The sequence below is a fragment of the Oreochromis niloticus genome, linkage group LG1, assembly GCF_001858045.2.
Source record: "Oreochromis niloticus isolate F11D_XX linkage group LG1, O_niloticus_UMD_NMBU, whole genome shotgun sequence".
NCBI lineage: Eukaryota > Metazoa > Chordata > Actinopteri > Cichliformes > Cichlidae > Oreochromis > Oreochromis niloticus.
Genome location: NC_031965.2, coordinates 35,290,703 through 35,434,881, shown reverse-complemented (window position 1 = coordinate 35,434,881; position 144,179 = coordinate 35,290,703). Strand labels below are relative to the sequence as shown.

General features: G+C 38.9%; 1 protein-coding gene across 3 annotated transcripts; it reads left to right on the top strand.

The window, feature by feature from the left end:
- The first annotated feature begins 40,408 nt into the window (after positions 1–40,408).
- On the top strand, positions 40,409–133,333 carry cdh8 (cadherin 8). Of its 3 annotated transcripts, none has more exons than XM_005447734.4 (12): positions 40,409–40,896; positions 42,886–43,416; positions 77,116–77,407; positions 102,461–102,580; positions 108,711–108,878; positions 109,146–109,333; positions 115,391–115,638; positions 123,188–123,324; positions 125,863–125,984; positions 126,722–126,839; positions 130,756–131,007; positions 131,190–133,333. In XM_005447734.4, the coding sequence occupies exons 2-12, from the start codon at positions 43,159–43,161 to the stop codon at positions 131,675–131,677; spliced, it is 2,391 nt and encodes a 796-aa protein (XP_005447791.1). In that variant the 5' UTR covers positions 40,409–40,896; positions 42,886–43,158; the 3' UTR covers positions 131,678–133,333. The 3 variants fall into 3 exon arrangements, with proteins under 3 accessions (XP_005447791.1, XP_003437624.1, XP_019216546.1); XM_003437576.5 differs by having other exon boundaries at positions 40,419–40,896; positions 131,184–133,333; XM_019361001.2 differs by lacking the exons at positions 40,409–40,896; positions 42,886–43,416; positions 77,116–77,407; ... (3 more) ...; positions 115,391–115,638; positions 123,188–123,324 and adding an exon at positions 124,075–125,659 and having other exon boundaries at positions 131,184–133,333.
- The last annotated feature ends 10,846 nt before the right edge of the window (positions 133,334–144,179 follow it).

The following is a 144,179-nucleotide window of genomic DNA, read 5'->3' as shown; positions in this document are numbered from 1 at the left end:
ATGTTACCCATCTTAACTCAGTCTCTCCAACTAGGTGAGGAGTAAATTGTAGGAGATGTAACTATTTTATGTATAGATAATTTAGATATTTGCATGTTTGTAGACTGGCTGTTAGGTTTTAATTCTTGCGATCCTGGTTTTAGTGAGTCCTTTTTAACAGTGGAATGTGAATTTAAACCATGCTGGAGTCTTAAGTCATTATCATTGTCTGCATTTTCCTTAGTGAGTTCCACTTCCTCTTGTTTCATTTTTGTTTTCTTTGTCTGTCTTATGACTTCTCTGGTCATGTGGTAAACGTGTCATCTTCATCTCCTCTCCAATTATTGTGCACACCTGTGGTTCATCAGTACATTACCATGGTGTATATCTACTCCAGCTCTTTTGGAGTAGGCATACACTAGTAGATATAACAAAGTAGTTACAGATTTGTGCTTTGTTTCATAGGACTGTACTCCCTCTGTGCTATGCTCTCCTATAACGCAACTCTTTTGTGATTACTCCAGCCATCTAATCATCTTTCCACCCAGTCAGGTTTGCATTCTCCAGCTCTAACCTTTCCCCCAGCCACCTTTGCCTGCATGCTTCAAAGAGCCATCTTATTCATCCCATCGACTTGGTTACACACAATAAGGCTACTTTTAAATCGCTGCTAATCAGAATCTGTGTCAAGAAATTCTTATTGAATGTAACACTCTGGACACACACTTGGATAAACTCTCGAATCCTATTTTTTTCTATTATTTTCAGTTGTTGATTGTGGAATAACTTTAATTTGCAAACAGCTTCAGAAAAGAAGTACACCACAAAAAGAACAACAGACTTATACTTCACAAGGTATAAGATAATACACATTTATAAATATGCGGCTGTGCTTTATATCATGATAGACTCTTGATTTAGAACAATACAAGTGAGCTGTTAAGGTCCTTAAGTGTTGATTATATTTGTACACCAGTACATGGGAGTGGGTCACCAGGGAACACAAAAGTGATACATTCCAATTTCTGGTTTTGGAAACATACTTAAAATAACTAATTACCTGGTTTACTATTGCAGATATAAGCAGGTATTTACAGCACATTCCTGTATTTCATTGAGGGTTTTTTCTATTAGGTTAGTCTGTATGTGCAGAAAAAAAGAGAGAATCCAAACTGAAAAGTACAGATACATTTAGTCACAGCACACTGGCACATAACAGTATGTAAGAGCTTTTTTGTCTTCTCTCAAGTTTTTTTTTTCCTCATCTGCAGAGACCCTTCTGTGCTGCTGTTAAAGCTCTTTCCACCTACATGTGCATAGCACACAGAGTCCTTTTACTTAGCGCTGGTTAAAACGCTTCTCTATGGAAAAGTATAGTTTCACAAACCTATGCAGAAAATAAAGATGGGGAAAGAAAGTGTTTTACAGGTCAGGGCCACAATAACTAACTAACTATCTTACTTTCATAGATTCCTTTGAAAACTTGAATTAGTCTCGACTCAATCACAGACATAACTTCAAGTGGCATGATAATTTCTTGATGTAGGATTTAGCTCAAACAACAAGGCCTTTTTCACGTTACACAAACTCATATAGCAATACCAATGCAAATGTAATGCCAAATGTCCAGACACATTTCTCAGCATAGCGTCTGGATATTCAAAAATAAAACTGATGAATGGACTCCATGATTACACATAGATTGCTTCTGATACGAAGCAAAGGGCTGGTATGTCTTGTTTCTACTCTAATTTTTGCCATTTCTGGTCAAATATCATGCTTCACAACTTTCATAGAATGATAAAAATTGTCAGGAGTAAAAAGTTAAAATAAATAAATAAATACCCAGGCTAATCACTTCATCCTCAGCTGAAATATTACCGATGTAATGCACCTTAGCTGCCCCTTTCCGACCAACCCCACCCGATTCTATCCTATCCAAAACCCCTCTATTTTTCTGCTAAACCAATAATCCAGCCCCCTCCCCGGTGAGTCCACTCCTTTACTTTTTCCCACGGATCACTACATCCCACATGTTGGTATTTGGAAACCCTGCTTGTCATCCCAGACCTATCAGAGCAAGTCAAGTCTTTCTGCCAGAAGTGAATATTAAAGATGTGGGATGCATTGGGTGGGGTTGGGGGCTTCAGAAGCAGTGGGGGTGGGCAGAAATAGTGCTACAAAAAGCAGAGACAGACAGGGAGAAGGAGAGAGAGAGAGAGAGAGAGAGAGAGAGAAGGCCCTGGCAGCATCAAGCAGGGCCGAGTCTCCAGATTCAAAGGGGGATTTTCACATTATGATTCTGCAACAGTGTATTGCATACTTCAAAGACCTTATTACAACGGCCTATTAGCATTCATGCTGCCATTCACATCACAAGTCCAGCACCTGCATGGGAAACAGGGGCAAGATTTGCGGCGAGAAGAACTAGCTGAGGATCACAATGCTAGGGCAGAGGACTTGGGGAAATGGATACTTTCAGAGCGAGCAGTCACATGAAATGAATTCTAATTAATATCATTGTCTGAATGCTGAAGTGATGATGGCAGGGAAGGGCAAAACCTCAAGAGAACCTTTGCGTTAACCTTTCAACATGTTGTTTGTTTGTTTTTCAGAGTATTTAAATTGAGCTCATCTTCATATTTCACATTGTTCTTTATTGCTTACAATCAAATAAATAACTAAACACATAAATAAAAATGCATTTGTCATGCATTATAATTACCAGTAGAATCAACCTGCTTATCACACATTCATATCAGTTATTGCAGCATTATAGCTACTTGGAGTCTTTTTAATAGGGTTATGCCATTCCAGTGCATCAGATTGGATAATGACATGCCCACTCCATGCGAAATACAGTTTCATGTGCGTTGGCTTGTTCGGTTGTTGCTAATTTAAAATGACCCTAGCCTGCACAGAATCGATCACTAGCAATCAAAAGTAACAAAATAATAGCATAAAAAGAGGCTTCATTGTAACAAGACTGTTAAATACCCAACTGGAACCCGATATTAATTCAATTAGAGCTTCAGTGTTTTCAAAAACTATTAAACTACATCAGGGAGACATACACTTGAGCTGCCTGACATTTTCCTTCAATATCATGAAGACACACATAAACACACATACTAGTTTATTTCAACTTACTACAAATGTGCCACTTTACTTCATTTTTCATATTTCGTTTGTTACAGTAACTGGAGCCTTTTTAAAAAAAATGTTAAAATAAATGTTGAAAACTATTGAACATTCAACATTCAAGTCTGTCTGAAGTAAATACGGTATCGTACAAAAAGTCTGGATCCACAACAATTTATTTATTTTTATTTTCATTTTTTGATATAAAATTAAATACAGGTGGCTATGAACTTTCACGACTTTTAGCACAGTCCTTTACTCACAAATTCATTTTGAGTTGCAAGGTTTTTTTTGTCTTTTTTTCATTACTTAACCAGTGACTTGTTTTTTGTGGTTCCTAGAAGATCAAAATTCTTGTGACAAAACAATAAAAAGTGCAAAAAAAAAAAAAAAAATACAAAATGACATCATCTAGTTCTTTTTCAGGAAAAAAGTTTAATTCCCTTTTCACAGTTTTAAAGAAAATATTTTGGATCAACACCAAAAAGAATGAATGAATGATTGCCCGCATTCCACCTCAACAAAAAAGGGGGACATCTGCTATCCAAATATGGTTGGGTAATTTTTGCATATTCTTAATGACAACTAAGTGATAATCATTAATGATCACATTCTTCCTTCTTGCTTCGTAATCCATTTAAATATTTATTCAGTTAAATCTCAACCACTTTCTTATTTTATTACATTGTTTAAAATAAGACTTTGAATGCTGTTTAGTAGCTCACAATATGAACTTAATTATAGCTGAGTGAGTTCATCATAATACACTTTGAATTGCATTCACCATAAATACAGAGTCCTGTTGTGGAAAAGGATCTGATCATTTTGATCACAATGTGTTCATTTTTAAACTGCTGCCTTGGTTTTACTTGTGCCTCTATAAGGTCTTTAGGTTTGTCAAGCACAACCCTGAAGAACAGTCACTTTGTGTATCTAATCAGTTCTCACTCCAACGTGTCACATACTTATGCGTGCACAGGACCCAGAGGCAACACATTTGAACACACTGGGTATGCCTTTAGCATCATTTTTCACTTCGCAGGGTAGGCAAATAGACTTGAATAGCTCCCACAATGTCTAAAATAGATGCCACGAGACAGGAGGCAAATGTGCTCGGCTGGTGTTGTCACTTTGGCTCGATGCATATCTGTGTTACCAAGGAAGTAGTGAAAAGGCTTGCCTTGTAATATGTGTTTAGTATAGTGAGAGGGTGTATTTTCACCCAAACTGTGATCTTTCCATAGGCCTAGCCATGTAGATAGGGTACCTGTTAACAAAGCTAAAATAAAAGATTTACATAAAAGCTGCATAACTACTTGAAGAATATTTTGGTGATTAATAAATAGATCTAAACATGACATGATCAAGTGCTCTGTAACATTAAATTATTAAGTTAAATTAATGTTAATTAAGGTTCACATACATGTTTAAATATTTTTCAGTGCCCATGATTATTTTAACAGCTCAGATTGCGATCTTTAACATGAACACTAACCATTTTCTGGAAGATCAATGTTATTTGTTTGTGTAGCTTTTCAAGTTGCTTTAGATTTGTGAGGAAACATTCTTAGAAAATGAACAGGTAAACACATGAATTGGTTAAAAGAAGACCTGTTTAAGCATGAAATGAAGCTAGACAACACATCTTATGTAATCTTTGTGCTGATCGTAGTTACCAGAAGTGATATGTGTGTTTGGCCCCATCTCATCTTAAAATAATGCTAAAAAATTTAGGGTAGAGGAAAAAATAGCAGACAGCTGTAGGACTGGGTACTGCTAGATTTGGTATTATAACAGGTTAGTTGCTCTCTGCACACTTTTTTTGAGGTGGGGCAAATATAATCACAACATTGTAGGCTTTGAGACTCCTGAAGGTGAAATAAATTAATATTTCATCCAATAAAGCACTCCATCAAAAAACACAAACTGGTTGTATTGAAATTGATTAGGTTTGAAACATTTATACTGATGCTGATGTAATATTTTATCTACACCTTTGCTAAAGGGATTTGAATTTTCCGTAACTGGAGTTATACTACTTTTGAAAACCTGTTAGATCCAGGCATTGCCATCATTCTCAAACAGCTTGTGTTCATTTTTATTGGAAGTGATAAGAGAAGCCCAGAAACACGATACTAGTCTTTTGAAAAGTAAAGTCACCGTATAGAAGTCAGTGTGATTCATTTCCACAGCAATTTGAGTGGAATCTTTGTTATGTTGGGTGTCTGTTCTTTACTGCAACGCTGTCTGCTATTTATTTTGCTTTCAGTTTTGTACATGTCAATGGATTATGTCTGTTTTCCACAAGCCTTGGGATACAGTTTATTCACTTAGGCTTGCTCTAACTGCCGATGAAGGGCTTTTGATTCAACTGCACTCTCTTGCTACACCCCACAAGCTGTTTGCTATGGTTCATTAGCTTTCTGTTGAGTTGACTGCTAACAGTTGATATTGTTGCAGGCTGTTCATTCCACAAATTTCCAAGAGCTGCCCACTAGCAGAGAATGACTGGAAAAAGAAAGTGCCTGCCATTAAAATGGGACAAATGTTGTATATAAAATGCCAACAGAGCCAACAGTTCATCATGATGAGTGTTTTTAGTTTGGCTGATTGAGTATTTTGGTTTAAGATGGTCCAAGAATCACAGACGAAACAGTACTAACCAGATATTAGCAAACGAATAGCTCTTGAAACATTATTTTAAAATAAACAAGTGTACCCTTACCGTATAATTGTAGAAGAATACCCTTGTTAGATGCGATAAGCCACAAATCTTGATAAGTCTGTTAGGACTCTTTCTTTGTTTTTTTTTAAAGCTCTGCTGGCAGTAAGATGCATTGATTAACCTAAGTACAATATAGCTATGGATACTATTTTAGGAAGAAGACACTGCTAGCAAAGCTTTAAGATGCTATTGTAGGATAATTTGCATGTTACAAAGAAAACTGCCTTGACCTCTGTTATATTAGGCTTAATATTTCATAAAAGTTAAAATATCAAACCAGCATGCCTTTCTTAGTTGCCACAAAGGGTGAATGAGAATGTATTGCAGTGTATGTAAGCTTAAACTGCGGATTCAACAACGGGAAATACCCAGAATACAACACATCACCTTGTGAACTGTGGTTAGGCAGCGGCACATGGACATCAGCGGCACCAGGAACAGATATCTGACCTGGCACCAGACGTAAACACACACACAGGGAGGACAGTTGGATGGATCAATACGGTTGCTCGGAATAAGAAGTCCTGGGCTTTTAAGACAGATTGCAGTCCTAAATGGATGTGAATGCCTGCTCAAATGCCTCCCAGTGTTAGTCAGCTTAGTTGGAATCAGAGCTTGGAGGGTGTTTTTTTGTGATTTTTTTTTCTTTGCCATTATCTCTCACTTTTATTAAATCCTAAGTACTATACTGCCCCTCAGGTGCATTAATATTTGGGATAAACAGATAAAATTGTCTCATTTTACTAATATTAGTTTAAAAAAACAAAACAAAATTGGAGTTTTAAGTTTTGTTTTTAAGCCAAGTCTTTTGTTTAAAACACATTATACCCCTCTAACCTGTTTATGTATCTGGCTTTAACTGACTGGAGTTCAGCTGTGTGTGACTCAGTGATGGGAGAGGTTGGAGTATCAGTATCCTTTTTTTTCTACAATTCCTGTGATCGGTTTCTCTGCAGACGTAGGAGCATTCACCTTAAAAAGAGAAAAGACAAACACCAGTCACAGTAGACCGAGAAGAGAGAAAAAAAAACTGTAAAGTTTACACAGGATGTATTGCAAATGTTTTAATGAGTCTGCTCTTAATTAGTGCCACAGGAAATCGATGGTTAGCCCAAATGCTTGTCATTAACAAACCAGCAGACAGCCAACCCGTGGGACCTGTGCTGAATAACTTTTTCTGTCACGTGCTGCAGCTGAGGACCAGAAGGAAAGTGGAATTGTCGGTAAGTGTGTGCATGCTTGTGCTTATGTGCCGAATGCCTGCTGAGTGAAGCAGAGCATTGACGTTTCTAATAGCTTGAGGTGACAGAGGAATAGTTAATGAATTTTAGCAAAAGATCTACAGTGAATTTTACTTGACTCATCATTTCTGGTTCAAGCTGAAATTTGTGTATCTCAGATTTTTTTTTTTACTATCCGGTTATAATCTATCCCTAAACAAAAGAACAATGGATCCTTTGTTTAACCTCAGGCTATATCAAATCAAACACACCTAAAAGTGAGGTGAACTTACTTTAGTTGTTTCAAAAATACTTCAGCTCCAAAAATAGGGAGTCTGTGTCACTTACACTTCAACACATCATTCAGAAGAGAGGTTCATTCATTCATCATTCATTCAGAGGTTCATGAATTACAGTTTTACTTGTTAATTGCTGAGTTACATTTTTGTCCACTTGTATTTTTTACGACTTCTGTCCAGCTTTGTCCTGGCTGTTAATTCTCATTTGACAGGAAATTTCACATTTTTTAATACTTAATGTCTGAAATAATTACATGATGTTAAATGTTCATTCACAGTGCTCCTGGGTCTTTTTCATGCTGTGTTGCAAATCCATAGAACGCAGTGATTTTAAGCAGCCTTTGAATATGTAATGCGTTCACACTGGGCAAGTGACAAAATGAAATATACAGTATGCATACTGAATACAATACATTTCCGAGTCTGCAGTTCGTGTACACTACTGTCTGAAAGGTTTTAGACAAAGAAAATCTGCTGTCCACAGCAGGAAAACAAATAAAATAAAAGGTATGAAATGAGTGATGAATCAGTCAGTAATAAGTCAATTACTGATTAATTGTAGTTGTTCCAGAAATACGTTCAATCAAAATAGATAACGATAGGTTAATGGAGAGCATACTGGGGGATACTGCATTAATAAATAATGAAGTATTTATTCATTCAGAAATATCTGAGATGACATACAGACTACTTTTTTTCTTGATGAAGTCTGATTAAAGTAGCATACTGTTGCTGAACAGCAATTTACTTTAGTATACAAAAAGTAACTAATCTAAAACAATTTGTTACTGTAAAAAAGAATGACATCACATCATCCTTACAGAAACTGTGATATAATATTTAAACTGCATGACAGAAGATATTTGTTGTGCCTTAAATCAAAGCTCTTGAGAGATGGAAAGCATCTTAACTTTTTTATTTAGGGATATTAAACCAGCAACGAAAACTGCATTACGCTATAGGAGCGCTGAAGATTAAACTTAACTGTCATCTCATTCGACATTACAGTAGGTACTTCCCTGCTCCGAGACAGCATAATATATTTTCATCAGGATCTGTCAGCGTCAGTTGCAGGAGGAGTATGGCCTCTGTTTGTGATGGCTTTGACACGCTGAGCGTTTGATTGGAACACACAAGTTTTAAAAGGGGGACAAGACCTCTGACTTTGATGGATTTCCGGGCAATATTAGTCAGCGAGCATGTATCCCCCTAAGCTGTGGTGGAACTGATCGAGGTTGACCAAATAATCTGCCAATTCCCTCCCAAGAAATGCAGAGACGACAAAAAAACCCGTCTAAGTCTCTCAAGCTCTCATCCCCGAGAGCTGGATCAGCAGTTGTGTCAAAAACTCCCGTTAAGAGCACTACATTTCAACTTTAGAGAAGGTGGTGGGAGGACTTGCAATTTCATGGATTCACTTTTAATCCATGTTTAATCACACAATCATTTACGGTATCACAGAGTGAGTACTGATGGGGTGTGACAGTATCTTTAAAAGAATGGTGATCAAATGTCACAGCATCGGTATTGTTATGCAGCCTGAAATTAACTGTCACAACATTCCCTTAAACCTCTTATTTATTTCTCAGGTAATGAGTCAATACGTGATAACATTTCAGTGTTTGTCTGTTCGTGAGTCGTGTCAGGGGATGGCCTTGAAACTCCCAGCACTCTCTCATTCATCTCACTTCATAAAGCTTCAGGCTTCCGAGCCCCATAAGTGCTGGAATAGATTGTGTCAGTCTGTGTGTGTGTGTGTGTGTGTGTGTGTGTGTGTGTGTATGTGTTTTCTTTTCTTTTTTTTCCAGGCAATATAGTCAGTATGGTTTATGAAGCTGAGGTCTCCCCAGGTCACATGAGAGCAGGACATGAAAGCCAAGCGCTCTGCCTCCACTTCACAAACAAGCTGTCCCTACTTCAAACGGGTGGCAAAGCTGCCCCACATTTCTTCTCTTTTCACTTCCAATAGCCAGCGCTGCTAATGGCCGGCGGCTCTCTCCATCTCCCCTTCCACCTGGCAACAGGAATGCGCTCGCAGCCACGGCCAAAGGTAGCCTGAACCATGACAGCACATGGCAGAGCAAAGAGCATTTAAGACCAGCGCTGTGGACACCCACTTAAAAATTAGGGTCATTGTTATTATTTCTTTATTTTTTGAGTGTTAAAAAATATTACAGGATGTTTCTTTCATATTTTCTCACTCAATCATCTCTTTTTTTCTCCCTGCTGACAAAGCACCATATGCAACAAACCAGGTCAGAAGGCATTACGCTAACAGAAAGTGAAGAGAGAGATTCAACTATAATTAAACCACTATTGATTTTTTTTTCTTTTTCACTCAGGTCCAAAATTGGTCATTCAGGTTTAAAAATAATGGAAAAGTAAATCTGATAAGCCCTTGTTTTTCTATCTACTAATTCAGTACTTTTTACTGCATTTTCTATTCATCCTACCATTTTGCCATTACCTAGTGTGTCCCTCTCACTTTTTTTTGCATCTCAGGAATGTGTTTCATTTGGTCTTCAAACACATTTTCTTCATTTTCAAGGGAAATACACAAAAATGTCTCTGCGGAGAAAGGTGCCAAAAACATGTAGCGTGGACCCGCACACCTATATACAGCACCCGATTGTTTCATGTAATACCTGGTTGTAAAATGTCCTTATATTAATCGACATTTAAGGCATATATTTCAGACTAGTGAAGTCATAGCTTATATGAAACTGAATTCCTGATTTTTCTCTTCTTCACACTGGGTTGAGTGATTTCACTGTCCTAATATTGTCTTTGTTTACTTTATATTGAGACTCCTAAATGTCATGCTGCCTCATTGAGCCATGTACAGTTTAGTGTGGATAGAACATGAGAATAACACTTATTTTAATGGCTGTACATATGACATTATCTAATTCTATGCGGACCAGACATTTGTATTTTTGTTTTTTACTCCAGACTAACTAACACTAGCAAATCTTCTTCCCTAAGATGTATTCAGATTCTTTTTTTTTCCTGATTACAAGTCCCCAGAAGAAACAAACAAGCACAAGAGAACATGCTGTTTTTGCTCGAGTCAACTGACAGTGTAGCTGGTCAGTGAGGACGCATTTGCCAGGGTCATCATTTTAAGAGTTGGTAAGTCAGAATGGCAAAAAAATTGTGGAATTTTTAGAAGATAATGTGGCTGTTTGTACTTTCCCAGATTTCTTTTTTTTTTTTTTGAGTAAAAGACATTCAACTGTCAATATACCATATTTTCTTGGATTTGTGACATTTGGGCCCCTAATCCTTAAACAGATTTCAAACTGATAACCTTGCATTATATACTCCTCCATAGCTAATAATCAAAATTATTAACTAATGCACCTTTTTTCTATGGTGTGTGTGTGAGAACAGGTAACAGGTACCTCAAATATACTGTACTCATTTGCTTTCACAACAGATTGACAGTTTGCTGCCTCACTACTGTGATACTGTCCACATCTATGTGTATGCAAAAACTTTTTATGAATTGCTTTCTGCTCATTTGCCAGGCACCGTGTCTCCCCTGCTTGTCTGCAAGCCCAGTCATCTCCACTGACCTCACCTCACACCCTACTTCCCCACTTCAGCCCAGTGATTTGGACCCCTCCCTCCACCCCCACCTTGCTGCCAATTTGACTGGAACAGCGAGTGCGGGCTGGGCAGCGTTCCAGGAGCCTTTCTAAAGCAGCTGAATATTCATCTTCATTAGGGGGTATCACCACCCCCGCTCCGTCCAGGGTTGGATCCTTTTAACAAGGAGCAAGTGCTCTAAATGCACTTGGGGAAGGGTTGGGGGGTTAGGCGGCAAGGGGTTGGTGAGATGTGAAGACAAGTTTTTTCCTTCTTTATTTTTTGTCTGGAGGCTGTGTGGGCAGTCTGCCCTTGTCAACATATTTTTAGTATTTTCCCAGTCTTGTTGTTTTGACACAGCAGGTAGAAGACTGGGAACAAGATGGCTGCAAATAGTTTTGGAGCTGGTGCCACTGATTTGTCACTGCCTGTTGAACATCAACAAGAGAACAGAACACAGAAACATCAAAGATCTGACAAATCCTCCATAGATGTTCCATTTAAATTACAAATCCCATAGTTTAGGTGCAGAATTCAAAATTCATGGTTTGTCTCTAGAAAAGCAGATTGCTTAGCATTCTCGTTTGGCACAATACTTTCTTTATTTTTCAGTTTGTTATTGGTTGATTTGTTTTGTTGTGTTTTTTCAGTAGGGGTTCTGATTTCAAATGGACATGGAAATCTATGTCAAAAGGGCAAAACACCACTTGAATTGCTGCATATGCTACCTGCAGTCAAATGATTATCTTTTTAGTGCATACCAACAGAGTGAATACCTGCAGGAAGAGACAATGGACCTATCATTTATCATTTCCAGTTACTGCTATGGAAATGGCTGCCTTGTGAGCATGTATGGGTAAAAATTTGTAGCTATAAAGGCTTTTATTTTTTTTAATGTAAGGTTGGAGATGACATCTAAACTTTTATTATACATTTTTGCAAGCTAGTGAAATCAGTTGTCATTTTGTCTAGTTTTTCATATGTGGAGGTAAGAGCGTGCAACCTTTTGTTGTACCATAAACAAATTGTTCCAGGTGTAGTGAACTGCAAGTTTTATTTGTTAAAAAAGGTAACAGATTTGTCCAAATATGTTCAGAGCTGCTGTCTATTATTTTAACTCCTAAAATATGGTCTTTCTGATAACTTCCAAGTATGAAAAGGGATATATTCAGACACTATCAGTTCTGCAACTGATAGGCTGAAATGAATAATCGTGAGCTCTAGGGGGAATTCTGATAAATTACTTTTAGTTCTATGACACTACCAGTTTGAGTTGTGTAAAAATTGACATTTTTACTTCTGTCCCACCAAATCTGTAAGTTAGAGACAGTTAAACACACATATAGCTATCAGTAAAGTAAAAACTGCATTTTGACAACTCAGCCAAGTCAACAGAAATGGCGCACTCGCACAATGCCATGTCAATATGAGTCATATTAGCGCATTAGTGCATCATTTCTTTCCCCCAAGATGCAGTGTTTTTTCTTTCTTTATTTCATTTCAAATGATTAAAATTTCAAGAAAACAAACACAGGAAAAGGAAAACATAAATAAAAAATGTCCAACAAAATGGTCGGTACAACAAAAACAAAAAGTGTTCGAAAGAGAGCAGGAAGAAGCCGTGGATTATCCAGTGCTGTTGCCTACAAATTCTTAATCAAAATGGTAACCACATGTATACACATACACAAACATACATACATATATATATGTATAAATATACACATATTATGTATAAACTCCTATATTCTCATTCTATACAATAGCACATCTATATACTCCTAATGTGAATCAAAAGACAAAATAAATTATACATCTTTATATCTATTCTCTTTCATTTTAATACCCATCAAATATGTATTGCTCATATTTATTTTTAAATTGTGCAATATTTTTACTTTGTTTAATTTCTTCTTCTATCTAGGCCATTCCACAAGGTCACTCCAAAAACTGATATGCACATACACGAAACATGTTTTTTTTTTTTTTTGCAAGATGTAAGCTGTTTGTTTGGATCTCTAATACTGATTTGGATCATACTATTTAATTATATTCAATTCAGTTTTTCCTCAACAAAACAGAATTAAGAAAAAAGGCTTTTAAATACACTGACCCTGTTTCCTGGAATAATTTGCAGAAGGAACTGAAATTATCAGAATTGGTTACCATGGGGGAGTTTAAGTCCATCTTAAAGGAACTAGAGAATAACTCTTTTACTCAGTGTGATTGTTTTTAATGTCACTCTTAATTGATCTGTTATTGTCTATTTTTCACATATTTGTACGGGATATTGTATTTGTTTAAATGTTATGTACTTATGTATGTATTTTTGACTTTTGTTGCCATGATGCTGGGTCTCTCTTGAAAATGAGATTTTGAATCTCAATGAGATTTTTACCTGGATAAATAAAGGACTAAAGCCAAATCACAATACCAGTCACCTCAAGGCACTTTATATTGCACTTGGCGACAGTGGGAAGAAAATCCTTGTAACAGGAATAAACCTCCAGTAGAACTAGGCTCAAGCAGGCACAGCTGTTGGTTGGGGGTTAGGGGATAGAGACAAGACAAAATAGTTAAATTTTAAATTTGCACAAAGAAAGTTCATTTCAGTTCAGTCCTTTTTTTTTTCTTATCCATGTTGAAGATTAGCTTCCCTAAAGTAGAAAAAAGGTGATGGCAAAGCAACATGTAATGTAATGTTAATGTAAATGTATGTAGGGGTTCATTTCTGCCCTTTGGTGCAGTATAAATAGCTATGTATTACTATTACTATTATCATTATTATTACTATTAATATTTACCATCTTGCTTTATCTTTCCCAAAAAATGGTTCAGAAAATCAAAAACTGGAGAACTTCAGTATGTTATTCATCCATTGTTAATTTTAATTATCCATACATCCATTCACTTCTGCTTATTCTTTTCAGGGTCACAAGGGGCCCTGGAGCCTATCCCAGCTGTCTTAGAGCGAGAGGCAGTGTACACCCTGGACAGGTCGCCAGTCTGTCGCAGGGCTTAATTTTAATTATTAAGAGCTCAAATTTAATTTGGAATGATTTTTTATTACAAAAGATATTTAAAAGTATTACATTTGATGTGGACACTCCTCCAAACTACCCAGTGATACCTGCTAAGTTTTGGATTTCATTTCTTGAGAGGGGTGATATAGTGTCTAAAGTTTGGGAGCTTGTAACTCTGTGCATCAAACTTTTCTGGTGTTTTCCCTTTTTTACAATCAGAAGAAAGGTATTCGTCTATTTTCATACAGCTTGACAAGAAAAGAAAATAATGACAGAAGAGTAGCATGCTTTTCTACTGGGAGCACGTCAAGAGTTGGATCATTTTCAGCTCTGGGGTGCTTCCTCAAAACTGCCAGAAGCAGGTGAATGCACAGTGCCTGTGGTGCAAACCAGGATGCTATGCTTCAAATTCAATAGAAAAAATATTACTGCACAAAAAAGGGTGCATCGCTGTACATAAAATGTCTCATGTGTGATCATGTCAATCCCTTTAAAATAATGCAACAATAGAGCATTTTCAATAAAAGTGATGCACTGAATAACGTTAGCGATGGGCTGCTACTAAGCTACCAGGCAAAAATGGTTAAAACATATAGGAGTAGTTGTCTTTACAGTATGGTATCTCGGAAGGCTTATCTTGGACCTGAGGGCAAAGAGCCTCATGCACACAGTAGAGTTCCATGCAACCTTTCCAGAGTTAGGGTGATTTCTTAGTTATTGCAGTATATGTATATATTTTACTCTTTTGCCAAAGTGAATGAAGAACTTCTGCAGAACACAAAGCTTCAGACCCAAGACATTTTCTGCCAATTACATCATTTATTTCTCCCAGTTCTGAGTCTAAAAGGGATTTGCCATTTTTTGCTGCAATTCCCTGATGCTTGTCAGATTGTGCGTTGAGTCTCTGCCTAAACCCTTCCACCAAACACTAAAATATGCATTACTGCTTTGTTTAGGATTTGTTTTACCTACCTGCCAATTACGCACATGATATGTCTAGCCATGATGTTTTATTGATACTTCTAGGCTTTGTTTGTCTCCCTACTTCTGAATATGCTGCACAATTAGAGGTGAAATGTAAAAATGATTTGGACTCACTTGCAGCTCATGATATTTATATGTCATATTTTAGTTTTATATAATCCAGGATGTATTTCTTTCTGTCCTCATGGGAGTAGCCACCTAACAATACATAAATCATAGAATTTAGGCAATATAAACAAGTTCAGAATAGCTGCAGGTTATTAAATCTTTTTTCCCCTTCTTTTTTTCATTCTAACACTGAAATAATTTGCTTTGATATTAAAAAAAGAAAAAAGTTACCTGAACACTTGAAGACCTTTGGGAAATCTAGAATATTCATGCCTTTTACAATTACTTACAAAATAGATCAGCATTAGTTGTGCCAAATTTTCTTCCAACTAAGACTTTGCCTCCTCAAAGGGAATTTTCTACTCCGTGGTAAACAGTCTTTTTCTATAAAAGTATGATAGAAATTGTCTGTGACAACCGCCACTCAAACTGAGCGGCCCATAACGACAAGAGAGCCAAGAACAGGCTTAATACTATTTATAAATCTCTGAAATGGCAGGGTTTGCAGGAAAGTGTGAAGGAATAAGGGATGGAGGGTAGGAGGTGGTACTTTTTTTTTTTACCCCAAAGCTTCTTATGACCTTAGTGTTCCTCCAGTCTAAACATAGCCCCACTCTACACACAATAGAGCCTTCCAATCCAATGCACCCCTTAGACAAGCATGCATTTTAATCGCCATCACACTGCAACATTGCCGTTTTTGTTTATTGGGAATAATTTGAAATTGTTTTCTTTTCTATTTCAGTCCTTAATCATTTGGGGTTTTGATCATGTGTTAATCATCTGTACTCAGACATAAACATTTTCTCCGTTTCTGAGGAGTATTAATTTTTCCAAGTGAAATATTCTTAATACCAAAAAATAGTTTTATCCTGCACACCATAATTTCAACTCTTGACTCTAAGTCTCCTTACTTTTCCAAGAGCACAGCAAGTGTTCAGTCCTACAACATCCAGTTCTAAGAAGTCCCAAAGGATTAGCCAGATTATTGAATCACGGCTTTAGATAATACCATCAGTTACAGTTTACTTCTGAGAACAGATGCAAAAAGGGGCAATATGGCAATGTTGTGAATGTGCTAATGATAGCAGCAGACTTTTCCTCCAAATAAGCAGATGCAGTGAAGTTTGAACAGCTGTCAAACGTGATGAGCGTGACACAAGCGCCTGCAGTGGAAACTGTGGGACTTCCTATGATATAGCAGCCTACACACCAACAGAACATACCAGATGACAAATCACGCTATCTGTGAAACACCTGGCACTTCTCTTTGAGAGAAGATTCGGAATGCAGAGGAAATATAATTTAATCAAATGCAGCATGAACAGGTAAAGTAAGTATAACAACCCAAAGATTACTCAAAATGACACTACAAGAGCAAAGCATGTGCAGCTTTATGTCAGCTTACTATATATTGAGTAAAGAGTAGAAATTTGGTTATCGTTAGAAGCAAATCTACAGTGCTCTACTGTACTAGAATACATTCACTGGCTTTCAAACGTGACAAATTTTATGAGACTGCTTTCATCTGCTTACGTTATTGAAAACAACTGGTGCAATAATCAGTTTAACAAGTATCACTTACCCTTTGTGGTGTCTACACATGCCAGTTATTTTGGTTTTGTGTCCTACTTGTGTGTTGTGTGTGTTTGTGTGTGTGTGTGTGCGTTTGACATTTATTCCTCCACCACAAAATGACAGTGGTATTTACACTGCCCAAAGTCATGGGAAATTACATTTAAAAGACAATCTGTCCGTATAGCAACATTGTTCCATTTACTCAAGGTAACCCATGGAGGACAAGTTTTCAGGTGGAACTAGTTCCCCCCTCCCAAGAAACTGCTCCTTTCACTTACCTTGAGCCTTACAAACTGTGTTGTAACAAAACACTTTTGCATTTGCAATTTAAATGTACATATACATATGAGCTACTGTTCTGGCACAAAAAAAGAAAAAAGTCCGTTCATTATTTCAGAAGACCATTTCACTGCATTTTTTTCAAGGTAGCCAACAATCAGTGACTTTGAGGTCTGAAATCTGCGATATCATCTGTTGCAGAACAAATGATTCAAGCTTTTGGACATTAGTGTATGAAATTTTGCCAAAAATTGTAAGCAGCTAGACTATAATATTGTGATTTTGCATCTGGCTTTCAAAAAATCAACATACTTAAGCATGTCATACTAACAAAACAATACCAGTTCGATGTCATCTGCGACCTTAGAATGTCAGTGCTGAAGCAAAAAGAAAGTAAAATGTCTTTATAATGACAGAATGTTTGTTTTGTTTTCCCAAATCTTTTGAAGCTAATTTATTTTACATTTTGCCACTGTGAGAGGCCTGTGGCTTGTCTTGTGAAACAATAGGAAGTGTCAACATAACATCATGTAACACAAGAATACTTTTAGAGTTAAATCTTGTTGGTGTTCATGAAGAACTGATTAATTCTATCCTTGTAAATATAGAATAGGAACATTATGCTGTCTCTCCAAGTGTCTTTGCAATGAAATTTCACCTGTGGTAGTCATCCTTAAGACAAATAGTTAAATAAATTATCATGTAGGTCAGTGGTCATGATTTAACAAAAAGAAGGATACCAGGCAAAAATGGTATCCCAGGTAGAGTTCCAAGGTCAAAACCACAGCTGACTAAAATGAACATAATGGCTCATTTCACATGTGCCAAAAAAAAAAATCTTGATGATCCCCAAGACTTTTGGGAAAATATTCTGTGGACTATCAAGATAGAAGGTGAACTTTCTGAAAGATTTGATTCCCATTATATCTGGCATAAAACTAACACAGAACTTCATAAAAAGAACATCACACAAAGAGTCACACATGGTGGTCAGTGTGATGATCTGGGGCTGCTTTCCTGCTTCAGGACCTGGACCACTTGCCATAACTGATGGAACCATGAATTCTACTCTCTACTAAAAAATCCTAACAGAGAATAGCACGAGTATGAATGTCATGGTAAGTATGTATTTCTTTTATTTTTCTCCCATCGGCTCAAGCGATGCACCCCAACTATTACTTATATGTTCCTTAGCAAATCGCACCTTACCAGACACTTTTGTTACCCATTGACACGGATCAGGCATAATTTTGGCTGGATAATTGAACACTGTTCTAATTCATTTAAATTAGCTGCTTTTCTGGCATAGACCCAGCTTTTAAGCATAGTTTTAAGTGTCATATTAGCCTTCTTTTCCATTCTAAAACAAGGTATCCAGTGTCCATGTTTTCCAAAATAATTTTACATTTTTCATGTGGCCACAGAACAGCTTTTCACTTTGACCTGAATGAACTTTGGCTGAGAGAAAGTGGTGGCATTTTTCAAACATATTCACATATGGCTTCTTATTTGCATGATAGAGTTTATATCCAATTACTTGGCTTACCTGTTGTCAACTGAACTAATTAGTCGCAAAAGGTTCCTGCAGCTCTTTGGTGTAATGTTTTTTAGCCTTTTGTTGCAATCCCAACTTTCTTGTAAAACCTTGTTTCCATCAAATTTAAATTTGATTATTTTTTTATGAAACAGTATACACAAATCTAGTACAACATTATGACTAACTGTCAAATATTTTGAGACTCTAGCAAAACAGCTCTGACCCGGCAAGGCATGGATTCATCTAGACCTGTCTTGAGGTGTCTGGCACCAAGATATTGACAAAAGATCCTTTACATCTTCTAAGTTGTGAGGTGTGAGCTCCATGGATCAGGCTTGTTAGTCCAATCAAGCATTTGTGGGATGTGCTGGACAGAGATCTTGGGAATGGAGGCCAAGTCAACACCTCAAACTTGGTGCTGTGCTCCTTAAACCATCACTAAATCATTGTTGCTTTGTGGTAGGGCACATCACCTTGCTGAAAGAGACCACAGCCATCAGGCAATACAATTTCTATGAAAGCTTTTACACAGCCTGCAACAAGCTTAGTTAGTTGGTAAATGTCAAAGTGACATCCACATTGTTGGCAGTACCCAAGGTTACCCAGCAGAACATTGCCCATAGCATCACACTGCCTCTGCCAATTTCCCTTCTTCCCATCCTGCGCATCCTTGTGCCAGATGTTTCCCTGGCAAGTGACGCATTGTACCTGACCATCCACTTGATGTAAACAAATGTGATTCATCAGGCCATGCCACCTTCTTCCTTCTTTGCTCTGTGAGGTACATCCTCACATGGATGTACCTGCTTGTCATATAAGCTCAATAGTACCCCCCAGCTGCAGTTATTCAGTTACTCAGTTACAATACTCAGCCTACCACAGTACTGTAATTGACCATGTGCCTTCCTTTATGACCAAAGTGTACACATTTTCAGATAGTTGCTTTCAGCAGGATAGAAAATCATCTCACAAAGCTCAAATTATCTCAAACCCATTCACTGTACTTAAATGGCCTCACAATCATAAGATTTCCATGTAACACAGCACCTTTGGGGTGTATTCTAATGGGATGGATGTGCAACCAATAAATGTGCAACTGTATGACATTATCGTGTCAATACGAAACAAAATCTCTGAGCAATTTTTCAGCACTGAATCTATCTTTTTTGACTTTCTTGGAATTAAGTTAGTTCCAAAACCAAAAGTGGGTACCGTATTTTTCATACACAAGGCGCACTGGATTATAAGGCGCATTAAGCGAAACAAAACAGTCAGAAAAGTGAAACTTTACTCAACTCATTCTTCTTGCTTCCTCCACTTCTGTACCATGGATTCATTAATGTTGAATTCTCTCACAGCTGCTCTATTCCCGTGTTGTTGCAGTATATTATAACTAACCTCATATTGTGGATAGATTACAATATGACTGAAATCAGCTGATTGTAGTGTTCAAGATTGTTCTCCTGACTGAAGTTTGGTCCGTTTACAGTATCCTGCGTTGCGATATAGTGCGGAAAATACAGTATAAAAATAATGTGTCTGTTGAGTGTATGTTTCTCTGGTCAAAATAAACTAATTCATGTTTTCAACCTGTGTAGGTAGAACTAGCTTGAGATGCTATGCACTACTTTTAGAAATTTTATGGACAAAGCATTTAGTTTGATACTGCATAACTGTCAGTTAAATGCAGTCTTATATATGAATATTTGATCAGTAATGTGTTAAATTCTTTGTGATCAATTTAGAGAATGACTAAATCTCCTTCACCTCACTCTCCCCACTTGACAAGCTGCCACCACTGCCTGCACTTCTCTGTTCTGTTACAATTACAAGATTAATGGACAGGGTGGATTTTGGTGCACAGGAATTAATTGTGTCTCATTTTATTCCTATGCCCCGACAGACGAAACAATCAGGGCAGTAAACCTGGTGGTGATTCTTGTCAACACGAGCGCAGATGCAAATTAATAGATGCTCAACAGGCCATAACTTCCCACAGCAGTCTGGGCAGGTTCAGGATATAGTGGATATACAAAAAACCCTCTTGGCGTGACAGCACTAAAACATTGTTTTGTTGGTTTTCTCCTTCAACCGTTCTCTCAGCTAGGGTCAAAATGTTGTGTACAGCTCATGCATCAACTAAATATTTCTATTTATACTGTAACCTCTAAAAACTATTCTGGCCATTCATTTCAATAAAACATTTACTGCTGAATCTGTAAATGTCAACACATGTTTTGGATTAGACGCCATGCACTAGACACAAGCCTTTAATCCAGTGACCACTTATTTAACTTACGTTGGCTTGAACCTGGCAGATCATTTTGAAATGTGATGCTTAGTAGTAGATTTCTTATAAGTAATGATTACATTTTTTTTCTTTCCTTCTTCTTCTTTTTTCCCGTTTTACAAAGTCCCAAAAGAAAAAGAAAAAATAAAACATAATCATATAGACAGACATGCACTTAAATATATAGTATAGTGAATGTTTTCCAGAGAAGAAAAAAAATAATTTTGAAAGTCAGGCAGCGCACTGTTAAACATGCTCTGCATGACTGTTTTTTCTCCCCCCAAAAGGAGGGAGTATGTAATCAGTTTGTTTGTCCATCTGCCTGTTTGTTAGCAGCCTAGTGTCCACAGTTTTCAAGCCATCATTTTCAAACGTTGCGCGATAGTGGATACCAATAAAAGCTTGAGCTCTTATTTTTTGTCAAAAATTGGTTAAGGTCAAACTCACATCAAATGTGAAAAATCAGTAAAACCTATATTAGCCAAAACTTTTTATGGAACATTTTCAAACTTCACGACAATGTAATAAGCCCTGGTGGACATGAGTTAATAAGTTGGCCTAAGTATTTGACCATGACTTTCATTGTTAGCGTTCCATGTCAAAGTTGACCTTGGAAAGAAAAATTCAAGAAACCATATTAAGTTATATATCACATAAAAGGGCATGGAGAGAGCTGTAAAACACACTGTTTTATTTCTCAATATGATGCCCTGTGATTTGAAAATGATGCTGTGAAGTTTCACAAAGTCACACACTGCAAAAATACATCTTAGAGTCTTTAGTTTTTACAGCTTACACAAGCCAGAGCTTTCAGTCAGTTCTGCTTCAATCATAAAGATAATCAAAAGCTCAATTTTAGTATGCATTCTTTCAAGATTATAGGTCAAAGTTCAGGGTCACACATTGTTGGAAAAAGTTTTCTTTTCCATTGGATCATCTCCAAACTTTAAAGTGATCTATTAATAATTGGGGAAATGAGCACTTTCTTTGTTTATTGCTTTAATACATTTTTTTTAATATGTCTGCACAATGACACAAAGACAATAATATGCTACACTAGACTGTAGGGATGGAAATAGACCCTGTGCACGAGAAAATGCTAACTTTCTGTTTTAAGACCGGATGTAGAGTTGTACATTTCTGGTAGCTTTACTTTGAGGTCAATCGCTGCTGCGAAGATGGATTCCCAAATCATGTCCAAAACATGAAAAAGGAAAGATCGTGTTGAGAGCAGAAGGTGGGAACACTCACCATTACTGTGTCATAAAAAATCAAATGATCAATTTTGACGATTGAAGAGTGTAGATCGATTGGTTGTTTACATCACTCAACACAAGCAGAACTGCATTACAAAATTAGACACATTGTTCACATTCAGAAGCACATCTCTGCATAGTGATAGTTCTTATGATTTAAACAGGCAAATGTTCAGCATTCAAACTACAGGTGAATAATAGTCAAAGCCAGATGTTTCCCCCGTTATGTCAATATCAGCTAGTCAAGTACACACCTACACAGCATGTCAACAAACAGTGAAATAAAAGCCACAGAAAAAAATGAATGAATGATTGCTGGTAAGGGTCTAGTATTTACAACGGGTATGGTTGTGACGTACCTTCAAAATTTACAGTGGTCCCTCGCTATGACGCGGTTCACCTTTCGCGGCCTCGCTGTTTTGCAGATTTTTTTTGTTCAATTTTTTGTGCATGCTTTTTTTTTTCTTTTTTTTTACAGCGCATTGTGTTCTGCGTCCTGATTGGCTGTAGGCCACTGTCGATCTCCTCTGTGCCCTCTCTCCTGTACAGTACAGAATCGCTACATCGATCGCTAGCAGTGTGATTCTTAAGTGCTGTATATTTGTAAGTTTTCTTCCCAACAAGCACAACAATGTCCACGAAATGTTTTGCACCATCAAAGGCACCTGCGATAGCACCCAAAAGGCAGAGGAAGATAACCATCGCACAAAAAATGGACTTCTGATTCATTGATTCATTAATGATTCATTAATGTTGAATTCTCTGGCAGCTGCTCTATTCCCATGTTCTGGACCTGAAAACAGGGTTTGATCTTTGGTTTCATTCTATAATACTGGACTTATTTTTCTACAAAGGTTTGAACTTTGAGAGTGTTTAAACAATAGAGAAAAGTGTGAAAATGTTCATGCCTGTCTGAGAAAAGTGTGTAGTGAGGGGTTATACAGCCTTAAAACATCTATAATAATTGTAAAAAATAAAGTTGGCTACTTAGCGGATTTCACCTATTGCTGGTTATTTTTAGAACATAACACCCGCGATAAACGAGGGACCACTGTATACAAATACTGAGAAATATAAAATTTGAATCCTTTCTCTCTTTTGCTCTGAGGCACGGGGGAAAAAAATCGACAAGTCGATGAACATCATCTACAAATATATTCTGTAAATGCCCAAGACATCTTGAGAAATGTAAATCACCACTTGATTCATCCATTTGGTTGACTTGTTTTGGAAAACCCGACCGTAAACAAGGAGCGAATATCACACCGGAAATGAAGCGCTATACAGTAGTTTCCCCACTGGAAGTAGCATATGCTAACGCGCACATAGTCTATAGATTAGATTCTTTATTGATTCTCTTATCGATTGTTATTGGGTCCTCACTGGCTCTGTTTCAAGAGTCACCAGCATTCCCAAGCAGCAATAAAGAAATTAGTTTAATGCAAATTAATTGCATGCGGTGGGTCAAATGTTTGTGCATGTCTATTGAGATATTTCCCCACTTTGTTCAAGTCAAGTCAAGTCAAGTCAAGCTTTATTGTCACTTCAGCCATATACAGTTTGTACACAGTGAGGCGAAACAGCGTTCCTCCAGGGCCAAGGTGCTACATGCAACATAAATTTACAACATAAATTAACAGAAAATCACTAAACTAGCTAACTAGAGACAGGACAGACTGACCTAACATAAATTACAACATAAATTAACAAAACCTAACTAACTAACTAAAACTAACTATCTAACTAGGTAGGTAGTGCAGTGTAGTGTTGTTATCAGTGTTGGAGTCATTACTCAAAAAAGTCATTACAGTTATTACACATATTAAACAGAGAACCTTTCTTAAAAGTAATGCAGTAATTTATTATACTACTCATTACATTACTTTAATGTTACTCTGTAAAATAGCTGAAAAACATTGTCTCATAATCAACATTTAACAAGGGCTAGAACCCCACACACCATCACAAATCCCTATGATGACACACATCTCTAAGATCTTTCTCTTAGTAGAATACAAAGCTGACAGCACAAAGCAAAGACGAAAACCAGCACAAAAAAGCAATCGCCACAGTGATTCTGCTTCCAAAACATGAACAGGTAGAAAGGGACGCTGCAGCCTGACTGCTCATCTGCTTGTTACCTGGTGAAGTTAAGGCTCTGGCTGCTAGGGTTGGCATTCACTCAGTTTTCAATCTAAGTTCTTGCTAGCTTAGCGTTAACATGTCGTCTAGCAGCATAATACAGTTGTTTTACACTTTACCATTCATCTTGTCCTTCTGTCCCAGAGGCATTTTTAGCCCATATTTGGGGGTGCTGAAGCACCCCCAAAATGAATCAAAGTACCCCCAAAGATTTCTTACTTTTTTTGACAATATTTGCTGTTTGTGTGACACACTACTAAAAATAAAAAAAACCCATACAGTACTTGGTTGACACGTAATATTCTAACGACAAACGTATAGATATCCGCCCCCGCCCCCCCTCAAAAAAGTTTGTTGCAGCTCACCTCTCCCCTACTCTGGCTCTAGCGCCCTTTCTGCCAGGGCGATGGTGGCTGAGACACAGGGGAGCGGAGGTGTTGACTGCCTGGCTTAAAACAGGACATTTTAGCTGCATTTAACCTTAAGTTACTCTTTATATAGTTAGGTAGGAGTCAGACCATGTTTCTTTTTAGCTGAAAAACATTACACCCAGGTAACCTGCAGTGCTGAAAGCGTGTTTTCCGACGATGTTTGCTACCCTACAATCCGTCCTACTCTGTAGTAAAATCAGTGACATTTGACCGTCCTGTTGCTCCCATTGAAATTTATAGAGCCTATTTAAAATCTAAAACTTAAAGAAACTTAAACTTAAAGAAATGGAATGAGAGAAGCTGGTTATTTTGTCATATGTGCATGTGCCCAAGGTACTAACTAGCTAACTGACTGGATGCCCATTAACCTTATGACTCCTGTTGTGTGTGTGTGTATGTGTGTGTGTGTGTGTGTGTTGTGTGGATGTAATGGATATAAGGAAGTTTTTTTCAAAAAAAGGAACCACATTCAGGTAAAAAGTGTAAGATCAAATGATCCGTCAATAAAGGATAATGTTGGATCAGTGTTTCAATATTTATATCTTTTATTAGATGTTCATGTGGTTTGGTTATTTTTTTCATATTAATGTAATTTTTTTAATCTAATTGAATACAATCTATTTGTGTATGATTGTCAATCTAAAGAGGGAGAGAGGAAAGAGGGGAACGTGAGGAGAAAGGTCAGGAAGAATCAGGTAAGAAAACAGACAGGGAACAGTGACAGGCAAAACAAACTGTTAAACTGACAAAGAAAAAACCTAATTTTACTCACACAATCTGGAAGTTGTGTCCTCCCTATATTAAAGCTGCTATACAGAATCTGCAAAACAAACTGGGTTGAAACATTTTTGACCCTCTTTAACAAGATTCCAACATAACATTATCATTGATTGGGGAGATTAAAATGAATGATATATTTTTATGTGGTTCAGCCACAACTCTCCTAAAACCTCAGCCAGTAATAGGTAGGCCAACTTTTGGACCATCTAGTTGTCTCTATGTCTGCTGCAATACGTGCACCACATTTGCGCACTATCAGAAAGTGCCAAACAGCCCTGGTGGAGTGAGGAGCTGTAAAGAGAAGCAGAGTGCTCTGTTTATATTCTAAAAATGTTTTAAGCTATCTTGTTTTAAAAATTTCTGTACAGCAGCTTTAAATGTTTTCCAAAAGCACACATACACTTACCTTATCAGTGTTTCTCAAACTTTTTACAGTGTGCACCACCTGAGAAAATGTCAAGCTCTCCCAAGTACCACTATGAAAGCATGAAACTCATAAATCTTACAACACAAAATTAGTATTAGTAAATTAGCAAAATTAGTATCTGCAGTAAAGATTTTTTCATACATTGTATACATTGTACCATAGGCAAAGTTGCATAACTTTTTATAATTGTTTTATTAATATTTTGTACATTTGTACATTTCAAGGCCTCTTCTATTTTTGGAGTGTATTTTTATGTATCTGTATTATATTATACATACACATTAAAAGTGAATCTCTATCCAAAAAATGCACTCAGTTTACTTTTTACTCACTATGAGCATCATTCATTATTCTCCCCCAGTAATTAAGGTTAGGATATGTATTTTTTTTTATTCCAATTCATTCTTCTTTTGCAGCATTTAAAAAACCTTTATGAGATTTGATGGTTTTGTTACAGACCTTTCAAAAAAGTGTTTTGCTTTTCTTTCACAAATGTGGGGATTAAATTGTGTTAAAATGTATAAAACAGTGATGTCATGTTTTGTGACGAGGACCCAGGCACAGAGAGACTTGATGAATTTAAGAATTTTATGATTTAATCAAGAAATTTGCAGACTTGCACAGAGATGGTAAAATTATGATGACTGATAATGGAGACGAAGACAACAGACGATGAGGACAGGGAGGAACGGGTTTAAATGCACCAAGGAGACAGTCAGAGAGAACTCGGGACAACTGGAGACATTTAGGAATGCAGGGACTGACAGAGACAGGTAAGAAGTCTCATCATGACGAGTAAAGTTTATCTTGCCTGGCTGGGCAGCTCTCTGGGTGCTCAGCACCCCCAAAGCTCTGATCCTAGAATCACCCCTGTTTTGTCCAATAACAACAAATGCCCATATCCGTGCTCCAGACCACGTAGTTTTTTTTTCTCCTCTGACACTCAAACTGAAATCAGCTGATTGTAGTGTGAGTTCAAGAACCAATAACCAGGATTGACAGCCAGGTAGACTAATAATTCCAAGGAACTGGGCTACTGAGAACCAGTTTTCCATAAGAACCGGTTCTTGATTCCCATCCCTACTAGACTGCTTGTCCCCTTACAAGGGATTTATGGTTCAGCAGGAAATCTATGTCACAACTACATTGTAAAGTTTATGCTGTAACCTACAGCTATTGTGGCTGGCCTGTTCAGTACTATCTATTCCTCCATTCCCGCATCTTCTTTTTCAATTTATAAGTGAGATTATATTATATACAACCACACAGCAATTAACACATAACCTACAATGACCACCTATGGAGGTTATGTTGTAGACGCTACAAACATTCCCAGGAGTCTAAATCAGGTCTAAGAAATCGAGTACTGGGCTGAACACTTTAAATATCAACTCTGTGGGATATAACTTGTTGGCAGCAGGCGGGGCTTACAGGTAAGCTAAAAAAAAAATAAACAAACAAAAATAAAAAGAGAAAAACATGTAGGGTATATTTAATGGTGCACTGACTGTGGTCTCTGTTTTATCTTCACAAAGAATGGTGTGCAGTCTTTCAGTCAGTGTGAAGTCTAAAACAATCCTTTTTCACACAGAGAATCTCAACTTGGCCTATTACTGGCTCTACAGTGTTGGAGAATGTCAAGGATCCTTTGAGCCATTTTGAGTTTCCAGTGATAGATATTGGCAAACAGCTTGACTATGTGAGTAAGGATAACCTTCCATTTGATCAATTTTGCACCCGTCTCTAAGACTATACCCTCCAATAAATCAATAGCCTAGATGTGTTTGTCCTGGTGCTTTTCATTCTCCTCAAGCCCCTTCCATACGCTCCTGTCCTGAAGTACCTTTCTTTCCCTTTGCTACTCTCAACACACTCCCTTTGATATCCATGTTCCTTTGTTCTTTTGCATCTTGGTTTTAAGCTTATTTGTTTGTGATCTAGAAGCTGTTGCAAATTAGGTTTTCGTAATTTGTCATGATACAGTATTTCACAGTATTTTCCACTGTTTGTCATCAAACAGTACTTCAGACTTAGCTGCTTGTTTTGGTTAATTTTTTAGGGAACAAAGGAAACTTTCTGTAAGCTGCAGCAAGGGAGAAGGAGTTTGGGACTGTGAAAGCAACAAATATGGAAAACCACAAACAGAAGGAATTTGATTGAGAGTCAGGGCAAGTTTATTATCAAACAATGAAGTAAGGCACTGAAAACAACAAGACTTGGGGTGTTAGTGTATTAATATGTTCCCATAAAGAACAATCCAGCCTGGTGGGGGGGGGCAATAACATAAAGATATATATTTTGCTTTTAATTTCACGTTACAACACAGTCATTATTTTGTAATACTCACAGGAACAAGTTTGTAGATGCTGCAATTACATTTCCCGAACAAAATACTCAGCCACACAATTCCCGCAGGATGTCTCGTCCCTTTTTATCTCTACTGAGATTCCGAAGAAGGGGGTGTTTTCTAATGTCTTCAAATAATCTCATAGAGCTTCAGCCACATAGACCAATTATTAATTAGAAACTAGAAGCTTCACTGGGAGCTTTCCTTGTTGAAAGTAAAGAAAAAAAAAGGAAAAGAAAAACAAGGCGTACATCATCCCATAGTTCAAACTTCAAGTCATTTAGACGTAGGATGTACAACAGGTGTATAGCTAGATAAATCAAGGCATCTTCACTCAGATTGTGTAGTGTCTTACACAGTGACACAATTTCATGAGAGTCTTGTCCTGTGTTTCAGTAACGTCTTATTTAAATGCTTATTACTGCATTTGTATGTATATTAAAAATCCACTTTAAACATGTAAGTGCTTTGAGAGTATGAATCAGTAGATTAACAGGACATTTCCTAATAAACTTAATAAACACACACACAGTACAAAGTAATGTACAAAACAATTTTTTCAATATATCTCGTGTTTTGCCATGCATTGTTGCAGATTAGCAATTTGGGAGATAAAAGGATGTAATTAACATTTTGCGGGGGGGATCCGACATGCCCTAAAAACCTAGTACTTGCCCTTATCAGATGTCTAAATAGCCTCCTGGCACCTTTCAATGTGGAGGAATAGTGGTTTTACTCTGAGTCCCTCTCTATGACCAACTCTTCCCCCTAAACCGAAAGGCGGGCCCAGTTAACCTTCAGAGGAAGCTAATTTCCACTGTTTGTATCAGCAGTTACATTCTTTTGGTTACTACCCAGAGCTTGTGGCCATATAGATCAAATATAGGATGAACTTGTCAATTGTTGTCTTGTCTTTTTTTCTCCATAGGGTTTTTCTGAATTACTCTTTGTCTGGCCCCTTACCCAGGACCAATTTTTCTCGAGAGTCCCTACCAGGAGCAAACCCCTTAACTACTTCAACACACAAGCCTCTCACAGATGCTTACATTTGTGATGTCATGAAAGTTTTAATTTTGCTGCTAACCCGTAATTATTGAGCATCATCGTAATGAAAGAAGCATGTACTCTGATAATTCCAGTTAAATACCCACTACTACACCATTGTAGCTGTTGACCATTTGTTTGCAGTTTGGCTAACACATTTTAGCTACCACAAATCAAACTAACTATATAGCCAAAAATATTAGCTTATCTGCCTTCGTGCACATAGAACTTGAATGACGTCCCATTCTAAACTCATAGGGTTTAATGTGGTGTTGACTCACCCTTTGCAGCTATAACAGGTTTAAGTCTTCTGTGAAGCTTTTCCACAAGGTTTAGAAAAGTGTTTATAGGATTTTTTGACCATTCTTTCAGAACTAAATTTGTTAGGTCAGACACTGATGTTAATGGCAAGGCCTGGCTCACAGCTCAGTAGTAAGTGAAAGTTGGCGACCTCTTCTTAGTATCTGCCCAAGCAACCAGTGGCTCCACTTTGTGATTTTACGTGGCCTACCACTTCATGGCTGAGTGGCTGTCATTCCCAGTCACTTCCACTTTTTCATGCTACCATTAACAGTCTGCTTGCCTTAGGTGCTTAACTTTCTGTATCTGAAATCTTTAACTATGGAAGCGATTAGAACAACTGAATTCAATGATTTGGGTGGGTGAGTGAATACTTTCGGCAATATGTTGTATTTTGAGTGACATATGATGTTTTCTAAACTTGCAGATCAACAAAAAATAAATAGATATTTATTGTATACAACAGTCCAAACAGATAGAGTCCAAAAACGTGAACAGAGTTTTTTCACAGGTTCCTATGTGAAAAACTAAGTACACCCCTTGAGGTTTTAGCAGCAATTACTTAAAGTAATCATTTTCTTTATGACTTTATTAGTCTGTGGGGGATTTTTGGCAGAGTGGATTTTGGAACCATTTTTTGTAGGAGATTTTGGAAGAGTGCACTCTTCTTTATAACATTGTTTCAGTTTATTGTGGTTTGCAGGCACTTGTCTATGCACAGCCTCATAGGGGGGTGAAGGTTCATTGCAACACCTTGATTCGTTTGTTTTTCGGACAGTCTATTGTGGATTTGCTTGTGTGCTTCAGCCCATTGTCCTTTTACATGAACTACAGCCAAGTTTTAGATGTCAGAAAATGGCCCCAGATTTGACTCTAGAATACTGTGGTAATAAGAAGAGTTTGTGGTCAACCCAAAAACTGCAAGGTTTTCAGTGTTTACTTATTTTTATTTTTATTTTTTTAAAAAGCAAGTTATTGTAAGTTATTGTTTGTTCAGTCTCAGACTTTGATTCATGTTCTATGAAGAACATATAATGTAACCCATGTTTAATGATGTCCCACTGTACCCCCCCTACACATTTACATTACACGTTTTTTCCATCCATATATTGGTTATTGATTTTTTCTTTTTGTCATAAAAAATGAATATACCAATATAATATATAATATATTTGGTATATATAATATACCAAATATAAACCAAGGGTGGGGGGAATCAATACAGCATAGTACCGAAAGTCTTGTGGAAACTTTATTTTTCTCATGAAATTGTGTTCAGTACAGGAAAGCTTTGGTAAAATGATCTTCAAAGCCCTATGTGTTAACATATGCAAGGAATTTGCATATTTTACTGAAAAAAGTGGGTGCAACAAGTAATATACACAAACATTCGATGAGTAGACAATACACAATGCATAGCTTTACAAAGATGAAATGAAACAATATATATATAAAAAAATAAAATACATCTGTTAGCAATGTTACACCCCACCCTAAGCAAAGGTGGTTTGATAAACTAGAGTCCAGAACAGCTGGCAGTTGCCCAAAATGCTAATCAGTTTCCATATCTACCTAAGAAAAGCAAACAGTTCTGCCAATATTTTATCTATATATGCTTGAAATTAGACATTGGTTGCTCTCATTTATTAGATTTTTAATCGTTGTTGATCTCATATCAGTTTTGTACAAAAAGAATCAGGTTCAGGTATGTATTCTGCTAAAAAGAGAATTCAAATCATTACTGCTACCATTAACCAGAGAGAAAATTAAAGAAAAAAATGTGGGTTGCAAGAATTATTTACTAACGGCTGCACCAGCAATAGACACAGACAGAAGCAGGAAAGCCAGGCTGCAGGAAAGGGATGGAGATCTGAAGAAGTTCCCAATTTATCATTCACTACGACTGCCAAAAGTTCATAAACAAAAAGTGCATATTTCAAAATATGAACCAAATATGTAGAATAGTAGATTTAAAATTACAAAGGAATAAATGGTTAAGATTGCGTTTAATAAATGATATAGCTGCTGGTGAGGAAAGTAAGTTGTTTCAAAGAACTTCATAAATTTGGATTTGTTTATTCAAGATGTGGACATAACTGCACAGCAGGCTATCTCTGACTGAGTATTGTTGTTTAATGAGAAGGAATGAAATAAGCATATATAGCTGTCATGAAACAGCATAAAATCTAAATCATTTGTATTTGTGCTACAGCCACATATGAGACACTTTTACTATGTTGTAAATAGTGCAAATATAGTATAGTCAGACAAAAGCCTGCTGTACTGTGATCACATGCAGACTAAGTTGGACAACAGTTCCAGTTTTTCAGAAGAAAGAATGTGATTTTTGACATTTCCTACATTAATTTGTTTCCGAAGTTTGGCTAAGTGTAGATGTTTGAGTGTGTACCACAGCCCAGCCATGTGTCTGTGTAGAATCTCAGTCATCCAGCTCGTGTTAGTCTGAGCATATGAAATGAAAAACCTGCATTTCTTTTCGGTTTATAAAGATGTTTCACCTCTCATCCAATAGGTTTCTTCAGTTCTGCACAAAGAAGTACAGTTGGTGTCAATTTAGCTGCTTAAAACCACAAACTGGGCCCTACTGAAATTTTTCTAGACCAGAAAATTCTTGCATTTGACTACAAGAGCCTTCTCGTCTCTGTTATTATCCTTCAGAAAATTCATAGTACCTGTGTCCATGATCTTCTTCTGTACAGGGCCTGATGACAAATGGCAAAGTGCATTTCTCATTCTTGTTAACCAAGTGGCTAGTGCTCTTAATGAGAACTATTAAAGGTAAAGTGTCATTTCTGGAGTACTGTGTCTATTCATTACAGCCATCAATGTCTATTGATGTCTTTCTTCATCTAATCATAGAAGTTGTCTGTGAGCACTTGTCTTCATCTATAACCTCTGCCTCACATAACACCAGATTAATGTCAAATGACTTCCTTTTTCCTGCATTTAGTTGTGCGAGCACTGTATACCGGTGCTCGCAAAACATGACTGTTAGACGAGCTAGACAGATGGAGAGATACTCATGTTAATAACCTGAGCTGGTTTACATTAAGTTCTGATACAACTTTCTCTTGATTGCAACAAAAACTGAATGTAGTTTAGCGAGACTTACTAATAAAGCCTCTGAGGTCAATTGAGAACAGAGGTAGTTAGAACTCAGAGGGTTAATATAACTATACACATGCTCTTTATGCTCATATTTGTGTGAATACACACATTAGCCAGACCACTGAAACCATAGAAACACTAAATGGTGAAATGAGTATCTCATAACAAAGTAAGTGTGTATAACAATGCAATGTTCTCTTGGAAAACTTGGTAGTGGCATTCATGTGAATGTTACCTTGACAATACCACTTATTTAAAGATTTTTTGCAAACAGAGCACACTGAAGAAGTCATTTGTATGAGTGACGAAACATTTCTCCAACTAAAACCACTACGCCCAGATGAACAGAATCAACTTTTTGGGAAAGCACACCACACCATAGCAACACTCATGCTTTCATGGCTGCCCCAATCCCCACAATGCACTCTGTAACAGTAAAAACTGATCAATAGCAGCTTGGCTTCATCAGTATCCCCAAATCCCAGTCAAATCAAACATCCACATAGGCACCAAACTGCAACATGCAAGACAAAAAAAAAAAAAAAACTCCACTGCCAACCTGGTGCCATATACTGCTTGTATGATAAACCACAGAGCACAGGAAGGACCTATGCAATATTAGGCAAGTGATTTTAATGTTGTTGCAGAACTAGTTTGAAATAAAGCCATTTTCCAAGACATGCTTTAAGCCTAGACCAGCAGAAACATGTATGACATTATGTCCATCTATTCATCCATCCATTTTCTTAAATTAAACTCAGCTCACAGTGGAGCTGGAAGGGTTCCAGCTATATCTTTAACCATTTTTGATAGCAAGGTGATTGCACAGATCAACTCGTGGGAGATGGCCTGTCTCCAAACAATCACTATGTGAGGAGAATCCTTAGAGAAAGAATGGTGAAGGTTTGCTCTGTGGTTTACATATATATATCTCTATATATATCTATATAGCGATATATATAGATATATATATATATATATATATATATATATATATATATATATATATATATATATATATATGTGTTTCTGGTTCCAAAGGGTATTCCCCAGTGCAGAAATGTTTGTACGGCTGTGTTGAGGATACTTGCATAGCTCTAACTGTCTACCTGTGCATGCCCCTCTCTAAACTCGACAAAATACTTCCCTGAGAACCCTTGCAGGTTGAGTGCAATTTGTCAGCCACACCCCTTAACAACAGTTCTCCTCAATATGCTTGCTCTTGGTAATTTGGCTGGTTACTACTTCATTGGCCAGGAAAAGAATAGGCCCCAAGGGATCTGCTAATTTTTAAGGGCTTGAGTGACTGGTAACAACCATGGAAGGCACAAACTATAACCTTTACTGTTACACAAAGAGTTGGATTCTTCAGATATAGTTCTCCACTCATACATGGGAAACTAGATGAAGAACCCCAAACCTTCTTTTATATCCTTTTCATGGGACCATACCATACTCTGTTCCTCTCTTAAGGAAGTGGAAGATATAGCCTACTTCCTATGAGAAGGTTACTATGCCAGTGCCCACTCATATATATTGTTAATGAATTAAATCAGATTTTTCTATGAAGGTATCGGTTTGTTTAAAGTTGAAATTACTCAGTAATCAATGTATATTTACTAGTACAACATAATTTTTCGGATAAATAACCTAAAAAAATACTTACTGTACCTTTAAAAAAAGAAAAAGAAATAAGTAGCATGTTTCTTGAGCACCACAGGCTTTTTATGGTTGTTTTCAATGTTCTTTTCTGTGTAATCATAGTTCATTTCATTTATGTTAATCTGTTTGGCAAGGACCTTGGGCAAGATTTAGAAACCATAAAAGTGTGGCACTGTCATGAGTAACACATCTGTGCTGTTTCACCCTGAATAATGATGAATAATAATGACTTCAGAGACTAATGTCTTTTTATTTTGGCTAATGTAATGATATGGTGCCGTCAAGAAGTGATTCACAGTGCTGCATGGACCATACGGCAGCAACAGTATATTAGGAGCCCCTCAAGAGAAAATAAACTTATTGCCTTTGTTCACAGTAAAATATAAAACACGGTGACCTCATTAGTGATTTCATAGAATGCGACAAAGCCACTGAGTTATTTGTTATTAAGATAGCTAAAATGAATTGCAGGTCATTGTCTGTTAAAGAATAAATATTTACAACTTAAAAATAAAATTCCAGTTTAATCTGGACTTTCCAACAGTAGCATAGTGGCAAATGATAGGTAGTATAGTGGAAAACAGCTATGTACTACTGATTGAATCACCTTGCAATTTTAATGATTTATAAAGTTGCAGTATGGGCAGGCTGTGGAATGATGTGGAGTTAATTTATTTGCATTAGTAGAGATAAAAGTTGAGCCTCCTTCTTACACATTTCATTACCCCCTCCAGTAGGCGCAGTATATATAGATATGTGACTATTAAGGCAATCTATCAGTCATTTCAGATGCTTTGGATTCTTGTTGTCTACTGCTTTTCAACCTTGGATGCTCATTTGTCCCTCCATCCCCTCGGCGTCCTATTACATGCATCCTCTAATGAAGCAGGAATGGAATTACTGTTTGTTATATCAGCGGGGGTCTGAGGACTGTCCTGCATAATTGGGAAGTAAGTGGAATAGATATGTGAATATGAATAAATAAGCCCAATGTAATTAATGAGGACCAATGATTCGACCGGTGATAATTAAATCTGCCGTGTTTTTCAATTTGCATGATTAAGATGTTAGTTAACGTTATGTTGTACCCACACGTTACAGGTTGTTCATTCTCAAAATGTCAACATATCAGAATTCTCAGCACTGCACTTAATTATCTTCAGGAGCTTTAAAACTATCAGCTAAATCAATTAACTTTAATCTGTAACCAATTAAAGTGTGACTTTTAGGAATGCTAATGTGCCACATGTTGTACTTACAGTATATATCGGTCTGCTCAAGCACATACATCGCCAACAGATTTTTCAGTGACTTCAAGCGTGGGGGACTGGTTGCTTACTGCTCACTGAGTGTTTAAGCAAGAGCCGTATTTTTTCAGATTTTTTTTCTCATACTCAAATTTAAGTTGGATTTTTATGCTGTGTTTTATGATTCAAAAGAGGTCAGAAGTGATTTGCATATTTTGACATTTTAAACAATTCACAGTAGCTCTAAAAAGGATTTTAAAAAACTGCCTGAAATGAGCCAGAGTGGTTTTGAAGGAGCCGAATGGAAGGAACCAGCCTGAGTACTCAATTGTGCTGTTAATATCATACTGTCAAATGGAGAGGGCAGCACTTGACAATGAAGAACAATGAGTATTTCCAAGCCTTTCATGTCTACCCGCCACATGCCTATTGAGTAGAGCTCTTTTACTGATATGCTATTTTAATGTTCCATTGACCAAGACAGCAAGAGAAGGTGAAGAGGAGGAAGAAGAGGAAGAAATAAAGGAGAAGAAAATGTTGTCACTTTTAATGCAGAGTTCTTCCACCCACTGCCATTTTGCAGACCAGCCCAACTTCCAGAGGGCATTGTAACACACTGATATCCTATTGTAACCCTTCTATTGGCCTACAGATTGTGTAAATAGCACAAACATTAGCTAGACAAGTTTGTGAATGAGGGAAAACCATGGTACTTTTGATCTTTCAATCACTCGGGAAATCCTGGGAGGAGAGTGATTAAGCACTGGTCCCAATAGTGCCACTCCCTTTAAAGGTTTTTTTTTTTTTTTTTAAATAGTACCGTGTGTTTTTCACTGTTCACAAACTGAACAGTGTTGATACCTTAGTAACTGAAGTGACAGTGAGTTACAGGGTTCACTTTTTCTGCCTTTAAACTTTATTTATATAAGAACTACAAAGAAATTGCCCTAATATGATAATCAGTTAATAGTAGGAATAATTTTCTAAGCTAAATGCCTTAAATTGTCTCACTCTAATTTCTGTATTGTGCGGATTTACTGCCTTTCTCTGTTGTATATAGTTAAAATGAAAATCACACGTACACAAACTCCTAGACCCACACAAGTACACATGTGCACTTCTAGATGTACATTTTTGGTACAGTATTTAAAACATATACAAAAACAGAGTTTCTACAGTGCTAATAAGTTTGAAAGTGCATTTATTTGAGTGTCTTCATAATTTTATTTTAAGATACATTATTAAAAACTGCAGCAAAAACAAAAATAGATATTATTGTGCACAATTTGCAAAAAAGCAGCATGTGCAACAAAATAAACTATTTTCAAAAGTACAATCAAAGTTCTAAGTGTCCCAGGAACTATATAGAAAGGCACAAAGTCAAACATGACTTTCAATAGCACCAGTGGAGCTTTGAAAGGCCCCAGAGAAAACTACATTTCCAGCGAAAATGGCATCACTTCCGGTTTCCGCAGGTAATGGTGCACATTAAACCATATGGTTGTTTGTTTTGATAAGGTGATGACATTTATTCCAACACAGGAAGTCCTATGAACCCATTAGCGGAAGGAAACCTCCACCTGGGACAAATTGAATGCATGATATATAAGTAAAACTCCTCCCTTTTCATATGCAAAAAGAATTATTGCTCTAACTTATTTGGTTGCAATTCTACAGGGAATTTTGAAAAAAATATGAAAAAGGGATCGCGGGGGCTCCCTTCAGCTTTTAAGGGTTAAGCAAGCTTTCTTTAAGTAGTTTCTTTTAGTAGTCTTCAGGAATAGTTCTCCAGGCTTCTTGAAGGTCATTTCAAAGGTCTTCTTTGGCTTCCCTTTGTTCCATTTTTCAAGATGATCTCACATTGATTCAGTACTGATGAGGTCCTAGATCTTAGGAGGCTGATCGATAGTTAAAAGTGTTCCATGATTGCTAGGATTTTCTTTTTGCCCCTTTGTTTCTTTTGCTTTTTTTATACAAGTGTGTTTTACTGCATTGGCAATGTGTTTTGGATTACAGTAATGCTGGAAAATGAGGCTGTTGTCAGTCAGAGACTTTCCACATGCATTGGCTCCCTGTGAAGTTCAGGGTCCATTTTAAGATTATAATCATGACCTCTAGGGCCCTGCACGGTGTTGGTCCAACTTACATCAATGATCTTCTTCTTCCTTATCGCCCCAGCAGGTCCCTGAGGTCTTGTGACCAGGGCTTGCTGGTTGTCCAGCATACAAGGTTAAAAACAAAAGGTGACAGAGCGTTTGTATCAGTGGCTCCCAGACTCTGGAGTTAAAAATCTGTTTAAACTTGGTTTTGGTTGATTTTGTTTGTTTGAGGTTTCTGCTTCTGTAAAGCACTTTGTGATTTTATCTTGAAAGGTGCTATATAACTAAAATTTTACTTTTACTTTACTTACATGGTATTGCTTAATGGATTAGAATCAGACTCTACTTTTCTATGTTAAAAATTCCATTAATTCCCCAACACCGTTGGCTGAAATGTAGCCACAAACTATGGCAGAGCCTCCACTGTGTTTTATTACTGGCTGTGAACACTCACTGTTGTACCTCTCTCCTGGCTGCACAGAGAGACCTAGAGAGGAGCTAGAAACGATGTGGAAGGAGAAAACAACAATGGTTACCATGGTAATCAGAGAACTCAGTGCACTGACCCCCAAATTTGATGAGTAGCTCCAACAGATCCCAGAAATGACATCAGACATCTCTATCCAGAAGAACCCAGTCCTAGGGACTGCATAGATATTACAGAGGAACCTCAAGCTCCCAGGCCTCTGGTAGAGGACCCAAAGTTAAAGGATAAAGACTGCCCACAGAGCAAGTGGGGAAGTGTGTTTGAGTCATCATTGCAAGGCACAACAATAGTGATCAAAGTACTAAGTAAAATGTATGATTATCAGGTGATCAGGATCATATTATTATCAGGAACATTACAATTTTCAAGAGATAACACAGCAGGGAAGATAGAGGTTCACTTAGAAGCTATTAGCAATAACACCAATAAAGTCAAGCAGAGCACAGGAGGGATGTCACGCTAATGGGCTAGTTTAAAGTTTCTAGTTATCTCAACCTTAGCCCAATGCTTTTTCAAGGCTCACTGCTTAGTAAAATGAGTTCTAGTTGTTGGGTTGGAGACTCTGTGAAAGTAGTGGGGGCAGCAAAATTATGCCTACTCATGAACTCCTAAACAGAGAATACCCTGGAGTGACTATCCATAAGTGTGGACAAGCTTGTGCTTTAGATGTCGAACAGTCAAGAAATAGCAGAAGAAAACAAACAACAAACTTTATATATGCTAACAATCCCTGTGGTGATGACTTGTTATGTGGAGTCTCAGACGTGGAAATGTGGCACACGCTGCAACAGCTCTGTGATTAATACCACTGACAAAGCAGTAACTAATGATCGATTGAGGATGCTTGGGTTCCAAAGACCATTTCCCCTTCACTTACTTTGCCTTTTTCAAAGCCATCTGATATTTTGATCACTGGCAGGGGCCATGTCAGTGGAATTAATTACTAATTTAAAGCTGAAACCTTCTAATTTGCACAAAACGCTGCTCACAGAAGGAGATTTTTGAATGATTAGTTAGTTTCAGATTCACCTGATGTCAGTGGAGCTGTTACCCTACCTTTTGAAAGAACGTGCAATGAATAACGACAATGCAAGTTTTATGAAAGTGTATATTCTTGTATTAAACATGAATTAGAGCTTGCGCTTTGAAGTTTGACATCTTGTGTTAGGCAGTGTTTATGTGTGTGTGTGTGTGTGTGTGTGTGTGTGTGTGTGTGTGTGACAGAGAGAGGAAGATTAGACTGCATCTAAGAAATATTAGCTTCAGCTACTGTAATATGCCTTTTGGCTGTTTTATTTACTTTAAGGTATTAGAGTATTTTTCTGTTTTTTAAATGCACAGCCTCTCCCAAGCAGTCATTCTTATAGATTTATCTCTGTCCACACATATCTGCTACGCTTCAAGTGTCAGTTGGTGAAATCTTCATTCATATCGAGAAAGAGTAACATAGCTCAAGATTTACAGCCTTATGCATTATGCAGTAGGAGCTTTTAAAAAAGATGATTGGAGAATTCCCATCTGAAATGCAGCTGCAACATCAAAGCATGAGTGGGAGGAAAATTAAATGGTACAAAAAATAAATAATGGTAGACTTGATGTCTTTGCTAATTGGGTTGTCTGGCACTTGGGTCAAAAGGGCTTCACCAGGAAAAACCTAAGAGGAACAACTCTCGTGTGTTAAGGTGTAACAACTTCTTGTGTTGAAGTGATGGGAACGTGACTTATCATTGCAACAAAGAGAAGGCAAATAAGTCCTCGGTGCTCAGTGGAACGGAGTGAGTTTCACAAAGAGATTCGGGGGGAAAAGACAGCAAGAACGACAGTATACTGACAATCTTTTCCCGCTGCGCTAATGAAGCCCCCCCCGTGACTGCTGCCAAGTAGCTATACAAACACTAGAGGGCTCTCTATGTGGACAGCAGCATGGGCCTCTGTTGTCACTCATGCACTTTTCTGCACTCACACACACGCACATTCAGACATGCAATGATGAGCGTGACCTTTTCACTAACAGTCTTAATAAAGACCTGTTTAACCTTTTCCTTTCTCCCTGTTTTCTAAAACTCTGGGCTTTACGCCCTTTTCATTCTTTTCTTTTCTTTTTTTATTTACACAAACCTTAGTTTAGAAAAATGCAAATAAATGTGTTTTTTGCTTACCATTGCTTTCCATGGTAGCCCCGCAGTGTGTGTGCCCATCTGTTTACTGCTTAACCATATCAAATGACATTGTAAATGAGCAACTCGGCTTCGTTTCACCGGTCGTCTGGCCTATTTCATTTCATTATTAACTCGGAGAAGCGAAGGCCAACGCATGCGTCACTTACTAAAAGAAAAAAAAAGAGAGAGTAGAGAAAAAACACACGCACACTGCGATAAGAACCGTTTTACCTGCACACATCTAGATAATACCTACAGCTGCAGCCGGCAATGTGAGACGATAACCTTTGAGCGTCCGTGCCTGGGCAGAGCGGCATGCATTCATTTGTGCGCCTGTTGACCCGACTCCTCATCAACCCAATGAGCGCAGTGGAGGGGAGGCTCTCTTCGCCACCGTGCATCTCTCCTCCATCTCTTCCTCACTTTTCCAGTCGGCCAGCAAGCCTCTAGGAGCTCTTAACTACAACACCAACACTGTCACTCCGCACTGACAAACTGCGGGAAGGATTTCTAGCCGTTTGCCTCTCCGCCTTTTGCTTATTTACCCACCGCCTCGAATGAAACGCATTGGAGTTTTTGGCGTTTTAAGGGGAGAAATAATGCAGCAGTGGAAAAGGATGCAAGTCTCACTAGTAAGTACAGCCCACCACCATAATATATAAAGCTAACAGGTATTATTGAGGTAAATTGGTGTTTTGTGGAGAGGTTGAACAGGACTTCTTATAACCCCTTTCTCCAACGCGTGGCTTCAGCGCATTTTACCGGGCTCGTTTACAGGAGCGAGGTGACTCGGAGCGACAGAGCAAGTCTACAGAGAGCTCAACAACTTAGGCTACCTTTTTTGTAATTCATGCTTCCGTCACCAGTATAAGCCGGTCGTGTATGTCTGAATCCTTTTTTTTTTTTTTTTTTTTTTGAATTCTTATGCACATTTAATGCGATGGCACGGAGTGACTGTCTCCTCAAAGGGTAAAACTTCAGAGAGAGAGCGAATTTGGGTAATCGGGATACTGCCTCAGACTATTTTAAAGCCATGAAAGGCGAGTAGCAGACTCAAACTTTGGGGGTTTATCCTTCCATTTTGCTCGTTGATTAGCAATTAAAATCCCCCTATATGGGAATTTCCTACCTTGGACAGCTCTTCTTCTTCTTCGCCGCTCTGTTCGCGGCTGAGCTGTCTGGACCGGCTGCTTTCTGGCGGGGAGCTGTTCTGTCTCCGTGGTGCTGAAATCGCTTGCTCAGTCACGCACCACAGTGACTTAAAATGCCGAAGAAAGGATGTGAGTGATTTAATGTGACTGACTCGGAGAGAAGATTTTTAAGTTGGCTACAATTTGGTATTTTACCAGTTTCTCTTACTCTCTCATCTGTATGCAATCCCGTTTTTCTTCTTCTTTAATCTTTTTTTTTTCTTAACCTGGTCCTGGATCTCTTAGTCTCCGGGTCGGTGTCACAGTATCTCTTCACACTTTGTTATAGTGCAGCTTAAGGTGAAATTCATCGTTACTGTCCTTCAGAATGCGACGCTGTAATCACACAGCATATGACCACAGTGACATTCGGTGTGTAGTAAAAGTTACCAAAACTAAGACTGACACCGCGCTGAAAGTAAGCCGTTCTGTGCTCCGGTAGCATCTCCACCTCCATCAGTTTTAGCCGAGGACAACTCAAAGCCAACCCTTTGTGTCTGTGCCTGTTTTACCCTCTGATTTTGCATTCAGCTGAACACTGCCCGTGAGACTGAGCGAAGCATTTAAAGAGCCGAAACTGTTCTTGATTAAAGGGCAAAATTTACATTACTCACTTCTTCTATTATGTGTTCCGGTAACATCAGTCTGTTGTATCCAATTTTGTGTGCTTGTGTTTCTGTGTTTACGGAAACAACTTTATGTTCATGCTTATCAGAAAACAGCAGTTCAAGTGTAATATTACATATTTGTTTCAGTGAGTAAACATGGCTTTAAATACCTCAGCAATTATCTCATCTGGATTACTTGGATATCAGTGAGCTGCAGTACTGTTGACATGGCTCACCTGCTGCCAGCTTCTCTATTTAAACCTGGTGCTATTGCATGCATGCACGCACCAATATCTAAGGAATATGACTGCAGGCTTTAACAATGCTTAACCCGAAATGTATTGTCAAAACATTAATCACAAGGAACGTGTAATTTCTCAAAATCTATCAGGATAATCCCCAGAACAACAGATTAAAGCAAAGCAATCTGATATTTCAGGATGAATAGCCTCAGAGTGGAGACATAGCCATTTGTTCTGTTGTAGCAGAATAATATGAAAACAAGATTGGAGCTAAGGGTCAGGCTGCTACAGATAGATCATTTGTAAAGATGAAGTGACATCCAGACTTCTTATCCTAAAATGAGAATTTATTTTCTTTTTAAAAACATCTTTGTTGTATCTTTTCGCTACTCTAGAAACATTTTTTTTTCTTGCCTCTCATGCTATCTGTGTCATCTGATTTCTTCAAATGTTAATTTGACTCTATTTTTTAGTTTGTTTTTTGTTTTAATTTTTTTCTGCCTCTCTCTTTCTTCACAATCTTCTGACAGCTCCCCACAAAACCAAGAGACAACTAACAAACTGTGATTGCTTCCTTGCAGGTCCCCCCCTCGGAATAATGCCAAATGGATGCTGTGCTAAGAGAGTCACCCCCTCACCAAATGCTATGGAGGTATGCCAAGGCGTGCAAGTGACCTTTACCACACCATGAATGCAAGCGCTGCTGTTAAAGGAGGACACAAGTAACCTTTTCTTCTTATCTAAGAAGGAGCAGTTGATCTGAAGAGAGGAGGGGGGAAGCAAGAGACGCGGAGAGAAGAATCCCGTAAAACAAACAAACAAACAAACAAACAAACAAAACACACAGCGACAGGATGCCAAAGCGGTCTCAGGAGATGCTCATGGATCTGTGGCTGTCCTTGCTGCTGGTGTGGATTACTTGTGTTCTGTCCGTGTCTATGACTCCTATCATAGGCCAGTCCAAAAGTACACAAACTGGTGGGTCCGCAGTGGTGGCGAGCGGTGTTGGCGAAGGACAAAGATTACTAAGCCGCGCCAAGAGAGGATGGGTTTGGAATCAAATGTTTGTGCTGGAGGAATTTTCTGGACCAGATCCAATTCTAGTTGGCAGGGTGAGTGCTGTGATTGTCAGCATTATATTAAGCTCGCTTATCGTGTGGAAACATTAATTCGGCCATTTGAATGCTCCCTCCATTTTTTTGTTCTTCCCATGGGCAGTGGGAGGGTTGTGGTTGTCAAGGGGAAACAGAGATATGGGGACGAGAGAGGAAGGCAGCGAGAGAGGGTCAGAAAATGCTTATGGAAATAATTAAGCTCCCATCAAATAATGGTGGCACATTTCTTGCTTTTACATTTGGATGTTCTTGCAATCCAAGTTAGTCAGAAACAGAGAAACAAACACAACTGTTAGTTCTTACTACTTTTTTTGCAAAAAGTAAAGGTACACGATGAGGCTGCAGTTCCTGTTTTTTTTTTTTTTCCTTTTAATTTTAAAATGTTAGTATTGTATTTTGTCATGCATTCTTTGGACACAGTTTATAGCATCGATAAAATCCTTTGAAATAATAGGTCTATTTTAGCAGTGGTTACATTTTCCATTGCGGCTGTGTAATGGACAGAATTGCAGGCTAATCCTGCAGCTAAAGGCCACCTGCTCCCTGGCCTGTGTGGAAGTGTCAGGCAGGTTTCAGGGGAGGGGAAGGCTGCTGGTCAACCCGGCCAAAGCAGCTTGTTCACAGCTCATTGCTGGGATTCACCTGGGGAGAGTAAGGCTGGCAACCACGCTCACATCCCTCCCTCAGAATATCACCCAGCCACTCTGGCATGGGCAGGGATTCAGGCCATCAAGCATAATATTTGATCTTGTTCAGTCGTAGTTTTTGCAAACAGTTTATCACAGCTAATATTTGATAATTGGTTAGTATGTCTTTTTTGTTTGTGACTTTTTGCCATTGCAGTGAGTTTAATTCTTTTTTTTCACTCCCTCTGTTATAACTGATGGCGGGACTGATGCAAAAAAGTTGCTTCTATTTTTTGTTTAAAGAAAAAACAACAAACAAAAAAAACAAGCCAAGTGCATCATTTTATTCTCACTTTCTGTCTTTTTTTGTTCTTCGTTTATGCTGAGCGTAGTCATATGGCTGCATCAATTAAACATTTACCACCATGCGGGATTTGCACCTGTGTTTTCTAAATACCATGCTAACACAAAAATGCTGTTAAGTGATGCATTAATTTTTCAAGCGTATCAATTAGGCAGCCACTGCTGAATTTAACAATGGCTGCTCATCAGAATTCTGAAACAAACAAACAGTCACCGGAACCACATTTTCCATTCTTGAGCCTGGATTTCATAGGCTAGATGTTCAGTAGCTCACAGCTGCAATTGAACATTTCACACATCATCACCCAGACAGTTATATATCCACAGATATTTAGCCGCATAAAAAAACTTTCTAAAAACAGAATAAAGTCAGCACCCTTTAATAAAGATAAATATGTGGATAACATGGTTGTGATTTCAGTTCCAAGCTTACACACACTTTTGCTTTGAATACTGTGCTGTGTGCCCCTGGCCAGAGTGTCAAATGTTCTGCACATTGTCAGCAGAGAATTGGTGGCACAAAATCAAGTTATGTTCTCGGTCATGAAGGATGTGTTCTCTCAAGGCCTCAGTTAATGCTTTGCAAAGTTGACTGTAGGATAGGTTAGTCATAGATATAAGCATCTTCCTGTTGAAGGACAGTGCAAGGATTGGGGTAGGGTTGGGGGGCAGCTCTGGGCAGAGAAAAAGGCAGCTAGCCTTTTTTTTGCAAAGCGATGATGATGGGTAGCGTTCACTGCAAGGTTAAGTGCTCATGAGTATGCCTGGCAGAGCTAAGATAAGTCCTGTGTTAGACCAAGATGGCACTGCATCCCTTTAAGACTATAAATCTCTCTTCCTTTCAGTCCCTCTGTCTCCTTTTCTTCCCCTTTCCCAGTGTTTCTCGTGCTTAATTAAAAACTGAATCAAATGGGTAGGAGGTGTGATTCAAATGGGTCACAAAGCTCTCTGTGTATTTTGCACAATTTTCTCTGCTGCGTGAGGCCGCCTGTGTCTGCAGTTGTGGGATGGTTGTCAGGGTAGTCCAGGCCAAGACTGGACTCTTTCCATCCTATAGCTTTTTTTTTTTTTTTTGCTGCTGCACTCTGATGACTATACAAATACTGGTAACAAGAGTAAGAGATTGTATTTGAGAGAAATTGTGGCATTGATTTTTAACTGTGTGTCAGCCATGGTGCTCTCTCCTAGCAGAGACTATTAGCATAAATGCAGGAAAGGAGGGAGAGGGCAGGGAGGTGTGGAAGAGTGAGAAGGACGGCCATAAGGCGTGACAGCCCCCTTCCCTTTTGGTGTTCTTCTTCAGCGCATCGTTTCTCGACATTGTGATTCACTGAGCGGCGTGCTCGTCAACCCCCGTCAATCCTGCTTGTGTCGCGGAGGCAGACATGCAGTACCTGTTAAAGTGAAGTCGGGGAGACAGCTGTGAAAGCTTGTTGCTGTAGCTTAAAACGAACATAGCGTTGGAAGGGATTTTAGGATTACTCATCATCAGCTAGGATGGTTCAGAAATATCCCATCATTAAGAACAGAGAGTTAGTTCATATGGACACATGTTTGCTCATCGATGACAATGAGTGGGAGATACCAATACCACTTGAGCGAGTAAAGACTCTTATGGAGACCACTGGAAACCAGGCAGAGGGTAATTTTAGGCAAAGCAGCTCTCGATTTACCATTGCATTATCACGAGGGTGAAAAATAGCTTTTATTTTAGTATAAAAAGAGTTGTGTAGTCGAATTTAGGACTTTTTTTTCTGTATTTCTGTACAATGCCTGGCAAAGCATTAGCCATGTTTACCAACCATTTTGCATCTTTAATCAGAGCAATTTCAATTATTCAAACATACAACAAAGAAACTCAATTACACCAGGCCATTAAAGGCAAAACATTGCCTTAGAACAGAAGACAAACACTGAACAAATTGCTGTGTTTGCACCAAAGAGATATCAGAATGTGTTTTCTTTGTAGTGCAAGGCAGATTGATGGCAGTTTATGAAGGAATATCTCACAGTCTCAGATTTAACTCTTAGCTTTACTTCCAGGCAATCATTTAGCATATGGTGTGTTAGTATTGCTAATGATGGATTCCAGGGTTGAGTTGTACTCAAAATGTGTTAAACTGAGTGATCCCTCATCCTATTGTCTAGCACTTTTATTCACCACAGGACTGAATGCGTTTTGTGTTTTTTTTTTTCACAAAGAGAATAATGTACCATTAATATTCATCAATTCAGGTGAAACTATAAGATTGCAAAGAGTGACAGTGATGCAGAAAGAAAAATCGGGCTATGATTACCAATTCAGCAAAGACAACAGATGAATCTCTACAAAATAAGAAGAAAAGAAAATGCTTGGTCTGTCTTCACATACGTTCTTGGGGAAGAAAATGCAAGCTTTATTCTTCCAAACAAGCTGTTTGACAGAACTCCCAACGAGAAGAGCCAGAACACTATCAGATCGGTGGTGTAATATAAGTCTGCTGGGTGTTTTGCTGGAAGCAAAGGTGATATTCTGTAGCTCTGTTCCCCCCTAAAATTGAAGACCTTTTTTCTTGTACCGACTTGTGTGAAATGGTTCAATCTTCCATTCTTGTTTTCCCCTTCAGATGTACGTTCAAGTGAAACTGATAAAAGATCACAGCTTGAATCCATCTGTGTGTTCCTTGGAAAAATATGTGTCCCTAGTATGTGTTTATTTATTTATTGAATTTTGTATTTGAAAAGGTAAAATTCCCATCATGTTATTTTTTCTGTCTGTTTACCATCTCAGTCTGGACCTGAATAGATTACGATTAGCTAGCACAGTTTTTCGAATTCGGTTCAGATCTTTTTGTTACTTTCCGCACTTTGGACTGCTAGTACAAGATGTGGGACATCACTCTATAAATACTGATGCAAGCTACTTTTGCTCAGCTGGATTGCCTCTCTCAGTCTCTGTCCCCCACTTCTACCTCCACCTCTTTCTCCTTCTTTCTCTCTGTGAAGGGGTGATTATGGAGAGAGTGGCTCTTGAGCCCAAGTAAGCTTGCCTCCGGGGCTGATGGGGTGTGGTACGATGACATTGTTAAAATTTCTCAGAGTGTTTGGCTTTGGCGATGTGAAGCAGTGAGGCAAAGCTAAGGCGAGATTGAGTCCTGAATACAGCTGCCAGAGAAGCCTCAGACTCCCTGGTCCCGCTAAAGGCGCCACTGTTGCCGCTCGAGCAGATCAAAGGTTGAGCTTGCTCCTTGACTCAGTCAAGTCTCAGTCTCAGGCCGATTTGGCCTGACGTTAATGAGGATCGCCCACCTTTATCTGAATTTACTCTGGCTCCAACAGTTGAACGGATATCTGGCTATGTCTTTGATTGATGGATGAGGAGTGGGAGTTAATGAGAATATTAGCCGATTTATTGCCAGTGATTGATAGCCATTATGACACATAAATTATAAGCATTGGCTCAGATATAATTAATTCTGAAATATAGCTCAAATTAGACACAGGTTCCAGTGCCATAGTGAGAGGGTTGAATAAAAAAAGCTGTCATTAAATCCAGAAAAGGAAAGCCCATCAATGTTTGTTGGACTTCATTTCATTCCATTTGGTTTCTCACACCCACAACAGCTCCTGGAATACAGCTCTGTAATCTCTCTTCAGGCAGCACCACACAGATCCATATTGAGCTACAGCTCCTCTGTCTTTCAGCTCTTAGATCTCCATTCCCTCTTCATTTGCAGTTTAGAGAAAAAAGCAACCCCCCTCCCCTTAAAAAACAAATAAACAAACAAACAAACATTAAAAACACTCTAACATATCCCTGTCCACTACTTCCTGCACCTTTCCCTGCCCTGTTACCACACTCTCCTCTTTCCCTGTGTGCCTCACCTGTACAGTACATCACTAATGCCAGCAGGGCCATTATATCAGTGGGCCATGGTCACATCCCCCCCCCCCCCCCCCCCCCTTCCTTTTTTCCAATCTCTCTCTCTGTCTGTCCCTCCCAGTCTGTAATAAAATACTGGGCCCAGTGATGGCTCTGATAGAGCTGTGGGATCACATTAGTGTTGCCCTCGAAGAGCTTGACAGGTTGTCTATGGCTTTGTATTGTCATCCTGGTTCCCATTAACAAGCTGCATATGTGTATGCGCATGCGTGTGTTGTACTCCAGTCCATTCAGCAGTGTTGAGACAGACTAAAATGAGATGAGCGGGCACCAGCTTGGATGGAGTATATTTAGACATTAGGGTTATGTGTGCAAGAGTAAATACAGTGTGTCCACAAAGCCTTATAGCCGGTCTATCTTAGCAAACATTTGCTGGGCTTTCACTGTGGTCATATTTCTGAAAGATTTCTCTCTAAATTGCACAATATGTGCTTTGAGCAGAAATTGCAGGTTGAAATCTACAGTGTTTCAAATTTCCAGGTGATCTCATCCTCACTGGCCTGATTACTTTTCCAGTGTACTGACAGTGCTTGTAGCTTAAATGTTATTGCCAAGAATTTTATTTTTACCAGCGTGTCATTTAGTACAAGTATGATATGCCATATTTAAAAATGTCACTGATTTCATTTCCCCCTTTATGTGTTTTTAAACACACACACACACACACACACACACACACACACACACACACACACACACACCTCACAACCAGACTTCCACAGATCACAATTTCCTGCTTCTCCTCTCACATACAGCCACTGCCGGGGCATTACATACAATTACACACTATATTTTCTTATGGGAGCTGAAATAATGTTTCAGTTCAGTGTATCATAAGGGGGCACATGATGCACCTCGTCCGCCATCCCTGGAAACTCTCTTGTGTACATGCATCAGCTGCAATAATAATTTAACAGGAAAGCACATCCATTCACATGGCTTCAGAGTCCCTGAGCAAAGTAACAAGCTTGCTGCTATCACTCACATCTGTGGCTCAGCATGATTAAATCCATGTTGTACAGTGAGTAGCTCACGTGGGGGCCACTTTCCCGAGCTTCTGCATCAGTACTAATTCATAACAAATGGTCCCTTTATGGTTTCACCTTGGACTGCATTGCTGCGATTAGCTTGCTCCCATGTCACTGTTTGTCAGTCAACAGTGTCGAACTCTTCCAGCTATAATCCAGAGAAACACTATCCTCTCATTAAGTCCGAATCTTAACTACCCCAGCCCTCTCTTAACTGCCTTCCCTCCCCTCAGCTCTCATCTCCTCCTGCTTCCCTCACTCTCCCTGGCTCACCGGGCTTGGCCTGTGTTGGCTGTGCGGAGGTGGAGCGCTTAGTGGGCTAAATCATCTGGCACTCTGCCTTGAACTTTGCTCTAACTAATTTATAGGAATTAAAGCGGTTCACCTCAAAGGCTTGGCTGATGCATTGTTTTGTCTAAATTAGCCATGTTTCTTTTAAAGATGGGCTCAATGTTGCTTTTTTTGATTACATCTTTTTTTTCATCAAGAGTTAAATTTAACAGACTCGAGTTTTGTCTGTGCTGAAAATTTGTCGATTTCTTAGGCAAAATACTATGGGCGGCTAAATTAGGCAACAAGTTATCTGAATGACATTGGACATTCTGCTTACTTATAAATATGGATTGTGTTTTCAAGTCATATCGCTGGCCAAGCATTAGTAGCAGTAAATGAGGTTACAATTATTCAAATCTGATTTTTCAGATGAACAGATTATGAATATCTGAAACCTGCTAATTGGCCCTTGCCTCTGCCATAGTCTTTTGTGGGCATAAGCCACAGAACCAACAGTAGTAGCTAAAGATTCTTGCTTCCCGTGCCAGTGTGCTCTTGTGGGCTGGATGTTTGGCTCAACTCCCTAGGAAGCTCCTCTCCTATGGATAGATCCCAGCGTATGTGAAATGCTGCAGGCAGCTGCAGGCAGCTTATCCCTGCGCCTCTGCTCCCATGCACGTCCCACCAGCCAAACTGGGACTGCCGGAGTAATCTTGTTAAGAATGGATGTTGTTATTGTGTGACTGGATGTGCATTTGGCTTCGCGGTTAGCTGGGAGCGCACGTGGGCTGGAGCAGGAGAGACAATGGGGAGGGAGTTCTGGATCAGTTGGAAGGTGAGTGCCTATTTCTGGCACTTAAAAGATGACAGTCCTCAACATTTTTCCTCTGCTTCCTTACTGGCACGCCTTGGCTTCCCTCCTATTTCTTCCCTAGCTAGTCCCTAGCCCCCTCCTCACATGCCTCATGCAATATAAAAACAAAGCGGTCTTAGTAAACAGTGGGTGTGACATTTACTTGAAGATTGGTGTCTTCACCTATAACGGGTGTTAAAGATGATGATTATCATTACTGCTGAGTTGAAGGCACGGGGTTGCTCACCTCAATCACGGACGTGACAATAAAAGAAAACACACACATACATAAGGAGAATTGGTGGCTCCATCCTTTGTGCTTGCTTCTGTCTTAATGCAACCACTCCTGACTCGGGTATCTGGGTGCCAACAGACTGTGGCTTTGACCTTTCTCACAAATGAATTATTTTGGTTTAATGATCCTTTCTGCAGAAAGAACAAAAAGATTGCTGAAATAATAGCCAACGGAGGCGACAGAGAACGTAAAAGGGCAGCACCCACACACCCGCCATACTTTACTACCCAACCTTACTTGCATTCTACCTGTGAATACACCTGTATCCCTTTAATAATCCTTCTTCCTAGTGTTTGTGTCTCCAAGGTGCATGCGATACATCTAGCCTGTGTCTTATAAATCAACTAACTTCAAGAAAAAAAGTATCTGGGATGTAACAAGCAGGTGGCGATGATGGAAACACATGCGTCTTTGTGTGTGTGAAAGTGACACTTTGGATGGTTCCCCCTCCTCCGATGTTTGATTAAGTCTTCTTTTTTCTGTCAGATCAGAAAAGGGGGTGGGATGTGAAGAGGAAAGGGGGGATGGAGTGTGTGTGGGGGGGGGTTGGTGGCTGCATGAAAAATTCAAAACGTTATAATATAAAATCCAGATGAATCATGAATGCTTAATGGGAATCAGGGCCGAGCATGCAGGATGTTGAAAGCGTTCTCAAAGATTCCTGGTGTATGTGTGTCTACTAGTGGCGCATGCACAACGAGGGACACGGCATGTTACGTTGCCTCTCTCAGCTGCTCTCTGCTCTCAATGGCAACAAAATGATGTGCTGAGGGACACCGAACAGAGGATGCCAGAAACATGTGAAAAGCTTTTAGGGGCTATAGGCCGTCTGTTACTGAAGTCTGGCTAATTGCCTTTATCCTAGTGGTAAATGCTTGTTGTTCTGCTTGTGGAGCGGACATGCACCAATAGTCTATCTGATGAAATATTAAAAAATCTTCGCCAATGCGTGGTCTTCTCTATTGTGGTTTAATGAAATGCAGAGTTCCAAGAAAAACTGCTGCTATTATGAATAATAGAAGATCCAATTAGTGTAACATCATCGTAAATGAGTTTGATGAAAGACTGGACTTGTGTAATGTTGGAGGAGGGTGAACATTTAGTTAAGTTATCAAAGGGTTTAAATGTAGTATCATTGCAGAGGTTGATTGCTTATGGCTTAATGGTGATGTCATACATGAATAAACAGGAATATTTCTTTTTGTTAAAGCTAACAAGGATGATTCCACAGACAAACTGAAGTATGAATTCTTTACTTTTGTTTTTTATTTTTTTTGGTTTTACACAAAAAGGTTGGAACCATTTTTGAACATAAATGTAGAAACAGCACTGAGGGCCCAAGCACTTAAGTGATATCTGAAAGCCAGAATTATTTTCTGTGGTAAGCTAGTGACTGAAGAATCTTGTGTTACATGAATGTTGACACAAGACTCTCAAGAAGGTCTCAAAAGCTGGTTATCTAATATTGCCCCGAAGGCTGGACTACCAACTGGGTTATTGCCCTCAGCCTCCAGACCCAGAGCCCTGGGTTTAGTCTACTTCATTTATGTTTGTGTAATTTCTTTAACCGCAAATTTGTTACAAATTTGTAACTTTGATGTAGAGTATGAACTATTACATCATCACAGACCTCGCAGCACCACTTGTACAATATTGTTCAGAGACCTTATTTACTGTGTTTAGTAATGAACTCATTTGTCCTAATGATGTTTCAAATCAAATTGCTTTATTTTTTTCCTGTTTCTTCAATTAACACACAGAAAACATCTCACAAGGTTACATTATTTCTTAATTGATGCATTGTATGGGTCTTGTACTTCTATGATGACATTAATCATTTTTAAAATGCATTGTTCACTGTGTAAAATTAGAATGGCCTAATTTACATATTCAAGAAATCTGGCAAATGTTCACAATTTGTGGCATTTTTAATTACTTGAAGTGGATGTATTACTTACCAAGTTGTTTCTTTGTCAGATCAAGAGTGCCAGTTGGTTTCTGGTTAACAGAGGAAATAGATGGAGGGAAATATTTAGTAGTTTCAACACAAGCCAACAAGAATCTTTATGCCCTTGGGCACCTTAAGAGGTTAATTCAGCCATAGTTCCTTCTCATTCAGCATCACAGTAATATCAACAAGAAGATTGATTGTTTCACTCACTGCTTGATTAGATCATGAGATATTTCAGAACAAAGATCGTGGTTTTGGTAAATATTCACAATGTCACCCCTGAATGTTAAAAGGGAACTTCCAATTTAATGCCCAAGTGTGAGCATGTGATGAGCTCAAAGTAAGAGCAGCATTGTTTATCCCACATTATGCAAAGTGGGTGTCTTTAATTTTTTGTCCTGTAACCTCAGTCATACTGGCTGTATCAAAGGAGTTGGTGCTTTGATTTCTGCTTCCTGTGGTCTGCATGTCAGAGTCCTCGGATAAGATACATGATAATGAAAGTGCTGCATGTATACAGTAAAAGTATTGTGTGTGTGTGTGTATGTGTGTGCATGTGTGTGTGAACAGGTGAATATAGCTTGTAGTGTAAAGCAATTTGAGTAATCAATAAAGCCCTATATAGATGCAGGTATTTTCATTTGTGCGTTACCCTGTAATTGAATCCTTACACAGAGGAACAAATGAAGTGCTCAAATGTCAAATAGCAGATGGGACTGAGAACTGGTAACAATTTCAGCCCACTAGCAGGGTTAGCAGACTGTGTGGTCAGTGAATCTGAAGCAAAATCATTTTTACTGGTCACCCACACAAAATTTGTACATATCAAATGACTGTATATTACAAAGCATAACCAATAGTGTATGCACTCTGGAGACTTTGTTTGTCTGTAGGCAACAAATTATGCTATATTATCTAAATATTATATAAAGTAAAATTAAGGAAGTTAATATTTTATACTGAGTTCTTATTTGCATATGATGCTTTAAATGTTGGTAATTGTATACCAATGGAGAACCAATATGTCTTACAAACAGCTTGGAGTCATATGGGGCTTGGAGCCTGCCCCAGTACACATTGGGCAGGAGGTGATAGTTTGGCACTATTACAGGTTGCCAATCTATCACAGTCGAACACACAAACTCTCTCACACACACAACACATTCACACCTACAGGCAATTTAGAATTTCCAGTTCACCCAACATACATCTGTGAGTGGAAACTGGAGCAAAGTCATAGATGCATAGCAATGCAACTTCTGATAATAATAATAATAATAATAATAATAATAATAATAATAATAATAATAATGTTTTGTTTTATTTTTCTTTATTTATGTTAACTCTTAGAATTACATTTTGGAAATTATAATTTACAACAAAAGAAAACAAAGAAGAAAAGAAAAGTAGAGAAGCTTTTGTTTTCACGTTTGTCATTAATAATTCTATTTGAGTAATGCAGTGAACCAAATGCATCCAAAAAATGTAGCAGCGTCAATAACATAGTATGCTTTGTGGAAATTCTTTGCAAGTATTGAAGAGTGAGACTAGAAAGTGCAAAGATGCTTTAAAGCTAACAAAAACAAAGAGCTGTGTCTTAGAGGGACCCCCCCCCCCCCCGAGTCTCCTGAGATGTCTCTCCTTGACACCAAGAAGAAGAACCCTTTGCCAAATGGCACAGTGCCCTTTCATGTTACTTTCTCTGCTTTATCCACGTCACGAAACCGCATTGCTGCTGTTAGCTGATGAAGACAAGGAACAGCTGTGGTGAAGCAGCAATATTTTAATGGCTCCACAGATCTTTGAATGGTTTGTCATTGGGGGAAACGACCTGGGCCAACCCCAAAATCATTGTAGCCTCCATCTGGATGGAAGCAGTCACACAGGTCCTCGTTTCTCTCCATCTCAATCTGTGCAGCCCTCTCTGTGTTTACAGAAGCCGGGCCCGCTTGAACCACCACTTGCCAAGATGTGGCATGTTTATCAGCGTCTCTCTCTGCACACAGTTACATGCAGACACATAAACACAGATGCACATGCAAACACAAACACAAACACACATTGTCTATGTGTTTCATTGAGTGGCCAGATAAGAAAACATGACATTATCTTTTCGGTGTGCCCGTGTACCAGTGCATGCCCACTCACACATGCACGTTTCTGTCCATGTGTGAACACACTTAATGTGTATACTGTCAAAATGCTAATGCCATATCTGCCTTGATGACCTTTTCTTCTTTGTTGATGCCCGGTGTTTTTATAAATACTGTGCTGATATCCTGGGATGTGTAATTACCGCACTGCAGCAACACACTGCCTCTTTATTAGTTTTCTGACAATGGCCTTCCTCATCAGTGCTGAGCACTCTGTGTATGCGTGTGTGTTTTAGTGTGTGACAGGGTATTCTGTTGTCCTGTTTACACAGCTGAATCCTATAGTACACTAGCAGTTCTCATGCTGCTGCTCTGTGGTTTAAGTGTGTGATGTTGCTTCTATTTATATGTTAGTGTAGCTCAACAATACTCATAATATCCATAATATCCCATTTCTTATCCAGTTATTCATCTACAGGAGCTTCTTAGAAATTATCTCTGGGGATTCATAAATGGATCATATCCAGTCCAACACACAGATGAAAATAGGATGGAGGGATTTAACTGAGCAGATGTGTGAGTGTGCGGGATTGCTTCAGCAAATACCACATCGGATCAAGTTAGGATTCGGATCAGGTTTTATCAACACAAAATGTGTGCTAACATTTACAATGCAAAAATAGAAGTGGGTTTCCTGTCTTTGTTGCATCACTGGTGCGTAGGGAAAATGCGTGTCAAAAAGGTCTATGTGAATACGTAATGGGATCTTGGTCTGCACTGGCTCGGCATTTGTCGATAAGGATCACACTCCCCAGGTTCGACCCAGGGGATTAGGGCAGAGGCCGTTTGATCTTAGTGGTTTTGCATAAAAATCACAAGTCTCCAGAATCCTGTAGCAAAGGAGCTGAGTTAGCTAATTGGTGGGGAGTGGGGTGCTGCTACATGCCGGGCTGGACTTCATGTGGTGTCCTCAAGATGCCTTTGACAATGCTGCAATTACAGTAAAGTCAGAGTGCTGTGTTAATGACGCTTTCAAAGTAGAGGAGACTAGAGGGTATTTTGGGTCATGGAGCAATTTACACATTGTAACAATGCTTTTAAATATAGCTAACAAACTCTCTCAATACTGCGGATGTGTAAGCACAAATAACAACTTATCCCAATCAGACAGGAAACTAAACTTATCCATCATCAAATAAAAGCTGTGGTCAGCCGCAGCGTATCAGAGCGTATCCTGCTCTGAAACTGCATTCAGGGTCCCCTGCGTCCACATCGGATCCACATGTGCCTAAGCAGCCAACACAGCAAAAGCAGAGGGGGTGTGCCAGTTACGGAACATAATTGCTACTAATGACCATTAGGAGTTTGGTTTTCATCCTCCGGGGACTGCAGAAAAGGCCTTCCGTCTTATCAGTTGATTAGAAACAAATAGAGGGGGCCGGATCCTGCATATTAAGTAAACAGGGGGCTAAAATGGTGTTACTCTATCAGGAGAAAGCCTAATGGAGTTGCTGGTAGCTCATCCTCTGCTAATGTGTCAGCAAATGGACAGCTACTCAGAAACCCCCGATCCACTTGTCAAATATTGGCAGCAGTTTGGGTTTTCTTTTCTCCTGCCAGTTGAAATTGTATCTGAAAAAAAACCAAACAGCAACAAAAAAATCATTCCATCAGCCGCGTCTTAGAGTTTAGTTTCCTGCTTCTAACAGTGAAATGCTGTAGACCTTTGCGCTGCTCTGTAGTAAAGACACTTATGTTTTTCCAGCAGCAGTGCTGGTATCCAACTGTCAACGATGGCAGCAAAGTTGTTTTTTCCTCTCAGAGGATTCATTTGCATTATGCAAATGAACAATTGATATGGATCTTCTCCCCTCCGATGAACATTTTGCACAGCAATTTGCCAAGCAAGTAATTACTTATTGACAGAATGATATTACACAGGAAATTGTTGTATAAAATGGCAAACTCATCTCATTGAAATGGTGGCAAAAATAATAAGAATAACAATAATAAAATTAGAAGTCATCAGTTAAATGGACATGAGTTATGGGGGCTTGCACTCATCACAGCTCTTAGTGCGCTCACTTCACTGCCACCTGTGGTTGCACTCTGGGCTCGTGGCTTTGCATTTTAATTAATTCCAAACATTATTAAGGATACAAATTCACTGTCTCACTCGACTGCACTACGCAATGTAGTTGAGCTGCAGGAATATCAGCAATTATCCATATTGTGATGGAATATTTATGCTGTGTTTGTGTACCCTGCATGTCATATTGTGTTCTACCTACTGATAACACTTTCTTTTTTACTTGTTGTAACATGCTAAAACTGGAGAAATGCAAAATATTTGAAAGTGAATAACAACTCTCAGTATGTGCATATGAAAAAGTGAAAATGAGACTTTTCAACTCTTAGTCACACCTACCCCTTTTTTCGGCGGGGGGCATTTTCTCCTGTTAAAATATAAATCAAAGACTGGCTTCAAAAACTATGAATATGTCCATATATCTGATATTGTTTTTTAAGGTTAGTGTAATATCAGCTCTGAGGGAACGTCGACGCATTCATCAACAGACAGCATTTGAACACTGTGACCTTTGATAACCTTGGTTGAAAAAAAGCTTCACAAAGCGAGTAAGGAAGGCTCTCTGGTCAGCAGGACAAACTCGGACTTCTTTTTAATCACCTAATTCATAAGGACCATTTATATTTCCTTTTTTCTGTTTCCACCTTTGTTGCAGAAAGAAATTATTTTTTCAATGCGCTTGTGTCAGCGCCATTCCAGCTCTAATATCGAGCATCCCGAGAGATTGGCACCTGGAGGAAAACAGAGAGGGAAAAAGAAAAAAAAGGGCCAGTGTGCAGCTGCATTTTCTTCCTCAGTAATCGAATCCCTCAAAAGGGGTCCATTTTTCTTCATCTCCCCAGGTCCACAGGACCTTTAAACAGAGCAAGGCACCAAAAGAAGGCGCCATAGAACACAATTATAATTCCAATATAGTCTTGTAAAGAAAATGTAAACAGATAGCCAGGCTGCAAAGCTGCCCCCATTTTCCCAGAAGACTGGTAATAAAGTAGAAAAGATGTAATACTGGAAGAGGCTTTTTACCCCCTGTCCTTTTCTCACTCCAGAAATTGAAAAGTGTGGCTCTCTGCAGTGGTGCTGGTAGAAGAAGGGATGCTCCGAGATTTATGAGAGATTTAAAGGGGAGACAGAGCCGGGGTAGATTTTACCAGAGGCGTTAATGTGGTTTTGCAAATGAACTTTAATGCACGAGTATTGATAAGAATAAATGCTGCTATGCAGCACTAGCAGAATGCTTTTTTCTAGTACAGTAACTGCATGTTTTGTCACAAGCTTAATTTCAGAACCCTCCAGACTCTGACAGGGGACACAAACAAGCCACCAACCCCTCCAGAAGTCTGAACAAGAGCAAATTGGTGGCAAATTTTGATTTGTAAGACCGTGCAGCTTTCCTATTGGCAAATCTTGAATTCTCAGAGCGAGACATTTTTATCCCTTCCTATACAGTAGTTTCCCCCACTCGTGAATATTCTGTTTGTTGTGTGATGTCTTGGGGGTAGTGTTTGTTTTATGCCCGGTTTTGTTTTTTCTCCAGTTTATTCTCCAATCATTGGAATGCAGAGAAAAACAGCAATAGGCTACTTATGATAATTTCCTGGCAGCGGTTGCAACTGTTCTAATAATTATTACTGGTACTGGAAGCTGCTGGGGCACACAGCTCAGGGGTTTGTGCATGTGTGTGCACATACCAGGGACCAGTGTCTTTCTGTTAGACTCATTCAGAGCAGTCCTCAAACTTGAAGTCATCCATCATTTATACTTCAGTAACAGTCATGTAAGGTCAGGAATGTTCAGTCTGTGAAACAAGCTGGATGCTTAAACAGTGTTGCTGGATTTTCAGCTGTTTTAGGAAAAGTCTATTCTTATTATGCAAAAGAGTTGATGACCGACATCTGCTGCCGCTCTTTGCCATATGGGCTGTTTGGTAAGATCCAGTAACGTGACCTTTAGCATTTCAGTGTGAATCCAGTCTTGTAGAGTTACTCACTTTGCCTGAGAGAAAATAGGCTCCAAGAGTTGTTTAGTGGGATGAATGTGTGGCTATGCAGTTTCCCACCAAGTGTAAATCACAGAGAGAAAGAGAAAGGCATGGATGCTTGTTCTTGTGAGAGTGTGCATGTATGAATATCCATGTACCTTCCTGTGTGTGTGTGTGTGCGTGTGTGTGTGTGTATGTGTGTGTGTCTGTGTGTCTGTACCGATCTCAGTCCGGGCCAAGAAGCAGTAAGGCCCGGCAGGCTGGGAACGAGTGGAGAAGGGGGGTGTGACAGTTTAGTGTGAGAAGGGGAAATGGCATGGTGCTAGTGAAGCTAGTCATCCGTCTGCTGTGACACCCAGCATGCATGGGAGATGTCCCCAGGACTCGGCAAAGGCAGAGGAAGTGTGGTCTTGCAGAAGAGTAGGAAGTGTCATTCTCTCTGTAAGTGTCACTGTCTCTGGTTCGTTGTCTTTCTGTTACACATGGCCACCATATCCCTGATTAAGATTTGCTGTCACATTCTAAATTTCCAGCCACGTTATTGTACAAACATTTTTATAACCTGCTGCACCCTGGACTACTCTCCGGACCTATGAAATACATACCCATGAAGTATATTGTCAGCTGTGACACTAACTCTTATGAATGAAAGGACTGAAGGGACCAGTTTGCTGCTTATTCGTAGATGTTAGGAACTATCACCACTTTTGCCACACCAGTTTTTTCTTGCTGCAGGGAAATATACATATTTCTTGCTTATTTTATGTCCAAAATTCTGATTTCTGTCTCCCAAGGACCCAGCCAATTCTTTTAAGTGTTCTATTTCATTGGATTAAGGAAAATATATTCCACAACAAATTAGCTCTTCATGACATACAAAGTTTAATATATCTCAATTCACATTTTCAGTAAATAGAACTTTTAATGGACTTTTATTTTTAATGATGGCAGTATTTTGAAGGAAGTATTCAATTGCTTGTGAATCCTTGTGAGGCAGTAAACACTACACAAACATGATCATCCTATCTACTGAAGACTGAAGGATAGCTCACTTTGAGAACACTTGTTTAGATTAGTTTTTCAGATGAGAAACATAGGAAAGGAAAAGAAGGATGAAGGTCCATTCTGGAAAAGCATTGAGGATGTTGCCCTGTGTATCTGAGGACACTACTCATAGAAATAAGGGTTTTACACTAATTGAATGTGCTTTTTTGAAGGGGGGTGGGGGGGTATTTGTATTTGTTTTTTGTTCACTCATACGCCCGTGGGCTTCCGATACACAGTATATATGTATCACTAACAGAACAAACAAAAGATAAGAAAAAAATACATGCCCTTTCATTTCTAAGGTCTTAGGTCTCAATGCATATGGTCCGTAATAGGTCTTAAAATTAGGTACAACCTAATTTTTACCTTACTCTAAAGTACAACCTGTACAACCGATGAATAACAACATATGACATGTTAGACTGTGCCATTATTTATTTAACAAAAATGATTATTACTTCCATGGAAGTTAAATCAGGAATTAAGAAGGGAAGTGGCAGGCAGGTGCTGATAATCACAAGCATTTCATTAACCAATTATCAGAGTGACTGCCTCTAGAAAAGCAGTTGTAGTTTGGAAAGATGGGAAGAGATGTCAGCAATGATCTCAAAAAAGCAACTGTTGCTGCTCATCAATCTGGGAAGGGTTATAACACCATTTCCAAGTCCATCATTCTACAGAGAGATTATTCACAAGTGGAAAATGTTTAGGACAGCTATCAATCTTCCCAGGAGTGGACATCGCAGCAAATTTACCCCATGGTCTAAGCATGCAGAAAACCTCCCAAAAACCACAAGAGCTAAATCTCTGGCTCTACAGGCCTCAATTAGCATGTTTAAATATTAATGTCCATGATAGTAAAAATAGAAATTAAATGAAGAATAATAGCTTATTTGGAAAGGTTGCCAGGATAAACCCTCTTTTCTGTGAAAAGAACATGGCAGCACAGGTTAACTTTGCAAAACTGCATCTCAACAAACAAAGACTTTTGGTGTCCTTTGGACAGATCAGAGCAGAGTGAAGATGTTCAGCCGTAATGCACAGTGCCATGACATATCAGCACAAACACAAACACCTCATTGCAGCTGTAAGCACAGTGGTGGGGGATGATGATTTGGGCTTGTTTTGTAGCCACAGGACCTTTGCACCTTGCAGTCATTGAGTTGACCATGAACTGCTCTGTGTATCAAAGTACTCTAGAGTCAGATGTCAAACCAAATCAACAACAGAATGACTGAATAAAAAAAGAAAAGAACGGTGGTTTTGCAATGACCCCATCAAAGTCCAGACCTCAAACTGATTGAAATGCTATGTCAGGAGAGATAACGTGCATAGATGAATACACATAAACCCCAATGAACTGAAATAATGTAAAGAAGAGTGAGTCAAAGGTCTCTAAAATGTGAGAGGCCGATGAAGTCATACAGAAAATCATTACTTGAAGTTACTATTGCTAAACGTGTTTCTACAGGCTACTAAATCATGAGCTGTACTTTTAACAACACTAACTGCTAACGACAAGATTATTTGCATTTACTTTATTTATTTACTTTTAGTTTCTGTTTTTATACTTTATGTGTGCTTTCTTCTTAACTTCGTTGTATATATTTGTAAATCAATACTTGTTTATTTGGGGATTTATAAACTTTTTTTTTTTGCTGAGACAAAAGTCTTTAAAAACCATTAGAAACCAGGTACAAAAAAAATCTTAAAAATAGTCCTGCCTTTAAAAAATACAGCAGTAGTGGTGGAAAAATGCAGTTGAGGAATTAAAATAATTAATTTTGAAGATTTAAATACATCTGGTATATACATATACACACAAATATTATATATACACAAATATTTAAATAGTAATACTGAATACACTAGAATGTTTCAGAAGAGATACAAGTTACACTTGTTCTTTCAGTAATGATCTGCTTGGTTCAAGATAAATAATTCTTCTTCTATGAATAATTTTAACTCATTTAATGTTTTTAGAAGAACAACCTATTACCTTCAGTATCACGTTTCTCGCAGGGCTGACCCAGTTGGGAGAGCGAGAAAGACAAAGAGAGACGGTGGGATTGAGAGGGGAGCCAAGGTTGCTGGGATTTTAATGGCTCCTGTCTGCCAAGTGTGGTCATGAGCCTCCAGTGCACAGACAAGTCCTAATCAAAAGTCTCATACCGTGTGAGTGACAGCATCAAAGTGCATCTGCACACTGAAGTGAATTCTCCCAACTTTCTGATTTCTTCACAATTAAAGTGTATACACGAATGGAAATGCACGCTGTGATGATTTCTTCCGCCTTATTTTTTTCAACCCTCTCTTTCTATTTCCTCTATCCTATCGTAAACAACTCGAGCACTTCTCCCGTTTGCCTGCTATGTTTGTGTACATTATTTCCCAACCCTCAGGAGGCCCAGGGGAGGAGATGGAAAAATTAAAAAGGGAGAGGAAGAGCTGAGGGGTGAAAATGCAGAAAAGACACGGAGAGAAATGTAGCTGAGAGGAAGACGAAGAGAGAGGCAGTCAAAGCTAAGAGAATGTGAGAGGGCTGTATTTTCACACCATTACTGTTTGAAGAACATTTTAGCACCCTGAGAAACTACGCTACATCCAAAAAAAAGATGTGCTACTGCATAAAAACATCTTTCTGGAAGACAACAGTGTGACCACAGCAACAACAGTTGACCAACAAACTATAAACAGAACTTGAATAATTTCCCATCTCAAAGACACGACACAGTAGCTTGTCTTTGTTCAGTGGTGTTCAGATTTTCCTCTGCTATTGCACAGTTTGCCATAAATATTTCAGGCAATACAAGTTCATCTAAAACATTTCTTTGAGTGGTAGGAAGCAAAAACTTCAACAGGATAAAATTTAGTTGTCAGGTTTATAGTTTCTATCTCTATTTCCCAACCTCCCATTAGTGGATTGGCTACTTAAGTGCTGTTTCCTATCAAGGGAACAACAAAACTGCACAAAATAAAATGATGAAAATTACTTTTCTGGCTTCTATTTTTCTGTATGGCAACCGTAACATGCCTGGAGTGTATTTCAAATGTAATTGAGTTTAGTACGTTCACAAAGGCGTAATAGTGTGCTTGTGAAAATCTGCACATTATTTCACTTTTGGATATGCTGCCAAACTTTTTACCCAGGTATATTTGCCTCCTTCCAAAATCCACCTGGGACTCGTTGACACTGTCATGTGGCTGGTTTTGTTTCATACCCGTGTCCTTTAGACCTTTCAGTCCACCCTAATCTCTTCCTCCAAAGTGACTCCAAAGCTCTTCCAGTTGGCTTTGATGATATTAAATGAAAAGACCTCAGGTAGCAGTGGTTATGCTGGCACTTGCTCACAGCATCACACTTGACAGCAGCCTTTGGGAACACACCAAATTCAATTTCTTTTACTGCCAGCCTAATGACGATGACGACCTCACAGAGTAACTGCAAAGTTAAACTTTTATTTATTACAGACTCTTAGAGATTATCCCTGATGCTGTGACATCCTTTGTTTTTTCATCCACCCGTACTGAGAGTGCAGGTCAATAGGTTTGGCCACCCTGTTTCTGTGTATGTAAGCATTTTTGCCAGCATCTGGAGCGACTAAATGGATATTGGAAGCTGTTGCTGGAGTCGAAAGAATGTTGGACAATGGTTGAGATTGATGAGTGTTTGGGCGCTTTCCCTGTGACCCCACCGCATCTGGCAGGAACAAAGTCAGGCAGGTGTGACAGCCAGCATCCATCTACTAGTCAGCTGTAATAGGGAGGGGGCATTTGTACAGGGACACACACATACAAATACACACAAACTAATATGCACACTACAGGCTGTGTTTTCCACACAGTTTAGCAAGCAAGGATGCACACACTTATGTCTCCGTCTCTCTCACTCACTCACGCACGCACGCATAAAAAAAAAACAGAAAACAAAGAAAAAGAAAAAGAAAGAACAGTAAATTGTGCACACATTTATTTAAGTACACATGCACACTCAGAGTGACTCACTGAGGAAAAAAAAGCCTTCCTGGCAAGCTTCACTGTGTGTCTTTCCAGGAAGGAGTCGTTTTGCAGTGCTGAGTTTCTTCAAATGTCTGCGAGCTCTCATGTCTTATTACGGGAGACAAATGGCATGTCGTACCAATGGCGCATCCCAACTGGTTAGCTCCGGACATGACAACCATCGCAACACATTTCACTTCACTGTGTGCGCTCTTCTGTTGGTTAAACATCTGAAACAGTCAGACAGAACACATGTTGGGATTTGACATGTAATCACTGAAATATATGCAGCTTATTTGGGGTTTCGGTTAATTAATAGACAGTAGCATGTGGGTTTAATTGCTCCTTAAACAGAGGTCTTGAACCCAAGTTGCATTACATAAAATGTGACTGAAATGTACACCATTCAGTTATGCCTTTAATTTATGGTTGTTGTTTTTTTCTTCCTGGAAATAAGGAGTAATAGATCACATTTATTCTGAAGTTCACACAACAATTCTGAGATTTTTTTTAGTACAATATACACACTTTTTTAAAATATATACATTTTTAAATTATTAGAATGATAAGTTCAAAAGGTTATCCTAGTGATAGCTACTGAAATATAAGTCCCTTACAGCTTAAATGACACTATTATTTAGCTGTATTAAAATTAGGAAATGTGGCTCCACACTGCTGTATTCTACACATTTTCCTAATAAGGAAAAGAGCCCCAGTTTGATCCTGGGAGGAGACACAAATCCCGTGAGTGTTGTGTCAGGAAGGGCATCTAGCGTAAAAATCTGCCAAATCACATATGTGGCGCTACCTGCTGTGACAACCCCTCGTGAACAAGGGAGCAGCTGAAAGTAGCTCATTAAGAGTAGGAAACCATTGTGAAAGCGATAGCATTCTCTAATCCTTTGCCTAAAGTCATATTATGCTACTGCAAAGGTTTGGGGTAGCGCTCACTTATGGATACTAGTCTATTATACATGTCATGATTTCCCTCAAAAAACACTAGAAAAAAAGAGTATATAACAGTATAGCAAAATTTAAATTCCTGCCAGTGGTTCTGGTGGGCCAACAGAAATAAATTCAGAAATGATTTACAGATGCAGTCCACAGATAAGGTCCATTATGATTTTCTTTTTACAGAACTTACTCCATGTAATAGAATATAACATTCAGTTTCAGGCTGGCTGTCTTAGCACACAAAAGCAGAATCGGTTCCCCACCAGCACAAGCAGTGAAACTAGGCATCCGTGAAAAGAGGTTACTTTAATTTTGCTCATAAAACACAACATTATGTAAGCTTTTCTTAATATTGGAATCAAAGTAATATGACTTTCCACCTTTATTTTATTTTCAGGATTCAATTAAGACCTGGAAAAAACTGACATAAACAGTTTTGTAAAGCCTTATGGCAAAAGCAAGACAGTGTAAATAGAGTACTATGAGAAAATAGGCAGAACTATGTGAGACAGTGCTACACTTAGTTAGTGAAACCCCTAACAACCACCATGGATGCATCGGTTTGCACTTGCGGTTTGCACTTGATGCAGTTATTCTTACAGGCATGACAGTGGGTGCAGTAAATGGAGTACAGAGACTCGTCTAGCATGGGGCCCAGATTTAGTGTGGCGCCACTTCGTTGATAGATATGATTACAGGTGTTCTACAAAATGTTTTCTCCATCTTTTTATTGAAGTTCTGAGACGTAACAATCAAACTATAATCCAGTTCTTCATCTTACCCAATTTAACAGACACAAAAACGCAGCAGGCATGAAACCACAACACACAGTTAATTTCATCCCAGAGGATCCACAGTGTCTGTGACAGGCTGGTGTGAGTTAGTATTCTGCTCACCTTATACCAAGTTTTTCACTGAAGAGGCATGTTTGGAAATCCAAAACTATGCTCAGTATATAATCACTACTGTCTACCTGAGTTTTTAATTTACATAGTAACTGCTAAATAATCACAGTATTAATACTATTTTGGTTTGGTGGAGTGTTAACCATGCCACCATATGGCTAAAACCATTAAAACAATTGCTGTGCAGATTTTTTTTTGTTTTGTTTTTTGAATATATCTTAAAAAATTGTCTACATATAAGGGAAAAAAATTAATTTAAGCCAGCGGAAACACAGTATATACTGATTATATGCAGGAAATAACTCAGTCCTGTGTGCTGTATAGGGAAAATGGTGACATTTAAGGAGGAAGGCCTGAATGCAGTCATGCTGGTTCCCTTTGCAGTAAAAGCATCTCTCAGCCGGGTGGTCGACGCCACTATTGTTAGAGTGCCTTACTGCGTCAAGCCCCAGGGTACTGGCTCCATTCACCCCCACCTCCTACTTACCCTCCACCACCATCACCGTCACAGCTCCCATCCCTCTGCTGGCATGGAAAATCCCCCATGAGCCTCTTCTCTGATGTAAATCACAGGTAGGGGAAATGTGAGCCTGGCTGATGCACCGGCACTGTGCCGTGAAATCTCTGTTGACATTACCGACGGGCGATTCCAGAAAAAGACACAGTGCGAGAGCAGGAGAGGAGGAAGAGAGTGATAAAGACGGGAAAGGAGCGAAGGAGAGAGAGATGTGAAGAGACGTGAGCATTTCAGAGAGTCACTTTTGACTTTTTTACTTTTTGACTCACTGTCTTGCCCACGTCTCCAAGATGATGGACTGAACTCAGTAGGCTGCGTGCTGTCAACCCCAATCTTGCATTGTGATTTGGCATCTTTAATGATTTTTACCTTACTCTTCATAAGCTGACAGAGAGAAACTGCCATTTTTTTGGCTCTTAAAAAAGCTTCTTTAATTCAACTGCATCTTACTGTTATAATACCCTTAAGACCTAACCTGCTTTCTTACTTTTTGCTAGGCAACCTTTTAACAGACAAAGATTGATTCTTTTTTCTTTTTTTTTCCAGAGATGGTAGCTTTGTTTTATGATACCAAGTAGTAGAAAGATGAGGATAACTTGAAAATGAAGTGAAGGCAACAAGGGAATCAGGGAAATGGGTTATGAGAGGCAATTTTTATGCCCACTCCCATCTTATGTGCAGCAAAGGGAAGAGTAAATGACTTTTACTTTACTGTATAAAAATATTTAGTTGTACTTCATCGCAAGTGCAGCATTCTAGGAGAACCTTTAATATAATTTCTCTTTCTAGTTTGTGTTTTTGGCATGTTGCAACTGGAAACAAAAGTTGGCCCCTTTTAGCCAAAAGATTTTATTATGTAAGTGAGAGTCCTTAGTTGTTTGTTGTGGCAGATGAAGTTCGGGGATTTTGTCCCTGAGCGATGTGGCAATGCACTCGATGGTTGTTTGTGTTAGGTGAGTTAAGGCATAAAAAGAATGTCATTGCAATCTGCCATGTAAGACAACAGAAATGACTCTGTCTCCTTTCTCTTGTCTACTTTTTCTCTGTTCCTTGTGCCTTTGTTCTTTTTCTCTCCCGCCCTCCCCACTCTATGTCTCTGGGTCTGTGTTCCAGACAGAGTGTGAAACACGTATAGTGGCATCATGACACACAGAAGGAGTGCTTGTTCTTGTAGCAGCCGTCCACTCCAAGGTGATCTGACATCTTAAAGCAATGCTCTGTGCAATTGCACATTCACTCAGACAAGCGTGTTGACATTGCTGCCTAGCCAAAAGACCCCTCCTGTCCTCCCTTACCAATCTGAAGCTGGCTGCCAAGTGCTTCCGCGAAGAGGATGGCTTAATTGTTTCTGCCACAGCCATGCCTCTTCTTCATTTTTCTCTCTTTCCTTCCTAATCCCATGGACGGGAAAATGGAGCTGTTATTTGCATGTCTAATGATACTCGATATCACAGGCCTCTCAAAGGAGAAGGCACAGATGATTATTAATATAGCCAACGAAGCCCTCATTTATACTGCCTTTTGTTCTTAGGCCTGTGCAAATACTGCTTTCCAGTACCTGCATTTTTAAAGCCGTATCCCATAGAGAGATACGCTAGCTTTGAATATGGTAAAACTACAGCTGATAAGTGCAAAGCCTTTTTGTGACTCTATGAGTTTGGACTTTGTGGATCTCTTTGTAAACCTGGCATAGATTACTGATATGCAAAAAAAAAAAAAAAAAAAAGTCTTAGTCAACATAATGTAGCTGCGATATTGATCATGCTGGACATGAGATCGATGTTCCTATCCTTAGATGCTTTTTACACATACACAATATATATTTTTTTCTTTTTTGGCAAATGTTACTTGTAAAACCTATTCTGACTTTATGGGGCGATTTTTGGCATTCAAAGAAGATTAGAGTAATTTCTTGCATTTATCATCATTAACAAATAATAAATCCATAGTCTGCATCTGTTTTAAGAAAGAATAAAGATGAAATGAAATATAGCAGAATTTTGCTCCAAGTCAAAAAAGTGGTTAGCCAAGGCTGTCAGAACCCATTATTTAAACTTACATAAAGATAATGTATTGTATACGGTACCTGCAGGAATTTTCAACACCAGCAATGCATGCCTTTCCAGCAGTGGCAGCTGGCATTGAAACTGGCTAATTTGCAAGACTTCTCAGGTTGAGAACAATGACTTTGACAGCTCGAACAGGCACTGTGGAGCACATCTGCATTTTTCCACAGGAATAAGCCCAAAAGAATGGCTCCGACTCTGCATGCCTTCCAATTATGGAAATCTGAGCATATCTACATATGCTATACATGAAACATATTTGAAAATATGTTTTCAAAATTGTAACTTTGATTATTGCCCATTGCAGGTTTGTCCACTAATTTATCTAACAATTTATGGCTCTAACTTTTTATTTATTTATTAAATATTCATAATCACACTTATACAATCCTTAATCTGAATATGACTTGCCACCCTTAGGAGACGTAAGTTTGTTTTTTAGTGTTTTTGGTTAAAAGATTGCATGATTTATTTATTTTTTTAAACCATCTTGTTATATTAGTTATTTACCTGAAATGACGGATTTGCAAAAACTGTTACATTTGAACTGTTTCTACAGAGTCAGAAACAATTCTATAGAAATCTTTTTAAATAGTTTACCACATAACATAATTCTATACGAAGGCTATATTTTCAGTTTATACAGATTACTTTTTCCTGCTTTGCTTTCCAACAATTGAGCTCCAAGATCTCTTCCACGAAACTCACCAGCCGGCATGTGTTGTTTGTGACATTTAACAAGATCACGGGATCACAAGCTTGACAGATGAGTTTATGATACTTATCCACATCGGTACACATTTACTTGGTTGTTAAACGACGAGCAAAAGTCAGAAAAAAAGAGAGTGAAAGAGAGAGGGAGGAAGGAAGAAAGAGAGAGGGAGGAAGGGGGAGTAAAATGTTGAAATATGAATTACAAACCCGAGCAGCACCATCTGGACCGAGAAAACACACATCATAGTGGAGAGCCGGCACATTAAATTAGACTTGCTACGGGATCCATCTGCACCTCGTGAAATCAATCTCATTCCTTGATTTGATTAGGTCGGCCACACAGAAGAAAGAGAAAACTGTTGTGGTCCTTGATTAAGCTCGTTTTGTTTAGCACCTCTCCACACCCACCCACTTTCGGCATGCTGTGTATACCGATAAGTTTGTGGCCCACAGGTAGGGTAATGGCAGCAGTCGAGGTTAATGTTAAAAAATCTCCCTCTATTTAACACTCGGCATGTGTGCCGTAGCCCTGTAGCTGAGCTCATTTACACTTTTCACACACTGTCTCTTTATTGTTCACAATATTTCTTCCTTTTTTTTGTTTGTTTGTTTGCGTTTTTGCAAAGCACAGGTTTTTCTCACAAAGGCTTAAATCTGACTGCTAAGCTCTTCAGGGGCCACATGTGGAGCAGCCATGGATTGGACAAATGTGTTATATCAGAAGTCGTGTTGCTTTAATTTACCTTTGTTTTCTGGTTATATCAAGCACACACCAACCAACAAACTGATTGTCCAGTTCTCTCTTGTTCTAACACCAGGATATAATGAGCAGGCAGTAAAAATCTATACTGAAGATTACTTGCATACAACAGGTCTTTCTTGAACTGAGAGCCAATATTGCCGACAGCCTGAATGCATAATGCGCCATTGTTTTTATTTTCCTGTTTCCCATTCTCATTGCGGTGACACTGTACCCCGCTATGATTAAAATGCATCCTCCAATGTATCAACACTCACAAACAAAAGGCTTTTCATGGGTGGCTTAATCTAATTGTGTTGCCCTCTTTTACTAAAGGTAGCTGCTTTGACTTTGACTTATTCTCCAGAAGCAATAAAGTGCCAGTGGCAGTGAATGGAACACATGTGCCATTGCTCAAAGTGCATGGATAGACATGAAACACATTAGCCCTGATTGACCTTGGTACAGACCGCGCACAAATGCAGTACAAATTGTTGCCTTTTTTGTTTGTCTCATTAATTCATTGTTGTCTGGGAGAAAAACTAAAGCAGAATGAAAGCAAAAGGTGATAGCTTGCTGACAATTCAGTTCTGTGCGTGTGTGTGTGGAGGGGGTATAACACTGGGAGACTCTTTACTGATTGTAATTACTGTACCTTTTCTGTGTGGAGTTGGCTTCAATTACAGACCATCACCTTTCCCTGTATATGGGTCGTGACACCATCTCTCTCTCATTGTCTCAATAAAGCAAGAGTGTCAGCAGTAATAATAAATGAAGAGGAAAATATGTGAGGCACTCTTCTCTCTTTTTGGCCTCTGTGAATACTGCGATTGACCTCTGAAAAAAAGCAATATTGATTATTGTTATATGGCAACCAATGGCCACAAATCCCAAAGGAATCAGTTCCTTTGTGTCATGTGCAAGGGAGCAGCAGTAGATAATAGAGCCTTTAAAACAGTTTATCTTGATTGGGGTATGTAAAAAAATCTATATTTGCTCACCACAGAAGTAAAAATGACTGAGTCACATAGCATCTGAACGCATTTACTTAACGCCTTTAAATTTGGTCTCATTTGTGGTATAAAGAATTGAAGAGCTGACAGCATTTCACGTTATGATATTTCTGAATTAAACTTTCTATTTCCAATGCCCCGGCATCACAGAGCTTCACTATATGATTTCCTCCAATAAAGTCTTTTGTGGTTCACACCAGAAGGGAACTTTTCTGTCCAATTTGATAAACCGCTACGTGCCATGAGACAGACTGGAGGGAAAATGTTTCCAAGAATAGCTAAGTGTATCATATATCATGCATCGCACCATCTGTTCCGTACATTCAAAATGTTATTGCAATATTTAGAATTACAGATTATTCATGTAGGTGTAATTAACAGAGTCAAAATCCAACAAATGGGAGGAAGCTACAATTAATTCCAGACATGTTTGAGTAGAATCTATCTGGAGTAACTATTTAGGCTACAGTTGCCTGAGGGTGTACAGATGGAACAAAAAAGCTCTAATTTTATCAGTGGCAATGAATTACCCTCTATTGATCCCTCATTGCAGTATGGGGCCCTCTCAAATTAATTCTTTGGATTTCTTCTGTGAGATGGCATTACACTGAACAGATGAGGAGAACTGGGCCATATTAACTGCCTGAGCTGAACAGAAAAGGTCAACATCTGGCTCTTACAAAAGGTGCTATGTGAACTAGTTCATGCAGTGCACGGCCTTGAGGGGTTCATATACATTTTACATAACAACATGCCGTCTTCTCCATATTTAATGGTTAACATGGCATTTCTACTCCGCATTATCGCCCGGTCAGACCACGCAACCTCAGTTAAACAAACCCACATCGGGATTGTGCTAAACATGACATTTAGAGTCAACACAGTGATGCATTATACAGCACTTCTTCATGCTGTCCTGCACTTTTGGCAGTGTGCTACATTAAATGTGTTCAGAATGCTTGTATTATGTAATAACAGTGGAAAGAATCTAAGTGCTTTTTCTGATTTAGTGGGCAATTTGGGGTACTAGTACTGTATTGGTACCTCTTTCTGATTCTTGGAGTTTCCACTCTTTGATATTTTAGAAAGGAATGTGTAGTTTTAAATAGCACAGTATTTGAACTGTTACTATAGCTCTTATAGATGGATTACTGTTCAGCTTTTCAGCAAACTGTAGCTGGCTTTTGTTAAAAATAAATCTGTTTTTCAGCACCGCCAAAACATTAATCTTCTTTTCAGATTGTTTGCAACTGTTTAATGGCTATAAGGAATAAAATTATATATATATATATATATATATATATATATATATATATATATATATATATTTTCTTTTTTAAACTACCTGGTATAATAAGACAAAATCGTGTGTGTGTTTGTCAGTAACAGAATGTAATTAGTATTTGGTATCATATGATAATTTGTTACATGTCATATTCATTCATTCTTTTTTGGCAGAACAAATGCTTTTACTTTTCCTGCTTATCATATATTTTGCTAGAACACTGTGATTCCATGTATAATATTAACCGCAGACCTGGAACATTTTTACATTTTTGTACATTTCCGTAAACAAAATTTATGGATCTGAGTTCTTCCACCACTGATAAAAACCAACACAGTTGCAGATCGAATTCATCAACCTCTGACCCCTACTCCAACTGAAGTAGACTTTGCAGAAAGTAATCCGACGTACTGTGTGAAGTCTATTCTTGCAGACGGTAGCTGACAAGCATCACAGTGACAGTATCTCCTCCCTTTCCCTCTTTGCGTCAGTCTTTCTCTCTCCTTCTACACTCCTACTGGTACATACATAGGAGGAGAACATGTCCTATCTACCATTTGGCCTGACAACTAGGGAAATCATTAGTTCCTTCTGTAGGGCTACACTTAAGCATCCGGAGCCCAGGCCCATGGCGGGGGTGGGGGCGGGCGATATGTGGGAGTAGAGTCTGTAGAATCTTCCTCATTAGGACACAGTGATTGTTCAAGTGATTGCCGTAAAAGCTCATCTTCAGCAGGGACTGACATGTTTCCTCCTCCGCTGACAGGATAAGCAGTCCCATGCAGCCCCTGATTGGGAGTTGCGGTTGGCAAATGGAGGTGTGCAGTTCTCTATGTGTATGTGTGTGTCTGTGTGTGTGTACTGGCAGACATCAGAGCACACAAGTATTGCCACAGGAAAATATCTTCTGTCAACCAAGGCTTTTTTTCTGAACTGGAGCTTCAAAACATATGGATGCCTGTCTTTTCAACAACCTGACCTACAGCGGCTAAGGCCAGAGATATAATAACTTTCCCAGCCTGGATGCACTTGCTGCACTTACAGACAACATTATTTCTTCTTTGTGATAGATTTAGTTTACGTTCATGGAATAATGCAGTCGATGCTTACTTTAGTTATGAGAAGACTGGACATACACATGACAGCAGTAGTATGTTTGAGTATTATTTGAGTTTTAGCAATGCGCAAAATCAACACAGACACAACAGACATTGTGGTGTAAGCTTTCCTCACCCTGTGCTCAGAATACTTGTTGTTTTCTGACACCAGTGTAGCACATAATCATCACAACTACAGTGTTGTTATCCATTATCTGTTAGTTTCCTGAATGCCACAGTCAATGTCACTGATTGTTGGTGCTGTTTTAGTTGCCCAGGCAACTCAGTTAATGACAGGGACCTGTGACAGACTTTTTTTTTTCACGTAATTGTACTCTTTGATGAGAATTTGTGCACTCTAGTGTGAAGGCTGTGTACGAAGTGGGTTCCCAGGGCGTTTAGAGGAGACAGTTTTGAGGATTGTTGTTGGTTATAGCTAGCTCAACTCAACCCTTCGTGAATTTAAAGTCAAAAGTGGCAGCTTCTGGGAAAATGACTGAATGTGGGACTTTTCTTTTTCAAAAGAAACACAGCGTGCCTTTCTATAAAGCTTTTATTCATCTTCTGAATTTTTGTTAGTTGTCAGTGACAAGGCAACATTGCTCTACCTTGAAGCTATACAATGGTTTAATGTCATTTTTTAAAAAAAAGAAAAAAATACTTATAGACGCTAAGAGAAAAAGATTGAACCCCATCTTAGCACAAAATGTGTTTTAATCAGTGGTACTTATCTTCAGTGGGCATTAATTTTTTTCTAAATGTTTTTTTTTCAGATTATTCAGCTTCAAAACTGTCTTTGCTATCTTATGTTTACTGGGTGGGAAACAGGGGTTTGCTGTTTGACACAGTCTATTTAATTTAGCAACTTCATTTTAATATTTTTCATTATGTTTGGTTTCTTGGTTAATTAATGAGGAAAAACAATCTGACATGCCATGTCTCAAGCATCCATGTGTACAAGGTGTTGTGCCCCATCCTGACCAGTACGTGAGAAACACAGACAGGCACCAACATAAAATTAAATTTAAAATCAGCTTTTATGATTTAACTGTATGTGAGAAAACCACAGCATCTTATTTCGTCACATGATAATACTGTAAGTCGTTTTCAGCATGCTATGAGTTTATAGCATACAACCATGGATAAGCATTTCAGAGAGCAAGAATTAATCTCCACACTCATCACATTTTAAGCCAGTACTGGGACCATAATACAATACAAACTTGATTATTTTTAAATAAATATTTATTTATTTAAATATTTATTTATTTTTACCTAGGTTCGACCTATTCACTTGTTTGTTCAAACTATTCAAGTGTCATGAGGTTGTAGTAATTATAACACTTTGCAGTGTGATTTTTATGGTGTGGTTTTTTTATTAAAATATTTTGATTGCTTTATAACTTGCATGTTCTGTTGTTATTCTTTAGAGTAGTTTTTTAGACACTTTTTATTGCATTTTTGTTTTTGAAAATGTTTAAAATTTCTTACATACAATTCCACAAAATTATCTACACCTGTGCAAGTGCTCTGGGGTTAAAAGGAGAACAGGCACAGCACAGATGTACATGGCAGTGTGACTCAGTGGAGCAACCTCCAGCTCGGAATAAACATGGGCCGTAATTTTATTTGAATTTTATTTGGGGCAAGCAGGCAACAGTGGGCTTGATTTTTAAGACTCTCAGACACTGAGATGGAGGCAGGGGAAGACAGACATGAAAAGTGGTCCAGTCCTCAAGCCAAAGCTAGCAGACAAGCAGGATTCAGCTTGCCTCAAGGCCAAATTATGGTTCAGCGGTGGTAGCACCTGGAGAGAGCAGGTAGTGGGGCAAATGGGGTATTATTAAAATATGTGGGGGAAGTGTCAAAAATATACAACCAGTCTTTGGGCTACTCTTCTTTAAACTGTTTTTGGTCCATCAGCCAGCCACAGAGAAGAGTGGGATTATAGCAGACACAGTACTGAAGTGAAACAGAGTGTTAAAAACAATAAAAAAAAGTGTCCACTGCAGCCACTGTCTGTACTTTTATATAGAGCAAAGTGCAGTTGGATGACAGCACGGAAGCACGTTTGCGTTGGTTGAAAACGTCTCTCTGTAAGCTCTCTGTGGGCATTACATATGGAAACAGACACAATCACAGTACTATAAAATCGCAGTACTGCTCTCCATCTGATCAAAAAGGTTTTCTTTTTCTCTTTTTTTTTCTTTACATAAGTACCGAGTGAAGAAGTAGAGCGTCACATTGAAACAAACCAGGATTAAATCCAGGATGCTTACCTAAAAATATTTATGATTCATGAATAAACCAAAACCAATATGCAGCTAAAATAGTCAGTTTGCCTCCCGCTGCAGGAAGCACCAACATGCGGTCATATATGCTGAGCTGCAGGCTTTAGACTTCACACAAGTAGTTATGCATTGGATTAAAAAAAAAAAAAAAAAAACTATGACAGACCATCATTAATTTGAGCTCATTTAAAGAGTTTCTCAGTGTGCAGGATGTTGCGAGGCATTTGTGTTAATGAGCTACATCATTCATGTGAAATGATGGCACAATTAGGAAAACAAAAGTGCAAGGTGTGACAATTTAAGCGAATGTGCTTTGTCAGTGTCTGCAAACAACACCTCGGAGACAGTATATGCATAAAAGCCAGGTTCTGAAAACATTGCAGGGGGTTTAGGGGTCTGTAGTCACCAACACATTTCTACCTTGCTATTCTATACCCTAAGCGTGCTCCCACAGGAACCTCTGTTGAAACGCCGTGGCAGGGAATGAAATTAAAGCTGCTGAATACAGATGTTTTGATGTATGACTGTGTACTTGGTCGTGTGTGTGTGTGTGTGCATGTGTGTTTTTAAGAGACGCATAAGTTGACAAAAATACAAAGTGAAAAGAAGAGTGCTGCCAGCCATGTCCCAGTTATATTGTTGGATTTGTAAATGTTGCTTCTCCTCCCCTCTGAAAGTCACTCACTTTAGGGATCAAGAGGCTTATATGAAAGGTGACTTTAAAGTACAGGAAATGTTCTGTCTGTTTATAGAAGCAAAAATTAAATTCTTTGCTTCTTTTGAGTCAAAAGGCGGCTCTTCCTCTTTTCCCCTGACCTCTTTGTGTCCATACCATTGTATCCTGTGCCCTTTCAGTTGACCCTTTTAACTTGAAACAGCAGAATATTTTGCCTGCTCTTCTGAGCGCAGATATTTGAACAGCTTCATGCTGCATTGTCAAATTCATTAGTTATACTCAGCCTGTGCAGTGAGTGGGATCCAACCACTCAGCCGGGCATGCAGTTCTAGTGAACTAATGAAACGGTAATTACAAAAATAATGAGAAATATGAACCATCGTCCAGTATCTTTGGGGCTAGTTTGAGAGAATGCATCATTGTGTGCAGAGTTTCCTGTTGAATTTTTAATGGATTTCTTATTTTTCCAGCGTAGTACGATGAACATTGAAAGGACATCTAACGTCTTTGTCCGGTAAATTTCATACTGTAGGGAGCAATATAGCCCATAACACATGTTTGTATGATGTATTTGTGATGTATAACGAGGAACAACCTAGACTAAGGTCCATTTCCTGTGCAACTTATAAAGTTATTGTCCCCAGCGGGCCTCATTTAGCAAAGTGTAGGCTATGCTGAGCCATGTTTAGTATCTAGTTTCCACAGAGTACAGCAGCAGCAACAACGCATTATGGTCATACTGTATACTTAACTGCATTTATGTGGTGAGAACTTGTAGAATCTGCTGAGCATATCAGCTTGCATTCATTAAAAGCTCTTCACACCCGGCTCCCTAAGTTTGTCTTTACACTCTGGGAAAAAACTGAGACCTTTGCAACAAAATTGAACTTATCCTTTACTTTTCTTGTCTTTTTAATTGCAGCTTCACACAGACAAGGTGGAAAATGACACAGCCAGATACAGCCTTTCAGGTGAGGGGGCAGGCACCATCTTTGCCATCAATGAGAAGACAGGTGACATCCACGCGATGAAGAGGTTGGACCGCGAGGAGAAGGCTGAATACACACTAACCGCCAAAGTCACTAATGCTATTACAGGCCAGCTTCTGGAGCCCATGACTGAGTTCATCATCAAAGTCCAGGACATAAATGACAATGCACCAAAGTTCACTGAAGGCCCGTATCATGCCGCTGTTGAAGAAATGTCTGCTGTTGGTAAGTCACAATACAGACAGAGCTCATTTCTGCTCCCTGCCTCACACAGCAGCCTAATCAGTGTGTGAGATTTCCGAGACGGCTGATCTCTAATGGGCTATTGCATAAAAATAATGAGTGAATAAGAACAAGAGGAAATGAGTATGCCTATTTACACGCTTGCCTGCTATGAGTATTTTTCCACAAATGAAAATACAAGAATGATAAATCAAATCAAATCACTAGGACTTCACCCATAGCTCAGTGCTGTGACTGAACATCGAGCGTCAGTGTCGACACACACTTAGGGAAGGCTCTCAACAAACAGCTCACTTACAAAGAACTAACAATATGAAAACATGAGCCAGACATTAGATTGTAAAATTAAATAACTCACCACATGTGGCAAGCATAAAATACCTTATTAAAATTTTCATACACAATCAAAATTCTGCACGAGCTGAAAGGCACCAGTGGCACATTTCGGACATGCTACAGCAGCATATGTAGATACTGCCCTAGGGCATGCATAAATCTGCTATTCTCCACTTTGTGTAGGTCAGGGGCCATTTTGGGTTAGTTTTTTTTTTTTTTTTGTGGGGGGCGGGGGTATTGTACTTTCCATCAGTTACTGTAAAATGATTATAGCACACTATAATAGATGTTTATGCAAGGATTTGAAAGTGCAGAATATAATACTGATTGATGTTGAAAACAATGGCAAGGAGATTAAGAGGGTGAACCTCTGTGGACTGCATTATTTTGTGTCAAAAGTATTTACAATAAGTCTTTTTTTCTGTCTTACACAACAGTAAATCCTAACAGTCCTCAAAGTAGGAAAGGCTTTATATGGACGGCTGTTACTTCAAGATTTAAGCATTATAATAATATTGTGGATGAGAAACATGTTTGCATGTGCACCCATAAACTGTCAGTTAGCTCGACAATACTGACGGACGCTAATTGCAAGCTACTATTCCTCAAGCCCCCTCAAACTGGTACGCAAAACTTTTGCCCTTGCACTGTATGCTAATATATTCATATATTCTCCTTCTTATTTCATTGCATTTAAATGACCACTGCATGATGATAATGCAGCTCATCTAGGACAGACAGAAGCCTGTAAGTGGATTGTTACACTGTTTTGAGAGCCTCACTACTGACCCCGGCACAGCAGGAGTCTTGTAGAAAAAAAATGCTTCCATCAGTAGCAGGAAGGAGATCAGAGTGTGTCTTTACGCTGTTTTGACATTGCAGGAGTTCAGCAAGGATGCTGGGGTCCGTTGTTGGGTGGTATACACTTGTTATTGTGTTTCCTCAATGAGCTTCCTCTTGTTACCTGTCACAAAGCTGACATAACTCGCCAGGACAGATGGTGTTAGGAGTGTAATGGAGTCTATTTGGTACATCCCATAGGATGCAGTCTTTGCATCGGTTCTCAGAGGGAAAGCTATATAAATATATATTTCTCTGCAGCTTCTCATGATAACTGTATCTGACTCTTATTAGCTGCAGCTGTGGAAGCAAAAAGGAACAAAACACAATGCAAAAGTATCCATGTAAACACAAAGTAACAGTGAACTGTTCTTGTCTGAACTCTGTTACTTGATCCCTGCTGCTCAGCTTTGGATCTCAAATGAAATGTACTGTAGCTCTCCAAGGGTTTTGTCAGTGGAGTGCGGTAACATCCATAGTGATAGGGTAGAGAGCAAAGTGGTAGTTGACAGCACTCTGTGATTTGCCAGTGGGAATAATACATAAGAAATGGAAATCGGCATCTCTTTGTTGATTGTTGTTCCCTTTTGTCACTACTGATTAATTAAACATTCATGAAGGCTCAGTTGTTAGCTTGAAAGGCTTTTCTTTTAGCAACTGGTTTCCTTCTTGTTAAGTTTTCATGTGCTGTGGTATTATGAGAAGAATTAGGCTCTCTGGACAAACAAACAATAAGTCGTTCATCTCGCTCGCCTCATATTCATAAATCACCGGTTTCTTTACAGTAGTGTTTCATCTTTATCAAGCTGAAATTAGAATTTGCACAGGACTCGGTGGATTACTGCGTTTTGAGTGGCGCATAACTAATAAAGTCCATGGGAAAGAGAGCAGAACAGAGATGAAGATGGTGAAGGCGTATGAGCAAATCTTCACAGTGACAAGAAACTGGAAATATTAAAATGCATTTATTGCACATGCTAAAAGACGTTGCATTACATTTTCTACTAAGCTGAGACAATGCTGAGTGTGCTGATGAATTTCTGCTTAGCGTGAACCCACCTGTGTCAAATAATCAAAATCTAATCCAGACCGTAACAGCCTGCTTCTCCTGATGATGTTATCCACTTACAGAGCTTGTCAGTTCCACTTCAGACTTCATCAATGTCTTAGCAGCTCCTTGCTTATCGGGAGTGTATCCACACAGTATCAGCGAGACCAGGGACAAATATCAACACCTACCTTTTATCTGTCAAGGACTATGGCTAGATAGAGAATCCTCGTACTGAATGTCACCATCCCCTATAGGAAACGGTCCCCGCAGCCATATGAGATATGTGACACGGGTCACCGAGGTCACCATGTTTCCTGTGTGTGCAGGAGCATAGAGGTTAATGGGAAATGAAGGAGAAATACCTTTTGTTCTTCCTTTAAAAAGGGCCAGTCGGATAAGATGTGTGGCTTTCTGTGACTTTTGTCTGACTTTCATTTTCCTGAATAGCTGAAAATGGAGGTGACTAACATTTTAATTGTTTAGTGAATTGTCTCTGTAGGTACAGTGGAACAATAAGATGAAGGGGAAAGCAAAGGTTTTAACTTCACTAAATCTGCCAAATCTGTCAGAACACATTTGAAATCATTAGCATAAGCCGCTAGAACTTCTGTGAGTGCATTACATTGAATTGTTTTTTAGGGGTAAAATGCTCCTACAAAATTTCTTCAAAACTGTGTTAACTGACTTTTTTATTATTTTTTTTTTGGCTGCTCAAACCCTTTATGAATAATTCCACTTCATTTCCCATTAGTGTGGCTAATGCTAGCTATGAACTCTCCACCTAGAATGGATAGATTTATGATTAAGCACAATAAGAAGTGAATACCTGAGCAAATTCCGTACAGCTTTCTGAAAATTAGATTTTTCCTAAACTCATGGTGAAGTTGTCAGATCACAAGAAATTGCCCACTTTCAAAAGTCAATTTGCTTTTTGTATCATCTTTTATTTTGTTTTGTCCGTTCCTCTGTGTTCTGGTTTGAATGGGATCAGTTGTCAACAATAAAATGATTGCACCAGAAAAGACCCCCTCCCTCAAATTTCACATCTACCCTACTGTCAACGTTGTCTTTCGTGGTGTCCCCTAAAAACTTTGTTGTAATTCAGTTGTCTTGCGCATAACTTGTAGTCTTCCTATATTTTTGTATTTTTATTTACTTCGACATATGTGGCATATGTTACAAAATTGTTGTTTATTTCTTAATATTGTGTCGTGTTGCTTGTAATTCATTTAGGGACTATTGTTTTAACATTGTGAGCAATCTCAGTTCATCACTATGAGAAACCATGCCCAGAATACTCATGCTAATTTGATCTGCACAAAATTATTTTAGAGATTTAAAGAAAAATGTTAATAATTGCAGTTTTAATAATGGACACTAAATATAATTTGGATAATTCTGTTTTGTATGTTTTTATAAAATCATCTAATCCTCAGGCAAATAGGGTGGAAATTATTATCCATTCATTTGATCAAATGAACAATATACGTAGGTATACTACCTGTCCTCCATGTTCTCCTACACAAACTTACAGAAGTTTATTCATTACATTGTAATTTTTTAGTGTCACTTGAGGGAGTTAGCTGCTTATTTGTGCAAGCCAGTCCATGATTAGAATTTTAATTCTTTCACATGGATTGCAAAGAGCTCACAAGATTAAGAGATTTTGTTCTCCTGTTAATAGGGTCTTCAACTTTAAGGCCAGTACAAGCTGACAAATTCCCTTGTATGTCTGTCGACCATATGCTGGAATTATGAGGCTCTGCCACCCGTCTGCAGCTAACAAGGGGGTTGTGATGTAGTTGGAAATTACAAAATCTGCTTGAAGTGACACAACAGGTAATTAGGAGGAGGTTGCTAGACCCTCCTTCCTGTGCTAAGGGGGGTGCAAATGACAATAATTGCCACATTGCGAAACAAACTTGCTGAAAGTTGTTCTGCCGGTTGGAACTCATGTGAGAGTTGCCCCAGGAGTGTGAGTTCGCTTCATTATCAGGGCGATTAATAAACGGGCACGTAGACAGATGGCCCATCTCCTCTTTGCATGGGCCATGCTCTGTGAAACCTCAGCAAAATGAATACCTGTATGAGAGCACAGATCCTTGCCAAATGTGTCAAGATCTGCTAAATTGGAGTGTAGACATAAAATTGAAGTGACATTAATAGATTACCTGGAGTTGATTTGCATTTTCAGAGTTATTATGGGTGCGGATAAAAGGACTAACAGGCACAGCCATCTATGTAGGACCTAATGATGTTTCTGATTACGCTCTCATCACCATCGGCAGCTGGGAAAATAAGTAAAGGCTTGTCATCTCAGATTTGGACGATAAATGAGCAGACTTGATCAAGGGGAGACATATGGAAATGAGCAGTATGCAGACCTTTATCAGAGCTGATCGTCTCATGCTTCCAACATACAGGAGTACACTGTGATCACAGCTGATTTAATACGCTTGCAGTTTTCAAAGTGATCCATAGATACATAACCTCAACGAAGCATAACGATATTAAATACTGCTGTATATTTTGTCATAGCTTGTGCCTTTCTGTGTGTTTGAGCATATCTATCTATCTGTCTATCTATCTATCTATCTATCTATCTATCTGTTCTTTCGTCTCATGAATTTTTCTGCACATTGCAGTCGGTCAGATCAATACAGGGACAGCTGAGATATTTTCAGACCATTTCATGCTTCACTTGGGCCAGATGTTCTATAAAAATCCTCTTTCTCGATATACCAAAAATATCATTGTTCTGTGCTGATCTTGCAGTAAATCTTGAACATACCTTGCTCTTGGAAAGTATGACTCTGAATGCATTAAAAACAGCTTAACTTGAATAAACCCTAACAGTATTTCAGGGTCACAGCAACCCACATAAGCAAAAGAAGCCCATTTATAGTGCATCTTTTATCTGGCATTTCTCAGTTGAGCTTTGAGCTGAGAGCTGAGAAAGAGGATGTCTGGTGTTTGTGTCTCTCTTCTCTGATCCTAGGCTCTGGTCTGCAGCTTGGCAGATGGGCTGAGTGGCAGGGGGCCCCTGGCCCTTTAACATAGTGGGCAGCTGGGCCAGAGCTAGGCCAGGGCCGGGCTGGGGCACATCTGACGAGTAGGCTCCTGGGCTGGACAGGGATGCGGCAGACCGGGACCATGATGATGGTGGTGGGTGGCTCACAGGCTGAACTGGGGTGAGAAGGGGTCAGAGCAGTGAACCTGGCCAAGGCTCTGACTCTCTCAGGCCTGTCTAACTGCCAGGAAGCGTCCGTGCCAGCCTGCCCTTTTTGTGGCCATGCTAAATGGGAATAGGACAGGCCTCTGAGGCAGAAAGGATTTAACTGACATGGTGGAGTTTGTCTGTAAATAACCTGCTACGACTATCTATCTCACCTCATTTGGCACCAGCATTCTGCATATCTGAGTGTATTTACATGCTTGATTTGGTTACTTTCATTTGCATTTGTGATACCAGTTAATTGCCCAGTCACTTCTTTTTTTCCTTTTACTGCTACATTCTTTTTACATTCGCTTGTATGTTATTAACTTAGCTTTCTTTGTTTCAGACTAAGCTGCAAATCACATGGTATTCAAGAGTTAAAATAAAAAAAATCATATGTATGTATATATATATATATATATACACAGCTGTTCAATATTACCTACAAATGTGTATTACTAATTCATCAAATATTGTTTATTATCCAATGTACCTCTGAATTATGCATGTAACATCATCAGTCATTGGTCCAGATACAGTAATATGAGCTTTTTAAAGCCCCCTGGGGTATGTTTTCTTTTTTGAGAATACACAAAGGCATCCACGCACATACACACATACTAAACTGTGTGTTTCACGCGCACATACATCTCTAACGTGCATCTCTGTTAGCATGAACCCACAGTGCAGATGTAAAGATGGTGTTGTTCAGGTGTAATTTGTCCCTTCTCCCCTGTGTAGCCTGCAGAGATGCACTCTATTTGCAACCCCCCGCACATATTTTTCCTCCTGTTCTGTACCTCTGCCACCCTCGCACTCTCTCCTTTTTGCTCACCATTGCTTTCCATTGCTAAGCTAATGCTCTCCTTCACTCTTCCCTTGAGGGAGAACAAAAAGTAGCTGGCTTCTAGGTAATGAAGCCCTTCAATGTGATCTGCATAAGATTGCCTCCCTTGCTGGACTGGCTGCCTTGCCCCAATGAATAGCAAGAGGCTCTCAATGAGAATAAGGACAAAAAGCTGCCTTCTCTTTAGCCACAGTATCATCGCTCAAACAAAGTCTGTCTTCTTTTTTTTCTTTTTCCTATGGAGTAGAAAGAGAAGAAAAATGAAAGGCAAGGAGGATAAATAACAAACAAAGTTCATGAAAGGGAAGGTAAATGAGAGAGAGAGTGCATGTTTATTTATGTGTGAGGCTCTTGTGTGCATGCTTTTGTAATGACGAGGAGACGGATGTGAATAACTGAGGCTGTCACGAGTGTCACCCTCTGTGTTGTCGCACTGAGTGGATGTGATTAAATGAATTTCATGCAACAGGGTCAACAGTAGTACAATGGGACATGAGAAAATCAAAGGTTAAATTTTAAATTTGTTTGTATGAATGCTCTTTTTTAAAATATTTATAAGGCTGCGGTATTAACCTGAATAATAATTAGGAAAAAAGTTTAATCAGATACAACTAACCTGTCACATTTCCAGGTTTTTTGCTTTTCAATTAAGTGTTAGTCATGAACGTTTTGTTGCTTTGAAATTCATGTAAGGATGATTTGTGGTTGTCATACTATCACACACTGCTGTTCATTATTTCAAGGTCAGCTAATCATTCTGAGAACAGAAACAAGGACGCAGCATCCTCAATTCAGCATTAGTGCAGAGAAGGAGAGGGGCTGATTCAGTTCAGTGTGTCATCTAAAGATAGTGTAATGCCTTCTAATGGCCACTGGTGGGCATGCAGATTAACTGTAAATATTTCATTGTATAGATTAATGTAATAAGACTTACACAAACTGATGCAACAGTAACTAAGGGTAAAAAATATTAGCTAATTATTCAATGAGCAGAAAATGAATCAGTAACTAATACAGTAGTGGAAGTGGTTTATTATTGTTTAAGCCATTCCTTGTTCTACGACCAAATTTTTAATCAATTAATGGATTTTTTAGGAGAATAAACAGATGATGAATCAGTGACGAAATTGCTAGTTGCAGTAGTAGCTCTAACCATCGCTGCCCTTTACTTGGATGGTTAAGCCTTTGTCATGCATCAGCTTTGAATTGGCATGCTTCTGATGCCAGCATTAGAGACGGCTTATGCACAATGAAAGACTCATTTAATACTGTGAATGAAACACTTATTGAGATGGGTACGTCTCATTATAAAAGGCTACTATAGCCATGTAGAGTTGGCCTTCCTGTCATTTCCCTGGAGTTGGCACTTTAAAGACACCAAAATAATAATAATAAAAAAAAAAAATCTTCAGAAGAAGGGTGAAATAACCTAAAAAAAACCTAGGATCCTAAAATTCCCATAATGTCACTCTATGCAGTTACTGGTTCACCAAAGTTTTCTTGCATGACAACACATAGAATGCATACATTTTTATTAGTTTTGAGCTGGATCAGCACTTACAGTACACAAAGCTAATGATGTGTAGCCTACAGTGCATCCTGTTACGATTGTGTCCAGAAATGTAACAAGATGTGTGCAAGATGCAGACTTCAACAGGCTGCCTGGATAAAATCCCAAATCAGTATTACATGACATACTAATTTGCACAAAACTATATCTTTCATGTAAAAAAATAAAAAATAAAAAATTACCTAATAAGCTGTGATGGGCTATGATGGTCGAATAATGCTAAAACAGTAGCTGTAGTCTGTCATATTCACAGCTATGCCAATCCATGTACATACTTTCCAAGGTCATTCTCCCTGTTGTCATTATTTTGTTAGAGTAATTTTGGTAAAACGGTGCTTAAGTTCAACATTTATTAACTGTAAATCCCACGTGATTTATCCAGTTCATTTGAAAGGCATTTGAAACACTCTTAAGTCTAACACTGCATTATAAAACCATCACTGCCTCCTAGCCTTTTGGAGGTTTAATTACCAAACACATTAAAGCATATCTGTGGGGAAAATGACAGTTTCCTTGCAGATGAATTGTAATTTCACATAAGTCATGTAAAACCTCAGTCACATACACCTAAAGACCAGTTGGCAACCCCCTGGCAACTTCTGGTCGCTAGGGAAAAATGTGTATTCCCTGTCCAGTTGTAAATGAGCTTGCAACCTTCACCTGGCAGCAGCCAGCTGGAGGCTGCTGGATGCTGCCAGGTTAAATCAGTCATCAAGAGGGTGTTTATACAAAAACCTCAGTGTGATTGCTTTGCTAGCAGATTGCCACAGTCATCAGACTCTTACATGGGAGATGTCAACTGGTGCTCTGCAAACACACACTGTTTACTCTGTCAGCTGTACTAAAATTTGAAAAAGTATGACACAAAATATAAATGGTAGTGATGTAGTGACACCTTTTTCCCTCACAACCACTAATTGCCATATGCCAACAAAAAGCATTTCGGCCTCTGCGACCAGGGCCCAGTCATTGTTTTATTCGGCACATAAATTAAAACATTAATTAGAGAAAGGTTTAAAAACACATCTGATCAAATATTCTTAGAAAGAAAATATAACTGTCCCAAAAAGAGGAAAATTTGAATCGGCCAGGTAAGCCTTCAGTTAGTTCATGTGCCTGTTTTTAGTAGACTGTTGCTAGAACTTTAATTCAACATGTCTAACTGGTAGAGTAATACTTTAAATAACACTATAATTACTGTTAATGTAAAGGGGAATAGTTCCATTGTTTGGATCAATCAACTACTTACTGTATCAGCTTATATTCAATCTGTTGTCACTGATGCTGCATTGAAAGCAATAGATGTGATTGTCAAGGAAGATTTGTAGCATGGAGATCAATCTTTAATTAATCTTTAATGGACATGACCTATTTAATGTAAGGGTTTTTTGTGTATGTGTTTTACAACTTTGTTACAACACATCTGCAGAGGCTGGCCTTCTGCTATTGTGTATATCAACTCTAGCGGTACCACACAGGACTTTGGCACAGCCTTGAGTGTGTTATTGCTTTACACAGTACTCAAGCACTTGTAGCCACAGACATGGAACCTCTACAATACTGAAAATGTATATTTAACTTCTTGTACCACAATATTGCAGTGTATTTAAAACTATGAAGGGTTTTTTTTTTTTTTTTTGCCATTTTAGCCTCTTTCTAAATACACTAAAGCCTTGTACTCAGTAACAGAGAACTAACTAATATTAAGCTAAAAAAATATACCTTCAAAAAGTAGTACTGCAAAACAGTGCTTTTTACAGCAACAAATCTTCAAGAAAGCAATAGCATCTTTTGTGTGTGAAAGAGAGAGCGAAAAATAGGGAGACCTGATTAATGATTGATAACATGATGAGTGTATTTCAGAGAAAGACCTGAATAAATTGTAAAACTCAAAATGAGTCCTGTAAGCACCTTGAATGAATTCTGTGTATGGGAGAGATAGCAGGAGTATGATAAATGACTGATCAGATAATCAGCATCTTCTAGATAAAGATAGAATTGAAAAAACTGTACAGCCACACAAAAAGCTGACTGCCCAAAAATGTGTTTTTTTTCTAGACTCCCAAAGAGAGCTGTAGCATAATCAATAAACAAATCAAATAATAATTCAAACAGAAAATGCTGCTATCTGACTTACTAGTAATGCTGGAGGTGACTTCCAACAGGAAATGGTATCAGAAAGGAAAGTTCCTTCATTAGGGGGCTTTTTCCATTAGCTTCTGCAATTTTGTGCAACAATAAACACAGAAAAACAATTTTTACATTAAAACAGACATTTTCAAGTGTCATTTTGCACCCGTTTGTGGTAAATGTTTCATTAAATACAGTTTCTCTGGTTCTCTTTTGGACTATGTCTACTTTGTTACTGACTTTTTTTGCTGTTAAAATATGGTCCTGAGGCCAAATGTGCAGGGGTTTAGAGAAATAATTGGGCACATCACATGTTAAGTTATCCATCCATCCATCCAACCAGATTCTTCAGCTTATTTAGAGTTATGGTGGTCGAGGCTGCCTATCCCAGCTGTAATGGGAAAAGAGACATGGTACAACCCAGACAGGTTGCAAATTTATTACAGGGCTAACACAGAGAGACACGGACAACTTTTCCACATTCACTGTCACATTCACACCCACAACCAATTTAGAATCATCAATAAACCTAACATGCTTGTGCTTGGACTGTGGAAGGAAGCCTGAAGTACCTGAAGAGAAATCACCCAGACATGAAGAAACATGCAGTCCTAACCACTGCACTACTGTGGTATTGATGTAAAGCAAATTTTTTAAAAGAATCATTGCACTATGGTAACTGTTTTTAGATGTAGTTTGGCTCTACCTCATTGGCTATTCCAGCCCGGAAAAAAAAACAAAACAAAACTCAGTGGCATCAACAGTGAATCAACAGGTGTAGCTGACAGTACTAGAATTCATATTTTCATCCGAGATCTGTGAAGTTTGCTGTGGATGCCATCAGGTACATTTATTAAGCAGGTCACATCTTACTGGAAATAGATCTGGTGTAGCTCAGCTGAAACAGTCATTGTCTTACACAGCCAATCATATACTTGCTCACTAATTGCCTACAGGCCCCCTGCTCTGCAGATAACAGACTGAGATGCGACCATTTGCTGCACATTCTCTGCTATGCTGAACTGTACAATATGTTCTTATTTATAATCTTACACAGATTACACGTTCATTTTGGTTTTGATATCTCTTCACTTATAAATGCATAAACACAGTGGGGAAAAATTTATTATTAGCATGTAGATGTAGATTTTCTCCCTTTTTTAAAGTTTAGAGCTGTTAATTCTTCAATATCACACTTCAAAAGTTAATTGTCAGATGTTTTTGATGAAATTCAAATACTTTGTGTATGTGTGTATGTGTGTGTCTGTGCATGTACCATGTTTACATATCTTTGTGGGGACCAGCAGTCCTTATGGGGACAAAATCCTCGTCCCCAAGAGTTTGAAGGCATTTTTTAGGCTCAAAATGCAGTTTTAGTGCCAGAGTTACAATTAGGCTATGGTTAAGTTTAGGCTAAGGGTTAGAGTTAGGCATTCATTTTTGATTGTTAGTGTTAGGATAAGCAGCTAGGGAAAGCATTATGTCAGTTAGATGTCCTCACTAAGATATGAAAACAAGTGTGTGTGTGTGTGTGTGTGTGTGTGTGTGTGTGTGTGTGTACTATCAGCTGTGATAAATACCAGCTGAAAATGACTGAAAGAGACTGTTTGAAGTCATGCTGGTGAGTGGGAGGTCCTCTCTACATTACTGCTATAGCGTGCACACTGAGGATGGTTCCAGATAGCACCTTAAACTTGGCACATGCTTACTCATATCTGCTGAGATGCCAGAAAGCTTTCTACTTCAGTACACAGCCATGGCATGGCTCACCTTTTAATTATTCAAGAAGAATGTTGTGGATTTTTAATGTATTGTTGTAGGGCCTTTTTTGGTGCATTTTTCCTGTGGTGTGTTCAGTCCTCTTTGCTCCTTTGCGTCTATTTCCTGCTGTATCTGGCACTGCGTCCGTCAATCCCACTTACTTTTGTTGCTTCAAAAACAGCAAGGATTTTGCTCACTGGTTTTCCATCAACATAGTGTGTGCAGGTATGTGTGTGTGAGTTAGATTTTGTGTGTGCATGTTTTTTTTTTTTTACATCTAATTTTACAGTGATGAAAAGAAAGAAAAGAATCCCCATACTCTCATCCCTCCATGTCTGCATTATTAATTGTCTGAGCTATCAACTATAGCTATTTGGACCCCGCAGGCACCCAACAGTCAGTACCTAAAATTAAAAGCAGCAATTGCTTCCCAATGAATGCCATAATAACACTCTTTAAAGTTACATTTTGCTCCCACAAAAGAGCGTAGACTTAATTTAACTGCAGAAGAAATAAAGCAGAAACTGCATAAAGAGAGACAAAAAAAAGGTCTTAGCAAAAATCTTTATTAGCTGTTTGTGTGTGTGTGAGTGTTCGTGTGTGTGTGTGTGGCTACAGCTAAGATTTGTGTAGCCTACTGTAGCTTGTAGTAGAGAGGGATTGGTCAATGCAACATAAATGAGGGTGGAACACATTCATCAAGGTGGCAGAGATTTGAGACTAGAGAGTCCCATCCAATCACTGGCAGAGAATAAAGGGGAGAGGCATAAAAGTCTGTACAGCAAGGTCATTTGAAAAAGAAGCTGATAAGACGAAAGGATCAAATCTCCAGTGCGGGCGAGGCCTTACTCTTGATGTCTCTCCCCATTAACTAAAGCCCTGGCTTGGCACATACAGTCGTTGCCACGGCTCAGCTGTCTGATACAATGACGAGAAAGTAAAACATTAAATAAATCAAATAAGTCTTTGCAGTGTTTGTCATCAAAATGTATGTCCCTGAAAATTCATATTTCTGTTTTTATTTTATATTTTTGTTCATGTATGACTTTAAATGATGAATCTTTATTGCGGTTTTTTGCAAAGTGATACAAAATTCCACTTGTGTTACTGTGTGTTTTACCCTCCTGTCTTACTATCACATGGGCTGCTGATTTTTGGCATCAGGCAACCTTGTTGAGCTCTACCTTTTTGTGTTTTGGAGCATTGGCAGCTGTATTGCTCTCAACACTGCAGTATGGATTTAGTCAGTTTGTAGTTTTACCACAGTCACAGTCTGGTGTCCACACGAGTATGCACACGCACACACACACACAGACACACACACGCACAACCAAATACACAGTCAATCCTACAGCAGGTTTGCTATGTCACACTGGGGGCTGCTGTGTAATTGGGTGAATCTGCTCTCCAGCACGCAACAGAGATAGCCCTTTAAAATTTCACTTCACTTCTGGGAGTGTAAACAAACCTTGGGATTACTAGGGGTGTAAATCCACATTCCACCATCTTTTCTTCTGTCATTTCACACCCCCCCCCCCCTTTTGTTTGTTGGCCATGTCCTTTTGAGAGTTTATTGCTGTGCCGGATGTTTGCTCAGTATTTGGAGAGGGTTTCTGTGTGTCTCACTGTGATTTGTGACATGTTAACAAGCATGATAACAAGTCCACGTCTGTGTGCCTATGTTCATTATAGATCTGCATGCGCATCTGTGTCGGCACGAGTCAGTAGGCGTGCACTCTGGGCATGTATTTTAGCATGTCTTATGTGTGGACACTTTATGTGGCTGCGTGCAGCTTTCTGTCTGTGTGTTCTCTGTGATGGATTGCTTGTCAGATGCCAGCATAGCACCGCTCTTACCGGCTGACGGAGACATTAAGTCACCAGTCACGTAGATGTAGTACGTTTCAAGATTCCTCAGGGAAAATGCTTTAACCCTTCCCGCTCCAGGACGACTGTCAGACGACAGTGTATATTACTTAGAAGGTGCTCCCTGCTAAGACCCACAGTATGACTGGATTCAGTTGAGTTCGGTGTCCTAATGGAGTTGTGTGGGAGGTGGAAGACCTCTGTCACACATTACTTTTAGATGGGCCAATTGCAAGAGTTATGGGCTGCAGACTGTGTAGTATGACTGTCTCTCAGAGGCTTGGATTTTTATTTTATTTAATTTACCTCTGCAAGCTGTACGAATAGAAAATATGTAATCGACAGAGAACATCTTCTAGTAGCAGCAGCCTGGGGGAGTCGTTGCTGAGGGAGGGATTTTAATGCTCCCCTCCAGTTCTGTCCTTTGTTTTTAATGCTATATTATTCTCACTGCTGCTGCTCTCCCTAGAATGTGAAAATAACACACTCTGAAGGAATGTGAATGTTCACGCTGGCAACTAAAGCAAATCAATTTTTTTTCATTAGAAATGTCTAAACTAAGTCTATTTATTTGCAAAGGCTATTGTCGATCAGTATACTATCCAGTTTTACAAGGACTTGAGTGTTATTTTATAAACTATTAATGCATACAAAAATCTACTTTTTGAAATATTTATTTTTTGCTTTTAGATTAAATTTAGCCTTTTACTTACTTTTAAGAACATTTGAAAGATTCACCATCATGTGATTGACAGAGGCCTGGTAAGATAATCAAACAGTCTGTGAACTCCCAGTCACTTTTAAATAAATAAATCTGTTGTAATTCTGATCATTATAACTGACCCCCACTTGCTTCAAAACACAGATAAGAGGACAGAAACACACACACACAGACACACGCGCACAAATACACACTCAGAAATATCTCAGTGAAAATAACCCAAACAGTCAGACTTCTTTATCTTTATCTAGACTAGGTCTTCAAAAGCTTGCAAGAAAATGGTTTCAGAGCCTTTAAGCATAACCACAACTGAACATTAAGAGACATAACTCATTGAAGGAAAAAAATTCTCATTTTCAAGTTCCTCTGGCTTGGTAGTGCTTTTTCCTTATATTGACTCAGCAAGTCTTCTTCATGTCTGCATAGCACTGTCTATTTTCTTGCCTGGGTTTCAAGGGAACCTTGCTGAGTTATCTGCTGCTCTTTTTCTCCCCACTGATGTGGCCTGATGTTTTTTAGGAAGATTTGATCCTGAGGACATTTGCTGCTAATGCACTGTGAGGAGCTTGAACTTGATCAGCAGGGAAACCGCACAGTTTGTGTTTGTGTTTAAACAAGAATTTGAAATAGGATGTTAGACTGTGCATAGATATATATAAATATACCATATCCCAATAACTGTGTTATTCTACTGTGGCTTTCAATTGATAGGATGCGTATAATATTGTCCGTGCTACCATGTACAGAATAAATCAGCGTACACACAGGGATTTGTCTTCCCCAAGGTTCTCATGGCCACTGAGCAGCTCAGCTGGAACAGTACAGGGCTACATACACTGTTAAGGGTATTTTGGAACAATGTACACAAGTAATTCATTTCTGATATTAAGTAATAACTTTGATCTTTGGTTTCCGCACTCAGGAGCTGGTGGTAAAAATATTAACCGCAAGTTCATTTCCTACCTCAGTTTTGCATTGTGCTGAAACATGTTTTTTTTTTTTTTTTTTTGTTCCATTGAGGAAGAATAATTCACGTTAAACACCCTCGCCCCTGTGGCAGAGTTCCCAAATTAAGCAACATTTTGTTCATTTACCCATGATAAAGTTGTTCATTAGACAATATACTTTGCCTTATTCTTTGTTATTACCTTGCCATTGTAAATGCCTTGGGAGCAATTAAATATGTGAAGTGCCCAATTTTCCGTCCTCGACTTCCAGTCCTGAACTCTATCTGCATGTTGCACACATTTCCTATGAACTAATTAAAGTGAATCAATGACACAACCCTTTAAAATGGCGGCATATGTCAGGGCCATCAGTGGGGAACAAAAGACCCTCTTAATTATTTTGTTCCTGCCGTTCCTGTAAATGGCTTGTCAAGGCAGCAGACTCAGTAGCCGACTACTTGAAAAGGAGATGTCATGTACACACAGAGACACACGTACCAGCACATAAACACATACACAAACACTGACTCCAGTTTCTCTGTGATGGCTCCCTCTCTGTCTTATAAAAGACTAGTAATTGTACTACAACAATGACAATGTAAGTGCTTAAGTGTAACGGTCCCCTTACTCTTCAAAGGTGCAGCATCCCTTATCCATCATTGGCTCTGGGGAACTATTTCTTGGATGCTGACAACCATATCTTATCTTGAAAAAAAGAAACATCTCCCCCTCACCCCTCAGGGAGAAGACACTCTTCCAGTTTTAGGATACCCAGGTACTTCTAGCTGTCCCGTATATCTGCTATTCTGCCTTCTGGAAACTCCACTCGTTCAGTCCCAATCACTTTCCCTGTGTTTGTAGCCGTTCAGCCAAATCAGAGTGATATCATGATTTCCTCATCATGGATCACCGTGAGCTGATATCTCGTTCACTTTTGGCATACAGGTAAATCTATATCTGTATTCACTCTTAGTGATAAGCTGGCTCAGAGGGCATATGTAGAACAGCAGCAGGGACATTGCTTCACTTTGGTATCTCTACACTTGATGGAGACTTGTGTCATTGCCTTGGAGTTGGCCTCCAGTGTTGCCTTCCACAGTCCTGCTGAGTTTATGATGATACAGCTGGAAACTGTAGTGGCAGCATCACTGTTTTTGGAACGTTAGGTCAGCGTTTGAATCCCAGTCAGGGCATGCACACTAGATACCCAATGCTACCCAATGCTACCCAAGCCTACCGCGGAACATGAGCGAGAGACAAATTAATTATAGCCATTACATTTTTTAAAGAAAAAATCTAGTGCAAGTTGTTCCTTGCTGTTCCTCATTCGTTTAACCCATTCTTCACCTGCATGCTGAAGCCCTGCTGAAACATGCACCTTACCATGAGTATGCATTAGTCCTGTTATAAACACTGATGTGTTACAGGAGACTTTGTTTTCCCCCCTTTTCCCCTGCTTTGCAGTTATTAACCTCACAATCCTGCTTTGTAAAATACTTACATCTGCCTCATATTAATCTAAATCATCTTAGTGAAGATGTCTGGGCTGTAGATGGGTGAAAATGGTGACAAATGAAAGCACAGGAGTTGTGAGGCTGCACTGGTAAATGAGAAAAGTTCTCACGTGCCAGGTGTTTATGAGCATGCTTATTTGTTTAAGGGTTTTTCCTAATGCCCATCTGCATTGTTGCCATAAATGCCCATCTGTAGCCCAGGAATCTCAAAGTGGCTTTGACTACTGTCAGAAAATCAACTGGCAGTGCTCCAAGTATGTCATCTTCTCCTCTGAGAGAATAAATGGACGGGGATGGTTGGATGGATGAAAGGATGCCTCGACACGCTTGTTTTCTCCACCTCGTTACAACCGTTTTCTGTGTTATCAAGAGCTTTGGCCTGCCACACTACAGCACCGCGCTACACTTTGTGTTTGACAATACTCTGCCTCACAGTGCTAATCGCTTCTTAATTCTTGCATTACTCCCCATCCGTGAACATGAATTTCAATTGCATAGGTGGTACTGTCCAAAAATAGTGCTTGCAGCACTGCCTGGAGAGATGGGCTGTCAGTCTACCTGTCTGATCATGAGCTATTATCCTCTCTGCCCACAGACAGGAGGGAGAGCTACACCAGTGTCTATGTGATCATGATCAATACATAATCACTTTCCTGTCACTGCAATGGTGCTATCGGGGGAACGTCCAGCCTCATAGACAAGCCATTTCACAAAAAGGGATTTGGCAGACCATCTTTTTGACCTAGAAAAAGGGTGGGGTGTGTTATAGTGTGTGTGTGTGTGTGTGTGTGTGGTGGGGGGGGGGGGGGGGGGGGGGGGGGGGGGCTGGATTCATTTAATCAGTAAGTACTATGTAGTAAGTACCAGTAAGATTATTGCATGGTCAGTATGCTTGGATAAATTGCACAAGTTTCCATGTCCTGTGATGCTTATGAGACTTTAAACATAGTTTCTGACAAAGACAGCGTCAATAAAGATATTTACAGCTACAGTACACATGTTAACAATTGTCACCAGTTGCTCCATTTGGACCTTCTCTGTTTCTTAATAGATTTGAATTCATTTAATCTGCACTCCACAGCTGAAAGTGTATTGCAGATAGTAATGAAATAATCCCTGGCAGCAAGCTGGAAAAAAAAGAAATTTCTGTGAAGATTTTTCCAGTACACTGTCAAATTGACCTTAGGACATGATATATCATAATACCAGTTAGACTCAAAAGTCCCTCTGGATTTCAGACAGATTATCTACTATTTACTAACTATTATAATATTGAAATTTATGAAAAACTAACACATTGTCATATAGCTGAGAGAAACAAAGGGATTTAAAACATGATGTAAGATTCAGAAAATATTTTGTAAATAGTATCTCATTCTTGTTTGGACACACACACACACACACACACACACACACACACACACATATATATATCTATATCCATATATATATGGATATATATATACATATATATATATAAAACGTAACTAAATCAGTATATATACTGATCTATATCTATCTATCTATCTATCTATCTATCTATATCTATATATATAAACACCCAGCACGCCCCTGCGGGCGGTTTATCCTTCAAGCTCGGGTCCTCTACCAGAGGCCTGGGAGCTTGAGGGTCCTGCGCAGTATCTTAGCTGTTCCCAGGACTGCGCTCTTCTGGACAGAGATCTCCGATGTTGTTCCCGGGATCTGCTGGAGCCACTCGCCTAGCTTGGGAGTCACCGCACCTAGTGCTCCGATTACCACGGGGACCACAGTTACCTTCACCCTCCACATCCTCTCGAGCTCTTCTCTGAGCCCTTGGTATTTCTCCAGCTTCTCGTGTTCCTTCTTCCTGATATTGCTGTCATTCGGAACCGCTACATCGATCACTACAGCCGTCTTCTTCTGTTTGTCTACCACCACTATGTCCGGTTGGTTAGCCACCACCATTTTGTCCGTCTGTATCTGGAAGTCCCACAGGGACTTCCAGATACATATATATATATATATATATATATGTATATATATATATATACATATATATATATATATATGTATATATATATATAGTTACGTGATTATATTACTTAAATCACTTACATTTTATTTTGGCACTGTCCAGAGCATCACATTGCTTAGATTCTGTGCTGGTACAGCTGGCATCAATCTGCTGATGTAAGTATACTGGGTGTAATGATAAATACAACGGCACTTTTCACATTTTCCTCTATTACATTTTTCTTAATCGTGTACACTGAAGTGACTGATAGTTTTACTTGCTTCAAACATACAATACAGTAAAATATAGGCAAAAACCATACATCAGTAGTTGTTTTTCAGATGAGAAGATGAATGCATGTCCATTATTCAATCTTGTTTAAGTTCTACTTTGCTCCACTATGGTCACCACCTGATTGGCAGCTTTGAGTTTGTGCTTTTTGATGCTGGGCCAGATTTATTTATTCATTGACTGATTTAGTTTCATTTTGATAAAATTAGTTAGTTGAGCAGATAGTTAAAGAAAATCTGACAGCTTTATAGCAAACACACTATGGCCATTAGGAGCTAACAAAATTTTTGTTACTAAATTTTCAAATATGACTTTTTAATTTTTCTCCTCTGAAAAAGGTTGTTTTAATAGAATCTATTTTGTTTTATCAACTTTTTCCTCAAAGAAAATATTGTAATATCAGTGTCTAATCTGCATATTAAGCAACAAGCTATTTAATCTTCTGTGCACTTATGTGTACACCGCTCATCTTCTTTTCTGTCTATCCATCCTGGTTTCTCTCTCTCTCTCTTTCAACACCCACAGTGTAAAGCCAGTCAGACATAAACAGTATTGTTTTACCCGGGTAGGGCTCACAGCAGGGCACTGTTAGCCCCACGCCTCATGCAGCCCACAGCTCTCCCCATGCTTCAGTGATATCCCTTCTCCATGGCTCAGTGGCTGCATACATATGAATGCCCCCTGTCTTCTACCCTTCACGGTTCTGAGCTGGTCCAAGCTGAGAAGAGCTGAGATGTTACACAGCTGCCATGCTTGTTGGACAGACAGTTGTGGAGGAGAATTGTAGCATTCCAGTGCTAGTAAATGAACTGTAATGACACATTCTTTGGAGTGATTATAGGTGTGATGGTACTTGAACTCAGGAGTGCTTTCCTGCGGTGCGATTTGCTGAATTGTACTAAGCATGCTGAGGGTGAATTTGGGGCAATAAAGGAAAAAGAGGAGTTTATGTTCCTGGCATATCAGTTAGAAAATGCAACCAGTATGTGTATGCAGTAAACATTATAATGAAGACTTAGTGCAGTGTCAGAAACTGGGCAAAGGTTTTTGTAGAGCAGCTGATCCTACAGTATATCCTAGCTGTGGAAAATGAGCATAATAATGGAACTTTCACATTTCTGGACACTTAATAATGCTTTCTTTATGACAGAAATCTTGTGGTTTAAAAGTGAAGATTCTGCTGACAGGTAAATGTGTAAAATAAAAATCTTGATTTGAAGATAAAGCTCCAGAAGATTGTAATGCTAAAACTTTCTTTTTTCCTTGTTCTGCACATCAGGTTTTACTACTTTGGTCTGTTTGATTATACTTATATTTCTTCTAAGGAAATAAGCAGATTATACAGATCAAGCTGTGTTACAGTACAATGTTTTATTGAAAATAAGCCGCAGCGTCCTTCCGCAGCCATTGTGTGTCACACCGGGCTGCATCTCCCAATTTATCCCCTCTCTGGTTCAAGAAAGATTCCTATTGATTTCCTATCACAGAGCCAGTGTACAGAGTAAATAGGAAGTGTGAGCCCTATTATTTCTGTCGCTTGGTAAAACATAAGGATAGACCCCCGTGTCTTTATCACGAGGAACCTTTTAGCCACCACATGCCCTTCAACCAAAACACTACGGCTGTAAATTTTCACACACTGTACAGTAATGATGTCCTTTGAGAATGAGTTTGTGTTTAAATTATTGGTGTGGTATTAAATCCTGTGAACTTCAGAACATGATTAATGAGATTACACTTAACGTGGGAAAACACCCGTAAACGCAGGCTGTATTTTCATACAGGCTTAATGTGCATTCCCCTGCGGGCCACTGCCCAAACCAATAGAGGGAGATTTGCTTTCCCAGGGGAAGCTTCTGTGCACTCTTTCTGTGTCTTTGCATGTGCTAAGCAGTAAGAAACAGGTGAGACAAATCCCTTTAGACACCAAATATTGCAATTACACATTTCTTCCATATATGTAACAGGTCTGACCAAGAATATGCAACACTTTTGAGGAAGAAAGGTGTGCAAGACATTCCACTGAATAGTTTTCATATTCCATTGTAGGCTTTTTACATCCTTAATCCGTTCCTGCATGTTTTTTGTTTTTAGCAACCATTCATATTTTTCATCCCTGGACATTTATACTGTAGGTGTTGTGTTGCTATTATTGTAGTCGCCACAATGCTACAGGCTTCAAATAAAAGCCAGAGACAATATTCCTCCTACAATTGAGTTTCTGTGCCCATTGCCTGGCCTACAGCTGCATCCATTTCTGCAGTGTCCCTGAATTCTCTGTGCATTATCAAGGGGAAGGACGAGCTAATCTGCACTGATTTGAAACAGGACCAAAACACTGGCTTTCCTAATCCCTCATTTTTTTATCAGGGGTAGTGAGGAGCATTTTACCCCTGTGGGAGGGAAAGAAAGAGGGAGCTATTTCATGCCTCACTGGTTCCACTGTTTTTATGAAGATTTTTTTCCTACCCCTACTTCCCTACTTCAATCCATAGTGTAACTGAATTTCTAAAGCCTGTTTGCAATAGTCAGACACCTTTTAGAAGTACGAAGGTACTTTTCATAATTAGGGATGTGTAGATGGCTGCCTCCTCCCTCTGTAGTAGTAGTAATTTAACTTTAAGGCAGATAAGGCTCTGTATCTCTGAAAAAGGGAGGTGCAATTTCCTTGCTGTCTTTCATTTTATTCATTTGACAATTGGCAAACACCTATGGCACACAGGATATAATTTGCTTCCTGAAAATACTGCATGAGTGCTCCAATTTGGATTAATGCACACATCTGTGAGATATAATTCAAATAATTATGTTTCCTTAAATTCTGTCAACCAATTTATGTAATACTTTATTCACTTATGTAGCACGTTTGTTGGAAATTTCCACTTTACATCAGGTGCTCTGGCAGGCCTGTCAGTTGTAGACATGGAGGCCCTCATACTGATCATACTGACTCTTCTTCAGCGCACATGCAGTTTCTGTTGAGTAGAGTTAGCAGCATTAATAGATACTGAAATGTGAGAAATGCCCTGTTTCTATTTAACGTAGACTGAGAACAGTTCATGTGAATGACAGTTTCAGCAGATTAAAGCAATGCATCTATTTAAGTGTATTAGCAGCTGAAGCTCAAGTTGCGCTGGGTGTTGTTGTTTTTTTGTTTTGGTTCTTTTCTTCTTCTTTTTTTTTTTGCCAGTGCTAGTGCAGCGAGCAGAAACACAGAAAAAGAGTTCATTGATCTGCTATGATCTAAACACTGCAAAAGGCATGGGGTGTAACAAGCTCAGGAAATTTACAAGGTAAGCCTTGGCAACACAACAGCACGGGTCATCATAAGACTATGAATTACTGGAACACCTCAGTCTCAGAGGACCACTTGAGGTTCTCTCACTGTGAAATAATTGGGTTGCAACAGTGAAACTGCTACACCAGTTAGAGTGCAAAGGTGGCTTTTGCTTTGTTTTGCTGTTACAAGACCGCAGACACGGCTGTGACTATTAATCAGCAGGTGACACGTGTAGCTGACGGCATAAAATGGGCGATAAGATCAAAAACTGCACCACATGGATGTGAAAATCATCTTATTTGTAATTTTTTAACCCATTTTCTTTTGCAGTTAGTAAACACTACTGAAGCTATTTGATCTGAATATTAAACGTATATTTTCAGATTGTTTGAATTCTTTTTGGTTAGAAGTAGTAAGTCATTACTGTGGTGCACACTGGTGAGCAGGCTTGATGAAAATTGTTTCGGTGGTTGTAAAAGTAGCAGAAGATGATACACCAACAGAATACAGATGTCTGATTTGTGGGTTACACTTTGTAAACTATGGAACAACTGCTCATATCACATCTGGCACATTTATTTTATTTTTTTATTTATTTTTCATTATTTACTCCATAGCTGGAGCATCTGAATCAGAGTTCTGGAGCCAGAGCACTTAACTTGCCACAGGTCTTTGCGCAACAAGCATTTTCAGTTGCAGTGGACAGATTTAGGTGCCTATGGCAGGACCTCCGCCGTCTGCGACTGGGGACATCTCACTTTGTTGTCAGAACACCTCTAAACATCTTTCACAGAAACAATTACCATACCATCTGTAGCTTTCTGCCAGCATGTTGCTCACTGTCAGCATGTCGGCTTCTTTTCTCTTCTTTCTTCTCAGATGCTCTCCCTCACCCTGTGACTCATGAGGAGCTAGGTCACTTTGGATTAAAATGGGTGATTTTAATTACGTGAATTGCCTCTTTATATTAAGATTTTCAGTGCTCTTTTTGTCCCGATACCTTTTAATGGACAGGTGAATGGTGGATTGAATTGCCACTAACGTATTTCCTGATTTGAGCATTTGACTGACTTGGAATATTGATGAAAGTCCTTGGATACATTTTACTTATAAAGACCTTATAAAGCTGGCGTAAAAAAAAAAGTTTATTTATGTTTGAATACTGATGGTATGAAGGTCATTCTTAATTGCTGTAATTGATAAAGAATGCTTGATATCCCGTGAGAATTTAAAAATACATGAGCCAACACTTACACCAACACAGCCTTTAATTTAATTTTAAACTTAAAAACTTTTATTTGACAAACTAAACTTAATAAACAAACTACTTTAATAGAAGGAGAAGTGTTTTCTTTGTGGTTACATCCAAATATCAAATAACCATCAACAGAGTGATTTCAGGTACACGATACTTATGCTGTCTGCTGTTCTGAAAGATCAAAAGCTGTGAAAAAAGTAGCCTAATTTGCCAATATATGTCTGTGATTGCTTTGCCTGCTATATTAATATCTAACACACTAATATCTGTCACACTGACACACTAGATAGAATAGAATAGAATAGAATAGAATAGAATAGAATAGAATTCAACTTTATTGTCATTGCACATGTCACAGGAACAGGGCAACGAAATGCAGTTTGCATCCATCCAGAAGTGCTTTAGCCATGATATAGGTATATTACAATGATGCCACCGAAAGGACAATTAATTAACAATTAAATAACTTCTTTGCATACTTAACTGAAACTTTCATTATAAAATCTTTTGAGAGCCATATTCATGCCATTTTCATGCCATATTTACCACAAGTCAGCTGACACTCCTGAACTATAAATTAAAGATATGCATCAACACATTACCAAAGCAATGTTTAACTACTTAGGTCTCCATCACAAAGTAACCCAACTGGCAACCTCTGGTCAAAACAGAAAAATGTTTCTGTTTGGCAAGTAGTTGCTGGAGGTTCCTGGTTGTTGCCATGTGAAATCGCCCACAAATTGGGTGCTGCACCAAACACTTCCTTATGATTGCTTTTACTGCTAACAGATTGCTGCGGTTACCCATAGTTTGAATGGAATACACTGACACGTCTGCACACACTCATCAAATCCGGCAAGAGAATGTTTGCTTCCAAAGCAGGAATTTCACACTTTAAAATGTATCGGTCGCAGTAGTAAGACAGAACAAATGTTCTTATTTCCAGTTTGTATTGCAGTTTTCAATACTTGGCCAGTAGTGCCTGCAGACAAGTCAGTGTTTTTCATGTAAATTTTCCATGTAAATGACCACTTCAGAAACCAGCTACAATGACCAATTTATGACCAATTTTATGACAACAAGCAACCTCAACTAGGCTCAACTAGGCTAATGTTTGCAGAATACACACTTATATCTTGCAAAAGGTGGTTACTAGGATTGTTCTCTAGGCCTCCACGAATGGGCCTTTAGTAATTGATTTTACAGCAACTGTCAGCAACCTCTGGCAACCACTTGCATTCACGAGGCTGGTCTCTAGGCCTGTGTGATTGGGGCCTTACGTGGCACAAGATGGGATAAATGGGACTAGAGTCTCATCTGGATTCACTCAGCACTTAGCATTTTAGTTTACAGAGACATGGAGATCATTTCCTGTAGGGATGTTTATACGTTTGTCTTTCTGCACCACAGGTACCTCAGTTATCACAGTAACAGCTACAGATGCCGATGATCCAGTGTACGGAAACAGCGCTAAACTAGTCTACAGCATACTGGAGGGACAACCATATTTCTCTGTTGACCCCAACTCAGGTAAGTCTAATTTCTTTATAATCGCTGAATTTTAAGCTTAAGCTAAAGTATTAGTTTGATTAAATACTCCACTGCGTTCATGAAGGAAAAGCTGATTGAACCTCAGATTCCAAGTCTTGTGTGAGGTAACAATCATGTGGGTTAAAAAATTCATACATTTAAAATATTTGCACATGCAAACTAAGAAAATTTATTTTCAAATTTGGTAGTATGTTTTTAGGAGCCATCTGTGCAGGATGACATTTAATTGCATATTAAGTAAAAAAGCAAAAGAAAAAAAGGGAAACATGCAATAGTTTATAGGTCTCATGTAATCACAGTGATTTTAAATAAGGAGAAAAAGATGGAGGGCACCTTTATGGGGCAGGCAAAGCCCTTTGTGCTGTTATTCATTGTTTGCTTGACAAAGCCTGACGAAGATTTCTGTGAGATCAAAACGTGGCTTCATTAAATTTAATGGGAGCTAATACAATGTGCAAGTCCTTTGTCTGCTTCTAACCAATGGAGAGCATAATGTATTACAAAATGCAATGAATGAACACGGCGTTCATAACGGGACAAAAAGGAAAGAAATAGGTTTTACAGAGAGATGGTGATTACATCTAAGGATTATTTCACAAGTCTTTTTCTTCTAGACAGGGCCATGCACATCAGGCCAGAACCTTTTAGTATTTAAACACTGTCCTTTTTCATTACCTGCTTTGAGTTAGATAAATGAGCTTACAATGTCATCTCAGGTCAAGTTGTGGTCTATCACTATGTGGACAAGTCTCTGGTTAAGTATGTCCAAATGGCAGGAATAACTTTACCAAGGTCAAGCTTATACATAAATGCAAGTATTTTAAGGACACACCTGAACTATAAGGACTGCTTTAAGCTTTATGGACCCAACTCTGTATCTGATCAGCTATCAAAAAGTTTGAAAGTTTAAACAGTAACTGAAACATTTTGAAAGTTATCTCACTAAACAGCTGATTTTAGAGGTTTTAGGGTTACGCAGCACAAATTGCATTAATACCTGACTGGATTTTTAAGCCCTTTGCAGTCACTACAAGGCTTAATTGCTTTCCCATTTAAACTCACTATAATAAAACACTGATGCATACTATGAGTTGATACTGAACCCACTGCAAACCAGTGGCTGACTTGAAGTGGAGTTTTTGCAGTAAGATCCATTCATGATATGAAACACTGTGAGGAACCTCCCCTCCATTGTGTTATTTAGGCTGTATACTTATCCAATCTGAATTATATTTTAATGGAAGTTTAGTTTGGAACCGCTCATTTCCAATGTAGTCGACTTTCTGGTACCTCATATATATGTGCTGCCAATACTTGGGATTCAAATACAAAATAAATACTAACAGAAGAGCTGAGAGTGAGATCCTGCTTTTAAAACTGCTAGCAGGTGCTACAGGTTGTACAAATTCCAACAGGTGGAGATGCAACAGCTTCCCCACCTGCTTGCCCACCTGAGGTGATAGCAGTCTGTTCCATTGCATTTATACATAAAGTGCAAACACTTTCTGAAAGGACTAAAAGAGGATATAGTCTGACACTTAACTATTATAACAAATGCTGTATGTCTGCATTATCATGCAACTTCAACTGGCTGTAAGGGACAAAATTACATGTCTGTAAAAAGGCAGCCTGACAATATTATAGCTTGAAAAGTTGTGTAAAAACATCAGTTCTGCAGGTAACTCAGACCATCTGTTTTTTTTATGCTTGTAGATTATTGCTGCATGGGGCTGCTGTTAAATGTGGCTTCCTGGCTCACTCCCTTTTGCTACAATTCCCCTCACAGCTGTTCATTCATGTACATTTATGTTTCAATATTCATACCATACGCAGTGGCAAACATGTCTTTTTCTGGGAGCACTGTAACTGTTCCAAGGGGTGTACAGATTTGATTGAAACAATAGATATGAATTTAATGGAGCAACTTGATAGAAATGAATGAAACACAAATACAGTCCACACACACTGGTTCATAAAATATTGCTTGACATATCATTTTGATTTAACAAAAAGACTATCCAAGTATGCAAAAATATTTTTATGAAATAAAAATAAAATATTGTATATTGGCAGTATTAATTAAAGGGGATCTTTATAATGAATTAACTAACCATGGCGTTTGTACTCAGTCACTCGGGATGGCACTGAACAATACTGAATGGACCTTATACATTCATAGCCTTTTATAAAAGGAAGGATAGAATTTGCATGCATTTTCAATTCAATTCAATTTAATTTCATTTATACAGCACCAAATCACAACAACAGTTCCCTCAAGGTCCTTAATATTGTAAGGAACAGATCCTACAATATTAATAAGAAAACAGAGAAAACCCCAACAATCATATGACCCCCTATCAGCAAGTGCTTTGGCCACAGTGGGAATGTATGTGGCTAAAGATAATGGATAAATCAAGCAACGAGGTTTAACTTGGATAAGTAATGTCAACTCATTTGAACAGTGAACAGTACTGTACAGTTCCACAACGAGTTGCGTGGAATTCATTATTGAAACCCAAATGAGATTTACATGAGGAGAGCTTTGCATCAGTGAGATGCATGTTTCGCTCAGCTGACTTCAAGTCCTAAGTACTAAATGGGCCAGTACTTCTATGATGCTGTGGTCCATAACATCACTGGGTTATGAATTCCAATGGCAATGATAATAATTACTTCTTCCTTTCACATGGCAGACTCTTCAGCAGCGTCATGATGCATAAAGTTATCTGAAAACATATTCTAGATTGGATCTTTAATTGCTTTTTCAGCTGACTTTTTAACATGTGTCTGTAAGCAATATGATTAAATAATGGTGAAATTACATTAATAAGAAATGAGATGGAAATCGACGGCTCACAATTTGGAAAACAACACACAATAAACAAGCTTCAAGAAAGGAGGACTCAAAATTTATGTACATAATTAGAATGAACATTCATAAGTTCAACACATAAAAACCGGGCTTGTCCTCACTGGTATAGGTGTCGTAATCTCGAAGCCTCTACAGCCGGAACGTGGCTGTTGAGAAGGGGCTGAATGGACAGTTTAAGGATTAGCATTCATGCTTTGTGTGATCACTGTGCACGTGCAGATGGCTCATTCAAGTGAGCCAGATGTTTTAATGAATGTTAATGAAAAATAAAAGGTAAGGGGAAAACAACCATTAGAATGCATTTGACACTTACAACACCACACTGGAAATGAAAAGCATTCAATAAATAAATAAACATCATGCCCCAATTCATCACTTGGTTAATGGTCGATGAAAAAAAAAAAAAAAAGTTGAAACAAATATCTATGGAAATGAGTGTTTGTCTATCTTCCCTTTTCAGTGATTAGGAATTAATTTGAATAATTAACGATGATCAACAGAGATGACGGTGTTGCTTGTAGCAGGATGACGGAAGTGTGTTTGTGTGTGTTTGTGTGTGTGTGTGGAGGAAAAGTAACTTGTTTGTGTAGCTCTTTTTCCTTATTGATTTGTTTGTTTGCATTTCGGGTGGTAGGTCTACCTTGTTATTGCGCATCAGAGCTCAGAGCTAAAATTAGAGAGAAGTAATTTAAAATCCTATTTCTCTATATAATATCTGCCTATTCATTAAAACTGCAATGACTTGGTGATGCTTATGAAATGCTGGTTTTACACGCTTCATCTTTGAGGCCATCTTAGGGTGTTCCATGGACACCCTAAGAGAGAGTATATACATGTAATACAAGAGCTGTGTTGTTGTGATATTATTTGAAAGAATAATTACAGAAAATCTATTTGAAATTTTTTTTTTAAAAAGTAACACAAGTGTGTCCTTGGTGTAATCATCTATAGCTCTATTCATATCATTCTACTTCACTGATTTAAAAAAAAAAGGATTCTCTAATGTTTTCAAGCTTATTTTGTTGACGTGACACTACATGCTGTTTATTAAATGTGCAAACATATAGAAGTTTGGTTTTACCCAAGATGGTTGCTCAATAATTTTATACATAGCATGTTTGTAACCAGTATGTAACAAAAATAATAAACAATGGCCAAATCAGAAGACTTCAGGAACGTCAGGAGCCAAGAGGACGGGCAGCCACAATGAAAACACAACCGCATAAACGATGAAGCAATGCTTAAGTTGTGTTAGAAAGTTTTTGTGCACTGTATTACAACTAACAACAATACCCAAAATAGTGTGTGCACACAGAAACCCAAAAAAAAGAAAGAAAAGAAAGTTAGACCAGGATCTCTTAAATTGTCAGTGTGATCCAGTTCAGGCCTGTTAGGTGATCTGGGCAGTTTATTGGTGTGAGCTCAATCCGATGATCCATGTATGATTTGCACAGTTTGTCCTACCACAATTCAGGCAACCAGACTGCAAGATTCAGTTCCATATGGGCTGTGGCTTGCCATCCATTGCAATGGAAGATCATTCTTCTTCTATGGATTTTCCAGAAGGTCTGTAATTCGAAGCTCTCTGTAGAGTCTCAGCTTGATCTCAAAATCAAAAAACCTGACCTAAGAGTGAGGTCAGAGTTACTCCAAATGAACATTGTACACACTTAACAATTATCCATAAACATTTCTGCTTAAGGAACAAAGCATGAACAAAATCTGTTTCAAATTCAAGTTCTGTTTGCGTTATTCAACTATCAAATTCAATGCTGTGATTGCAGCCATTCCCCAACTCTCTGTGAATGGTACTCATGGCCATTGATCAGTGTTCTTTGATCAGTGGGTCTTGGTCACTGGTTGTTGATCAATGGTCATGAGAATTTGCATAATTATGATTAAGGAACTGACCTCCCAGCCCATTGTTCCTTCAGTGGGCTGGGTTCAGTCATTATGCAAATGTTATGTTTATAAGACTGGGGAAACCTGCAGTCAGCTGAGACTGAAGAAGTCACTTGGATGAGTGACTTCATCAAGACATCACATCAAGACAAGACATCACATTTGGTGGACAGAAAAATCTCGTTCAAGGTTAGGACATGGGAGTAGTAATCAATTACCCCAGTGTTATCAACTGGTCCAAGTCACATTGGTCTTTTCACCCCACAGTCACTAAATGCATTTTTTTCTTGAGAAAATAATAAATAATAATATATATTTTTTTTAACCTTTATTTAACCAGGAAGATCCCATTGAGATTAAAAACCTCTTTTTCAAGGGAGACCTGGCCAAGATAGGCAGCAGCAAGTGTCTCACAGTTACGGAAATTACTCAATTAAACACAGGCAGCAACAACACAATAATAACACAATAATAACATAGTTGAAAAAGACTTCCTTTAATAAATTACTCGAACAACAAGGGCATTCGTTCTTTTCAGTACAGTCTTAATGAAGAGGTGTACAACTCTTGTCCTTCATTTTCTCTTTTTGTTTAAATCACCTGTGTCGTGTGTGACCTCCAAAAGCACAACTGAGCCTGAAATTTCTCTGAGGAAAAATCTATCTGAAGAATAAAATGCAGACACAGACAACATTCTAACCCCTCCCATGTTTCCCATCATAGCCAAGCATATTATCATTGTCTGAGGCAGCTCAGGACCAAGGCAGGGTGTCATGCCAAAGCCTGGCTTTTATGAGGGGTTTTATATTCATTTGATGATCCTGCGGGCCTCTGTTTCCTGAGTGGATTATCCGTATATGCCGGTGCTGAGCCCTTTTTATATTCAGTGCTGTGGCAGAGTCAATAAGGTCCATTCTGCATACAATATTCAAGATTATACAAGACAGACAGCATAATTCACACTCAATCAGAATACAAATGACTTCAGACGGTGGAACAACACATTCAAAAACAAACACAGCTGATTCTCAGTGCTGCGACTGGCTCAGTCGTGGGCACCTTACTACATTCACTCAGACTGTGCTTTTTCTGAGACTAAGTCCGCAGGGAAATCTTTACCCCTGCTTGGTATGGGGTTCATGTTTAGTAAGGTCATGGTCTAAAATAATGCATGTTATAAACTGGGGAATAATGTGAGCATGAAGGTGACTGAATGCCTTCTTTTCCTTTAGCTTTCTTACGTTTACTCACATGAGCATCATTACAATTATGTGCAGAGTATATCAGTCATATTTATAAATGTATGAATGTGTTATGAACTGTTTCCACCTCCAGCAACCATAAGAATTGCTCTGCATGGGATGGATCGTGAGATGAGAGAGGATTATCAGGTGGTCATTCAAGCTAAAGACATGGGAGGTCACATGGGTGGTTTGTCTGGAACTACTACTGTCAGCATCACACTACAAGACATCAATGACAATCCACCAAAGTTCTCTAAAAGTAAGTAACTTCATAACCTTACCCATCCCAAATTGAATAAAGAGGGAAAAGAAATTACTGCCGCTCTAAATGAGTATTTCTCTGATTGGTAATAATTAGGAAAAATAAATGTTATTTTGTAAATTTCATCAAACGTGCTCCTCGGAAACTAATTCCTCTTACTGTGAAATGTCTAATGATGATGCAGTAGCGTAATATGCTTCTGTAATTGTGCTTAATTTGATCAACGTTTCTAGAAACCAAAAAGCTGTGTCTGTTCATCCTCAGGTTTGTATGAGTTTGTGATCCCTGAAGACCTACCATTAGGGAAAGAGGGTGGCAAGGTGAAAGCAAATGACCGTGACATCGGTGAGAATGCCAAGTCGACGTACAGCATCATTGAAGGAGACGACCAAGGCGTGTTTGAGATTATCACAAACGCAACGACACAAGAAGGGATTCTACAGCTCAGAAAAGTAAGACCCGCATGATGTCAGGATAAGAGCTAATTGGCTTTTTTCTGTCTCTTTCTTTTCTGTTTCTATAATCAATTTAAGTAAATCAGTTATTTTACTTCCCATACATATAAGTCAATACAGGATAAAGATTGATGTTTAAATCCCCTTCTCAGTAGGTCTCGCTCTTCTGTACTTCTTCTAGTGATTTTTTTTTTTCATATATACGCTTTTAGATAAGGCAGTACTCAACAGTACACCATCAAATATTAAACACTGAAGCCTGCTCTCTGAGTAGCTTGGAGGCTAAAGGAGCACTTTTTTAATACATGTCTAAAACCTACTTTTCTTTTATTCAGAAAAATCTATGAAAGAAGATAAATAGCAAATAGTAGGAATAAGTTTAAAGGTAATTTTTAACAATATTGCTTTTGCCAGAAGTAATGCAGACTGCGTGTGAATGGACATTAAGTTGGAGAATACATTGGACTAAGAGTTGAGAGAAGACACTTTTATTTTGCATTACAGTCCATTTAGCTGTATTTTTCTTAGCTCAAGGTAAACTGGTACATATTGTAAATTTGTTCTGCCCACATTCAAAGTTTGCTCAAATTCAGTTTTGCTGGCATCATCACCATAACAGCAGATGGACTGAACACAAAGCTGCAGTGTGAAAGTTTGGCCCCAAAGCAACTTTAGTAAAACAGTTGCTTGTTAATCGCCTTGCTCAAAGGTACAGTTGCAATATTTTAGAGAAGAAAAGACAATACTCACTGTTCATCAAGATGTTTTCAGATGTATGGTTTTGAGAAAAATCAAAGAATATTATTTCTGTCACAAAACATAACCTTTCACCTCGAGGCACTACATCAGGCCAACAGTACAGCATATAAGACACATCCTTTGGTGCTAGTAGAACAAGTATCCTAGAACCCCAGCAATTTTCACACAGTATTATACATTATTATACATTTTTATCCACGGAATATGAATATTTCCTCCAGGTTCAGACCTTGAGAAGTGTAGATGTCATCACTTGCCTGTAAACACTTAGAGCATCCCCTCCCATACTGTGCTTAATACAGAAGTATACTAAATTCAAATTTGAAAAGTACAATGCATTTTAATAACCTGCAGGAAAATCTGGATGCACCTGTATCACAAGGACATCTGTAGAAAATCAAACTGAGATTTCAACAATATCAAACATACAACGGCACATGCTATTTATATATCTATTATATATGTATGTATTCTATATATTCAAAGTCCACAGAAGCTCAGCTTGGTAGAAGATATTTACATAGACTGAATCATACACATGATTGATGGAGGGGGTTTTTAAGTCTTAAGCTATGGTTGGTTCAGTGTCTGCTGAAGACAACATATCAGTCAAATGCACAAAGCTTTTGCGTTATGATGTAAAATGACATTACCCCAAGGACATGTGGTGTGACTTTGTCAAAGAGTGAACAATGAACTGTGTGGGGGGTGGAATGTATAAGAGCTAAGGCAATCTGCTGGGACTACAATTCATTGCCACTAAAGAAAACATCAGCGCTGCAGAACAAACTTGACACAAAGTCATAAAATCTCTAACTGTTGACAAAGCAAATGTCAAATGTGTTAGTCTTTTAGGCAACCTCCACTTCCATGTCCCACAGAGACACTCAGTCTTCCCATGTCTACTCAGTTTTCTCTCTGTGGCCCTGAGTTGGCTGCCTACATAACTGAAGCAAGATAGATGATAATGCACTGGGAAAGTAGCAAGACATTTGCACACTTACTGTTTTCTCATCCCTCCAGATGACAGTGTCTCAAGTTGAAAGGAATTTACGAAGCAGTTGTTTCACTTTCCTTCTTCTATTCTGTACCTTCACCAGTTATCCACCATCCAGTGTGACAGATTAAACCTTTAACATAACGGTTTTTCCCAAACACGCCTAGTCTCTGTCAACAAGGGAACACGTCTATGAACTCCCATCTAATGCAGAATTAAAATTATTAAAGATACTTTGCGGCAAGGTTAAATCATATTGATCTGAGGCTAGAGAGGCACAAACCAGGGGAGAGATTCTTTTCTGTTTGAGTTTTAAGCTTTTTATCTACTAGCCCCCAGGCCTGTCGAGAGATGTTAGTGGGATGCTGAGCTTTCACCCCTGCAGCCAGTGCTGAACTTTGAAGTCTCTAAATGGCCTGTGTGTACATACTGATTTGATGCTAACGCTTGAGTGAGAAAGAAGAATGACACAGTGGGGTGGGACACGACAGCAAAGATAGTGTTAACATTGAAAAAACAGGAACGATTCTTCTTTTGCTGTTTGTGCCTTTTCTTTATCTGTTTTAAATACTCGCGGATGTTCAATTAAGCTATGTTGTTTGGTGGGAACATTGGAGAATATAGCTTGACTATGCAAAGTTTGCTGCGTAATGTCTCGTAGTTCTACTCATTTGATTTTGCACTTATGAATCTCTCAACACTAGCTCTATAACAGTACCGCCATGCATGCTAATAAAAATCAAAGTGGCTCTCCCTGGACTATTCAGTGAAAGCACTGTGTTCGTTTATTGAATTAATAATTTGAACTGGTCATAATATGACTTGAATTCTGTTTTCATGCTATTAAATAGTTTTAAAATAGAAGTTTGAATAGATGCTTTATTTGATTTTGCAATTTGTATCAAAAAATAATTAAAATTACTTAGTAACAAGGGTAATTAAAGAAGCTGTTTACAACTATGTTTTCCTTAAAGTGGATTTGGTATAATTAAATATGCCTCAAAGCCTCTCTCTTCCCCTTTGCTGTTAGGACACTGGAAACAAATGTAATGAGTTCTTTCTACATAATATCACATGGGAGTTATACTGAAATATGTTAATAAGAGAAAAGCAAACCCATGTGAGTAAATTTAGTGCAACTATATTGTAAAGAAAGAAAATTGCCATACTTATACCAAGTTCACTTTAATCTCAGACTGCAGACTTATTTTTGTTTCCTAACAAAATTAAAAGTAGAATGAGAGGCAGACACATAAACTGTCAGGGCCTTATACTGTGCAACCAGCTTCCAGTTTGGATTCAGGAGATAGACACCCTCTCTACTATTAAGATTAGGCTGAAAACTTTCCTTTTTCATGAAGCTGACAGTTAGTTCTTGAGCAGGTGACCCTGAACTCTCCCTTAGTTATGCTAATTATGCTTATGTCCCAGAATGCACTGGATGTTTCCTTTTCACTCATTTTTTTCTTTTTTTTTAAACATTAGCAACTGCTAACCTCTCTCTCCTAAATTTGCCTCTTGTCCTGTCTCTCTCTTGAGTTTAAAATAATGTGGCAGATAACTGTGTCTCCTTGTGCCCGTTTCTGCTGGACTTTCGTCTTTTTAAAAGGGAGTTTTTCCTTCCCACTATCACTAAGTCCTTGCTCATAGAGAGTTGTGTGATTGTTGGGGTCTCTTTGTAAGCTTGTTGGGTCATTAGCTTGTAATATTAAGTGCCATTATATATAAGAAGCAGCTCAGAAAAGTACTTTTAAGCCTACAATTATCACCATTTTTATAATATGGAATTGGTTTCTCAAAGTTAGACTCATATCATTTTTTTAACCTCAACATAATTCCTAAATTATATTAACTAAACATCTGCTAAAGCATAGAGTAGCCATTTGCTAAAACATAATTTAATTACATATATCTGTGTTAAATTTAAAAAAGCAAAACGAAACCACAGCTTTAATGGGCCAAAATGTTTGCTGAGATGATAATGATATACAGATGAAAAATTGAAATTTCTAATATTCCAGACCAATTATTATTTGTTATCAGTAAGATAGTGGAAAGTCTAAAATAATAACTAGATGTATGAATTGGAGAAACCAATTTAAGAATCCAAACATAAGAATTTGGTTCACCCCTGCTGAACACCAACACTTTAAAATCTGTATTATTAAATGCCATTGCAAAAATAATTAATATTAAAATTTGGGTCTTCCCCCTCTCTCCATTTCCATAGAATCATTTCAAGTGTCCAGCCAAACATTATACAAGCTCTTACTTTCCACTACCTCTGAATTAAAGCGTAATCCATTGGCTCAAGATCCAGCCACACTCTGTACTTTCTCAGCACAGAAGGCAGGATCAGTGAGAGAGAAAAAGAAGGGATGGCAGAAGAGGGTGGGTGTCAAGTGAGGAGGAGGGTGAGGAGGAAAAGAAGAGGAGGTTAATAATGAGTGTTCCGAAGAGCTCCTCCGACCGTGGAGAGGCCTCAAAGCCTTTGGTCTACTAGTGGCCTGATGACAGAAATGTAGAAGTGTGGATGTCAGAGCCTCAGGTCACTTCCAGTGTCCCTTCAGCTCTTGCTGGTGTCTCAAAGCTGGGCCCCAAGACACCCCTCCACCCACCTGCCCATTCTGGCCCCTGATCTCTCAGCACTGGCCCTCTAGGAGCTCAGGGACAATTCCTCTTGCTCACTCCTACCTTCTCTAACTGAATACATTTCTCGTTTTGTTCATCTCTCTCTTCCAAGTCCTTCTCTCTCCCCCAAGCCAGCTCTTGTCCCCTCAAGCGGCAAGGCCCAGTTTTGATTTCCCTATAAATCCTGGTTATGGAGCGTGGAAGTGACTTGATCCCATTATTCTAGTAGTATGAGAGCGACCAGAGGTGATTCAGAATGAAATTGTGACAGTCTGGGGTGCCCTCAGAGATGCCAAGAGAGTAAAATTGTTACTATCCTCTTTCTTTGAAATATTAATGATGGGCCATCAATTGAGGAAAAAAAAAAAAAAAGATGAAATAGATATTCCAGTCACACAATGAGATGTTCCTGTACAAAGTGTTTTTATTTCCCTTTGTAAAATTACTCCTTTCATTGGTAGTCTTCTATAAACACCGGTCTCATTTACTTTTTGTGAGCTGGTTGTGATAGCAGTATGAAAGTGCCAATAATGTACTCTAACTGAAAGCTTTAGCGATGAGATTTGTGTTCTTTCATGTTGATAATGGTTGAAAAATATTTTCAGGTTATATATCTGTGAAAATTGCACGGTGACTAATTGATGTGTTGTGATGTTGAAATAAATTCTGTCCAAATAAAATGACTTGCTACAATATACAAATAGCTTAGACATTATCATAGGCAGTCACAATAGCCATCTCTTCAAAAATGATGTCTGTGTGCAATTTGAATATGCTTAGAGCAGGTTAAAGCAAGTGTCCTTTAGAGTACGGTAAGTTTTTACACGCTGAGACTTTGAGTGTGAATTGTAGCTGGTCTCGGCACGGATCCTGCCAGGGGTTTGGGGACATGTAAAAAAACAAATATCACTTTGGTTCTTGCCACTTTAATGTTAGATAAAGAGATTTTTTTTTTTTTTATATTGTCCATTGATATTGATATTGTGTGTGATTGATGAGATATGTGTGAGCCATTTTATTTACATTTTAATAATTTAATGATAACATTATTAGATTTTTTTGATTGATTGATTGGTACCTGACACCAAATACATTAATATTAATTATAATAATATTATTAATTATAACATATTTTTTAAAATAGTGTATTATTATAAATTATTTAATTATTTAAAAATTTAAATTTAAGAACATTAAAGAGGTAAACCCTTTTAGACTCTTTTTATGTTTTTATAACCTGGCAGAGTTTGAGGTAATATTAACTGGATTGTATATAGTTAATTAGATTAAAGGGGTAAATGTAGGTTCCCTTTACTCCAACTCCAATAACACAGGCTCTTACATCTCACATAATAAAACCCATCATTGTCTTTGGACCCTTACTGCATAGTGAACATCCATACCTTTCAAACACCAGCTGCAATTTAATATTTTTTTCAAAAGCTGAAAACATTATCTGAATACATAATATAACACCATGTGTCTTGATCATATGTCAAGGGTGTTCAGTTTTATTTTGAATGACAATCAGGATTAAAGTTATCAATGCCGAGGATATACAATCCTTAAACACTTGCACTCCACTGTACACCCCGGACTGTACATTACATTTTGGTGCAGTGTTATTTAATTGAAATAAAACTTCTGTTTCATCTGTTCATTTACAGCCTTTAGACTATGAGAGCAAGAGAAACTACACACTCAAAGTTGAAGCTACCAACATCCGCTCAGAACCCAGGAGTAATGGGCCCTTTAAGGACACAGCTACAGTGAAAATTGTGGTTGAAGACTCGGATGAGCCTCCTGTTTTCTCCAAACCTATGTACTTATTAGAAGTGGATGAGAACGCACCCATCAACAAGATCATAGGCACAGTCACTGCCAGGGACCCGGATGCTACTGGGAGCCCTATCAGGTAAGATGCAGTTAACATTAAGCCTGTGACAGAACTTCCACCTTTGCCTCAAAATTATTTGCTGTTAACTGACCACAGCAAAATGGTGGCAAAATCTGCACACACAAAAAAGTACGTTTACTTCAAGCAGTGGAGAGAATAGGTTAACAAAATGAGCCTTTTCAGGCTATAATGACTTGTTTTAATAAAAGGGTTGACAGTGAGGCATGCAATTAAATCTCTTCATGTCTCTGACCTTTGGAGAATGTGGTAGTGTCTTCTGCAGTGAAAAAGGGACTCAATGATTGTTCTCATTTCCACAAATGTACAGAAAAAAAAGTAGATTATGAGTTGAAGGCCGCACAACTTTATCTTTCATTGTGTGACCAGGCCTGTTGTACTCTCTTCTAGTGTGACTTAGTCTTGGAAATACCACAAGGACACCTTGAGGATAGGTTATACAGGCAATTTCTCTCCCTCCATCTTGGCATTTCATTAATTCTCCAGTGACTTGCTGACCGCATTCCCGGGACAACACTCAACAGGTTGTGTGTAATTGCATGGCGGAGAGCAGGCTGGGTTTCATAGATTGGCTGAGGTTATAGAGCAGTGGCCGTTCGTTCTATTTTTTTCTTTTTTTCTTTTCTGGTGTCATCCTCATGTTTAGTGATGAGATTGCCAGGAGGAATTGAACCCCACAGATGCATGTCGCTTCCCTGGTAAATAGGGAAGGATATTTCATATATAATGACATCCTTGGCCTTAAAACTCAATTTTATGTCACAGTGCTCTTATGTTTGAAAGTCTGTGTTGGGGAGAGAGACAATGTAGTCTATAAATTAGAGAAATTATATTCTAAGTGTGTGAAAGTCCACTTTATAATTAAATACAATAATCTCATAATTGCGTTTTACTCTGAAGTGGGTGTAGCTTTAATAGCTAGTTGTGTTCACATACTTTTGCTATTTGCTCTCTTCAGTGGATCATTATTGAAAGAAAAAGTAATTAAATAACGAATGAGTGTGGCTGCAGATGACAGAACCCTGCTGACACGATCTCTTTGGCCATTTGCTGCAATGAAACTGTCCACATATCAACACATTCTTGGCACAGTCTTGGCACATTTTAACTGTTTTGAACATGAGACAGTGAAAATTGAGTGATTGACTGCCATATCACTGCACCAGATCATTTGCATATTTGCGATTTATATTTCATTTTTCTTTCTTTATTAGTTGAACTTATTGCAGAAAAAATCTCTAAGCTCTTAATCACTAATTTAATAATTTTGCAGTGAAACGGTTGCATTGCTTTAAGATTTTTTTTTTAAATAAAGCTAATTTTAATCTAAACTAGAAAGCAGAAGAAATGGTGACCAGTTCATAGAATGCAGGAAAAAAACATTATGTGCCATTCTTCATGGGAAACAACATACAAACAAACACACTTGCCAGGTTGCATTTTGCCAGAACAATTTGCTTTAAACTAGCACATTTTGCTGAGAAAATAATTCAGTGAGCTTTTGGTCCTTATAAATATATTGGCTGACAGAAGACTATAGCTTCATGCCTCATAAGAGATCCCAAGTCTTTTGTACATTACAGAAAATCTAAACAAAGCCACATCATACAACAAGTCAAACACTGAGTCGTCATTTGGTCTCAAGAATATCATAGAAATCAAAAAAAATGTTAGAGGTGTCTTTCTCAAATGATTTACTTTGTGCAATAAAACCAAAAGAAAGCTCAATGACTCACAATGATAGAAAACTGAACCAAAGTAGAACATTTACACACCACAGAAGCCATGTTTTGAAACTGGAATGATTGATAAACATTAAATGTGCTGTATGCAATTTCTTCACAGTATCCAATTTCTTCTGCTAGGGTCCTCTCAATCAAAATAATAAAATAGATAATTTAATGATGTTTTCAAGTAGTGTGAGAATATTGCCAATTAAAATCTGTCATACCTCAGGCAGAAATCATGTTCATGCACAGGGTGATATATTGGTTTAACACACATTGTGTTTGGTGACACATACACACATTTTTAGTTGGGGCAGCTGAGTGTTGTTACCTGTGGTCAAAGCAGTAAAAAAAGAACTAAAACCAAAAATTGAATGAACTAAATCTTAATGAACATGTTGAACATTGTTGTACAACTAGAAAGTGACAATCATTGTTTCCATGAAAGTAGAAACTAGAAGGGGCAATGTCAAGTCAAAATGTATTTATACAGTTTTACACAACCTCTGTTGACCAAGGTGCTGTACAAGTTATACAAAATATACACTAAATAGAAACAGTCACTGAATACAAAATAAATATAAGCTAAGTAAATATTCGGAAATGTGTTTCTGCTTCAGTCACATTTTTTCACTCAATATGCCCAGTTAATCATTAGTTCTGTATTATTGTAGGGTGTTTATCTTAAGATATAAAGAGGCTTGAGGCAACAACTGTTTTGATTTGGGGCTATCCATCCATTCATATCCGTTTCTCCTTGTCAGGCTTGTGGGGGTGCTGGAGCCTATCCCAGCTGTCTTAGGGCAAGAGGCAGGGTACACCTTGCACAGGTTTCCAGTCTAACACATAGGCACAGACAACCATCTGCACTCACATTCACACCTATGGACAATTTAGAGTTACCAATTAACCTATCCCCACTAACTGCATGTCTTTAGAATGTGGGAGGAAGCCGGAGTACCTGGAGAGAACCCACACAAACACAGGGAGAACATGCAAAATCCACACAGAAAGACCCCGGTCTGATGGTGGAACTGAATTCAGGACCTTCTTCCTGTGAGGCAACAGTGCTAACCACCATGTTATTGTACCACTGTGATTTGGGGCAATATAAATAAAATTGAAGTGACTTGAACTGAATCCACAGCAGTCTTGTCTGATAAGAAATGAGGCTTTATGCCATCCATTGACGATGGCCTATTCAAGTAGGTTTTGGTACTTTCTTCATAACATGAGAAACAGAGAGCCTACCCTTCCATGACAAAGTGAGGTCCAGCTGGCGAGATGTTTTTAGTAACCATGTCCTGACTGCCACACTTCTGGAAATAGAGGCTTTCTTCTGACATTGACTTGAACGCCTCAGTCAAAAGTTTGGTGCAGCGTAGAGGAAAAATACTTGGCTGTTGTTCTTGCATTTGTAGTCTTATTTACTGTCCTTTAAAACGTAATATTTTCGATTGGTAGGACTTAATGTTTATTACCTTTGACCCTCTGGAAGACTGTCCATTTGGGGATTACTGCAAGAACCTTATTGTGACCCCACCAGTAACGGCTATCTCCCAGAGCTTTGGGGCAGCTAGTTAATATATGATTAAAACACTGGTTTAAAATACACAGTTTATTAATCTGTATTTTGCTCTGTTCTCATCTCTTTGTTTTTCTCTTCTTAGTCTCTTAATTTCTTAGGTTTTCTAAAAGAACAGGTTCCTACAAAAGAAAGCTGTCGTTAGTAAAGTTGGATCTATAGCTGTGGAGTGGCAGCAGTAATAGCAGCTTCAGTTAGACGCTCTCCTGCTATCATCTGAACAAGCTCCTGATTCGACCCCTCTGATTAGAATCACTTTCTGTCTTAATCTCCCCCTGCCAGACCAGACCAAACCAGTTTGAGTCGAAACCACTCGAGGCGAGTGCTCTGGTGGGCTGCCATGTCCTCTGCACTCAGGAGACAAACAACCCCTTAGCTGTACTTAATGCATCCAACCAATAACATTTCAGGTGCACTCCATGAAATACTTCCTTACTACAGCTTCTCTCTGGAGCCTGTGCTCTGTCGTTTTATACCTGACTGATCACAAATAAAAAGCAATGTGACATCTGGCAGTCACTAAGGTTGTCTGACACAAACTGTTGGATTTCATATAATATGTGTATTTTATATCAAAAATATTGATACAGTGACAAGGATTGGCAAAAGATTTTAAACATGTTTGATTTTCATCTTTTTGTTCATTCTTGTTTTGTTTTTGTTTTTTTACTTTTACTTTGAAGTGAATTACAGGAGCGTAATGGAATTCTGAAGCATGTTTGTTTATGCTCAATATGTTATGGCACAGCTGACAGTTGGCATACTACGTATGGTAATACAAGTAGTCAAGCAAAGGAGATGGTTTTGAAACAAATGGAAATTTAATGTCACTTAAGAAAAGACCTTCTACTTCACAGGGATATTTTCCTATATTTTTAATATTTTGTTATTTATACTATACATTATTTCTAACTCTCAAGCAAATCACCATCTCCATTAAAAGAGCTTGGAAATGAAACTAAATAAGACGTTGTGTTCAAACGTAAATGGTCAGCATTTAAGAGTCGGGAAAACTAATAACTGACCTAATAGCAAGCAGGATTATCAGGGGCATTTTGTTTGCTGCCGACAAAAAATAATATTCTCAATCTTTTCACCTTATAGTCTTCCAACTTGTACAGGCGTTCACAGTCACTCACATTCACACTGTAACAGAGATAAAACCCCAGCCACTCAGAGTTGTGGAAAAACACAAATGGACATAAAACCCTTTCCATGGCTGCTTAGCCTATAATAGATAGACCACAGGTAGACATACATATCCGTAGCACATGTTGTGTAGCATGATTATATGATATATCTGACGCATGCATAACGGTACATCAAACAATTAACAGTAACAGTTAAGTGGGAGGCATCACTATCATGCATAGTATGGCCACAGTAAACCACTCATGTATGTCTATCATTCTGAAATTAGAGTAATAAGAATTCTTCCACAATGACTAAATAACTTTTTTGAACTTTTAACTCTAACCGATTTGTACTAATGAAACTTTTACAAATGTTTCATTTATTATTATCATAACATTTTCTCTTGGTTTTTCATTGTATTTGAATATTTTAATTCATCACACTTTAGAAAACTCCCTCCAACGTTACCAAAGCCATATGTAAAATTGTTTAATTTTAATTTTTTAGCAAATTCTTCTGTTTTATGTGTACATTTTTTTCCACACACATATAAAATTGGTTATAGAGAAACTGAATTGGAGCCTAATTTTGGTAAGGGAAATAAAACCCCATAATATATTCATTTTATAATAGAATCATTAGTGTCGTCTTAATGATTCATTTTGCACTTTATGAATAGGCCCACTGCATAGAAATGTGAACAAAAGCAAACTTGACTTTTTTGTTACTTTAACAAATAAAGACAAAAAAATATTTAATAATATATAATACATAGACTAGGAACAAAAACTGATTATGTTATTGACTGAAGAAAATTTTGTGACAGAAGAGAAATCACTGTGTATAGTAAGCATGATCAATGATAGCTAGCATGGCAAAAGGATGCCATCCTCATAAACTGCAACAGAGAAGTCCCATCCTGGCCATACTGTTTGATAGATGGCACTCTGTGAAAAATGCAGCGCACATCAAAGTTCTAATTACAAAAAAACAAACAAAAACAGTCTAATTATAGCTTGTAGCTATTTTGCTATTTGAGCTTATGTTCCACTAATGTATGATGATGATGTTTATAGTGATTCTGAATATATTTGGATGTCAGCTGCAGCACTTATAAAATATTTGGCACAAACAACCTCAACATGATGGATAACTGTTTGACCTAGGCCCATCCAGTGCCTTGGAAAAAAAAATCTTCTGAAACATAAAGCAAAGCTGAAATGATGTGATAGAAATACACGGACGCGTGAATACATTTGCACCTGTTCTCACATCACACTCGGGAAAGCTGCACACGTATAATGTTGGAGATCATTTTTTTTATTTGCTTTTAATTCTTTTCACATCACATTGTCAGTTTGAGTGACAGGTGGCAGAACATTTCAGGGTCTGTCTCCTCTCTTCCACGTGAGGCTGTCAGACTTTGACTGGGATCCACTCAGTCTGCAGGAGAGAGGCTGCTCCCAGGTGGGTTGCTGCTGTCTGCCTGTCTTGAAAGTGCTTTGCGTCTGCAGGCCAAGAGAGAAAGAGAAGGAGCGGTGGGGTGTTGGTAGGGGGGGTGGGGTCCTTATGGACCTCTTCCAGCCTGGCGTCTAGAGGATTTTACACCATTTCATCTCAAAAATGGAAATGTCACGGCTCGGTACATCTCCCCAACAATTGGAATCTGGGCCAGTGGTTTATTTATTTCATTCCCTACCATTCTTGTATAAGCAGCAACCTTCTTCATATAAATAGTTATTGTGACTTTGTCTTTGCCATTTTCTGGTGCTCTTTTTCTGTTTCTCTTTCCTTTCCTCTGCATTCCTTTCCATTCTGTCTTTTCATTCATTCTCTCACATAAATACTGTAGACTCCCTGCCAACAGGTCTACAGTGATAGGGATGAGCAGTTCCAGTGTGAGACAGAATGAGACCCAGGGTGAGGAAGAAGGAGAGACAGGGCGAGCAGTGTGCCTGATGGCCGGGATGTCTGTGTGGGGAAGGGGGTTTGCTCAGAATTGGATAGGGGGATTGGATTAGTAAGAGCTTGTGACCCAGCTGGATAGAAAAGGAAGAAAAAAAATACTTTTGCAATATTGTGGGTGGGTAGGTGGGGTACTGTGAGGAAACAGAGAGAAAGTAACAGGGACAATGTGTCCTGGAGGTATGGAAACACTTGTGCTGTGCAGTACATGTAATTAGTTCACGTGAATCAGTGCAGCCTTGTGTTTTGGGTGAGTAGGATGTTTATGACAGTCACACATAATGGCAAATGAAACGTGTGAAACCAAAGATGACCCATAATGACAGATTCTTTTTTAGTCAGTTTTGTGTGGGCTTGTCCCAAGAATTGGCGCTGTGCGTGCTGCAACATGAAAGAGCGATTTCACAGCTTCAAGTGGCATCAGAAAATTCTCTTTTATGTGCATTCCAGTGCTTCTGCTTTTTTTTTTTTTTTTGGGGGGGGGGGGGGACTTTTATGTGTTGCCACTATATTTTTTTTTAAACTGGGAGACTGGGAGACAGTGTGTCACAGGCAGGGTCATAGATTAATTCAATCTGAAAAAGGACAGCTTGACAAAAATACGTAAATTAAAAATGAATTAAGCGTCTCCTTCTACTAGTTTAAAAAGAAAAATTTTTTTTTGCTGAAATCGGACAAGGGCACTCTTAACAGGCAGGTCACTGTTTAACTTCTGTTATATTCATTACCTCCCCACCCCCATGCCCCTCTGTTGTTGGTGTTGCATGTGACACAATGCTGTCCTAACTCATTAATGCAAAGCCTTTGGGAGCCATTGAGTGTTGACAGATCCCAAACAGGGTTAACAGCACCACATCTCTTACCCTGACATAACATGTACTAATGGTCTTTTTTGCAGGAAGGAGGCATCGCCTTGATGGGGGGAGGGCTTCTAGGCTGTAATGCCCCCTGCTGTTCATGGGGAGGCAATAATTATCCCTCAGATGATAATTATTGATTTCCGATTGTTTTTAAATGAACATTGATCTACAGGTTTCTTCTGTTAGGCACAACACCCCAAGGATTAGAAAAGATGCTTCAGTGGTGCTGCCGCAACAGTGTTTTGGCTCAAATTTCTGGTGTTTGTTTATCTTGGTAGGTACTTCATTGATCGACACACAGATCTGGAGAGGCAGTTCAACATCAATGTGGACAATGGCAGGATCACGCTGGCCAAACCATTGGACAGAGAGACAGACATGTGGCACAATATCACAGTAACAGCCACAGAAGTCAGTAAGTAACATTTGCTGTTCTCCCCTGCTGTGCACACTGTCCGTAATGATTTATAATGTCCGCACTATCCTCAGCGTACAATCAGACAGTCATAGAAAATAAAGCTTTGGGGGTTTTTTTTATAATGGGTAACAGCAGAAACACATGTATGCTATCTTATTCCTTTGAACAACTTTATGGGTGTTCTCAGTCAAAGGAATCACTGACCTGCTTCACAAAGTTCTCCGTTCAACAGTATAGAGCTGCTTTCTAAACCAGCACTTTTAATCGCTCCAAGAGTATGGCACAAACAATTAGCATTTGAATCCACAGAGGCATTAAATACGTTAATTTGCTGAGTTTTGATTGAATTAAACAGCTCAGTAGTCAATTTGTGAAAGTGCAAGAACATTAAGACGTATCAAATAAACAGTTTTAAAGACATGCTCCAGAGTGGATTGCTCCAACGCCAGCATCCATTACAGATTAGAGAACATCTGCGAACCGCAAAACTCACTGACTACGTAGAAAATCTTGCCGGCAGAGCTACAAACAGCTCCAACCATATGTAAGGCTTTATTTGCATACAGATTGTTTCAGGGGGGCTGTATGTTGTGATAAAGCTTAATGTACCCCTTTAAGCTATTGGAATAGAAATTTACACAGCTTGTAACTTTTTTCTGTCTGATTCTTCTCTTCTATCTCTTCCTCCTCTCTATGTCTCATCATCTATCTGTCGCTTTCTTTCTTTAATCAAAGAAAACGCATATTAATTGTCAGAAAATAGAAAGAAAAAAAGAAAGAAAGTCCGTACACTGTCGCAATGTTTTGGCCATGCGGAAAAGACAAATCCCACCATCGCAGCAGCCTATTGGAGAAACTGAATGTGTCTCATTTGATAAGCTGGTTCCCTTGTCATGTCGTGCACCCTTACATTGAAAGCACATTTTCATGCCTCTTGGCAAAGTAACTGTGGCTTGAGATAGTGGCATCTCTGAGAACACCTAATAGGAATTTGCCAAAATAAATACAGCAGTTTTGCTATTCTTCACGGATGGGGAGGGGAAGCCGGTGTCTTCTCTGGCGTGAAAAGCAATAGATGTGTTCCCAGTTCTATCCCGATGCCATTTGCCACCCAAACTGAGGAGCGTTCTGCTGCCTCGCACCAGTTGACATCTGACTAATCAGATTCTATTCCCTGTCTGCTACTAGGGGAAAATCGCTTGCGAGGGGAGGGCACACCGTCGCCCCTCCCTCTGCTCTAATCCATCTATCACTGTCTATCAGACTGTCAATTTCCACTCACCTCACTGCTTACCTCTTTTTCAATTCATCTCCTGGAAAGGCCCTGAGTTTCTACTGCGTCTACTGCTTCATTTTTAGGTTTTACTGAAATTAGATTACAATGAATGAGAAAAAAAACAATAAATAAATAATTTGGTATTTCATGCTCAGAAATGTATATTAATGTAATCCTCTGTGACAGTGGTTTAATGTCTTCATAGAAATGTGACAGTGTAACTTTTAAAGAGAACAGCTGTTGGAATGGCGGGAATTATCCTAGTACATAAGCAGTGAAAGGCAGTGTGGCACTTTTCACGGCACACGGGATTTCTGCTGCTGCAGCTTCACTGCGTCTGGTATGGCCCGATGTTTATGGCAGATGAAATCGGAGAACTTTGGGAAAATATGATCACATACGCTGACTTTATAATGTGTTACCTGATATACAGCATAAAGTATGTTGTAGATAAGCATGTTCTCAAGGTAGCTAATCTGTAAAAATGAAAGCAAATTACAAAAACACAAGCACGGTTCAAGAAAAATGTAGTGTATGTCTAAAATAACATTGCAAAGCATTCTCTTAAATGATTAATTTTCCAAATCAATAAAAATAATTTAAACAAAAATCACTATTGTCACTGGCCACAGTGACACAACCCTCCTGGGTCCACATTAATAGATAATTGCTTTTAAAGTTGGCATTTGCACCACTGATTAATAAATACACCATTCACAGGGACTCTCGAAAGCGACTGTCAATTACCAGTGATGAATAATTCCAATCAAAATCTAATCTAATTAAACTGCCTTTTATTGTCTTTTTAGACTTCAGTTACCAATGACTCATTAATATGCATGTTTTAACCCTCATGTTTTAAACATTACAGTGTACAGGGGATTTTCAAAAGCACTTTGAATAGGATTTTTTTTTTCCATTTCTGTTGCCTAGAATCCTGCTTTGCATCGTTGATACTGGCTGAAATTTAGATTGATGTGGCTTATCATCTGTCCTCCCATCAGCCCAGGAAATGAAGGGAGAATAAAGATGGAAAATAAAGGAAATTAAAACTAGGTCACAGAATTTACCTGGGATTTCAAGTATAACATTTTTTTTCCCATCACTGTCTCTTCTTATTTATTCATCTCCACTTTTCCTCTACATCTTTATTCTGATTCTGAATCCTTCTGATTCTATCTATCTATCTATCTATCTATCTATCTATCTATCTATCTATCTATCTATCTATCTATCTATCCATCTATCTATCTAATCAGGAAATCACAGTCAGATATCAAGGGCAGTTGTGGCCATCAGAGTAATGGACATTAACGACAATGCACCTGAATTTGCCACCGAATACGAGGCCTTTTTATGTGAAAATGGAAAGCCTGGACAGGTAAGGAAAGAAGACGCTCATTCATCAAAGCAGTTATCTATCAATTTCTTACTCTCTGTCCTTTTCTTTCTCTTTCTCCTCCTTTGTAATGATTGGCCACAGTGAATTATAGGCTATTTATTTCACTGGGAAACTACAGAGGTGGGAGCACGGTCCTTTCTCTCCACAACAGTCCTCCCTCCATACAGCGTGCGCTGAGCAAAGGGGAAATGAGAGCAGTCAGGATTGATCAGAGTGGATCATAATTCAAGACTGTCTTTCATGTCCTCCTCCAGATGGCACAATGCTTCCCCCAGCCAAAAATCGTGGACAAGTACTTAGCATTCTCCTTTTCATCAATCGACCTCATTCACGGGACCTGTGTATATACCATAGGGAGTTTTATTGAAAGGAGGAGAGAGAAAAAAAAAGTAAACAGAGAAAAGATGAAACTGTCCTGCTGGGCCTGAATTCTAATTTCCAATAAATCATAAAGACATACAGTGTGATAAGACCTATGATGACAGATTAACAGATAGAGCCAGGAGCCTGAAAGTGTGCCAGACTAGACAGGACCTCATTGATAATAATCTCAAACTCCAGGAATGAATAGGGCATATATTTCATCAGGTATGATCCAGCCACTATTACACTGAGGCAATCTGCGGTGGCAAAAACAGAGTAATGAATAGGCTGCCTCCTCTAATGGCTTAGAGCCCTCCTCTGTAAATCTGCTTTTCTATCTGTTTTCAACACAGGTGATCCAGACTGTCAGTGCGGTGGACAAAGATGACCCAATCCAAGGCCATTACTTTGACTATCGTTTAGTCCCTGAGATGCTAAACAACCCCAATTTTACCATCAAAAACAACCAAGGTGAGAAGCAAGTGACATCAGAGAAAAATAAGTCTTTTGTGGCAGAATGACTGAAGTTTCTGCAAATTTTTTCAATGGCTTTCCAGTCTAATCTCTAACCCGCGGCACGTTAGCCAAACTGGAGATGAAATCTGGTGGATCAGTGTAGCTCACAATTAGCAGATGTGAAATTGTCTGGACACCAGCTTCTTTTTACTCCCCAGCGCGTTTTGAGGGAAACTAAATGAATGGGATCCAAATGGCTTTTCCTGGTATTCTTTCAGCTAAATGTAGGGTGACTTCCTAGGAGCTGTTGCAGTGTGGCAGATGGTACTAAATTTATTTGCTAAATACTCTGATTGGTTTTTTTTTGCCATTTTCTCATGTTTTTTATTCCATTCCTCTTCTCTTGCCTCTCCTTCATTACCGACTCTGAACCGACTGTGTTCACCATGAGTTGTGTAATAGTTTCAGCTTGGGGCAGAAAGATCTTCATATGGTACTAGCCTTCTGTTTCGATGTGGAAGCTGTAGGCGAAGTTACTGCTACCTCTCTTTGATGCAAGATGAGTTTGTATAAATCAGGTCAAGTGGGCTACCATTTTTTATTATTATAATATTTTTTAATAAACCTTGCGCTTCCGAACAGCAGTGGCAGGATATGTGTATAACATCCCATCTTGTTATGAATAAAAGGCTGCACCAGCACAGACTTGCTTCAGATTATTTAGTCTTAACTCTGGATCAACTTCAAAGTTTATAAAACATGCATGCTCCTGAATCCTGTCCTTTTGTGTAGAGGAGATTTATTAGTTTCTTAAGATGATGTAACAGATAAAACCTCCACTAGAAATGATTCACCTCTAAAAGCACAGCTCTGTGTTTGACCAGTGAACAAAAAGCCTCCTCTCTTCCTCAAATGCCTGAAACCAAAGTAAATATGTGTTGTGGTTTGGCTCCATATATTACATACCACACCACAGCGGCCACTTGTCTATGGTAATGTTAATTCTAAACAGAAAAAAGCCCATTGCACCATATTCCTCTGCACTTGAGTGACTATTTCTATCTGAGGCGGCAGCTGTGGGAGACACTTCAGTGAAGAGCGTCGGGCTCCTGTGAGCCTCTGTGTGCTGCTTTTGTTTGTGATGATGAGTCTAATTGTAGGGAATGCACAGTGAAGAGGTTAGGGGTAGCCTGCCACGGGGAAAATGGCGAAGGTTCTGACCAGCTATATAGAAGATACTGAGCGTCCTCACAACTGAGTATTCAGTAGGCGGGATGCAACAGAGCAGGGCGTCCTATCCTCGGTAGCTGAGACAACATACTCACCATGATGCCAAAAATGTAATTCTGCTGATAGACATTATTTTCACACTAACGTTTGTATGAGGAAATAACACAATGTTCCATTTAGAAATGCAATGTTCAACACATTAGGAATAAAATGTACTATTGCTAAATTCATCATGCTCAAGGGTTTTACCGCTACAGTTTCTGGTGGCTAATGTCAAATAATCTTTGGCAGGTACTGCTTTATCGTCATTAATAGAATAGAATCATCTCCTTTCAATTCTACATCACCTTTTAGCATTATCGTTATACTTGTGACTATTCAGAGTGATCCTTGTTTATTAAAAAATTAAAGGGTCCATCAAAAATTTAATTCCTACTTTTCCTGGGTGCCTCCAATATTTGAGGTTCATCTCTAGGTGCCCTCGTATTTCAATGACCATCAAGATATATTATGGATAAATGTCATACATACATGCACCGTACATGTGTTTATCTGCTTTTCATTGCCAGATTGCCAGAGTGCCTGCTGAACACAATCTACATATGCAATCCACACAGTATATCCAATTTTAAACTGCAACCTTGCAATCCAGGACCTAATTCAGTTAGACAGACAGTTAGATGCTGAATAATTTTCTCTAAAATTGCTCCTTCACTTTACCTCTACTTAAAACCATGTTGCCTCTTTTTAACATCATTGTGAGCGGGACAAGTAGCACTGGCCAGTAACTGCAGCAGTCCATATTGCAGTTACTGGTTATGATACATTGCTGATAAATCGTCTCTTACAAATTTAAATATAAACAGACTTTTCAAATAAGAGTGTAACTATTCAGACTGCCCAAAGTTTTGTCATTATGCCCCCTCTTTCCTCCTACAAGCATCAAGGAATTGTGTCTTGCACCCCGACTTGCTGAACCAGCTACAAGACAAAGGTTAGGAAAGGAAAAGTGCTTGCTAATGTAATTTTGCAGGCTAATTAGCCAATTAGCTGTACACCGAACAGCTTCAAACTTTACCTGCAAGTGTCAGTCAGTTTAAATATTAATTGTTGTAGTCCTTATTCTTCATCACCACTGCTGAATGAGCGTTTACTGCATGTTAACACAAAATTGTTTCCGGCCCTATAAACAACATTTACTGCTGCGAGTTAATTTTCTTAATGTTGTGATGCTGAAAGATTGTCAGTGAAACATGTAGTCTTACACTCAGATTTAAGGAAAGGCTTTTTTAGGGACTAATTAATGTGTCTGTGATTATACAGCATACAATGACATGCCAATAATGAGGACACAATACAACTCTGACACAAACTGACACCATAACCATTTTGTATATTTATTTCTAGGCAAATTTGGCCCTACCAATATGACCTCTTTCACGTCTTAGATCCTTTCATGTTAGGTTATAAAACATTTAATTTATGTAGGTTTGGAGACTTCAGAGGCATCGGGAATTTGAAAGTGTTTAGACTGTTGATGTCACTTTTGCTGTCACTGCTGTCATTTGTAGCCTCCCACATAATACGTTATTTATAGCAAATCTTAATTTAAATAAGGCTTTGCTTTTGTCATAGTGACAATTAATATTTCAATGTACACAGTGTTCATCAGAACGCTAACAGTCAGTAGATGAAACACTGTTCAAGTGGCCTAATATATAAAAGATAATAAAAAGAGCATTGTTGTAAACCTAGTGAGTTCAGTCTGTTTGAAGGTTATGTGCACAGCTGTCTTTCTCTTTGAGTAGAAACTCCGTCTGTCTATTGGCAATTCTATTTTTTACCATCAGTAGTTGCTAGGAAAATGCAAATCATCTGCATATCAGAACATGCCCTAATGGTTTACTTCACTATAGTTTATACTTCTTACTATGCAGTGCTCAATGATCTAAATAAAAAGGGACATGTTGGTGCTCACAAAGCAGAGTGTATCACTTTGTGGCAGCACTCATAAGAAAATAAATCTGAGCATATGTTCACATCAATTACAGATTGTGCAAAGCAAATAATTCTATCATGAAGTCTTCCATCTTTTGATTAAGTTTGCTCTGTCAACACGAATGTTTCAACTTGGCCCTTCTCTCTGTATCACCAGATCTGTTTTCCCCCTCTCTTCCGCATACCCTCAAGCTGTGAGGCAAAGGTTAGACAATCAGAAATCTTGTATGTTTTCCATAAGATCAGCAGGAGTAGGTTCTTATGGGACTGCAAGTGTTTGATAATGTGAGCAGGCTAAGGAGTGCCAGCTAATGAGCTGACAGCTTCACAGAAGTGCCATCAAAGAGCAGCTGGCACCTTTCTGGGTCGACATGTGCCATCTTCTTAGTCAGTGTCGCCTGCCGTGGTCCCTTCATTTCCTCCGATTCAAAGAGGGACAGCGAATTCAGGTTCACCTTTCTTCAGAATCCTCAAATTGGACTGTAGAGAAACGAAAGAAGGTGGTTGGTTCTATCTACAGCATTGGAATGTGAGAATGCTAAAAAGCCTAATGGCGATTGATGTGAAATTAGTTTACCCTCATGCTGCACTGATCTTCACACAATTTAATAATAGAACTTCAGTCTGTCACCACCATGAATAATAATGGGTTTTTCTCACGCCCTTGCAAAAATTCATCTCTGGCTTTACATCTCTCTGACAGACAATTCAATCAGTGTTCTAGCCAAGCATGATACCTTCCGACGACAGAAACAGGAGATGTACTTCCTGCCAATCATTGTGACGGACAATGGGAATCCACCGATGAGCAGCACCAACACCTTGACGATCAGAGTCTGTGGGTGCAGTAAGGATGGCATTGTCCAGTCTTGCAACGTGGAGGCGTATGTCTTACCCATTGGACTTAGTATGGGGGCTTTAATTGCCATCCTTGCCTGCATTATACTACTGCTAGGTGAGGTATCCGTTCTGTTGTGCATCATTCCATTGAAGTGGTTTTAATGGATGTTGTAGACATCATAGATTTTTTCATAAAAGATGTACTTGTACTAACACAAAATCCACTTGACCAATCCTAACCTAGTTTTCCGTGTATTTTTCTACCTATTTTTCAATCTTTCTTTCTGACAGTAATAGTAGTACTATTCGTGACCTTGAGGAGACACAAGAACGAGCCTTTGATTATCAAGGATGACGAAGATGTGAGGGAGAATATTATCCGTTACGATGATGAAGGAGGAGGTGAGGAGGACACTGAAGCATTTGACATCGCCACGCTGCAGAACCCGGATGGCATCAATGGGTACCTGCCACGCAAGGATATCAAGCCTGACCTGCAGTTTATGCCACGGGCAGGCCAACATTCGGGTCCAAATGGTGTGGATGTAGATGAATTCATCAACGTACGGCTCCACGAGGCAGACAATGATCCAACAGCACCACCTTACGACTCCATCCAGATCTATGGATACGAGGGCCGGGGATCCATTGCTGGCTCCCTCAGCTCACTGGAGACAGCGTCATCAGACTCTGACCAGAACTATGACTATCTCAGAGAATGGGGTCCACGCTTCAGAAGACTTGGGGAGCTCTACTCTGTGGGTGAGAGTGACCGTGAGACCTGACCTTTGATTTCTTAAAAACAAACAAACAAACAAAAAAAAAGACTTAAGATTTTTTTTTTTCTGTCCACATACTTGTGTATTGAACGCTAGGGGGTTTGTTGGCTTTTAGAAACTGGTGTTTAAAAAGAAAAAAAAAACAGTTAATAACAAGGGAGGCCACCTTTTTGTAAACTTTTTAGAGTGAGGTATAGCAGTTGTCATCTACTATGTCAAGCGCATTATAATTGTTCAGCCAAACAATGTCTTTATTAGGAGATCTATGATTCTTGTGGAGTGTAACTTAGATTCCGTTGTGGAGTGTCTAGCAGTATTTTGGGTGTTAGTCATTTACTGTGACTACCAGTAGCAGAAAAACCCTGGCATTGCTGGTAGTTGCTCAGTGAACAGATATTTTTGGGTTCTCTTAAGCTTGAGCCGACACCATGCTCGATGCTCCATGGACAACAAGCTGGACTACAGAAGGTGGAGAGGCTTTCCTGTCTCCCTAAGTCACCCAGCTGATGGTGATTGCAAGGAACAAGACAATGACAAAGCAATATATGGTCTTCATTACAATGATGAATGTATGTATGATTTGAAAAAAAGCAAAAAGACAAACCAGTATTGGCTTTAAGGTGAATTTGTTATCATTTGATATGTTCTCTGGTGGCCACATTTATAAACTATCTAAAGCCCAGAAAGGCTTGCTTTATACAACTCTTTGTATTTACATGCTACAGGTGTGGGTTGCAAGCGTTACTAGCCTATAAAAGACTGAAGTGAAGACAAAAAAGAGAAATGTAGAAACTCTGAGGCCTTCTTTTTACAGAAGCAACATTAAATACAATTGTAATCTACTGTTTTTGACAAGAGATGTGTTGATTCTTCATTATTGTTCTGAGTTTTTGTATATCTGCTCCTAAGTCTTTTTTTCTGTGCTGACTATTTGAAGTGAGTGTGTTCAGATTATTTCACATTCAACAGTTTTTTTCTAACCACTCGAACACTATTTCATAACAGCCAAACCATATCATAAACCTATTGCAGTTGATGATGTAGATTAGATTTAAGCAGGCAAACAAGACCTCTAGGTTACTGTAGCAATACAGATGAATTCATTAATTGGGACTTCAGAAATGGGATCTTTCTGACACATGCTAATTCTGTGTAAAATATATTTCGTAATATATTCCGAGGTGCAGCGTCTGAGCACAGTGGTCCAATTGAGAACTAAGTGACTCTTTTTAAACATCAAATCTCATTTAGGAAACACAGATTGTGTTAGCCCAACAAAAATGAATTTGCGGATCAAGACCATGTGCATATTGTGCTTACACTGTATGATATCAATGAAAAGACTTGTACTGTACATAGAGTTACTGCTAACGTCATTAGCTTTCAATGAGGTGGTAGGTTTTGTCTCTGCACGTTAGCTCTTGCACATTATGAGAATTTCAATGGCACTACAGCTGCGTGCATACTCAGTTTGTACTGATACAGTATTATGGCAGTTCTCGGTAGACTAAACAATATATATGGAATAGTCCTACATGCAGATCATATTTTCTACTGTGCTTTAATGCTTATAAATGTGTATGTTCAATTATTTACTCCCTGTACTGTAATCTAAGATACCCTGTATTGTTTCCTACTTTGTGAAATATATTTTTATAAATATTGCTGAATGAGTGTGCTTTTCTTATACAGACTAGAGGTCAACACTACAAAAAGTTGAAGACAGTGCTATGAGGATAATGTTCAGGTCAGCTTAGTGACACAAAGCACAGAGTCATCCTTGGGAAAATATTTGAGAAAATAACCCTGATGACATCATGCCAGTGTCATCAAGATTATTCTTGCCTGGAGACTACAAAAAGTATAGCAGAAAGCATGTTTTACAGACTTAACAAAACAGGACCACGGTCATCAAGTACTGATATTCTCTTTGGTGTCACAGGCATTGCTAAGATACGTTAGACACAAGGTGTACACTACTGACAGACTGCCCCACCACTGGACTTTGAGAGCTAATCTGCCATTTTTAAAGAACAAGAACACATACATTTGATTGCGATATTATAGAACAGAGAGAAAGCTGGGGAGACAAAGTGAGGGAATGACATGCAGCAAATGGCCTGGGGGTGACTGAAACCCAGGCAGCTACAGCAACAACTACATCCTTTAGGATATAATGCATTTGCTCTGTCAGGTATGCTACAGGGGTAGCCCCACCACCTATGGTTTTCAATGGGACTCCTTCACCAACCTCCATATGTGATAAGTTGGGACCTATCTGTAAGATACAAGCAACTTTGATAAAATGTCAGTAAGACATCTGAGAACAGGCCGACTTGGCTGACTTCTGAAATATTAGGATACCACTGTTGTTTAAGTTATGTTCATTACCTTGTGCCTGCAAGTTCCTAAACTTCCTCAAAGTAAGATTCAAGTATATAAATTACTTGAAGAAGACATATTTAAAAAAGCAAAATCATTTACATTTTCACACAAAAATGCACACAGATTTAAAGGAAATACACCGGAAGGGATACTGCAAGACATCAGCACAAAATAGCTCCTGCAATGTTTTGGATGTTCAACAAGCAGACAAATACAAAACAACAGAATCTAAGATCAGCAGACACAAGTGGACCCATTCTCCAAACACCGGGATGGCTGTGCTGGTTCTCTAAAAATGCTTCTGGCAAGTTTGTGCATCATCAGACAGCATGATAAAGACAGAAGCTGCCCTGTAGCATTATATTTCCCACACCGTTCTTCACTTAGTCACCTAGCATACTTTGGCCCTGCGCTGCTTGAATGCTATAAAAGTCAGTTTTGCTGTGTTGTTGATGTTGCTTTGGAAAGCAAAAATGGACTTCTAACCCACTTGACATGTTAAAACAGCCTTAGACTAAACCTGCATCCTAAAAGCAGCATCAAGATAGGGAAATACATCAATAGAGAAAAAGAATGTCAGTGCTTATCATTTTCCCCTTTCCCAGCCAGTTTACTTGCCTTGAAAACAGCTGTCATGTAGAAGGTAACCTTTCATCCTTAAAAGTTGCCACTTACTTGAAGAAATTGTGCTGTCTTAAGAATTTGGTTTATCATTTTGACATTATGAAGATGGAACAGTTCTAGTTTTGCGAGAATGTAGCCAACAGTGCAGCAGGACTGAACTTTGTACTGCTTTGTCACACAGATTGGAATACAGCAGTAATTTATGGTTGCAGAGTCAGTGAGGGAAAGAAGGATAGAATCAAGAAGCATTGCACATGCTGTGTGCATTTTTACACATTTGTCAATATCTAAAACATTTTGTTAGTCTTAACATTTAAACTGCGCCATATCAAGATTCCATTGTGTATTAAACCTGATTTATTACTCCTCTCAGATATAAACCAGAGAGATTGTATTGTGTTACAGTAAAGCTCATCTGACCCTGCTATTTATTTATTTTTGTTTTTGAAGCAAGCTCTCCTGTTTCCTGGCCTTTATAGTGTTATTTCTTAACGTTATTTCCTTTTCTTGAAAGATGTCTTCTTTTTGTTAATCTTGTTGGAAGATTAGAGTTTTTACAGGTTTATCTGATATCAAGGTTTCTCATAAATACAAAAAAAGCTTTGATCGTATCAAATACAGACACTGCCTCACTGAACTGAAAGACAAAAAAAAAAATCTGCTTGCACATATGCCTACAGCTTATAAAGCAGTTCATATTGCTAATACTGCTGCGATGAAAACAATACGAATACTAGTTATAGTGATTAGTTACATTGAAATTACAAACCAAAAAAATGTATCTGATTCTACACACTATTATTCACCATTTAGTTTTCCAAACTTGCCAGAGTGGTCTTAGTTTTTCAGATGCTATTGCCCTCTGGGTTTGGATATAATGTTAAGCCTGAAGGCTGTTATCTTTATGCACCTGAACCATTAGTCAAAATCAGCCATGGAACACATTTTAGCAACTGATATCTTCAGCTAAATGATAGCACAAATTGTTTTTTGGAATGTGCGACCCCGGCAGGTCAGCAAACTCATTTGTAGTCAATCTTCATGCTCCCCCACTGCTGTGTATGGCTGCAGGTTTGACAGAAGTTGCCTAACTAAAGAGTAAATCAAATTACCTTCTCACTTTTGTCACGTAATGGAAGTGTCCCTCGGGTGACAACTTTGCGCTTGTTGTTCCCTGCTGATATGTGCCAGATTTTATATGGCAGCCCTGTGGCTCCAACTCGTGTGGTGTAGAAACTGTAATTACTGTTGCCTGGCAGAGATGCCCCCAATTATAAACAAACTTTGGTGCATACAAATTAAGAAAGCTGCTTTCTATTCTGGCTTTGAGCTACAGATATCACATTTGTTTTCTTTTTGTTTGTTTGTTTTTGTTTGTTTGTTTTTGTGTGTATGTTTAGTTTTTTGTGTTTGTTTTATTTATTTATTTATTTCATATTCACCTTGGCTTTATTAATATTTACTGGTAGTGTTTGAACGGGTGAGGACCGCTGATGGGGGATTAGGGAAAATTGGAGGTGGTTTCCACTGATCTAATTTTAAAAGTGTCAGAGAAGAGAGAAATGAGAAGTACGGTAGCAAAATGATTGGCAGCAGTCTGAATGGGAGGAATTCCTTCAGTGAGCTGAAGTCTTGAGTTAGGAATCATCTTGCTAATTCAAGATCATGTCTAACACTAAGCTTCATGATAAAGCAATTAATCAAAGAGCTAATGAGCTTGAATAGAACAAAGCTTGATTGAAACATGCTATACTGCTGCAGAACACTATTCATCCTATCAGCTATTGCTATTTTAAAAAAGTGTTATGATTCAGAATTTCAGTAATGACAATTAAAAACTTTAACAAATCAAATGTAACACATTTCTGACTGAATATAAGTAATATAGAAATTTATCCTAATGTTCTCAACATTTTAGCTGCAGATTTAGTTCCCAAGGTTAAATTAACAATGACCTACCGAAAGACAATAATTGTGCAGCTTTTAGTAGGACTTTCATTTGCCTATTAGCACATACTCTTCTCCCCTGTCTTAGGATTGAAAATAACTCTAAAAATTAAATGTTTGTAATCTAACTCACTGAACTGCTCACAAAGATATTGCTAAAAGAAATCATTAGCCTTCCAAATACATACTGTACATATTACTGTATGAAGAACTAAGCCCTGTACAGTTTCTCTTAAATACTTTTCTTACCTTTTCTCTCAATAAAATCCCAACAGAATTCACAAACAAACCTGTTTCTTTAGTCTATGAATTTATTCATTCATTATGATTGAACTTATTCAGAGAGGATAACCTTAAAAGTAACTTTTTAATTATGTTCCATCAAACAGTGTTTACATATCTAATTTAGTCCACTTTGATCTTCACTACAAAAGAAAATCAAAGTAAACACTGGATTCAGGTACAGCTATAATGGAATACATGGATGTTTCTACACAAATGATAATAGCAAAAAACAAAAAACAGAAAAGAAAACACCCAACATTAAAGAAAAACTGTCTCTAGGCTTGTTTCCAGAATGGAAAGCGATTTGAAGGGATTAAATCTTACCAGGAAAAGAATCATGAGAATGGTCTAACTAATCTTGTGTTTTCACCACTGGTCACTGAACCGCCAAACCACACAAACACCATATGGTCCCAGCTGCTGGACTAATTCATTCTCCTAGCACTGTTCAAAGTTTTCTTGACATGCAACACTGTGTGACCAAATCTCAGTCAGCAAACTTTGACATTCAGTTAAGCTACAGTTGGAACTTCCATTCCTTCTGGTTTGTTGACTTGTGTCAGCTGGTAACTAAAAAAAACATATAGATAAATTTTGTGTTTTATAGCATAGAATGCAAAACAAAAAAAAAGCTACAGCTGAAATCCAGCCACAAAAACCAGAGAATTCAGACTCTTTTTTTTCTTTTTTTAGTATCCTCAGCTACAAGCAGGCAAAAATGCACGAAACAAAATTTTTCTTTATGTACATTTATTTTTCAAGAGCATGGAAGGTAGTTTTTAGTCAGAAATGTATTCACAAATCCAAGTATGTGTTAAATTATGGTTTTCGGCTGTAATCTATCTTTCAAAAATATTCTGGTCATTCCTTGGACAAACATAAAGTCTCTCTTATTATACCTTTAATTCAGCGCCAATATGGTTTTAGTTTTTTTTGTTTTTTAGGTGTGTGTTTGTGTGTGCACTCCAGTTTTAGCAGCAGAGAGGATAGCTGTTGTTTTGATTCATTGGTCGCTAACACGGTGGTCCTAATCATGCACCATGGAGTGTATAATTGACCCCTCTTGCAATTAGCATTAATTAGCACCTCTGTTGGTGGATAGCACAGCCAGCAGAAATGCACCATAACTGTCCTGCCGTTTCTGTCATGCACCGTTTTCTCAGCTTCAGCCAAAAACCTGCTGGAAACCAAATTGGTTCCTGAGCAGATCGGAACCCTCACAGCTGCTCTTGGGATGAAAGAAATTTGGTCCTGCTGGAGTACAGTTCAGGTTTTATGAGCAGAGACATAGAGCTGGTTAGACACTGCACTATTGAAAGTTATAGCTGCTCACACCTACATCTTGACATCTATTGTTGTTTTTTTAATTTCGTTTCTTTTCAATAAAAGCTCCATAAAACTAATAAGCAGCCAGAACTGTAAATGACAATTAAAAATATGGGCTGAAATATGTACTTTTTCAATGCTTTCCATAATGTCCAAATGGAAAACAAGTTTAGTCTATGCACCTCTGTATTTAGTACTGTAAATCAGTAATTACCATAAACCTAAATATTTAACACAATTCAACTCTTTCTACACCATGACCAACCAGTGCAGCACCGGCAGTAATGAACCAAACCATCTTTCACTTTCTTGTTCCACTCTCCATTCACTTGTGAACAAGGCCCCAGATACTTAAACGTCTGTTTATTAAGCTTTGTCTAAAGGGTGGATAGGTTCTCCCTTAAAGATAAGGTGAGGATCACAGTCATTCAGGAGATGCTCAAAGCAGAATCGCATCTCCTTATCACTGAGGTGGTCTGCACATCTAACTAGGATGCCTCCTGGGTGCCTCCCAGGTGAGGTTTACAAGCATATCCTAGCAGAGGCCTCTGGGCAGATCCAGGACATGGTGCAGAAATTGAGTTTTGAACTCAGTTCCTGGCTCCTGGTCTCTGTTTTCATGTCTGATGTGAGTCCATCTCACATCTCCCATCTCCATGTTTAGTGTGTCTTCTACATTTTCTTTACTGGGTTTTAGTTCATCTCTTGCATTGGTTAAAATAAATAAAAAAAAACAACTCATATTTTGTTTTAAAATCAGCCTGCAGTAACCCACATTTGGTTCATCTCCTCTTCATGAAAGCATATTATTCTTAATAGATGACAGCAGCAATAGATTAGGGGCATGGAGTATTTTACATATATATGTTTTGTAAATTCCAAATGTTTTTCCTTACTTTTAACAAAATAAGACTGTGACATAAATGATTCTTACATGCTGATTTTTTAGTTGATAGCATTAAATACTAAATACAATTTAAAAACAAACAAGTATTGCTCACACCCTATTTAAGGGCACGTAAAAGCAGTTACTAATGGCCAAGTAATAATGAAGTAGTATTGACATAAACTGCACCATTTTAAAGAATGTAAAAAATCTAATCTGAACATAAAGAAGTAATGATTAGTTATTTGCCATCTAAGCAGCTGATGCACACATAATCATTAAAGATTCATAATCATAATGGAGACATGGCATACATGAGTTGATCATAAGGTCTACTGCAATGCTCTCCAGTAACATGGAAAATGTTTTAACTTTTGATGTAGTTAATTACATAGCAATTAAACTTCCTTTATCAGCACTTTTTTCAATGATATATTAGCCTGTGTGGTAAGTAGGGATGGGTATCGAAACCCGGTTCTTCTTGAGAACCAGTTCCCATTGTTTCAATTCCTTGGAATTGTTTGCCATGTTTTCAAACGATTCCTTTATCGATTCCAGTCGCCCCGAATGACGTCACCACGTTGCGGAGCGTCATTTACCTGGCAGGGCGCCTAAGCAGCTCAAATGCTCAAAAGTTTGGTTATACTTTACGAGAACGGATGACAACGGGGCAACTTGCAATACTTGCAAAGTAGATATTTCATTTAAAGGAGGAAACACTACGAATATGCAAAAGCATTTGCTCACAAAACACACGATAACCGTAAATGAATGTCGTGTTTTTAATTCCGCTCCGGACTCGTGAATCTCAACCCAGCAGCAGCGGTAACGTTTGCACGTCCTCTCCCGTTAATGCGGCAGGTAAATAATCAACTAACAGTGCATATTATGTTAGCGCGATCTGTTTTATTACAAAACCTGCCATTACTGTGCATTTAGGTGACCATGATGAGAGAGAGAGACAGAGTCTGGCTGGCAGTTCTCGCTGCAGTCTGTATTATCTTTGTCTGTATACCGAGCTTCTTATTAAATGCACGCACACACCGATCTCTGCTCCGATTCCACTTTATTTTCCTATTATCCTTTTTTCCTCGAGCTTCTTGCTCGCCAGTAGAATACACACATTGCAGCAACACAGTGCCATCTAGTGGCTGATGCAAACATAGCTCAACATGTTACATCTCCCTTCTTAAAAAAAACAACAAAGCAACTCAGGCTTGCAAAATTTGTAAGGCAACCGAAATTACGGGAATAACATCCTGAGTAACATCCATTAATAACATAGCATTCGGCTCAATACTGGCTACATCATTACCATAATAAACAGATGCATTTAGTGACATCATTGAAACAACAAACATGTGAACAGCCTTTTTTCCTTTTTAGGGCAGCGATCCGCCTGCACCCTTTACAATATTACAGGTCCAGAACCTGTCTTGGTTTAGTAACACGCCCATATCGAGTTGTGTATCCGGGTGTTGTAATGTCTTTATCAGGGGGCTCCACAGGCGGGGGCTGGGAAACCACAGCGCTGTCATTGCTGTTGACTGTCGGTTGAATGAACTCCTCACTTCCTACGCTGTTTCTGCTTTCGCGGAGGTGTCGGCGGTTACGGCGATAAACTTGTCCTGTATCTGTGGTTATGTTGTAGCTTCTGGACGTGTCAGCCCAACGTGTGACCACAGCTGGTTTCCAGGAACCATCTTGTTGCCGGAACCGGACCGGTGTGCCAGGATATAGTTGAGGCAGAGGTCGGGCTGCTCTGTTGAAATAAGTCTGCTGGCGCTGCTGGCAGACTTCTCTCCTCTCACGCACTGTTTGCTGGCAAACTACTTGGGGTTCCAGCTGTTTTGGTGTTGCAGGGAGGATGGAGCGGAGTCTCCGGCTCATGAGTAGTTGTGCAGGCGACTTTAAGTTGTCCACAGGGGTGTTCCGGTATTCTAATAGGCTCAAGTAGGGATCCTTATGTTCAGCTTTGGCCTTGCCCAGTAGTTTTTTTGCTGTCTGGACTGTCTTTTCGGCTAGGCCGTTGCTCTGTGGGTAATGGGGGCTAGTAGTGGTGTGGGTGAAACTCCATGACTTTGCAAACTGTTGGAACTTACTTGAAGCATAGCACGGGCCGTTATCACTAATCACTGACTCTGGAATACCATGCCTGGCCATGGCTGACTTTAGTTTGTGGATCACTGCTTCCGCAGTGCAGCTGTGCAGTCTTTCCAACTCGAAGAATCTACTGTAGTAATCTACGATGATGATGTAGTCTTCCGAGTTCCAAGTGAACAGATCGGTGGCTATGACCTGCCACGGTCGTTCTGGTATTGCATGTGACAGAAGGGGTTCCTTGGGGTTAGCAGTTTGTCTCTCCTGGCATGTGCTGCAGGCTCCGACTGCTTCCTCAATCTGCTTTCCCATGCCTGGCCAAAACAGAAGGTCTCTGGCTCTGTTTTTACTCTTTTCTATGCCCATATGGCTGGAATGAATCCGATCTATCATGTCCTTTCTGAGCCTTTTTGGGATGATCATTTTCTCACCTTTAAACATGATCCCGTCTATCAGTGAGATCTCATCCCTGTGGTTCCAAAACTCCTGGATGTCAGGCGGACATTGAGACCTTTTATCCGGCCACCCACTCAATGTGGTCCTTCTCAGAGTGTTGAGCTGAGGGTCCTGGGCTGTTTCGTTTCTTATCTCTGAGAGTCTCTGATCGCTGACAGGCATGTTGCTGAGGACTGAGTGGATCTGCGCATCCATCCCGTCACATAGTGATTTATCGTGGAACTCTATGGATTTCCGGGAGAGCGTGTCGGCTACCGGGATGTCTTTCCCTGGCTTGTGGATGATGCTGATGTTGTACTTTTGCAGCTGTAGTATCATCCTCTGTAGCCGTGGTGGTGCTGATGCTAGTGGTTTTTTGAGTATGGACTCTAGTGGCTTGTGGTCCGATTCAATGGTCACATGTCGACCGTACATGTACTCGTGGAACCGCTTGCAGCCGAAGAGAACAGCATACAGCTCCTTTTCTATTTGGGCATAGTTCTGCTCAGTGCTGTTAAGTGACTTGGATGCGTAGGCGATTGGCTTGCCGTCCTGCAGCATCACAGCACCGAGGCCACTTTTGGATGCGTCAACCTGGAGTCGTAGCGCTTTCTTGGGGTTGAAGAAGGAGAGAACTGGGCCTGGTTCTTTAGTGATCAGCTCCTTCATTTGTTGAAAGGATCTGTCATGGTTCTTGTCCCATACAAACTCACTGTCCTGCTTTAACAGCTGGTGGAGTGGCGCATTTATCTCTGACAGGTGTGGGGCAAATCTTGCTAAATAATTAACCATCCCTAGCACTGTTTCCAGTTCTGCCCTGTTCTGTGGGGGCGCCATGTCTTGGACTGCTTTTACTTTTTGTGGATCTGGTTTTAGTCCTTCGTGTGACAATGTGTGACCGAAGTAACTGACCTCTTTGACGCAGATGGTGCACTTGTCAGGGTTCAGTTTTACACCTCTCTCCCTGCTGCGCTGCAGCATGGCCCTCAAGTTGTCGTCATGCTCCTGTTTGGTTGCTCCGAAGACCAACACATCGTCCACAATGGCTGCCACGCCCCTCAGGCCCTCGTAGGTCTCATCCACACGTCGCTGGAATTCATCCTGGGCTGAGATTATGCCGAAAGGCAGCCTGAGGAAGCGGTACCTGCCAAACACAGTATTAAATGTGGTTAACAGAGATGATTCGTGGCTTAGCTTAATGGCCCAATAGCCTGATCTGGCGTCCAAAACACTAAAATACTTGGCCCCAGCAAGTTTTGTGGTGACATCCTCCAAGGTGGGTAGAGGGTAATGGGGTCTTTGTATAGCCTTGTTGAGGGGTCTGGGGTCCAGACATACTCTGAGTCTGCCTGTCTTGGGTTTTTCCACGACAACAAGTGCATTCACCCAGTCCGTAGGATCTGTGACCTTGCATATGATTTGATTCCTTTCCATGCTGTCAAGCTCGTCTTTGAGTCGGGCTCGCAGAGCGATGGGAATCCGACGAGGTGGGCTGACTGTGGGTGCGACGTCTGGGTTTACATGGAAACTGCATTCACCAGGAAATTCTCCTATCCCTTTAAATACATCAGCATACTCGTCTAGTATTGCCTGCGAACTGTTGGTTGTCTTGTTTCTTTCCTCCGTCACTGCCATCACGATCCTGACCAGGTTAAGGTCACGGCAAGCTTTCATTGCTAATACAGGTGGGGCGCTTGTGTTAACAACATGGAATTCCAACGTGCGGGTTTTGTCTTTGTGTTTGCATTTTAGCTGGCATTTCCCTTCCACGCTGAGTGAGTGTCCCCCGTAATCTGTGAGCTTGTGTGTGACAGGCTTCAGTGCCACATGTGGGAAGAGTGTGTGGAACATGTTGGCTGGAATTGTGTTTGCTTGTGCCCCAGTGTCAACTTTAAACCTCACTGCCTGTGGGGGGAAACAAAGTTGCATGTCTGCATATGCTTGCTCATCATTTCTTCCTTCATTTTCTATGGTGATGCTATCAATGTAGAAACAGTCTTGCTCCTCATCTGTGTCCTCAGTTGTCACTTCTATGTTCTCTCTCACAGTGTGTACTGATTTGAGGTGGGCTTTTGTCTGCGAAGGGAGTTTTGACCTGCATGCTCTTGCAAAATGGTTCATTTTCTTGCATTTTGCACATTGCTTCCCTTTTGCTGGGCAGATGTCTTTATTACTGTGTTGTCCGGCACAATAGCTGCACGTTTTTAGCGTTACATTAGCGTGTCCTTTTGGTTTCACGCTTCTTGTTTCATTTTCTTGTCTGTGCGGTTTCCTGCCGATGGCGTGCACAGTTTCTTGGCCCCTGGAGTGGCCCATAGATCTTAGCTGTTGCTTTGCTAGCTTGTGTGATCGTGCTATATCTATAGCTTTCTCTAGCGTGAGCTCTGCGCCTTGGCTGAGTAGCTTTTCTCGGACGTGTGGCGAGTTAGTGGCAAATACGATGCGATCCCTGACCATTTCATCTGTATTTGGGTACCCACAGTCTTTAGCAAGCAGTTTCAGCTCTGTAATAAACTGTTC

Bases quoted from the DNA above. Each gene is read 5' to 3' on its own strand.
- cdh8 (XM_003437576.5), top strand. From the start codon at position 43,159: ATGCCAAAGCGGTCTCAGGAGATGCTCATGGATCTGTGGCTGTCCTTG. The intron at 77,408-102,460 runs GTAAGTCACAAT...TCTGCACCACAG, and splicing joins TGAAGAAATGTCTGCTGTTG to GTACCTCAGTTATCACAGTA. The intron at 123,325-125,862 runs GTAAGTAACATT...CTATCTAATCAG, and splicing joins AGTAACAGCCACAGAAGTCA to GAAATCACAGTCAGATATCA.